This window comes from Sinohyriopsis cumingii, chromosome 16 (assembly GCF_028554795.1).
Source record: "Sinohyriopsis cumingii isolate HCF-2022 chromosome 16, ASM2855479v2, whole genome shotgun sequence".
Classification (NCBI taxonomy): domain Eukaryota; kingdom Metazoa; phylum Mollusca; class Bivalvia; order Unionida; family Unionidae; genus Sinohyriopsis; species Sinohyriopsis cumingii.
The window spans coordinates 6,778,441-6,886,581 of record NC_142976.1 but is presented as its reverse complement, the minus strand read 5'-3'; the positions used below and the strand labels follow the sequence as shown (position 1 = coordinate 6,886,581).

General features: G+C 35.1%; 3 protein-coding genes and 1 non-coding gene across 6 annotated transcripts; 3 read left to right on the top strand and 1 right to left on the bottom strand.

The window, feature by feature from the left end:
- Positions 1–876: 876 nt before the first annotated feature.
- LOC149779887 (uncharacterized) lies at positions 877–10,681 on the bottom strand. Of its 3 annotated transcripts, none has more exons than XM_089936569.1 (2): positions 10,558–10,681; positions 877–2,320 (listed from the first exon to the last, which is right to left on the bottom strand). In XM_089936569.1, exon 2 carries the CDS (start codon positions 2,303–2,305, stop codon positions 1,220–1,222), a length of 1,086 nt encoding a protein of 361 aa, XP_089792695.1. In that variant the 5' UTR covers positions 2,306–2,320; positions 10,558–10,681; the 3' UTR covers positions 877–1,219. The 3 variants fall into 3 exon arrangements, with proteins under 3 accessions (XP_089792695.1, XP_089792697.1, XP_089792696.1); XM_089936571.1 differs by lacking the exon at positions 10,558–10,681 and adding an exon at positions 10,393–10,500; XM_089936570.1 differs by lacking the exon at positions 10,558–10,681 and adding an exon at positions 5,294–5,516.
- A 73-nt stretch (positions 10,682–10,754) lies between these two features.
- LOC149779885 (uncharacterized) lies at positions 10,755–82,237 on the top strand. The gene is made up of 21 exons (XM_089936568.1): positions 10,755–10,844; positions 16,631–16,767; positions 20,138–20,247; positions 20,886–20,967; positions 22,467–22,541; positions 22,928–23,025; positions 28,053–28,181; positions 30,092–30,240; positions 34,869–34,980; positions 40,023–40,118; positions 40,523–40,651; positions 44,583–44,678; positions 46,960–47,055; positions 47,423–47,518; positions 47,912–48,064; positions 52,017–52,202; positions 52,685–52,787; positions 56,239–56,420; positions 60,719–60,829; positions 64,754–65,155; positions 73,718–82,237. Exons 2-21 carry the CDS (start codon positions 16,653–16,655, stop codon positions 73,880–73,882), a joined length of 2,685 nt encoding a protein of 894 aa, XP_089792694.1. The 5' UTR covers positions 10,755–10,844; positions 16,631–16,652; the 3' UTR covers positions 73,883–82,237.
- Trnap-cgg (transfer RNA proline (anticodon CGG)) lies at positions 49,033–49,109 on the top strand. The gene has a single exon. It is a non-coding gene; the product is annotated as a tRNA-Pro (tRNA).
- Positions 82,238–94,700: 12,463 nt separating the features above from the next.
- On the top strand, positions 94,701–99,063 carry LOC149779884 (uncharacterized). Its single transcript, XM_089936567.1, has 2 exons — positions 94,701–95,188; positions 97,703–99,063. The coding sequence occupies exons 1-2, from the start codon at positions 94,825–94,827 to the stop codon at positions 98,863–98,865; spliced, it is 1,527 nt and encodes a 508-aa protein (XP_089792693.1). The 5' UTR covers positions 94,701–94,824; the 3' UTR covers positions 98,866–99,063.
- Positions 99,064–108,141: the final 9,078 nt, after the last annotated feature.

The window sequence follows — 108,141 nt, the reverse complement described above, 5'->3', positions numbered from 1 at the left end:
CATACATGCCAACCCCATGACTTCAGAAAATGTTTTCATGACTGCAAAAGCACAGTTCTGATTTAATGTACTGTTCAGAAATAGAGTAGCAGACATATTGTACAAAGAAAAGGGCAACTCATGTGATAAGGTCAAAAATAGAGAAATTGAGTGATACATGCTCATGATCTTGTGAAATATCTGGACTGAAGATATGTTATTAGAAACAATAAAGAATGGAACTAAATCTGATAGAACTATGGAAATGTTGTGAGAAGGGATGGCCAATTAACACACATACTGCATCTTTTGAAAACAAAAGCTTATGCAACTGCAGTGATGTCCTTTCCGAAATAAATAGGTTAGTTTTAAAATGAGAGAGGACTAACACCAGATGCCCTTCAGGAACAATGCTAAAGAAGTTACAAGTCACCTGGGCTTTGAGAACATTAAGAAACGAGTCAAAGACATTATGTACTAACCTCACATGAATGCCCAAACTGCAGAGACAGCACTCAACTGTTCTGCCTGCCAGGAATACACAATGTCAAATAATTAAAAAGAAAACTTATTGTCTACACAACCTACTGCAATGTAGGAAAGAGCTGGAACAGATATATTTATGGGGAATAATTACAAACTTGATTTGATTGAATACTGCTGCAAATATTTTGAAGTTGCGAAGTTAGAAAATACACTAGTAAGCACTGTAATAACACACACAAGGTCAATCTTTGCAAGATATGGAATACCACACAAAGAAAGGAGTTATAAAGCCCCCACCCAGGTGACTGATAATATTCAGGTTTGACTAATATCAGAATGGTTTAAGTTCTTTCACATGTGTGAAATATGGTCATATATCAAGTCATCTGGGAGCATATCACAGACTCAGTATTCAATGGGGAAATAGTTTAATTAAAACTAGTTAAGTCTGACAATTTTTTAACAGAGGCTAATTATGATTAAACATTCTTATTTGACAAAATGAAAATGAATATGTACAACTTTCCGCAGTTTCTTAATTATTTTGGTGAATCCCTATTTACGCGTTACATCTCCCATATCTTTTGCCGTCCATCCAGCTAGCATTCTGATGTTGTCCTAACTGGCTTTAGCTGCATTAACTATGTGGTCAGTCCAAAAAGTTGGTCATGCTAAGGGGGTGGGGGTATTTTAAAGCAGCTGCTGTAGTAAAAAGTCACAAGAATTATGATAAAAATGTCGACTTTCACCAATTTTATGACCGTTCCTCCTGTCTTTGTTTCACCTGAGTCAACAGAGTCTTGACAGCTTTACTGCCAGGTTCAATTTTCATAGCTGTCAACAAGTCATTTCTGGCACTGTACAAATCCCCTTGCTCCAGATATACTTGTGCCCGCCTATACAAGCCTTTCACATTTTGTGGCTCAATATTTAAAGCTTTTGTACAATTTGCTTTTGCAGCGATGAAATTGTTATATTTCAGCTGGCATGCAGCCATGTTCAAATAGCACTGACAACGCAGAAGTTTGAATTCTGAGCTGAGTGAAGATGGAATTTGACTGTTAGGAGTCATGGAGATTAGATATCTCAGACCCTTGCTGAATCTCTTGAAGGAATACTCAAAATTTCCATTTTGAAATAACTCCACACCTTTTGCCTTGTGGTTCTTAGCTATGGATAATTTTTGCTCCATACCTTGTTTCCAAATACATCTATTTTCAAAACTTTTCAATTCAATTTTTATAACTGAATCATTTAAGTTCTGTATTTTTGAAGTATTGGTATTTACTTCCGAGTCAGCTTCAGAACTTGATAATTTACCAAATTTTACATCAACACTATTCTCCTTCACAAGGACTTCTGTCAAATTATCTTGACTACTGTTACTACTTTTATGAACGATTTGGGAAATCTTGTGACCTTGACCTTGAATTAGGACCCCCGTATCTCCACAATGAGTTCTTAAAGTTTCATGATCTTCAATATTGGACACATGTCTAATTATGGACAAAGTGCATACTTCGCATTCTCTCATTGAGCAAATACATTTATCAATTACTTCTGCCATCTCTGTATCACCTTCTCCAGTCTGCAATGTAACATCAGCTCCAACTGGGTAACCAAGGTCAAGGTTGGACAAAACCTCTGATACTGTCATGGTAACAATACATATTGTTCCAAGATCACTTGGTTTTCTGTAACCTTTACCAGGATGAAGAACTCTCTTTCTAAATGTTCCAAATGAAGTACTCCATTCAACTTGACTGGAATCTTGATCGGTTGAAGTTTTCTCCTTGTAGTCTGATGCAGTGAATGTGTTTCTTGTCATCTCTTCTTCCATGATGAAGGGCTAATGCTGTAATTTAAAGAAATACTTTATCAGATAAGTCTCATAAAATCTCAATATGCATAGATTCATCAAAACTTTCCTTTGTTCTTCCTTAATTTCTGACTAAAATACCTGGTCCATCTTCACTATTATCATGATGATGATTATTATTACAGTATTATTATTGTTTTCATTATTATTTCTACCACTACTATCAAGTGGCAATACCAGTTTGGGATCAAACATAACATTACAATAAGAGACAGTAAGACCAAACAGTACATTTATGATTAAATGTACAGGGACTCTTTCAAAAAATCTTCACAAAGTGACTTTTTTAACAATCATCACATACAAAAGGACTTTTTCAACAATCATCAAATACAATGGGACTTTTAAACAATCATCACATACAGTACGTCAAAGATGAACTATTATTACTTCCATTTGTTTTGATCATTCACAATTGCTATATTTTTAAATTAAGATGCATTGTGACTGCTAAACACATTTCCTATTTTCAATTGCACTTCTTTAAAACTGATTACCCTGATATAAAACATGCAACGTACATGTAAAATTCTGTATAATCAGCACACTTATGTCTTCTTTGTTTTATGAATTCAAATCTTATGTATGTATGTACAGGGGTCAAGTTAGACTTGAATTTTAGGGAGATGTGACTTCAACTTTTGGACAGAACAGGGAAAAGTGTGAGCTCAACAGGGAGTTGTTGTTGTTGTAGGGTTTAACGCCATTTTTCAGCACATGATAGGCTATACAAGGCGGCCAGTATTAATGGTGGAGGAAGAACCCAGGAAATCCCCGGAAAGAACCACCGACCCTCAAGAAGCTACTGGCAAGCTTTCTCACATACCCACATTATCAACAGGGAGAAGTGGACGCGAAGCAAGAAACGATATATATATATATATATATATATATATATATATATATATATATATATATATATATAATGTGTTCTCTTATTTGAATTATGCCCTCTATTTCCCAGTATGCATATTTGCATTTAACATTGGATTTAAGCAATACTTCATTTTCAAGTTGAAAATTAAATAGAAACTACATTGTAATAAATTTTAACAGAGTGTCCAGATTATATTATTATAACTGAAAGTTAGTAAAAATGCTTAATCAACTACCATTCATCAATTTTTTAAAACATTTTCTCAATAATGGCACTTTCAAAGATATCTAAATGTGTTTGAAACAATCCCTGTACCATGTACATGAGGGTCAATGCACACGTGCTTTCAAATCATACTGTTCTTTCTTTATTTGTTGCAGATAAAACATTACCATAACTATTCATATGTAACACACTAAAATGCATAGAATTACAGACATGGCTCCTTTATAGTTGGTATATGAACTAAATTCTTCCTTCCAACCAAATCAACACAAACATGAGTGCATCTGATTTTAGAAGAAGGGATTTTCGTAATGTGTAATCAATCGCTTTGCTTCATTAACAATGGTCCATTGATAGGATTGCAAATTTACGGTTTATTTATTTGTCTATTTGTTTATGTACTTGTATTAATTTCAGGCATCGGTTAAATAGTATCTGCTTCGCTGTTTTTCCCTGTATTTTCACAAATACAAGTCAGAAAACAAATTCGACCTAACAACACTTCTCCATTCTTGTGAATTCCACATTTTTGCATTGTCCCATACATTTCTGACCAACATAATTGCATTTTAAAGTTAATCTTAAATAACATAATACCTAGACTTTACTTTCTATGGATTGTATATTGCTCCCGTAAAGAGGTAAGCTTTCTGACAAGACTCGTCATAATGTAATACTTTTTTAGAGAATTCGCTTTATATGTAAACTAGATGTGACAGATATGCACAGCTAGGTACTTAGGTTTTTGCTGCAGGCAATTTGCACATGCAGCATGGGTTGAGTAAAAAATACCACCATCGGGTGATGCTGTACACTGCAACAAAACCCGAGTACATTTTTGATCACATATACCGGTACATATTGATATAACTCATACACATCTCCGTGACAGAGGGTATGCAGTTGTTTTGAACCAAGATATTTTATTTATCTCAACATTTTTTAAATAATACAATGGAGTCCACATAATATGGTGTTATTTAGGTATAAATCAGTGGAAGGTACTTTTTCAAAGTATTGATGATGAGAATATGGTAGTAATCACCAGAATGGATAGCACAAGTTGGTTTAATTTTGTTTTGTTGCTTAATTCATTCATTCTTCAATTGACTAAACATACTTTGATGTCATCCCATTAATAATATTTCTTATACAGACTGAGAAAACAATAACAAAATGGAGCTCTATTGTTCATCATTTTTATTGTTCGTGTATTTATAATTTAAAGAAATCATGATGCTTTTAATTATGCACACCTTTTCTAATGCAAGTGTTGATGCAAAAGTGTTATAAAATATTGATATTATCACATACACATGTTGGAAGGATGAATCAATATCCATGGATTATTTGTGAATGTAACTGATGCTTTGCAATGCACATACAATAAACAGTGGTTTCACAGGGATTGTATTCCCATAAATTTAAAAGATATGACATGATGGTCTTGCAATTACCTTCAGTTTCTTTGCAACAGTTGTACTATAATTAGACAAAAATGAGACGACTTTTTTAAAGTGATGTAATACAATTATGAATAATATATTTATCCTCTGGAGCTAACAAAAAATAATATCAGACAGAACCCCAAATTTTTATTCCTAATAAATATTTATATAAGGAATATATGGTCTAATACAAGAATTATCGTCCCATCCCATTTTGATGCGGAATGCATCTCTGAATGATGTAATTACCACATTTGTTTACCTTTGTCAACATTGTTGCATACTGACGGAAAAATCCTATCATAATGCTTGTGAGCTGACATGGTACAAATCATCAAGAAAATTCATTTTCACTAATGCTCTCTTTTCCAATAAGTAAGTCCTCATAACAATCCTTACTAAGTACTACACCAACGGGGCAAACGAACTTCCCACCATAACAGGCATCCAGTCAATTGCTCATCATGTGCTAGCATCAAGACTCACACTAGGTAACTGCATTTGTAACACAGATTAAAAGGGTGTATTTGATGATGTTCATGTGAGGGGCTGTCATTGCTGCCCTTCTCATATGGCTCACTGTTATTATAAACCGTGCAGACATAAAAGAAAAACTTTAAAAAATGTATTTTATGCTTAAATAAGCAGTCTCTACATTTTTTCTGATTTATTTCAAGTATTGGTCTTTTCTATCAAATGAAAATAAAACAATTTTACTTTACATTTTTCCACATCTTTTAACTGAATCTGATACTTGACACAATATGATCTCTTTAGTTTTCTTAATTGGTACTGGTACATACTGTCAAAATTAAACTTAAACATAAAACTTTCTCCTTTAATCTCATCCATTGTCCCCATTTATTTCAGTGCCAGAAAAATGAATTATGAAAATGCGTGACAGTACTTTAGTTCCCAGAAACTGTACATTTAAGAGTCAGATGTTCTGCATACCCACACTGTCGCTTAACTTTAAAAGATAGTTCATAACCTAAATCAAATAATTTTGCTAACAAGTAAAATCTTATTTTAAATATCATGATTTTTTCAACTTTTATTATTTTAGCTCTTGAGATGAAATCCCTTCCTAAAACCTACATTATTACTATAATAATTATTACATTATCACTACAATAATATTATTACTACAATAATTATTACATTAGCACTACAATAATATTACTACAATAATTATTACATTATTACAATGCAAGAGAAAGCATTAGAAAATTAACTTGCAGATCTGTATCTTGCTCCCATTTAATGTACACCATTATCTATCACCATTCACTATAATGTACACCCATTATCTATCACCATTCACTATAATGTACACCCATTATCTATCACCATTCACTATAATGTACACCCATTATCTATCACCATTTACTATAATGTACACCCATTATTTATCTCCATTCACTATAATGTACACCCATTATCTATCACCATTCACTATAATGTACACCCATTATCTATCACCATTTACTATAATGTACACCCATTATTTATCACCATTCACTATAATGTACACCCATTATCTATTACCATTCACTATAATGTACACCCATCATCTATCACCATTTACTATAATGTATACTCATTATCTATCACCATTCACTATAATGTACACCCATCATCTATCACCATTTACTATAATGTATACTCATTATCTATCACCATTCACTATAATGTACACCCATTATTTATCACCATTCACTATAATGTACACCCATTATCTATCACAATTCACTATAATGTACACCCATTATCTATTACCATTCACTATAATGTACACCCATCATCTATCACCATTTACCATAATGTACACCCCTTATCTATCACCATTTATCATAATGTACACCCATTATCGCCAGTAGCTTCTCGTGGGTCGGTGGTTCTTTCCAGGGGTTTCCCGGGTTCTTCCTCTACCATTAATACTGGCTGCTATGCATAGCCTATTGAGTGTAGAAAAATGGTGCTAAAACCCACAACAACAAAAACACCCATTATCTATCACCATTTACCATAATATACACCCATCATCTATCACCATTTACTATAATGTACACCCATCATCTATCACCATTTACTATAATGTAGGCCCAACTCTGTCCAAACAGCCTAAGGCTGGCCCTACAAAAGCAATCAGCTGAAATGTATGTCAGTGGAACTTTAAAACACATTTACTTTGCTATGCATATCTTTATTTTTTTAACTCTTGGTATATGATTGTGTCTATATTATTTTGTAATTTTTGTAAATCACTGTAAATTGTAATGACCATCTATAGTGAAGATATTAGCTATGAAATTCTGTTTTAAGATATTAAGAGTGTAGATTGCTAAGTATCTATAAATAGTTGATGTATGCATTTATTATTAATACATGTAATATTAATAATAAAACCCTGTTGACAATTTTGGGGTAATTTCACACTGGCTAGTGTGTCAGGTGGGTTCTTTCATGGTGTGGGATATACACAAAATGTCATGTAGCTCGTAGCAGCAAAATGCATTTTCACCGCCGATGTTCTTGTTGTAACATCACACTGCAGATGTATTTGATGCTGTCTTTAGATATTATTTGACAGGAAACATTTTTTTAGATTATTAATCGCAACTAAAAATTGATCATTGGACTAAAATATTATTCTGGGACTACTGTCAAAGGAGTTCTGGACTATGCCTTTTGACACTGTGACATCAGGACTGTTATCTCATAATACTGTAAGTTCCTCTTAAATTTTTGTTTTATAATTTTGAAAATTATTTGTTAAGTTTTAAAGTTTTGTTTCCTTCTGTTACTCAGTTTATGACCATAGAGTCGTATCAACTTGCTTGTGTCTGGAAAAGGACATCTGAGTTAGTGTAGTCCAACTAAAGCAATTAGATTATAACCTGTGGATTAGTGTTGATTTGTGCTATCAAGAGGGTGAGATATTCTTGTAAATATGGCCTCTAGTTCCCCAGTCAGTTGACCAGGGAACATGCTACACAACATTGTCTGTGCTGGTGGTGTGTGTGTATGCCTTGGATTGTTAATGTAGCTTTAAAAAAAAAATCAGTCATATTGCTACAATGTCTGCAGTGTGGCAGTTTATAGTTTATAGCACTGGGGCATCATGCTGCAGACACGTAGCATGATGTCCCACCCAGTCACATTATCCTGACACCAGGCCGACCAGTCCTAACACTAACCCCTTAATACTGAGTGACAAGTGTGGCAGCTGCAAGTACCATTTTTATATGTCTATGGTATGACTCAGCAGGGTTCAAACCTGTGACCTTCCCCATAGGAGACATATGCTCTAACCACTAAGCCACTGGACTGGTCTGTGCTGGAGGTGTGTGTGTGTGATTTGGATTTTTAAATTAGCTTTAACAATTTTTCAGTCATATCGCTATAATGTCTGCAATTTATGGTATGACTTGGCCGAGGATTGAACCCATGACCTCCCACATCTGAGGTAGATGCTCTAACCACTATGCCACCGGAGCGGTTTGTGCTGGAGGTAAGACAATGCACCAAAACAACATATATATTAGTGTGGATGTCTTACATTGTGGGACAAGATGCAAAGGTGCATCAAAATAAGTTTAATAATATACAAAATCACCGAAAAGGGGGTCATAAAATTGCAAACATGTTGTGGGACAAGATGCAAATTAAGAAGTGCATCAAAATAAGTTTCATAATACACAAAATCACCGAAAAGCACAGGAGTCTGACATTTTATCAATAAAGTAAGGCAAAATCTCTGACAACATGAAATCACCTTATTGATAATATAAATGAACACAAGGAGTGCAACGGTGACCACATCCCTACACTAGATTTGACTTTTCTCATGAGTCTTTTATTGCTTCAGAATCACAAGAAAACTGAAAAACTACACATATACATTCAAAAGACAGTGATGTACCAACGCATAACTCTTAGATGACCATGTCATGAATCCAATTCGGTGAATTAACCTTTATTTTCACCATTACGGTCACAAACCCTTTCTATTAGAATCTACCAGACGGAAGTAGCCCAACTATGAATGTATATGTGTAGCTTTTTAGTCTTCTTATGATTCTGAAGTGATAAAAGACGTGTGAGAAAAGTCAAATTGAGCTGAGGGTTGTGGTCACTGTTGCACTCCTTGTGTTCATTTATATTACCAATAAGGTGATTTCATGTTGTCAGAGATTTTGCTGTACTTTATTGATAAAACGTCAGAGATTTCGACGTACTTTACTGATAAAACGTCTGACTCCTGTGCCAAAAGAGAGGTCATAAACCTGTAAGCATGTCAGAGTATGAGAGAATATATCACTGGCATTTTATATGCAAGTTTAGTAAAATAAGTATTTTTTCAAATAAAATGTAAGGTATCTCTTCCAATAGAGTATATTTATGCAATGGTAAAAGTTGTGTGCTCTAGTACGTCAACCCCCCTATGTCCTACATGGAAGACCTGACGCTGATATTTACATTGTGGGCATCAGGGTCTTACAGCCTAACTAACAGTGCAGTGTAGTGTTGTTTTGATGTCGACTAACATTGTAACGAAAGTAAAATTTTCAGGAATATCTCACACAACTGGCAACTAAATAACGGCGCTTTTCTACAAAGTAAGGTAATAATGTTTTAGACTTTACTTACTCTGATGTCTTTTCTCTAATAAATTCAAATTCTCACAAAAGAAATGTACCTGTTTTCAAGTTTCGTTGGCCTACATTTCAGTTGACTGGAAAGTGATGAAAGCCAGGAATGTTGAAAAGGCATCCATTTGCTAGTGTCATATTTTCATTCCGCCAGGATAAAGACAGCACAGTATTATATGAGTAACAGTGGCGTCACTCGGTGTGGTAGCGCATGGTGTCACCCCAATGGTCCTCCTTCCGTAACAGACCATACAGAATCCTTAGTAATGTCATTTTGGTGTCACCCCCTCTGATGGTGTGACCCAGTGCAGTCCGCACCCCCCGCATCCCCCTAGCAACGCCACTGCTGTGCCTGCTAGTCATGTATTTAACTATGATCGGTTATCCGCTTATGAAAACCAACTAGACCGAGCAGTGTGTGTTTTTGCAATTTTTCATTTTGGTGTCACCCCTCTGAGATGGTGTCACCCAGTGCGGTCCGCACCCCCCGCACCCCCTAGCGACGCCACTGATGAGTAAGTATATTAATTACACATAAATTAGTGGAAGAGTGTCGATATATGCAACCAGGTGAGATATTCCTAAAACTCTGACTACTCATTCTGATGTCAACGACATCGGAACACACTATAAAAGGCCGTTATTTGGATAGTAAGACATAGCACCTACACAAAATCAACATGTGCTATGTAGGACTACACCCCTCACCCCCCGCGAACTCCCAAGATAATGTCAAGTATAAGCCTTCTTGCACATGTGCAAAATCACAAGTCCATTCTTTTGATTCCCTCGTTCCAGTGACTCTAGCCACCCACTATCAATTCAAAACAGATCTAGACATACCTGCATTTACCTATCTACAGAATAGTGAGGACAACGGAAATCAAGCGGTGACGATTACCGGGCTACCACTGTACCAGTAGTACTATTACAGTACCATGAAAAAATAAATAGGTGATCACTGAAAATAACTATCCAACTTAACAAAATTCAGTACAGATATTTTACCCAGCTTCATCAACTGTGTATGTTGTGCTTTCTGCTTCTGTGATTCACTTCATAAAACTGCGAAAACCATCCTTTAGAGTGTTAACAACCAACTTTCCAGCCTGAGAAGGAAGTAGTGAATGACAGTTTAGACTGGTTCAGGTCGTTAAGTGTATAAAAAATATAGGTTTGGATAGATAAAACCATTCTACAAAATGGATTCTAAAGTCGGCTGCTGGTGTGTTGGCAAGATGACTTAGTCATAAAATCGTTAAATAAGCGCCCGATCTTGTGAAAATAATTAAAAGGTTGGTAGTTCATAAGCCAAACAAGTATTTGGGACAATTTTCTCTTTCCGGTCCAAAAGTAAAATTTGTTAATAAAAACATGTTCCATGATCGTCGACAAAATCTCGTCATTCTTGAAGTCAAAGATTTTCAGAGGAAACTACTTTTAATTTGTAATTTGCTGGTTTGTGATGCTTCCACGTGATATACTACTGTGTTATATAACTATATACTAATAATACATTAGCGTCACTAGAGACCAAATGTATTAGAATATGCAGCATTTTACAGTAACTTTTACGTTTTTCAGTTGACGTATGGTTAGTCCGACAATGTAAGATGTATCACATGTTATTTATGTTTTAGTGCTACGTCTTACTGCCTGTATAACGGCATTGTGTAGGGTGTTCCGATGTCGGTTAACATTGGAATGAGTAGTCAAAGTTTAAAGAATATCTCACACACTTGACAGTCCATAGACACTCTTCCACAAATTATGTGTAATTAATACACATACTGTGCTGTCCTTATCCTGGTGGAATCAAAATCTAACACTTGCAGACGGACGCATTTTTTTGTTCTGTTGACATAAATTTGAACATATTGAAATACGATGGTAGTTGAGGGATTCCAAAGTATTTTCAAGTTGGCGATATGTTTCTTGAACAAAACTAAACAGTACTTACTGTTCCTATAGGCACTACAGGCGTAATATATTTTGTATTTGTTTCATTAAAGAATACTACTTCAGCTTAACCTGATTTCAACATTCCCAGGTTCCATCACTTTCCAGCCAACTGAAATTTAGGCCAACAAAACAGGAAAACAGGTCAATATGCTTGTGTGAGAATTTGAATTTAATAGAGAAAAAAAATAAAAGTAAGTAAAGTCTGACTAATACACTATAACTTTAACTTGTAGAAAAGCTATGATATCAGCTGCCAAATGTGTGAGACATTCCTGAAAAGTTGACTTTCATTACGATGTCAGTCGACACAGAAACATACTACACAGTGCCGTCATGTAGGCAGTAAGACCTCATTGCCCAAAACATAAATGTTAAAGATGATGTCTTACATTGTAGACTAGACGTACAGCCTGAATACACCTTCCCATTTGTTTGTACCTCCTTATCGATTTTAATAGTGGAATTCTTTAATGTGATAAAAAGATCACAGAATTGATCAGTTCATTCACTAGTTTATAATTTCTCACCTGACTGTGACCAAAGTGGCTCTGACACTGGCATCCTCTGCACTTTTCATGCTTAACAAAATTTCCATACTAACATGGCGCCATATTGCGTACACTTTGGGTGAGTATCTTTTCCTCACACAACATTGTGACATAGTTCATCCTATTCAGTAACTGCCAGATAATTCCGTAAATTATCATAATATTGAGAGCTTAGAGTTTTATCTATTTGTACACATGAATATATAAATTACACTACTTGTTAAATCCACATGAAATGCAAATTTGTGGTTGTCATTCTGTTCCATTGCTTGAATTGACATTTTAAATATCAAAAGCAGATGACTTAGTATTTTCCTTCTATGTACATGCATGTTTAGTCATGCATACACCCTTCGCTGAAAATGGACTTGTCCACGAACTGGAAATAACTGGCAAGCATGGTCATCTTTTACATTGAAAACTTCTGTTTCGAGTGAAACATGCAGACAATAAGGGTGATAGGGCTTTCATGGGCATAATCAGGTTTTAAATTATAGATCATTAAACGAACTAAGTTCTGTGCTTCATCTCATTTGTGCTTTTTGTTTTTTTAATTTTTAGGGGGATACAAACAAATGGCAAGTTATATTCAGACTATAGTTCTACAATGCAATTGGGGCCCTGAGTGACCAAGTGGTCTAAAGTGCTGACTGTTACAGATCTCTGCCATCTCACCTAAGTCTATGTAGGTTTGAGTTTTAGGGTTCGACCAATGTGGATGTGTGGGAAAGCTTGCCAGTAGCTTCTCGTGGGTTGGTGGTTCTTTCCGGTGTTTTCCCTGGTTCTTCATCATTTATGCTGGCCGCCATATATAGCCTATCTTGTGCTGGAATATGGCATTAAACCTTACAACAACAACAACAACAGTGCAAGACAACTCTCCTGATATTCATGTTTTTTTTAAGTCTTCTAAATAACGGTGATGTGTAATGTGTTCCGAGGTCGACTAACATCGGAATTCAAAGTCAGATTTTTAGGAATATTTCACACACATGCAAGCATCAAGGACTGTGCAGTATATAACTGAATTCTTCAAAATTGTATTGGATGTACTGTAGCTACTCATGACAAAATTTGTCAACATGCATCCTGATAAAACTGTTTATCTAATTCTTCAAAGTAGTTCTCAGACATGTTCTGTAGTAAAAGTAGTCATGCATGTGTTCAGTTTAGACTATTTCAGTAATAGGTGGCTTGTTTTTTAGAATTTGATTACAAATACCTTTAGATGGCAATTATTCACTTTATTTGGATCCTCATTCATCCATATTCCCTTGGAAGGTCGTTCTTTATACACCCCTGCGAAACACATGTGGCTAAACTCAATGTTAAAGTACATGATCCAGTGCAAACTGGATTGACTGTCACATGCTGTGGTGCCACAGTGAAAGTTATGCCCATTGGAGAAAAAAAATATTGCACTACCCCAGTATTGTGAAAGTTAGAACCAAACATGCTCTTTTCTTGATCCAGTTTAGTACATGGCCACAATTGTAGAAGTCAACAGAGATCAATAATTTTTGTCTGGAAGTTTCTTTATGACAATTAAGGTGCAGAATATACACTAATCAGGATTGAAAATAGATTTTGGTTAAACTGTCTTGATATTAAATTTTAAAACAACAATTAATATTTAATTTAAGATGAGTAAGTGGCCCTGTATGTCCACGAGAGGTGTCACTGGGATTTTAAAACTTAAGAGTCCATGACTCTTATTTTGGTAAAAATTTGAGTCCCAGCAGCAATAGTTGCAGTCCCCTTCCAGAAGCATATTGGGCATACCTGAAGTGGCTAATTGTCAAGATTAGAAGAACCATTGGTTGCCATTGAGTTTAATTTTTCAAATTCTTTACACCACTGACATATAGCTCTTATTTGTCCATCATAGTGAGACTGAATTTTGTGAGTCCAAGGAAAGGTCTTATCCCAAACACTCAGCCAGGCATCACACACTTTCTTACACTTGGCTGCTGTTCCGTCCAAACTATCAGTTTTAGTAAATTTAGCACTTTTCTGAACCTCATTACAATTTTCATCAATTTGCTGTTTAACCCCAAAATACTTATCCAAAATTGCAATGACATTTGTCTAAGTCTCGATGTGTCTTGAGTTTGAGGTCACATTCACTACTTATTCTACTTCACTCAGAAACAAACACAATAATGAAAGCTAAAGTTGTTCATTTGATGTACTGTTATAATGACCACATGTACATCTCTGGTTCTTTCTGCTTCTTAGCTCAGTCATTGTAAATAACAGCATATTTTCCCAACACTCAGCAGCTAGTCAAAGTCATTGAACTTGCCATCCAGCTATTGCATCATGTTCTTTTGATGTGCTCTTATAATGACATCATGTATATCTGGAGGCCTTTTGGCTACCAAATTCTGGCATTATAAATATCAGCATAGCAAAAATGATCAACTGATCAACAGATTTTCCCACTCAGCAGGTGGCTGAAGCAGGAATGGCAAGCCTTCAAATTTGCCACCCAGCAAGCGTATGGAGGACTGCTGTGTATGCGATTTTCTACATCCAAGATATATAAAAAATCTGTCTCAATATGCATGATTAAGCATTTCCAAGACCTCTGACCACACTGACATACAATTTAGCCATGGCCAACCTCAGGTTACATCCTTGCCAAGACTTCAAACCGATCCCAAGAATATCAAGACCACGAAACAAATGACACAATGACAATTATCAATGTCAGTGATTCCTCCAGGATTGAAAAGGGCATGGTAATTATCCAAACAGGGTAACTTTTACTCAATATATAATTCTTGAAAGGGCACCTTAGTTCATTGTTAAGTTTTGTTCTTCTACTTGTTTATTAATCATAATTATGACAATTATGATTAATAACAAGATCAACAATTTATGGTGGAATAAGTTGCTCTTTTGAGGATGATGTGTGCATTTAAAAGTGCCCATAATATTATTGCTATTATTGTTATTGTTGTAAAAGTAGGAAATTATGAGAGTAGTTGACTTATAAAGTTAAAAAGAATCGTGTTTCATATGTATTCCACCCGAACAGTTTCAGAAGAAAAATCCGTGATACAGTATTACACAGTGTTGATTTCCATCATTCCTTACCAGAAGATACATGTGGCAGTATTGCTCTGAAATGAAATTAAATGCATGGTTATGTACATGCACAAATTTAAAATCCTAATAATAGCATTAGTATTCATCAATTACAGTGACTGAGTGACATGAGAAATATCTGGGTTTTATATGGGGTTTTGTTGTTGTTGTTTTTTCTTCATGTGTCCTTCAAGTTTTTGGGATGTACTATTATTTAATTTATTGAGGGGCAGGATTTGTAGGTTTACTTATTTTTTCTATGTAGTTTTAACAAAGAATGCTGTATCCAATCAGTAGCAGTTGGTGTACCCATCAATTTCATCCCTTCAAGAATATAATCCATCAGTGAACAACAGAAGTTAGCAATTAAACTGAACTAAATTTATTGACAAAATTATGATGTGGTGATATTATAATGATTCTAAGATTAATCTTTCTTTCGCTATCTGTGATAGTTGCAATCAAAGTTTTCAGATTTTATTTTCAACAAATGAGAAACATGGTGCAGAAATGGATTTCAGTGATGTCACATGTTGTTTTTGTCACTGTGCTTTTATGAGATTGTGATTCTGCATGACACGTGTCATTCTTTCCAATCAGCATTACAGCATATTCATTTCCCATTGAATGTGATGGCAGCCACTGAATTTCTTGTTTCCAACCATCATTGGATTTTATTATAGTGTGGTTGGTTTGATTTTAGTATTTTGACATTGGTATGCTTATAGACATCTCAGTAAACTGTAAAAAGTCAAAACGACCCAGTTTTATACCACTTGAGTAATCCAACCATGATCAGTTAAGATCTTCAATCCTGTCCAAATTACTTTTCAACATACATTGTATAGACTCTTATCCATTTTGACAACTTTAAGTACTGAAGCAGAATACACCTTGCAGAGAGAATCAGAGTAATGTTTATTGTTTTATACTGATTGGGATCTTTAGTGACCCAACCATAATTAATTAACATTATCAATCCTTTGAGAATAGTTTCTGTTCATACATAGCATAATCCACCTCAACAAACTTAAAACAATGACGCCAGCCAACAATTCCAACAGGATCAAATGGTGAATTGGCAACTACATTGTCTTGCGTTTTTAGGCCAATTCATTTATGTGATTAAAGGCAGTGTTACCATACATGTACTACACTGGTAGCAGAATATATAAAAAATGGGGGGAAACATTTCGCTAATAATTTTATGCACATGGGAGATTTCAGTGAGTGGTGAGAGAGTTGGGAGAAAAACCTGTGTGGGAGGTGGGAGGTTTCTCTTGTATTATATAGTATGAATCATAGTATTTATCTGCAAAATGATGGTCATAAAAGATGTTTCATGTTACATGTAGAATGTATTCTTGCATTAACTATTTCCCTTTATTTTTTAGATGATGCATTCTATTACATCAGAATTATAAAAGTAACAAAGACAATATAAAGTCAGTGATGCATACAGTACATATACTTTATAGGTAAGGAGCACCTGATGAAAGTATGTTTGCCAAATTGAAGGAAAAGATTCAAAAGGAGGGAGGAAATGTCAGTGAAACAGAAAGAAATTTGTCATCAACACCTGTACATGGAATGAACAGGAGAACAAGTTTGTCTGGTAAGAAAACATCATATCACCCTCTGCCTTCTGTTGTCTGTAATATTCTCTTTTTCTCATTTATCTAGAATTGTCTCACCTTAATGAAAAGATGAAAAAGGCCTCACAAAAGGTTGACCTCAAAAGTTGGGAACAATGTGGTAAAAGTACTATTTTGAAATTATGCAAGATGGTCTTTATCAGGGGCTGGAGTTTCTTGAGAGGACCTTTCAGGGGTGGGGTGGGGTGGATCACTATACCATACTTTCATGGAGGAGTGAAAGATGTACTTTTCTTTCCTGTACTTTCTGAGAAAAGGTGGGGATTATGTGATCCTTCCTGTCAGTTTGTGCTGCATGCATGCTTGAGTAATTTCATGTCATTTTTTTTACTGAGTATTGTTCATATGTTTAAGTAATTTAAGGTGTAATCCTTGTCAGTATGTACTGCATATATGCTTGAGTAATTTCATGTGTCTTTCTGTCAGCATGTACTGCATGCATGCTTGAGTAATTTCATGTGTCTTCCTTCCTGTCAGTTTGTACTGCATGCATGCTTGAATAATTTCATGTGTGATTCTGCTTGGTTATGTGTGCTGCATGCATGTTTGAGTAATTTAAGGTGTAATCCTTGTCATTATGTACTGCATGCATGCTTGAGTAATTTCATGTGTCTTCCTTCCTGTCAGTTTGTACTGCATGCATGCTTGAGTAATTTCATGTGTGATCCTGCTTGGTTATGTGTGCTGCATGCATGTTTGAGTAATTTAAGGTGTAATCCTTGTCATTATGTACTGCATGCATGCTTGAGTAATTTCATGTGTCTTCCTTCTTGTCAGTATGTACTGCATGCATACTTAAGTAATTTCATGTGTGATCCTGCTTGTCTCTGTGTACTGCATGCATGCTTGAGTAATTTAACCTGATATTCCTTGCCTGTTTGTGATGCATGCTTGCTACAATAAGTTAATGTGTGGTCCAACTTGCATGCTTCAGTAATTTCATTATTCCCAATACTCTGTGTGTGTGTGTGTGTGTTGGCAGGGGCATCATTGAATGTTCAAGCTACTGGTACATATAATATAAAGAATGTTGACATGCTGATCTATATCTATCCTATAGTCGATAATTTTGTTATAGTCATGCACCATGGATGGGGGGAGGGGACAGCTAAATAAATAGTGTTACTAATGTTTGTATATCTGTCTTTTTATCTACATGCTACATGTTCCTAAACATGCATTTGTGTTTTTAAATCACTGACATGTTTACATACAGGTACTCAATAAAAAATTGATGAATTTAAGTAAACATTTAGTGTACTATTTACATACAGGTACCCAATAAAGAATCAATGAATCTAAATAAATATTTAGAGTACTATTTACATTATCAATAAATTTAGTCGTTCATGATTTTCAACTTTTTGTATCACCACTTCGTTGGCCTAAGTGGTTAGAATGTCCACCTTGGATGCAGGAGGTCATGGGTTTGAACCCTGGCCAAGTCATTCCAAGAGTTATTTTTTGAAAATGGTACTGGCAACTGCCTCGCTTGGCACTCAACATTAAGATGTTGTGTTAGGACTGGTTGTCCTGGTGTCAGGATAATGTGACTGGGTGCGCCATGATGCCCCAGTGCTAGACATCACTATAAACAGCCACACTGCAGACATCATAGTCACATGACTGAAAAATTGTTAAAGCTATGTTAAAAACCCAAATCACACACACACACACAACTTTTCTATCCACATTGGATGATTAATGGTTCCTTTTGTAATTTGTAGCAGCACTAAAATGTCTGTTACTGTTTCAGCTCATAAAATCTAGAAGGGCCTGTTAGTTGCACTTGTTAAATTTCTTTCTCAAAACATACCAAACCAACTTTGACCAAACTTGGTATGCCTGTTTCATGGAAAATGCTGTTAAATTATTGGTGTTTTATTTCCCCCAAGCAATAGAGTGGCTTTGATGGAAACCAGCTGGAAAACTTACAAATGGAACATATCTTCCATCATGTACGGCTAGCTATCCTAGAACAACTTTCTATCCAAAATTGCCTTTGGATTTGCAGTAACTCAGTAGAGGATCAGACTCATAATCCAAGGGTTGTGTGTTTTATACGTGTCAAGGCCAGCCTGGATAGCTGCCTTGGCGAGTCCTTGAGAAAGGCGCTTAGCTTCCATTTTCCCAGAATAATGTAGTCAAATAAAGTGCTGAATGTTCCATTAAAAATACAAGCAACCAATAAAACGTTATGTACTATATCAGACCAGATGTGGTACAGCATGAATACTTTTCACATTCATACAAAAGATCCTTATATACCATGTAGTCTGCCTTGATATTAATCAGAGTAGAAACACAATTAAACAAAATATGGGCAACCAGTTTCTGCGAGATAGCTGGAACTGTCCTCATGCTGGTGTCTTTCAACCCAGGTCAGTGTGCCAGGTGAGTGATAATAATGTTCACATACTTTTGATCTTTTTGGACATACAGTACGTCTGGTATAATTTGTTAGCATGATTAAGCAAAAGCTACTTGCAGTAGACAAAAACTTTGTTATGTTTTCATGCATATGTCAATGACCTGATTAGATTTTTACATATTAACTTTTTGATCAAAAAGTACTTGAAGTAAATGAAATTTAGTATGCATGCTTGTATGCTTAATATGTAGATAACCTGATTTGATTTTCATACCATTATTAAAGATTTTTAATTTTTAAAAAGGAGTTTATTAACTTTTTGGACAGATGTTGTGGTCTTCCATGTGGGCATACATGTTGTACAAACACAACCTTAGTTGTTGTTGTTGTTGTGGGGTTTAATGCCATTTTTCAGCACATGATATGCTATGCATGGCGGCAAGTATTAATGGTGGAGGAAGAACCCGGGAAAACCCTGGGAAGAACCACCGACCCACGAGAAGCTACTGGAAGCTTTCTCGCATACCCACCTTGGCCGAATCCTAGACTCGAACCCACGCAGACAGAGATGAGATGGTGGTGATCCGTAACGGAGAGAGCTTTAAACCACTTGTCCACTCAGGGCCCCCACAGCTCTAGTACATGTGTCATTCTCAGTACAGCAGAACTTATCTTGAACAGTAGAACTTGTCTAGGATAGCCACTCCTGCTAAAAAGTCATGGTCTCAGGATGAGTGATCTTTCATGACAGGTCATAACACTGTATAATTATTAGATTCATACATTAGGAATTTGGTCTCTAAGGTCAGTTGGTTCCTAATTTGGTCTCTAAGGTCAAGTGGTTTTGTAGGGCAGTGATCTTTAAGACGTGTTTTATTGTCATTGCTTTGGCCAAGTTTTGGAAATAGGTTTTAATTATTATTATTTTTTCTTCATTTTTCTTTTCTTGTTACAACCAGGGACACCAGTTCAAAGTTCAGCTTCAAAAGACAAACCTATCAGTGACACAGATTCAGTCCTGAACTTGACAGCCTCCCCAGCCAGTAATCAAGCAAGTGATGAAGCTTATGTAAGTTAAACATGAATTTATTAAATCCTAGCTGCATCATCAAACAATTTACAGTGGTCATTTGAGTAACAAATTAATATGCTTTGATTTTAAGTGTATCCTCATCTTCTGAAAAACACATTTAGGAATAATCAAAACATATTTATGTGTAGCTGTTTTAAATTTATTCCCCTGGAGATTTTTTAATTTTTACCTGAAATAGGCATAGGAAATGCATTTTTGGGTTTACTACTGGTTGCATCCAAGTACATCTTTTTCCAAGAGATTTTTGTTTTATGGATGCTTAAGTCCATAAAAGACATTAAATTTTGGATTGGCATTTTGCACATGCATATCTATAAGGTGAAGCCTGGACTTCTTTTCTTGGTTGTTTTTTTATTTATTTTTTGCTTCTTGGAACTATCATTTTATGGTGATTATCAGGTCCTGGCCTCTACATCTCAAACGTTTCCTATTTTTTGCAAAAGTTTGTGGATTAGATAGAAATATTTACCAGCGTATTATTGAACCTTCAGATGCTCAAAATAACAGAAAAGGAAAGAAATTGCTCTGATAGGCAGCTGTCTCTAGCATTGTTGATCAAGTGAGTAGCTAAAACCTGTACAATTGACTTTATGTTTATTTAATTTATTTTTCAGGCAAATGCATCAAAAGAAGACTTGATAACCATTCTTATGAAAAGAACTGAACAGTGCAAGAAATATGAAGGGAAAATTTCAGGTAAAACAAATAGTGTCACCAATAAAAAGATAAGACATATAGTAGTTTTAATTATCCAGCTGCACCTTTAGTAGTAAATATACTCTCCATATTTAAAGAAACAAAAACCGTTGAACACTTTTTTGTTGCCTAATACCTCAAGAGAATTATTCTGTATTTTGTATCATAATTAAGGTCTTGATATTATGCATTGATAATCTTGATCAACCATTCTTGGATAATACAGTGTAACCTTGATCCACCTAGATCAACAGGACCTGGATAATTCAGTGTACCAATGACCCATTTAGTTAGCAGGACCTGGATAATTCATTGTATCCTCCTTGATCCATCTAGATCAACAGGACCTGGATAATTCAGTGTACCATTGACCCATTTAGATATCAGGACCTGGATAATTCAGTGTATCCTTGATCCATCTAGATCAACAGGACCTGGATAATTCAGTGTAACATTGACCCATTTAGATATCAGGACCTGGATATTCAATGTATCCTTGATCCATCTAGATCAACAGGACCTGGATAATTCAATGTATCCTTGATCCATCTAGATCAACAGGACCTGGATAAGTCAGTGTAACATTGCCCCATTTAGATGTCAGGACCTGGATATTCAATGTATCCTTGATCCATCTAGATCAACAGGACCTGGATAATTCAGTGTAACCTTGATCCATCTAGATCAACAGGACCTGGATAATTCAGTGTAACATTGACCCATTTAGATAGCAGGACCTGGATAATTCAATGTAACCTTGATCCATCTATGATCAACAGGAGCAGGATAATTCAATGTAACCTTAATTCTCTGTTACGAATCACTGCCTCCTCTGTCTGCGTGGGTTCGAGTCATGGATTTGGCCAATGTGGGTATGTGAGAAAGCTTGCCAGTAGCTTCGTGTGGGTTGGTGGTTCTTTCCAGGGTTTTCCCAGGTTCTTCCTTCACCATTAATACTGGCCGCCATGTATAGCCTATTGTGTGCAGAAAAATGGCATTAAACACAACAACAACAACAATTATTTCTTCAGACATCACAAGTAATTCTCTAGCAGAAATCTCAGATTGTAATGGCATATATGAATATTCATTAAATGGACATGAAAATGGATCAGAAACTATAACAATAAATTGTTGTACACTGATGTCATTTTATCAGAAAGTTATTGCATTCAGAATATGAAAGCTTTTAATGGTCAAAGAGTGGGACACTTGAGTAAAACATTGACTTGAGAAAAGGTAAAGTGAATAATATATTTTTCACTGCATATTTGGGTGAAATGACAGGCAATGGAGTACTTAATTAACCTGAATGGCCTCTAGCATGAACTTGGATATAACATTAGTAATAAATGAAGATTAGTAGCAAAGAATATTGTCACATTTTTGTGTCTTTTTTCACATTTTATTTTACATTGTGTTTCTTTTGTTTTCTTTTCTTCAAACATTGTAAGATTGAAGGTTAATTTTATTCTTTAACAGAATTTTACATTTTACAGAATATGCTGCTATCATAAAGGACAAGAATAGATCATTAGAGAAACTAGAGACTGCCTTAGAGAAACAACAAGATGGTGAGAATGTGCATTATATTTGGAGACCTTTTCTTTATATGATAAAATTATTCTTTATGTAACAGGAATGGCACTTGTACATTATATTTTAAATTTATAAATGCATTGTTTCCATACGGTCAGTTATTCTGTTACAGCATTAATAAAAAAGAAGAGATTTTTAGTTTTGCAACCTATGAAAGAATATTTGCTGGATGATAAATATTGTATGTGTGTGTGTGTGTGCAATGGGCAGTTTTGCCTTTTCCCATGAGTGGCTGCTGTATAAATGTATAAGTAATATATTTATATGTATATACCAGAAAGGACTACGTTTTGTGCTGCATTTATATTTCTTGTGAAAACAGTTTTCACTACATTAGATTGTAAAAATTTGTTTGTTTCAGCAACGGCTAAGAGAGTTCAGGAACTTAATGAGCAGTACCAGTTGAGCAGGATAAAACTGTTAGATGAATTCAAGGAAGAACTTACAAAGAAAGATCAGGTATGTAATATACTGACCCCCCCCCCCCAATCAGTGCATCAATACTTTTGACATGTGGGGGCCCCAAGTGGCCGAGTGGTCTGAAGCGCTCTCCATTACGGATCACTGCCATCTCACCTCTGTCTGCGTGGGTTCGAGTCTCGGATTCAGCCAATGTGGGTATGTGAGAAAGCTTGCCAGTAGCTTCTCGTGGGTTGGTGGTTCTTTCCGGGGTTTTCCCAGGTTCTTTCTCCACCATTAATACTGGCCACCATGTATAGCCTATCTTGTGCTGAAAAATGGCGTTAAACCCTACAACAACAACAACTACTTTTGACATGCCGATACATGTATCAATACAAGAGGCATAGAATCAGTACAGAATGATACTTACCTTGTATAAGTTACTTTTTATATTCAGCAGTCATGATTGATTAGTAGTACCTTTTCATTCTTTTAAATTAAATAGGTAATTCATTTGAACCAGATATTGAAGGTGCAGGCATTCGTTTTTGTCAGTACAAAAAGAAAAAACTGTTGACAATATCTGATTACCTCTTCAGAGTTTGAGAAGGTGACATTTATAATACCACCCCACCCACCATTGCTGATTCCATGCTAATTATCTTATCCCAACTGCATGTTCAGCATAAAGGAGATATTGCAAATGTGTTCCCCATGTAACAAGTACTTTACTCATTTAATAACCACTTTTAAAACCCAATGCCACTGTTATGTGCAAAGAGTTGTATATGCCACATCATCTGAATAATGCTGAATATTCAAAGATATTGGTCCTAAACATCGTTGGGTTCCAGTAAAACCAAATAATATCAGTGTTTCATCATATCATAAGCCATGTAATATCTTGGTGAAATCTGTCCAGTTTTCACATGAGTACAAATGAGTCAACCGATTTCAGTTGAAAGCTGTAATACAAGATTTGATGATGTCACCATTGTTGACATAAGAAGCCAACACCACATTATGTCAGATTGACTTCTGTCCACTTTTGTCCATCAAGTATTCATGTACACCAGATGATCAGCAGTTTTCACCTGAGTATTATTTTTATCAAATGCATGCTTTTTTCTTTTCAGATCCACTTAAAAAATCAAGCATGTTTCTCTTAATTCCTTCTTAAGTCAATCTGTGCCACGTGTGAGTGATCTTGTTATTAGATTAGTCAGTAACAGAATTTGTCAGATGTATCACATCCCTACTTTTGGAGCACTCTTGACAAAGAATGGAATTCTGAATGACTTTGTTGACTGAATTAAGGGGTGGCATCTCTTAATTTTTTAATTTGAAACTGAATATTTGAACTTTGTTTAAATATAACATCTTCATCATTTTAAAGGGAGGTTTATGTCAGATAGCTTTTTTAACAAACCATTTCCTTCCTTCCAAACTCTTGTTAGATTGGAATAATGATGAAATTTATAATAAATGGTGGCATTTGTTCTTTAAATGAAGTGACTGTGTTGAACTTGATGGCCAGACTTCTGGTGTGTCACATTGTGAAATATGTTTCATTGAATTCTGATTGTATGTTTCAGCCATGGTTCAGCAATAGCCATGGGTCAGAACCTAATGTAGCTTATTCCATGTGTAAAACACAGGAAGTATTGGCAAAAGAATAGAAAAACTTTGTGCAAAAACAGTTATCAAATAATCAGATTACATTGGGTTAAAATTTGGAATGTCTATGTTTATGTTGAGATATTTAATCAGTGACTGAATTTAATGATGGGATAAATAAAATTAAAATGGAATTGGCAAGGGTGCAGTGCACATGCTATCATGGTGAATACTTATATTCTTTCACTTACTCCACTGATACATACTGCATGAGACAATCTCCACAAACATATTATATTACATTGTTACATTTACCTCAGGATAACACTGGTTACATCTAAAAACCTAGTTTCTCTTCAAAACAAGAACAAACATATGTTAACTTATTTTGGTTTACACCATTATTTACCAAAGTGTGGTACTCGTACCACTACAGTCTGATAATACAAACTCGTTTGTTTGTACTCCCTACCAATTTAAATAATGCAAACCTTCAATATGATAAAAAGTGCAAGGAACTTAGTCAATTCATTCATTTGATTTATAGTTTCTAACCTGACGCTGAGTAGAGTGGCCCTAACACCATCATCTTATGCGCGTTTCATGCTTAACGGAAGTTTTCAGTGCAATAGACGGACATGCTCGGATCCATTTCCAGTTTCTGGACAAGTCCATTTTCAGCAAAGGGGTGTATGACGACTACAGATATACATTCATAAGTAGTCTGCTTCCGATATTTACAATGTCGAATCAAGCAAAGGAAGATGACAAATACGCTTTTCATGTGGATTTAACAAGCGGTTTAATTTCTGTGTTCATGTATGCAGAGGGATATAATTCAAACTCTCAAAGTTATGTAATTTATGCAATTATTCAGCATTTGTCAAACAGAATGAACTACGTCATTATGTTGTCTGATGGAAATAAAGTAGCCTATAGTGTACTTAGTTCTGTGTACATTTTATCACATTAAATGTTCTTGTTTTTGAAATCATTAGGGGGTACAAGCAAACGGGGATGTAAAGTCAGACTATAGTGTTACACAAAATGGTTTCAGGATACGTGACAGATATTAATACACCAAAATTCACTCTAAAATGAAACACTATGGCACTGGGAGAAGGGGTATGCTGATAAGACAGATGTCCCAAAAGGGGTACATGAATGTTATAATTTGGGAAACGCTGGTTTACAGTATTTATAAACCCTTATAATATAGGGACAAAAGAGAAAAAAATCACAACAAAAAAATACATGAATGATGAAGGATAGAAAGTTAGAAACCAGAAACCCTTGCATTAAACATTCCTTTAAGTTTATTCTTGGTATCATCTCTGATTTCAAAATTCTAGTACATGTAAAATGTGTTTATCATTCTATGTGAATCAGAGCATGTTTTATATATGAACCATTTAACCTGTGTGAAGCTAAATTTGCTTAGTATAATGTGGTATCCAACATACAGTCGAACCTGTCACTAGTGGCCACTCGTGGAAAAAGGCAAAACCTGTTAAAACTGGTTTTTGAACCATTATTATTATTAATGTTATATTATGAAGATATGCACTACGCAACAAAATTGTAAATTCTTTATATATGTTGTTTTCTCACAAATGTATGTTCTGCATAAGATTACTTCATCCTGCTCCCTTTAATCCATTCTATAATGAAATCATCACTGACTTCAAATAATCACTGATGTTTTTTGTTCACATTTTAAAACAACATCTGGATTAGCCAGTTATTGAACTCAAAGAGACAATCAGCTTTTGTGAGAAGCCTGTGATGAATGGAAAATCAAAAAAAAAAGCCATATACAGCTATTTTTGTGATCCATGAACCAACCCTTCTCCTGTCTTTACAGACAAGGTTCAAACATTCTGTGACCCACGGTCTTAATGAAATGGGATGTAACTTGTTTCTCTTCTTGAAGACAAGCTTTTTTCTTCAGAGATATTGAACTATACCTGTCACATTGGCACAATAGGCAACACATACTTTTCCCACCATCCAGAATAAGAGCTGCTTCAACCTTTCACTCTAATTATAAAAATTTCCTTGCTTTTGAATCTGACATATTTACACTTTGAGTTGCACTGTTACACTGTTAAGATGAGTATCTGCCACACGATATTCATTTATCTAAACAATGCCTTCATGAAGCACAAGACTCAGCAGTCACTGCAGATATGCACCAATGACTGCTTAAGGCAGTTAGAAACCATTGTTTGGTTAGGAAACACTTGGCCACTGATCATAGAAGGCAGGTTATCATTACATACAGGACTATGATATGTGGGGGTGATTAGAATGACCATTGTGAATGGGTGACCACTAAGTAAAGGTGACTATCAGGATAGGTTTGACAATGTATTAGATATATATTGTAACATTAAACAAGTGACTCAAAAATTCTAACATGCATATTAAATTCAATGCTCATAATATGTGATCTTTATTTCAGTAATTTTATGCCTAACATACATCAAAAATACTCTCAACATTTTCTTCTTGAAATATATATTTCATACAAAGTGTTAAAATTTTGAGTGGAATAAAAATCAGTTTTCTGGATTGCCTTAATAGGAGACTGACAACTAAATTGTTAAATTACAGTGACACAGAATGACTATAAGACTGGGAGTTTGAGCTTGAGTGTTTTTTAAAACAAAATTTGAGAATATTGGATATCACATCTTTTGTATTTACAGTATTTTTCCTTCTTGAAATTTTATACATTCAACGATTGACAATTACCTGGCATAACTGGCCAAGATAAGTCAAAATCAATGTTGGGTAAGTGTAATTGTTGTTGTTGTTGTTGTTGGTTTAATGCCATTTTTCAGCAAACAGTAAACTGTACATGGTGGCCAATATAACTGGTGGTGGAAGAACCCAGAAAGAGCCCGGTAAGAACCACCAACCATTGGACAGCTAGAGGCAAGCTTTCTCACATGTCCACACTGTCCAAATCCAAAGCTTGAACCCACCTAGATGCAGTGATTGGTAAAGGCAAGTGCTTTAGACCACTTGGACACCCAGGTCCCCAAGTGTAATTTAATGTAATTGTAATGAAATAGCCTGCTTTTTAAGTAGAAAAGGACAAATTTTATTCCATTATTTCAAGCATCACCACTAGCATCATCACTAGACTAGTTAGTGAAAATTGGAAATGTCATTCTGCCCAACCGTTCCCCCCCCCCCACCTGCATCAAACAAATGTAAATGTATAATTGTATTATTGCTTCAACGACTTAAAATATTTAGCCTTTTAGCCTATTACATTTATGGCATTTAATGTATTATACTGCCTCCAAACATATGATCTCGGACTGTGAACAATTTTTATTTGCAGTTCAGACATTTTGTGAAAGTGGGGGTTGGAGTGATAGCAGCCAGTAGGTGTTTTTAAAGTTTTCATTTATAGTATTATGCATTTTTAAGATCAGTTCATGTCTTATTGATAGGGTATCCAGGAACTTACAGAAAAACTAAGTAAAGCAAAGGAGGAGAAGGAGGAGTGGTACAAGCAAGACGAGCTGAAAGAGGAGTTACAAAGCTTCGCTACACAAGAGTTGGCCAAAGTCAAACATATGGTAAATTATCACCAATTTTTTGTATCATCAGTGCATTAAGGAAAAATTATCGCAAGATTTTGTGAAGTAGAGGCAGGTTCTATTCCAGAACTGAAATTTTCTTTTGAGGGAATGAGAATTCCATCAACCTCCAATCCTTGTTTAAAGAAAAGGTGAATTTTCTAAATACGTGAAAGAACGAAGTTAATAAAGGAAGTCTTGCAAACATCATACACAGTTTTTGGCCATTCATTTGATTTCTTTTGGTACACTATTTTAGAGTTTGCAATTGCACATCAAGAAAAGACCTTGGCTACAGAGAAACAGATTTAGTTTTACACGGTGGAAGAAATTCAGAAGTTGCAGTGTGGCTACAAGGGAGTTGGCCAAAGCTAAACATGGTCAGTCATTATCTGCAAATTCAGATGATAAAATCTTGCCTCTGTATTTAAAAAAGCTACGACTGCTAGTATTTTATGATGTTGTAAAAGTGACAATTTGCTGTACCATGCAGTACTTACTTTTTTAAATTCTCATTTCACTTTATAAATTAACATTGGAGCTAGGCCCTCTTTTTTGCAGTATTTTTAGAACCAGTCTTTGGAGAATGATACAATAAAATAATGTATGAATCATATTGAAAAAACCCAACTCAAAGCATGAGAGATTATTGATAATGCTATTTTGTTGTACTTAATAAAGCCTTTATATGTTATTACTTTAAAGATACAATCCGTGCTCTAATTGGTTTCAGTATATCTTGTTTATTATTCTGATATTATCTAAAGCATGAAGAAATATAGGAGGACATCAACATTTTCGCAACGAGAGTGCTGACCAAACTCAAACATATGATTAATAGAATGTCAACATCTAAAGCTATTAAATAGAAACTCAATCTGGCCTTGAAAAAAAAGAGAAAGAAGGTCCATAAGAGTGATACAGAGATATAGGTGGAGTAGTTTGTGACTTTGTGGTTTTAATGCCATTGATCAGCACATGATAGGCTATACATAGTGGCCAGTATATCTGGTGGAGGAAGAGCCTGGGAAGAACTACCAAAACTACTGGCAGGTTTTCTCATATATCCATGTCGGTTGAGTCACACAATGCCCATCATGTACAGTTCTGTATTTTTATGAAACTAAAGGATGAAGACATCAAGTGGAACTTTTGTATACAGAATGAAAGTATGTGTGTGTGTGATCTGGATTTTTAACATAGCTTTAAAAAAAAATCAGTCATATCACTACGGTTTGCAATGTGGCAGTTTATATTGATGTTGTGTACTGGGGTAACATGCCACAGACATGTAGCACGATGTCCCACCCAGTCACATTATCCTGACACTAGGCCAACCAGTCCTAACACTATCCTCTTATTACCATTTTGATAAGTCTTCGGTATGACTCAGTTGTGTTTTTTGAACCCATGACCTCCCGCATCTGAGGCAGATGCTCTAACCACTAGGTAACTGGAGAAAGTGTGCAATTGCGACCAGGTTAGCAATGGTCTTAGTTACATTTGGTTAGTGTGGATTACCAAATATTATTGGTTCCCAACATGAGTAAAAACTTTAGAAAGTGGTTACGAAGTCAAATCTCCAATTTTTTTCTTTAGCTCAGAATGTGATCTCTCTTCCTCAGATATGAAATTAAGCTCTCGTCATTCAGTTTTAATTAAAAGGGTCACATTTAAAATGCATGTTGATACAATAGAGGATTGAAACCAAATTCATTGTTATGCCACATTCATGGTGACTGCAAATCTAACATCTATTACTCGCATTCAGTTATGGTCTAAAAGTGTAGTCTATTTAATATTCATTCTGACTCTTTCCTACATGCAGTTTATTTTTTTTCTTGCTTACTGATCCTGATTCAGTCACCTTGGCAGATATTAAATTTTTATTAACTGCTAAATATTTTCAGCTACTGAACACTCAAGAGGAATTGTCCAAATGTAAGGATCTGCTGAGCAACAAGGAAAAGGATGCTGAGTCATCAGAAAAGAGAACAAAAAATTTAGAAATTGACATGTCCATGTTACAGGAGAAGCTAAAACAGGCAGAATCTGAGAGGTGGGACCAATACATTATTGTTTTCATTTTATAGCAGACTGAGAGAAAAGGAGTTGTTTTATTTCAGGTTCTTTTTGATGGGTTTGAGGCATGTATGGTGAAACAGCACACGTGTTTGATTGTTTTGTTTTATTTTAGGTCTTTTATTTGACTTGAGATCAAGCTGCATCAATTTAGATACCATGGCTGATTAATTATTCATTCACTTGTTCAGGGTAAGCAGTTCCAGATTTCCTGTCCCACCTACCTTTTCACTTGTCCCAGAATTTGAATCACTTGCCTAGATTTGATATAATGCATGCATTCTAATCCATAAAAATAACAAAAGAAATCATTTTTGCTGTTGTTTTTTTTTCACTGCCAGATTTTAACTTTGATTGAAAGGAGAAATTGTTACCTCACACTTCAGTGGCAGCCTTTTCATTTTATCCCTCCAATTTTATGTGAATTTTCCAACTTAGGATCTTGCTTATTACTTTCTTTGAGAAAATAATCGAGTCAATTCATTTTAGCAATGTAATAAAGATCACCTCACTTGACACCTGCTTATAAAGTGGTCATTACATACTTTCTGTCATTTTATATAGAAATGAATACAGCTTTTTAAATAGTATAATGATTTCACATTAAAATCTTTGTCATATTTGAATGCTGATCTCCTGTTTAATCAATGAAAATGAAGGAATAGTTACTTTTATTTCAATAGCCTTAAACAAAACTTTAATTTATTTGCATTAACTCAAAAAATCTGATCTGCTTATAGGTATTTGAGTTTAGTAAACATCGGTATAACAATGTTGTTTAAACCACACCACTCAGTCAAACAAGATTTGTTTTAAGCATTTGCCCAGTATCAATGAGGTAAACTCTGCACATATGACCATTATCAATGATTTCTTTTGGTGTGTTATATAACAGGATGTGAATGAATGAATGTAGATTCAAGCATTTGGCATGATCATATGGATGAATGGCCAGATAAAGTTAGATAAAGTGAATAATGAGCAAAAATTAGTGCTTGCCCAATTTGTTTTAAATTATGAAAAACCACATGGCCCAGACTAGTGCTTTGGAAAAGTTAAATTGTCCAGTTTTGAGAATAAATACTACAGGACATCAGGCGATAGAATCTTATCAGCCCTCCCTATGTATATTAAAACATCTCAGATACCAAAATAGAACATGTCTGTATCATTAAACAAAGCTTCTTTTGGGTAAGGTGTTTGTAGTAATAAGCTTTTCACATACTTGACTCTTTATTTATAAGGTGTTTGTAATGACAAGATCTGTGTCCACATTCTTGAATCTTTTACAAGGCATTTGTAATTACAAGTTCTCACCACATCTTTACATCTTTTACAAGGTGACTATTGACTTACTCCTTCCACATGCTTGAATTTTTACAACATAATTGTAATTGCAAGGTTTCTCCAAATGCTTGAATCTTTACAAGGTGTTTGCAATGACAAGATCTCTCTTAGCATGCTTAGATCTGTTACCAGGCATTTGTGGTGCCCCGAGTGGTCTAAACCGCTTTCCATTATGGATCACTGCCATCTCACCTCTGTCTGCATGGGTTCGAGTCTAGGATTCGGCTAATGTGGGTATGTGCGAAAGCTTGCCAGTAGCTTCTCGTGGGTCGGTGGTTCTTCCCAGAGTGTTCCTGGGTTCTTCCTCCACCATTAATACTGGCTGCCATGCATAGCCTATCATGTGCTGAAAATGGCGTTAAACCCCACAATAACAACCAGGCATTTGTAATGACAAGATCTATCCACATGTTTGAATCTTTTAAAAGTTGTTTGTAATGACAAAATCTCATTCCACATGTTTGCATCTTTTACAAGGTGTTTATAACAACTAGATCTCTCTCAACATGCTGGCATTTTTCAGATTGAGTTAAATTTATTTTGGTGCTTTTAATTCTTGTGTTTTGCAGAAAATGGCATTTGTTACTGTACTTAAATTTGTGGATTGGAGAAGGGACCCTTTAGTTTCAATGGAACTACCATGATTGTTTTAAGTTTTTTATTATTATTATTTACATGCCCAGTCAGAGGGGGAGGAGGCATTTGGTCAAGGCTTCAACCTCTATTTTTAGTTCTCTTAATTACTCTTGTTGTGTTCTTAGTTGTCTTTTAAATTTTTATGTAGTAAATTATATGGGGTTGTTTCAGCATTCAGTTCATTCCAAATTTCAATATAACCAGGGCCTAGGGGTCTCAAACCCCCGAAGTTGTCTGGGCCTCTCACATCCTCTGAAGGAGCCTGATTATTTATGGTTTGTAGCAGCAACAAAATCCACAAAACTGGTTTTCTGCAATAGACTGTGAATTCATGGTATTCAGAAATTTATCATAGACTTTGTGGGTTTTTTTGTAGCACAAGATAGGCAATACATGGCGGCCAGTATAAATGGTGGAGGAAGAACCCGGGAAACCCCCAGAAAGAACCAGCGACCCACAAGAAGCTACTGGCAAGCTTTCTCACATAACCACATTAGCCGAATCCGAGACTTGAACTCTCGCAGACAGAGGTGAGATGGCAGTGATCCGTAACGGTGAGCGCTTTAGACCACTCGGCCACTCGGGACCACCTCAAAGACTTTGTGACTTCAGGAAATATATTGAATGTATCAATTTTAATTTGGGACAAGAACAAAAAAAGCCCAAAGGGTAATAATTCTTGGTCTTAAGTAAGGTTTTTTAAAGTTCCTGCAAACTTCTTTTGAACCCACAAGTGGGAAATCCCTATCCAAACCAATACACATGGTTGATTATTTTTATCACATACCTAAGGAAAAAATTATTTTAAACAAAATGGTGTCCAATTGGTACATTTAAACAAGGAAAAGTGAATAATCATTAGAAATTGTTTGATTTTTAGATGGAAATAATGATAAGATATTTTACACTGAGAAATTCAGTGTGAACTCAGGAATGTTGTTAAACACAGATAACTGAAATTCTGGAATTAATCTGATAAAGTAGTTGGAGACAATGTGGCATCATGGATGTGATGTCAGAAAAAAAAGTCTGTTTAATAAGGCACAAATAAATATGCTGAGCTTGGATAGCAGTCATGCATTGTAGGATAAGGACTTTCTACATGTATGTTCCTCCTAGAAAATCTATCTTTGCTGATAGAATAATATATTTGCCTGATTGTAATGCCCTTAGTGGTTATTCTACAGCATATTTGATAAATTCCAACATTTATCATGTGACATCCAATACTTGTGTAAAGACTTGTCATTGAACTTTTGATAGCTTTTTAAAAGTTAGAAAATGTGTATTTAATCTCTTCGCATTATCTTTAGCAAATTGACATATTAGTATATTATATTATTAAATGCTCATTTTTTTCCCCGTTAACTTTACATTGTCGGAATCGTTCAGTATTCCCCGATACTGAACGCGCGCGACAATACACGTATAGCATTCACGTGAATAAAGAAACTACTTTCTGTTGTAAACAAGCAATGACGCAGACACCAGCACTTTTGATTTGTAAACAAATCATATACACTCGCGTAAGAGGCTCTTTACGTTGTGGTTATTTAAATTTGTTTCTGAATGAACTAAAACTTGTTTCGTGGACTGCAAAAAAAAACCAACCCAGCTTTTTTGGCACATTCCGCATTGATACAATGTTACGGATTTAGGCTAGCTACAGTATATAAAAGACGGACGATTATGTCCTTACAAATAACATAAAAGTGACAAGGAATATACTGTATTCTTTATCTGGTGATAAGAATGGCAAAATAAATGTACTTACAGTTTTACATCCTGAATTTCCTCAAAATGTTTTTCTTAATTCTGCAAATCCGAATTACATGAGCCATGTCATAGGTTTTCAATCTGGATTACACATTTCGAAAGTGTGCTGTAATTTCTATGATAAGTGCAATTGCATCCTCCTTACTGCACTCAAAATGAAGTAAGCATTAAATTCCATAGCGTCTTTTTGAAAATCGCAATTGAAAGACTTCATATTTTCCCACGTTATGATTTCAAACATTCAGTGACAGAAACAGAAACACATTTGCAGACGTAAATACGCTTCTGCTGCGCCACTTCAATCCGATGTATTTCATGTATAATTTGCACAGATGAATCAAGTCCAAAATCACAAACTTTCATCGAATCGAAACAAAATACTAAAATAATTCACTCCAGATCAAATGGAAAAGTCGTTGCAATGCGCATTCATTCACAATATGACTGCAAATTTCAATTTTAACTAGACACGCAATTTTCTTTCGAAAGTTATGTCGACAGCGCGACTAAGTTTAAATTTATCTGGGCGGAGCTATGTGCGCATTAATAATGATGTCATTTTGTAATGTCAAATCTGCGCTTGTGTATTTAGTTTGGAATACGGCATTCATTCATTTACGTTGTTTCTTATAGTGTATTTTGTTTATATAATTAAACCTTAGGTAGAATAAAAAAAGGTTAGTGAATTTGTATGGGAAAATATGAACTCGTTTTGTCGGAAGAATATACTGCACTCACAAGTTCGTACAGTATTCATTCCGAAAACTCGTTCATATTTTCCCATACAAATGCAGTAATCTATAATAACTAATTGCCTTCACATCTTGTTTTTTTATTCATTAACAGGGGTAATCTTGAGGAACAATGTTCAGCGCACAGCGCACTTGTCAGCAGCCTGACAAGAGAGAAACTGACATTTGAGGAAAGGGTCAATCAGCTGAATGATGAATTAACTCAGGTAATTATCATATTAATAAAAAAGCTATGGAAGACATGGTTGACTGCAGTAACTCTTCTTACAGTACATGTCAGTCAATTGTATAAGGTCTGTTCCAGTAAAACATACCTGGGACCCAGGGAAGGTACTTTTAAGGCGGGGTACTCACCCATAGATTGCATTTTAGAATTTTGTGACCTCTGTGAAATCAAAGTACTGTGGCATACATTTTTTTTAAACTACCTTCCCTGGGTACCATGTGTGTTTAAATAGAATAGCCATAAGAACTTTACTCAGGCAATTATCATAATAATAAAGGACAATGGAACACATGGTTAACTGTAATAAATCTTATTACAGTACATGTCCATGAATTGTATAAGGACTTTACTGAGATGATTATCACAGTAATAACAGGACTGTGGAATGCATGGTTGGCTGTAATAACTCTTATTTTAATACATGTTAATCAGTTGAATAAGGACTTTACTGAGGTAATTATCATAGTAATAAAAGGGCTTTGGAACACATGGTTGGTTGTAATAACTCACATTCCAAAAAGTGTCAGTCAAGGATAAGGAGTTAACTCCAGTAATTATCATAGTAATAAGAGGACACTGAAACACATGTCTGATTGTAATAACTTATACTAATATGAAAGCATACAAGTTATTTTGAAAATGTTGGTGTGAATCTTCTTCTTCTAGTCCAGATGAATCATGGAAGAAATGCACCAGATCCTGTGCCAAAAAATATGCATATTTTAGTCAACTTAATAAAGGCACTGGCTAAGATTGGATGAGTAGTAGTGCTAGAATAAATAACAGAATAGATGAATCTGGAAGAAGAAAAAAAAAAATTTATAACAATTATAGATCTCTTTTGACAACAACAAATTCATTGTATGTAGTCAGCCTTGTCATCATTCAGACCAGAATAGCAGAATATACCTTTCTTTAGCAAGAACAAGTTCTTGCTTTAGTAACAGTGTCTAATTTAGTCCATATGTATAGAAGACTTTCTCACCATATACTGAGGAAATGAAAGAGGTATGACTTCTACTTATTATCTTTGCCAGTGAAATGTATTCCCCGCCCCCCCCCCGAGAATAATCTCTGATCATCCAGTCAGTAGGTTACATCGCTTCCTGTTTTCTCTATTTCCAGATGTTAATAAAGTGGGCAGAATTAAGTACATGGGGTGTAAACATCTCTGGCTACACCTAATGTCAACCACCCGATACATATACATATATGTTATACAGGGTGATTTTCAAGTCGTGTGTGGCCTATACACTCCAATTGGCCTGAGACATTATGGGTAACCATCATTACTACTTGCTAATTGTAATGAGTGAAAGAGGAACACATGATTATAGGTGTGGACTCCATTAATCTTTTTGTCACTGCTGTCTCTGTTGATGCCTCAAATGCTCTCACCTAAGGGAGTTCACATTTTAACAACAATATAGTGGCATTCAAACTGACATGGTATAGTGATCCATTCAGACTTGTATTAGGTACACAGTGTTGTCAGTCCCAGCCTACACCTTAAGCTCCTAGTACCTGGTACAGTGATTGATTTTCCTGGTACAGATAGTACCCAGGCATCTGAACATTACAGCTCCAGTACTGACTCTGATCCAGATTCCATGCCTGGGAACCTAGGCATTACAGTTCCAGTATTGACTCTGACCCAGACGCCATGCCCAGGCACTTAACATTACAGTTCCAGTACTGACTCTAACTCAGACTCCAGTTATACTAAGTATTTGGCACTGGAATTGGGTACAGGGATCAGTTTATCCAGTATACTCATTTCAGGCATAAAGATTCACCAGTATACCATTTCTGGTTGAAAGGCACATATAATGTAAAGGCAGCTGGCTTTGCCAGTCCCAGCACCGGCCCTGACTGGAATGCTAATCATATCAAATGTTCATCAGCAAAAATTGTGTACGGTGATCATTTTCTTTCTAAACCCATTCACAGCTTCAAAACACAAATAGTGTTCTATACCTGGACATGACAGTTGCAGCACCCTGACACCAAGCATATTAAGCATATCTTGCACTGGAATTGATGAACCCTCTCATCCAGTACTGGACATTGTCATCACTGGTTCCAGCTCCATCTTGACACAGTACACGCTATAGAGACGGGTTTTTTGTGGAAGCCCTGTACCAGCACTGGGGATATACATAGTGAATCATTGGAGATAACTGTGTCCCACCAGCACAGATTCTCAGCATTTACTCACTGTCCCACCCAGCCTGCGTCACCAAGCCAGTCACTGGTGTGTATGGTGTGTCCTTCCTTAATATAATGCAGATTCAGAATGTTATAGCAGTGGGATGTATGATTGACTAGGTTTCCACTGCTGTTTGTTTAACAATTTGACAGTAGCCTAATTCCTTTCATCAAGAACTCCGACGACACTTGGATTTGGAAGTAAGTCTCTCATATGGGAATAGAGCAGCTCAGTATTCACTTAACCAATCCCACAGCTGCATCAGTTGAACTTCAACTGGTGGAAAAAGATGGGAAGCCATAGTAAAGACATTTTTTTTATCACAAAAGGCCTCCATAGAGTCACACCTCATTTACCCAATGACCCATAACCCTGCCCTCATTTCCACGGAAAAATCAGAAAAACTGGATGGAGCCCCCAATGGTATGCAAAACAGAACTTTGATCATGGATTGAAACACCTTAATCCACTTCATTCAGGCATGACACTAGGAATCTGGACACTAAGATACGGTTCTAAACATGATTAAGGAAGCCTAGTCCTCTGAGATGCATGCCTACGCATGCCCATTCATTCTTAGGTCTTCCTAGAGTCAATGATGTTTTTATACATGAATATGCCTACTAGTTTTGGACATTTCCTTCCAGTCTGAATATCAGACCATGTAGCTTCATGAAAAATATGAACAGAGTCATGTTTCTGTTCTTAACCTCGTCTGTGATAGTGATTGAAACTGCCTGGTCGACATTCTGCAAAGCACAAAGCCAATCAATTTAGTACCAAGATGTGCCAAAATATTGCTTGTTTCTCAGTGCTTTGCCTTGGCTTCCTTGACAACAAGGACAGATGTCTCAGTCAGGCATTTCACTTATTTGAACATGGAGTTCTGAAAAACTCTTTAACTGAGTCTGCCATGTTCTGGAAAGTGTCATGCAATCATCTCAGTGAGAGCCTACCAGAGAATTGAATTTTTTGGATCCCAGGTGGCTGAGCAGTTTAAGGTGCTGTTGTCACCAACAAATCCACATCCAAGTCCACCGCATCCTGGGCAGGCTGAAATGTTTTAGTGGCTTTAATGTCCCATTAGATTCAGCTGATTCAATTATAATGGTTCTTTCTCCCCTTGATGTGTTGGTCTGTTGTTGAATTTGTACCCACTCGAATTTACCTCTCATAAACCTTTAGTGGAATGCAATGTTTAAGATAATTGTCTCTCCAGTCCTAAGTCAGAAAGCCTGAGCAGTTGACACCCTTTCTTCATATGCTGGTCCTTCTCTCCTCTGTTGCTTGAGTCTTACAAAACACAAGGGATTCAGTGTTGTCTAATTCTGATTGCTCCCCTCAAGTGGAAAACATGTAATGAATAAATGATTTGTTAAACTTGGCATTGTTGACTCCCAGGGAAATTCTGCTTTCTCCCTGCCTGCTCAGATAGTTTAAAAATCTATTTGGAAGTCGAGATTTTCCCTTCCAGTGGTGAAAGCTGGCTAATACCTGTTGTAAAAGCTACCATTCTATAATCTTACACATGTTGTTACATAATGGAAGTTAGAATTTAGACTAGAACAAAGACCTCTCTGAATTTTCAAAGTTCGTCATATCTGAAACATAATTTTTCATGGGCTCTGACATTGCTAAATAAAGCAACCTTTTCAACCAATGCCTCGAGCTCCCTTAACTCATCTTTAATACATATCCTGCTTCCTAGTCATTCTAACAACAGCAGGGAATCTCACTGAGATAACTACCTTGTTGATTGATCCTAACTATTGAGAGTTCCACCATAGTGGGTCAAGTTTACTCATAACTACTTTCACTGCCAAGAACAGGTTTCCCTTCATGGAAATTCAGACCTTTGTCTTGAAATCGCTGTCTACCTTGTACCCTTTCTCTTAGGGACACCTACAGGACTCCTTAAGCACTGTTTGTTCTTACCATTCAATAGGGGACAGTATTTCTGCTTAGGTTCCGTCATTTTGTATACTGTATGTTATCCTCTCCATTATGAGGAACTAACCCAGGACCAATGCATTCTGGTGCATATTGGCTTGCAAAGTTAGAGTAGTAGCCACTAAGATGGTATTCAAATGTAACAGGTAACCCAACTGACATTATTCAGGCTGTGAGATGGAGGGCAGAGGTAACTTTCTCTCCTTTTACTTTTTATTTCAAAGTGTTCAGTTTGACCTGATGGCTCCTATAGCTACAGCAGAGCAGGCTACCTTTCAGAGATGTTCAGCAGCTTCTGAATGACAATATCATTTTATTATTTACATTAAGAAAATAACTATACAATCTGTGTCCAGGCATTTATATGCGATCTCTAATGTGATTTGAAGCTGCATCAGGAACATTAGAGGACCTTAGAGGAAACTTTTATTATGGTTAGGGAATGTGACACCCTCTACCTCTTACTTATTTTCTCAATGCATTATGATTGGGCAACTTATTTGAAGAAGAAACCAATTTTAGGAGTAAAATGTGTTTTTGTTTTTTCATGATACTTTACCAGTCATAAACACAGCACAAACATCCTGCAGTTATTATAAAACCTGATAAAGAATGTACTTCCATTCCAATAGTAACTAAGACATGCATAGGATTTGGCATCAGTCTCCGTATCCAAGGGGAGATCACTCTTATTTGACTTTCAGTAAGGTGGACAGTCAACTTTTATCACTTTTCTTGCTAAAAACAAGCTTGGGAGGGCTGGATTGTTGAGGTGTGGTGGTAATGTTAATGTTTTATAATCAGGGAAATATTGATGAGACAAATTTAGCTACAAAACTTTATTTACCATCATCTTGTTTTAGAAGTACAATCAGCTGAAGTCCTTGCAGGCAAGGATGACAGAGTTAGAAAACGAACACCAAACACTTGTCAGAAACTCTGATTTGTACAAGAACAAGGTAAGTGGTCGAAAGTTTTTATATTACACAGTAACATGTACATTATTATTATTATTATTATTATTATTATTATTATTATTATTATTTCCATTTCATTAACAAATACCACTTGAATAGAGAAAGATGTCATCCATCTACCTACATCCTCTTAACTTATGAAACCCTCTGTACATTTATGTTATAAGTTGAGGTAATTTTCATGAAAGCTGAGTTCAGATTGAACTAAATCAAGTGGCCAGTGTTCCTTTTATTTGGCATTATTTATAAAATTTTACATAAAATTTTGTTCTGTAAAATGTTTTGCAGAGTTATTGATACAATTACAGTTTAAGTCAATGTATAATTTAGTATCATTTTATTCTTGTAGTAAAGAATAGCAAACATTCATCTTTTTCTGATTGTAGACTACCAAGCTTCTAGAGGAGAAAGATGAGCACATAGAACATTTGAAAGAGCGAGTACAAATTTTAGATCATCGTCTTCAGGATCAGAATTTGTCAGGAGATGAACGTGTCAAGGCTTTGGAGGAAGAGGTGAATAACCTTTTTAAAGTAGTTTGATTCTGCATCTTGACCATTTTTTTAAAATTTATTATCCTGCTTTGAGACGCAGGCAATATATAGGATTAACTTTCTCCATCTATCTGTCTTTACTCATGCATCTCTAAGTCCTTATGTTCCTCTGTCCATTCTTATTGTTCATCTGTTCCTCTGTCCATTCTTATCATCTGTTCCTCTGTCCATTCTTATCATCTGTTCCTCTGTCCATTCTTATTGTCCATCTGTTCATCTGTCCATTCTTATCATCTATCTGTTCCTCTGTCCATTCTTATCATCTATCTGTTCCTCTGTCCATTCTTAGGGGCCCCGAGTGGCCGAGTGGTCTAAAGCGCTCACCGTTCCGGGTCACTGCCATCTCACTGCTGTCTGTGTGGGTTCGAGTCCAAGGCTCAGCTAGTGTGGGTACGTGGGAAAGCCTGCCAGTAGCTTCTCGTGGGTCAGTGGTTCTTACCTGGGTTTTACAGGGTTTATTCCACCAGTTATACTGGCCGCCATGTATAGCCTATCTTGTGCTGAAAAATGGCGTTAAACCCTAGAACAACAACAACAACTGTCCATTCTTATCATCTATCTGTTCCTCTGTCCATTCTTATCATCTATCTGTTCCTCTGTCCATTCTTATCATCTATTTGTTCCTTTGTCCATTCTTATCATCTATCTGTTCCTGTGTCCATTCTTATCATCTATCTGTTCCTCTATCGATTCTTATTGTTCATAAGTTCTTCTGCCCATTCTTGTTGTCTCTTCTTCATCTGTTTATGTCAAACTTGGGATGAATATTTGTGGAACACCAGAATTGTCTCGCCACATCCTACTTTTCCGGATGTAAACTGTTGGCCAGATGAATCAAGTTTTTAGGGTAATTTGTTTTTGTATCAATCAGCTCAAAACAGAAACACTACATTATAATAATGTTGGTTATGCAATAAAGAATTAACTCCAGATACAAAATTCCTGAACTCTTTTGAATAGTCTGATAACTAAATAGTGATTAGTTAAAGTAGGTGCTCTTTGATGTACAGTTTTCATCAGTATTGGTTAAAATATGGGCTCTTTGATGTACAGTTTTCATCAACATTGGTTAAAATATGGGCTCATTGATGTACAGTTTTCATCAATATTGATTAATATGACAAGAATCAATATGCCATATGAAGTATTAGTACTGTTTGCTTATGTCAGCTTACTAAGAAAACATTTCTTTCTGTATCAATATGCAAACTATAAGTGTTTGAAAATAATGTTGATATTTAAAAAAGCAGAAGCAATTATCATAAAATTATTCAGATACCTCACTTCTCACCCACAGGATTGATAGATTTTGTTGAAGAATATCATTTCCTTCATTCTAAGGACACTGGGAGGGCTTCACCTGGCTTGTGAACATTAACTTGTTCTGACTGAAGGCTGTGTAGTCTTGTCCAAAATGGAATTTTTCTTGGATTTTGGCACGGTTAAATAGGACATATTGTGAACCAATGTCCATGACTTGCCTCACATACCGAACATGCTTCCTAGTCACTCTAGCTACAGCAGGCAGAATCTGGGAGATACATGCCATGTCAGTTGACCCATACTCTTTGCAGTTTCACCATTATGATTTAGTTTCTCTTGTGACAGTTCATAGCCAGAATCAGGTTCCATCTAATGGGGAATTAGTCATTTCTCTTAAAACTGCTACCATGTGGAAAATCAGTCATTTATCCTAAAACTGTTATCTTCTTTGGACTCTTTGTCCTAGCAGTATAACCCTCTCAAAACTCTGTAGAGGTACTTGAAGTGAACTTATTCAATTGGTAGATGGAGAAACTGCTTGCTTTTTACACCCAAAGAGGGAAGGAACAGTATTTCATTGAAGGCATTATTGTCCTGGATATGATGGCTTATCTGCTCAGCCTTAAAGGAATTAACTCCTGACCAAATTCATTTCTTTCAATATCAGATCACAAGTTTTAGGTGAATGCCATTAGGATAACATTTGAGTGCAACTGCACCCCAGTGGACATAATCTAAGGCATTGGATGGTAAGCAGAGACAACAGTCTCTAGCTTTTACCACACAGACTTTTTATCCCAAAGGGCCTAGTTTTACCTGGTGGGTCAAATAGTCTACCTTTCCAGCCCATTCAGCGGCTTTCATATGATGCAAGTTATTCTACTTTTGCTATATTTGTGTGAGCAGATAATTTATATTTTATCTAAATCTCATCCTGGTATAAACCATTTGCTTTACCTACCCTGTATCAAACACAGATTGAAGCTAATTCATGTACATTAGGAGACTGGAAACAGGGACAGTTCGGATGCAAGGGGATGTAACTCCATCCTCCTTGGACCTGTTCTTCTAACATATTATGACCAGGGAACATTCTTGAAGAGAAAAATCTATTTTTGGAGTCAAGTATGTTTCTTCAGTAGTACTTTCAGAATCATAATACAGGCACACCCATATAAACTGTAAGCTCGCTCAGATCTCTGGAACAGCATGCATATCTGCGTGGGAAATAGCTGGTGCCTGATATGATTTGGTGACAGTTGCTTTATTCAAAGGAGACTATTTTTGTCAGATTTACACTTTCATAATCTAAAAATATTTTAACAAGTTGGTTGCTAAAACATGCATAAAGAGGTGGCAAATGTCTTCTTTAACTTAGCAGGACAGGATTTGGGAAGTAGTGGATGTATTCTAAGTTATTATATTACAACAAGTATTATAGAAGAAATAGATTTTACTAATGAAATTGATTTCTTTCCATGATGTATATGAACTTATCTTCTGTATGATCATGCATACATATGAATTTATATGCAGAAAAATATTTCAGATTTTACTGAATTTTTTTAACAATATTATGAAGAAACAGAAAAGTGGCTAGAATAGTCATCTAGGCAATTGGGTATCAAGATCCTATGTACTAAAATACACCATGTGCTCTCAGAACCCCCTATTAAATATCCATAGAAAAACACAAAAAAGTTTAAACTAGACATACATCATTATGATCATCAAAGAGTAACAGCAGTGTTTACCATGGTATTATACTTATGCACTTTTTGCACTTTATGGTTTGTAAGAATTATAGCCCAGATTTATAAGAGTTATGCCCAGATATTTCTAATTTACAGTTATGGCCCTGTTTTTCCTTGTCAGAAACTCTTGTTTTTGTCACATAATTTTTTTATCATGGATTATTTCATTTCAGTCAAATTTGAAATGCAGATCTATATTTTGATTCCTTTGATGATTTTAAATGTTCAGTCTTCTATTTCCCATGAGATTACTTATGTGTATACAATATTATTAATTAGTGGAGTAATGGCCATTTCTTTTTAAATTTTGGTTTTTGTACTGTAATAATACCAGAAATTATTTGTTTGCATGCAGCTTTATATTTTTTGTCCATTGCATTAGTTTGATTACCAGCTTGTAAAACATCATTTAGTATAGTTTTATCCATTGTGGATGGATACACTACTCTTTTGTTTTGACAAAGTTTATCTTTTTATTATGTTGAGCCAAATTTAGCAAGCAGGGCACCTTGTAATTCACTCATTGCTAAAAGTTTTCATTCATATTCAAACAGTTTCAGTAATGAGGTAAACAGTTTTAGTTGGGATGTATGCTAAACTGACATTAATATTTCTACATTTGGTAAAAACTCTTGATATTTCCTTCTTGCAGTACTGCACAAAACATATATGGCTTTGATTCTAATTACGGACAAATCTTCACTTTTCACTAACCACAAATCTTTACTTCTCTTTAACCAGATAAGTAATAATAACAGAATCAATATAATTCATTATTGTGGTGAAATTAAGTTTAACTTAATTCAGTGTTGTTTGAGTTTTTTGAGAAGAAAGAGACTTTGATAGTTTGTATTTGTTTTTGTTGCTTTTTTTAGAGAGAAGGTTTGGAGAAGAAGGTTGCTGAGATGAGGGAACAGCTTACTGAAATTAAATCTTCCTGGAGTGAAAAGATAACACAATTAGAGGACCAGGTAGACTTGTTTTATACCATCAGAAATGATAGTGTCTATTTAGCTAATATGCACATAGGCATGATAGGAAAAAATTAATGTAATGGATATGATTTTTAGCAGGAATTCAGAAAGTCTTTTATCTTGCCTTAATGGTTGTATCAGAAGGTTTTATTTTCCTATTCAATCTGTGTCCATGCATATTTGGGGTATTATTATTCTCATCTACTTCAACCATATTTTTTGGGGCCCTGAGTGGCCGAGTGGTCTAAAGCTCTCTACGTTATGGATCACTGCCATCTCACCTCTGTCTGCATGGGTTCAAGTCTCGGATTCGGCTAATGTGGTTATGTGAGAAAGCTTGCCAGTAGCTTCTCGTGGGTCAGTGGTTCTTTCCGGGATTTTCCAGGTTCTTCCTCCACCATTAATACTGGCCACCATGTATAGCCTATCGTGTGCTGAAAAATGGTGTTAAACCCTACAACAACAACAACATCAACCATATTTTTTTATGTGCAATTGCATATGTAAGAATGACAACAGTTTATCATTTAACAGAGTGTGATGTTGATGAAAGCATCTTTCACAGATGCTTGGAGTATATAATTATATTCACATGCAAATGTATAAAATCAGTTTAGAAGTTATCATGAGAGAAAGCCTTAATTACATCAGTTTTGGATGTAACTTTACTTGTCCTAAGCTTAACACAAATCTAACCTGAGTAAAATGAGCCGCATGGGAAAAACATAAATGCCCCCACTTATTTATTAAAATAATAATGAATTCTGTTTCTTTGAAGAAGAAAAAAAAACAATTAAAGTAGGACTTATGAGTACATTGGAGGTTCATGGTAATCAGACAAAATATCATGTCTGATCTGATTAAAATGGAGATTTCTGATGTGTAACTTTTCCAAGCACCCAAACAGTGTCAGTCCAGTATAGATCACATAATTATTCACCCTATTGTACAGTTGTAGTCATGGTTGTAATTTGAGCATTAGATCATGGCTTTTCTGCCATTTTTAGTCTCATAGCCTCTCAAAGCTGTACCTCTGTGTATTCTATAAGGCATACTATTTTTTATTGTATGCTGATATAATTGTTAGGAAATCTCACAAATGTCACCACCCGTGTTTAAATGCATATGATAAATAAGAAGAATTGTATATTTAAATAAATTGGATATTTACAGGGATTTATATATTTAAGAGATTGGATATTTAAGGGGATCTGAATATTCACGGGGATTGGTATATTAAAGGGATTGGGTGTTTACGGGATTGGTATTTTAGATATTTGTAGGAATTTGTATATTTTTGGGGATTGGTATATTAGAGTGTTGGGTATTTATAGGGATTGGTATATTAGAGTGTTGGGTATTTAGGGGGATTGGTATAAGACAGGGTTGGGTATTTAGGGGGATTGGGATATTAGAGGAATTGGATACTTAGAGATTGGTATATTTATAGGGATTGGTAGATTTAATAGAGGGATTAGTATATAGGTGGATTCAGATATTTAGAGGTATTGGGATATTTACAGGAATGGGGATATTTACACAGATTGGGATATTTACAGAAATGTATATTTACACGGGGATTGTATTTTAAGAGGGATTGGGATATTTGATCATCTGTGTCTGTAAACTAATTTCCAAGCCTCAGATTGTCTGAATAGTGGTAAAGACATAGGACCAGTCTGTTAATGAATACTATGTTAAAGGATATTAACAATTTTATATATGCTCACTAGTTACTTGAGCATTTGGTAAAACACTTTTTTTTTTACAGTTATGCATGTATTCAGGAAAAGGATGGTAGTGCAGTGCATGTGATAAGATTGCAAAACCACTAGATCAGATGAGATTATCTCAATGTTTTTACCACTTATAGTATATCAAGTTTATTGAAGTATTTTTGTTTATTTTATCCTTTTGAAAATGTGTACTCATGATGGTTAGGGTATCCAGGTGGCCAAGTAGTCTGGTGCACTCACCTGTGCAAATCACTCATATCTCACCTCTGTCAGCATTGGCTTTAGTTTCAGCTTGACCAGCATTGGTATGTGAGAAAGCTTGTCATTGCTTCCCTTGGGTCTTAGGTTCTTCCTGGGTTCTTTGTCCACCAAATATACTTGCCACCATGTATAGTCTATCAAGTGCTGAAAATTGCATTAAACCCAATAAACCACACTAAATTTTGAGACTGCGAGGATTCATTGTGTCTTGCCATACCGTTCCTAGGTGCATTACTTTGTACTGCACTCATGTTACTCACACCAGTTTTGCCTTATTTCAGATTTCACATCTCAATTCAAAGATAGTAGAGGACAGTGAAGAATTGGCTCTGTCACAAAAGTCCAGTGAGGCTGTGAGGGAAAATTTACATAAAGAAGTAAGTGTATTATTATTTGATCCATAATTGGAGTATAGATAAGATGGTTTTTTTCCTGGGATTAGCTCCGCAAAATATAATGGCTGTCATATATAGCATATTGTGTGCTGATAAATGGCATTAAACCCCACATAGCAAACCACACGTGTAATAAACAGCATCCAGTGAGTGCATGACATTGTTCTTTAATTGGATAATTTACAGGCTTGTCCCATGCAATGTATTTTGTTAGGAAGTCAAAAACTGGGTATATTATAATACTGTATTAGCTGATGTATCAATATCCAAGTACATAATGTGTTAGAAGATCAGGATCTGTCTTCATTGTTCTACAATTTATATGGGGTAAATACTATTCATTTTACAGATTGAACAGCTGAAAGCCAAGCTAGAGGATGCTGAAAAGAGGGCCTTGGAAAACTGGGAGTTGGCCAAAGCCAAAGATGTACAGCATGAAAAACAGGCAAGTTTGAATATTTATAATTTTTCTCCCAAATGCAGACCACAGACCAGAAAATAGATATATAACACATTTTTACAGAAGCACAAAAAAATCTATTTTAATAATTGTTTTCATTAAACAGAATTAAAAGTTTAGATTTATATCACACCTTTACCCCAAAGATTTAGAGTTACAACATATCCTAATTATGCAATACTTTAGAAAAATAAACTTTGTAGAATACTATCTATAATACACATTAGGAAACAAAAACTAATCTTGATGAGCCATTCATAGAGTAAGCTGTTATCCAATAAAGGCTGGCATTTTTCTTGGGGCTGTATTGGCATTTTTTGCCCAACCTAAAATGTTAACATTTAGACAAATGACATGAGTCCTCATACTTTCATGCAGGTAAAGGAACTGGAACTTGAATTGAGCAACATAAAATTAGAGAAAATTGATACTGACACCCAGCTGAAGGTAAAAGTTTCCTCACTGGAATCCCAGATAGCCTCTCTAGAAACAGCCAAGGCCCATGAAAAGAAAATGCTGGAGGACAAACTAGTAAGTGAAAGTCTGTGTTAGACACAGCTTAACTAGTATGTAATAGTCTGTGTTAGACACAGTTTAACTAGTATGTAAAAGTCTGTGTTAGGCACAGTTTAACTAGTATGTAAAAGTCTATATTGGACACAACAATATAACTAACTAATAAGTGAAAATCTGTGTTAGATACAACTAGTAAGTGAAAGTCTGTGCTAGACACAGTTTTACTGGTATGTGAAAGTCTGTGTTAGACAGTTTTACTAGTATGTGAATGTCTGTGTCAGACACAGTTTAACTAGTATGTGAAAGTCTGTGTTAGACACAGTTTAACTAGTATGTAAAAGTCTACATTGGACACAATATAACTAATAAGTGAAAATCTGTTAGACACAACTAGTAAGTGAAGGTCTGTGTTAGACACATTTTAACTAGTATGTGAAAGTCTGTGTCAGACACAATATAATTAGTAAATGAATGTCTTTGTTAGACACAGTTTAAATCATTAAGATAATATATACACAAAAACTATGTGTTTTGTTTAGTTTCTAGTAACAAAAAGATCAAGTTTGGTATGGCATTGGGATATGTTGAGATCTTCCGGCTGCAGTACATTTATATACAGTATCAGTCAAGCTTCATCCCTAGTGTTGGAACAAAACATTTCTGTTACGCTTTCCATATATTTTCATCTATACATGTGTAAATGGAATTCAGAGCAGATTAGAATTTATAAACGTTTGATTTGGTGCATCTAGAAATTTCATTTGCACAGACATCACTGATGGTAATTAAAAGAGTTGAAGTTTGATCATGGTTTATGGAAATATAGATTGAACATCCATATCAGACGCCAGATCAACTTTGTATGTTTAGGTGGGCATACAATAACCAAATGTTAGTAAACATGTTTTTGCATCTATACTGCCATTAATGATCGTAATTGTTCACCAGTGAGAACTTAATAGTGTTTGAAGTGATTAGTAACCGACTGCTCCGGTGGCCTAGTGGTTAGAGCATCCGCCTCGGATGCGGGAGGTCGTGGGTTCGATCCCCAGCCGAGTCATACCAAAGACTTACAAAAACGTTACTAACAGCTGCCTCGCTTGGCGCTCAGTATTAAGAGGTTAGTGTTAGGACTGGTCAGCCTGGTGTCAGGATAATGTGACTGGGTGGGACATCATGCTACATGTCTGCGGCATGATGCCCCAGTGCTAGACATCACTATAAACTGCCACATTGCAGACATTGTAGCGATATGACTGAAAAATTGTTAAAGCTACGTTAAAAATCCAAATCACATCACAAATCACACTGATTAGTAACCATGGTAACAAGAAGAAGACATTGTTACAGTACTGTGTAATGGAACATCCTTCCAAGTTTTGGTTTTCCAGCCTTGTCTTGATCTTAACATGTATGGTCAATTCAGTTGGTAGCTGTTACAACACTGTGTAATGGAACATCCTTGCAAGTTTTGTTGTTCCAGCGTTTCTTGATTTTAACACATATGGTCTATTCAAACACATGATATACAAACTCATTTGTCTCATGATCACCAGAATGATATTTGGATTTATGACCTTTTCCTTTTGGTATATATGCATGTCCCAGTTCTGTTTTCAGTGTGTACTGTTTCTTGCCCATTCTCACTATGTCATCTTATCTAACACATTATTTGCGTTCATATATATCAACCACATTTTACTAGTCACATGTATCACTGTGTCACCTTAACTAACCCTAATCATTTGGGTACATATTTATGAACTAGTCCTTGTCAATTCTTAGTGTTTCACCTTATCTAACTCCTATCATTTGATCTTCAATGCCATATAATATTTGTTTTATAATATAAACCTTAGCACCATGAATTTACATTTTCAAGTCTTTTGGTTTATGATTGAAAAATAATTATAGACTTTATTTAATAACAAAACTTTAGAAATACACTAAATGCTTTAGACATGTTAACACATGACAAGCAGAATAGTTGGGGATATTCTTGTGCTGTAATGAATACAGTTGTTTTTGTTTTTTCAGAATGTATGATAGGTTAGTTCAACTGTATCCCATCTATCAAGCAGCTTCAGGAAAACTGGATCTAATAAAGTCTTCAAAGAGAAATGCTTAGTTTTCATCTGTGATAAAAATACAGGAGAACAATTGCTGTATTTGCTGGCCTATAAGTCAATGCAGAGGATAAGTTGGATCAGCAAATTTGGCAGATTTTCCATATACTTTTAGCTACATATAATGACATTGACCAAAAAATGTATTGAGTTACTTTTAGGATGAAACTCATGATGCTGTGTGGAATTAAATTAAAATAACTTCCAGTTTCATAAATATTAAAAGTATCACTGTATGCTATTTCAGATTGCCATCAATAGGTAAATTGCATCATTAATACTAAAATGCCTTTTCCGATTGTTTTTTTTTTTTGTGTGTGGGGGGGGTGGAGAGATACAGAGAGAAGGATGCATATGTATTCCATCACATTTTTCTTTTTGCAGCTTGTGATCAAAGTAAAATGTGGTCTGATATATGAGAGAGAGGGAGAGAGAAAAAGTTCAGGTCTTCATGTTTTTTTTTTATTGTTTTTTTTTAAAATATAATTATTTATTGCCTATGTGTTGCTGAAGCTTTTGTCAGGAGAGAAAACATTAATAAATGAAACAGTAAATGTAAACTATGAAAATACATACCATACTCCTTCAAGGTTTAAATATTCATAATAGTTATAGCCATATAGTCTCCATTAGGTTAAATCCCAAGAATGACCATTTTGCATGCTGTCTATAATTTTCTTTGCAAGTATAACGACCTCTCCATTCCCAACATATAAGATTTTGGTTAAAGTGTGTGTACTCTTCCTGTACTTAGGCGGCTAATGTTTTTTATTGTTGCTGATGCCAGATGTACTTTAAATTGCTGTCGGTTCCATCGGAAAGTTAAAAAAAATGTCACTGGACGAGAAATTTACACTAGTAACCATATGACATTTCCTTTTATTGGTACATTATTCATAATACCAATGGGTAGCCTCATTTCCCTATTGGTAGCATCGCTAATCTGATCTGGTCTGCAGAATCTTGACCTCAAACAGGTGTTAGCATAAAGTGACTGAATACAGTCATAGCATATTTAATTAGCATGGAAATACCACTACAAGGCCATGTGATTCTTTTAATAATGGAAGTGACAACAAAAACTAGAAGGAATTACTTACCTAATGGTATTAATTGATAATGGAATATGGTACTGCACTTGTCCATGGGTAAGATCAGTCATCCAGTAAGTGAACAATACAGATTTACTATCGTGAAGACATCTCTGTCTGTCTCTCACAGTGGGATATACGTTTTATTTGATCATTAGGTGCAAGAAGAAAATTGTGATGGATTATGTCTTTGTCATGGTTATTCATCTTCTAACTTGTAAATTCTGATGCACATATTTGTAATCAAATTTAAACAACGTATATTAAAAATGATGTACATTACTGGTACATGCTGCTTTAGCACAATTACATTTGAAATATGTTAATTTTTAATGCTGACGATCATGTAATTGTTTTAAATGCTTAATATGGGATCCTATATTTTTACATATACGATCTCTTTCCCAAAATGAAATATTTTATACACATTATTTTTTTTACTCTTCAACAATTATTTTCCATATGAAAAATATGATAAAGCAAATCAGATGACATAATCCATTTATAAGTTGATTTTTGGAGTATAAGACAAAGCTAAGATTTTCTGATCAAAAAGTATCATCTTATAGGCCAGCAAATACGGTATAAACTTTAATTGCTTCATTTTTTAAGTGCATCGGTATAGAACATGTGTTTAAATCAGGTAAAAAATTTTAGTCACAATTTATGAGGTCCAAATGTAAATACATTTCCACAAAGATACTAATAAGTTCTCAAAGAAAAATGACTAGTTTTATTTTTTTTGTTCAGGCCCATTTTGAAAATCTGGAGAAAGAGTTTGTAATGAAAGAATTAAAAACTGAAAAGGTGATCGAGAATTTGGAAGAAGATAATTCCAGACTGAATATGGATAAATTAGAAAAAGAAGAGAAGATTGTTAAACTGAAGCAAGAACTGGATGAAAGTAGGTCACAAGCTACAGCACAGCAGCAAAAGGTAAGTATAGGACTGACTGACACATAACAAAAGAAGTTATTAGAGATATACAATATGGCTAACATGTAATATTAAAGTTATTAGAGATCTACAAGCTAACATATAATGATTCAAGTATTATCTCATGACATCAGTGTTGTATAAATGTGTATCCTGGCCTACACAGAAGGTCCTTTCTGACTATGCAGTAGGAAGTAGGAATACTGTGTTTATTTTCAGTAGTACACTTTACACATTAATGACTGTACCTGAAATTTTAGAAATGATATTAGTTATTTAGTTAGTATACATGAATGCAAACCATCGGCAAAGTATGTTATACTCTTGTGATGATGGTATGGACACAAAGATGGATAAGATAGAAGTATCATGGATTCATTCACATGAGAGAGAGAGGAAAGGAGATGAATAAATTGCATGTTTAATTTAACAGTAGTTTGAATAAGTTGTTTAGACATGTCTTCATTTGCTGATCTGGGCAGGTGCAGTCTTTAGAAGAAGAGTTGAGCAATGTTAGGGAGAAGATGGAGTCTTTCCAAAAAGGAACAAAATCCAAACAGTCAGAGCTCCAAAAGTGTATCGCAGGTAAAAATCACAATTAATGACATAATGCATTGAAGTCATTTATTTACACAAATAATATTGTGCAAAATAGCGTTAGAGTTTTCTTTTGGTTAGTGGAAATGCAGTGTGAACCTGTCATTAGGGGCAACGAATAGAGTTATGGGTAAAATGATTTTTAGAAGTAGATTGGTGAAATCCTTAATTGTGCATGTTTGTAAAATACTTAGCATAACATGCAGGGATTATTTTTGACCTTTGAGAACACTGGAATAAATTCATTTTTAATCTGTTGCTATGCCTATTAAGGGGTGGGCTGCATTATTATTCTTAACAAGTTATAATTACATGCCATTTCTTTAATTTAAAATTTATCGTTATCACACAGCCCATGAAAATTAGATGAATGAAAAGGAAACCACAGTATGTTATTTGTATACATGTCTTGAGGAAGAAGAAAAAAATCTTTTTAAAGATGAGCTGTTGGATTCTACTTGGGTTTTAAATGTGTATATTTGATAAGGGTTTTGCATTCATGTCAGTAAAATTCTTGGCAGCTTTTATAATGTATTTTATAATTTCTAATACAAGTCCTAATCATCTGTGCTTTGAGGGGTTAAGGCACATACAATTTATGTGAGTTTTTTATTGAACCCACATTAGTGAGTAAATAATATACTGCTGCCACTTTTCTGGTGGCGATAGCAAAAGCATCTGCAGTTTCTTAAGGTTTTGGTTCAAGTTTTTCATTTGCTTATATTTCCTAAACTCCTTGATAGTTTTCTCATCATACTTGGCATGAATCATTAAGAAACTGTAACAACTAATTCTGTGTCATGAAGAATTACCTATTTGATTTTTGGGTCAAGGTCACAGTTATAGAAACTTTGAGTTAAGAATTTGGTTAAAGTGTTATTATTTGCTTATATTTTCTTAACACCAGGGGTGATGAAATCCGTTGTCCATATTGTCCAAATCAGTAATTTGTTTGTACAGACGAGTAACTTTTGCAAGGTTACTTGTACATGGGCAATTGTGGCCTGTAATTTGAAAGGGATGTAATTTCCATTTTGTCTGAGCCATGTTTACACAAGCGCCATTCATACTTACCAGCAAGTACCATGTGAGTGTATTGTATATTTATATAATGTAATTGATCAATTGGACTGAAATGAGCTGCAGCTTCTATGGGTACAACTAAACACAACCTCTCTAGCCAAGGTTCTGACATATTAACCTATCTACACCTTAGTGGATTGATCAGATATTTCAGTGCTTTGTCCTAGTGATATCTATTGGATTTCAGTAGTTTCCCACCTTAGAATGTAATGCCAACTTGTCAGTAGTGTGTAATGGCTGTGCATTGTACATTGGACATCAAAAGGATACTTTATAAGTTTAATATTGAAAGTATGATTACATACCAGAGATAAGCCATTACTTGTGTATTTGAGGGAAATGATGTATTTGTGCAAACATGGTTCAGTAGTGGAAAACTGTGTTTTTTATGAGTCCATTCTGTTTGTGTACACCCTTTGTCTTGATCATGTAGGAACTGTGTTCATATTTGAACAACTTGATTTTCCAGTTAAATTGACAGACCTGAAACACTGAAATATCTGATTGATCTACCAAGCTGTAGATGGGTTAACTTATCGGAACCTTGGCTAGCAAAGATGAACCAGACAGTACTGGATTAGGCACTATCTTTGATGGTTACATCAGAACAAATTTCGTTGCCTGGAGGGTAGGGCTTCCCTGAGGAATCTGTTGTTTTGAACCAATCTCTGCACTCCTTGAAACTGTTATACCTGACTACAAAACATTTTCCAGTCATTGCATCTGGCTGGATCATTTTCTTATAAACTAGGGCCAAATGTTGAAAGTTGAACGAAAATTCAACAAAACTGGCTAAAACTAAACTTTACCATGACAGAGAATATGATAAAAATAGAAAATGGTAGTTAAAGAATCTTGACTACAGAAGATCAAACAATTCCATCTTGTAATATGTGTAAGAATTACCCCTCAACTGCAGACAAAACCTGTGGTTTGTTTGCAGGACAGGTTATGACAAGGAAAAACACACTGTTAACATGACAAAAAAGTTCAAAGCACAATACATGTTGGTTAAACAGAGGTCTTAGAAGCAGTCATCTCACAGAAAAAGCCAAGCATTTGAGTTCTGGGCCTGAAGCACAACTTTGTACAAGCCAGTCTGAACCTGAACCACTTGATGAAAACTTTCTGCTGGCTGTCTTGATAAACTTTGGGACAGTAGGGCCAGAGCAGAAGTGAAGCAGACCATAGCTTCTGATTGGTGTTCTCTTCAATAATCAGTGTGGACTGCTGTGTCTGTGACTGTTCAACTTTTTTCAGCATTAATTTTCTGCTTATTTTAATTGCCAACACACTGACTCAAGGAGAAAGAACAACAAATTACTTAAAGGTTTGCATAAACTTTATTGTTTTCTCATGTCTCTAGTCTAAGTATCACTTTCACAGGAAAAGTAAAACAAGTTGAAATATCTAGTATATTTACATCTCACAGATCCATACTGCATGTATTTAAATGGACCAGCTTAATGAAAGTATATATTTTAACAGTCCTGACTTCCACTATTCTTTTTCACTATGAAAATATGGATGAGTGGGTCTTTTATATGGACAAGTAAACTTTTCATTTATTTGTCCATATACAACTTAATTTTGACAAAATTTCTGCACCGTTGAAAACCTTAATGGATTTTGTTCATACTTGGAATGAATCATTATGAAGACAAGACAGCTCGTTTTAAGACATGCTCTCTCGACCATTTTACATTTGGGTCAGGGTAATTTGTTCTATGCCATGCATCAATTATGGGCTCGATATACAGGTCTCTGGTCTTTTTGTTTGTTTTATTTTTATCTACACATAGTAATTGGACGACTAAATATTGCTGATGCAGTGGAAGTAAAGTGCTTTGTTGAAGACACACCACAGCAACTAAGCCATGGTGTTCTGTGCACTTAAATGAAGTGGTGAGCAGAGAACAGATACTAGAGTAATTGAAATGGAGGAGTGAGCAATTGATAAAGAATGGAACCTATCTGTATACATATAATTTACTTTTGTGTTGTTCTTAAAATGAGAATAAATTGTGTTGTACCTTGGTTGAGCCTTCATGGTGACATTTTATGTACCTCTATTTCCCTTTAAAGATCAAGATATTAGGATTTGTTTTATTTAGAGTGAAATGCTAATAGTTTAGTAGGAAGAATATCCCATGGGCTTGCTGAAGGCATAACACTGGATATACATGTTTCACCATGTTATAAGCATACAAATAAGTTTGATATGAAGGAATGGCAGTAGTCTCTGTCATCAGCCTCTGTTACTGTAATCTCTTCTTTTCTTAAGGAATATAGCTTTGCTTTGCTCTGAATATGCAGGTGTCCTAAATTGAATTGAGAATTTGAATTGACTTTTTAGAGAAGGATGAGCTTTTGTTACGGAATGCAGAGTTGTCACAGCAGCTGAAAACTGCCCAGTTGACACTACAAGAAGAGAGACGAACTCAGAAAGATGATTTCAGAGAAAAAACGGACAGTCTTGATGCTCTGCAAAAACAGCACAGCCAATTGCAGCAGCAACTCGAACAATATGAACAACGGGTAAATTGAAAAACAATAACAATGGGTAAATTGAAAAATTGCACACAAATAGGGAAATTATGTGTTCAAAGGTAACTAAGATTTTTGCTAATTTCCACATACATCAAAATGCAGCTAGTAGAGCATGTTTACATCAACCACCTAAGGATGAGGGAAATTATAAATGTTAAAAGTATGGTTCATTTCCCCCATTATGGTCTGAAGTCAGATTCTTTAAGGATCTTTTTTGAGCCTGTCAGTTTTTGTAATTTGAAAAATGTCACATTCATTAGTGAATAAATTAAGGATGTTTGTAAAAGGAAATCTACTGTCTTTATAGATAGATAATTGTTGGGGAGAGTCTTTAAATGGGTGAAGTATTTGTATTGAAAATAAAACAGATATAAGGCAGAATTCAGTGCATAAACCTAAATATACATGATATTCAGAATGAGTTAGTGCCCTTGTTCCATTTTCAGTGATATTCAAGATGAGTTAATGCCCATATTCCCTTTTCATTGATGTGAAAACAGGTCATGCTAGGTTACATAGATTTTCTTACAGTTTGGCAGACTTACATTAAAATTTTTTAGAAATATATAACCTTGTTTTGTTGAGTTGAAAAAAATATTCACAATTAAATTTCTCATTTTCATACTTTTGGTCCTGATCTAAATTTGTGGTTTGTAGCAGAAACAAAACCCATGACAAATGTGTAAGCCTCAAAAAATAAATCCACAGTATGAATAATGATGTAGAAACTGAAATTACTACCTTGTTACAAAATGAATGTACCCCTCCATTGATAACTAATAAGTGGCAGGTTTGATTAAAATTGACTGCAACGTAGACAAAAGTGCTAAACAGCAAGGAAGACTCAAATTTGGGTTAATAGTTTGTGGAAAGGGGGCTTGGGGTGCTAGCATTTTTCATTGATACATGAGAATTATAAACTGTCAGTGGTTCCTAAAGTGGGCGGCGGTAATGCTGAATAATGCTTGTTACGGCATTAGCTAGGGGAATGGTGAGGATAACCAAGGAAGCAGTAGTCCGAAAAAAGTTTGGGAACCACTGATCTGTATTGTCTTACTTAGTATTCATCTATAATACAAGTCACATGGGTCATGTTGGCATTCAGCACCAACTGTTTCAGTAATATGTGTCATTTTTTTAAAATTTGATTCTACATACCTTTAAGTGGTAAGTATTCACTTCATTTGGATTCATATACATCCATATTCCTCTGGAATGTCATTATTTAGATACCCCATGTTAAAGATGAAAGGGAAAATAAGCTTCTAGAAAAGTGTTAATAATCAACACAGAAGAATGAAAAGGAGAATTCAGATTCTTGTGAATAAAAGCTGGAGAGGACACAATTATGTTTATTGGACATCACATGCCAATTTGAGTATGTCTCGTAGCAGCAGATATGATTGCCATTGTGATGTGAAATGGAAATAGAATTTCCAAGAATTCCATCAAGTTAAGAGATAGAAACAAGCCATTGAGTTGCATAGGGTTTGGAACTAAAGTTTGTGCAACTGTACTAGTGGTAAATAAAATTTACATTTACTTTACAACATTTTCAGTTGAACATAATGTTTATCATAGCTTCATCAAACTTTTGATTACGTTTTCCAGCTTTACAATGGCAGTTATTGATATTTTGTTGCACCTGACTGAAAACTGGTCAATCTTATGGAATAAAATCAACTACCTTACTGAGATGGACTTGTCAGGGTTGGAAGGTCTGTAATGATGTATGATTTTGACAAGAAATAATGCTGACCCTACACACAGATATTACTGTGATGTTGGCACCTTTCATTTATTGTAATTGGCTAGGACATTTAGTCTGTTAATAAGTTTGTCTTCATGCCAAAGGTCCATTAAGTTCTCAACATTTGCACAAGTAAATTCAGCTTAGCTACTGCCTAATTACTTAATGAATTGCTTACAGAAGCATTCAAAGGCTGCCGTGACAGTTGATTGACTCATTCCTTGTTTAATAAAAGAGAGCATTTTTTTTAATGATGATTACATTGAACCTAAATTTTAACAAAATGGATTTCTCTTGACAAGACTTTGAAGAAATTTCCTTTCACTAAGTACCATTGTCAATGGCAAAACAATTATATTAAGCTTTCATTTATCAATTTTGATCACAGTTTTTTAATGTTAATCAAATATTAGACTTTTTTATCTTTTTTATTATAAGAAAAAAAATTGGGATCTGCGCCTATCTCCCTTGATGTCATAAGTATGTTCACGAATTATCACGGCTGTCAAAAATGAGGGAACCTTGTATTACATTTTGAGTTGTGTAACTTGACATGTAAATGTTTCATGATCAGTGCTACATCCATCAGTGAAAACTAGGTTACTGTGACACTGAGACCAATATTGTTATGGTTTACAGTCCTGCCATACCAGCATTAGGGATTTCTTGACCTGAAATCCTTTAGTAATGTATAGAGAATGTCTTTATTTTAGTATAAGGAATTATTTCACTAGTGAAATGGAAACATTGCATTGTAATGAGTGACAATACAAAATGTTTCCACTTAATTAGTGCAATCTTTCCTTGCAGCTACTTTGAACAAAACATTTCGCAAGTGAATTGCAAACTATGTATTATGAATGACACAGTACTGTCATCATTGAATATATAAATGTACAATGCTGGCAGTTTAAAATTTGTTTATCATGATGTAGAGAGAGAGCAAGAAAGAAAAAAAAGAATGACATTGAGGCATGAATTTGGAAATGTATATAAGGACATCTGTATTTCTAAAATAGGAAAAGAAAGTAGTTGCACGTGATACTGCCACTCTGTTGATGTAAATTTTCTTATCCAGATACGTTTCAGCATATCATTATGAAATGTAAAATAATACAACTTTAGAAGCTTCAGATGGCCAAGTGGTCTAATGCACTATCCTTTACCAAAAATTGCCATCTCACCTCAGGGTTGGAGTATCAGGCTTGGCCAGTGTGGTTATATGTGAAAGCTTACCAGTAGCTTCCCATAGGTCGGTGGTTCTTACTTGGGTTTTGCTGGGTTCTTCCATCAGTAACACTGGCTGCCATGTTTGGCCCATCATGCGCTTAAAAATAGCATTAAACCCACAAACACAGCAGCAACAATAAAATAGCTCTCATATCAGTATTGGATAATGCTGAATTATTTTTTCATATATAGTTTTAAATACATCTGAACATAAGTATTGTTAATTTATTTGTATTGTTGTCACCAGGTAAGTTTTTCAATTTAGCTAGTGTTGTAGAATATAAAATTTAATCATATTGTGAAAAAATATCATGTTTTGAGATTGCCTGTCTGTCTTATCAAGAATTCTGGATATCAGCATTTCTGTATTCATGGTTGACCCAGAGAAATGTTTACTTTGAGATTGAGCTTTCATCATCTGCCAGTCAAAGATGACTTGGAAAAGTTATGTATTTTATAAATTGGTTGACACAGGAAAACAATTATTGGTCTTGACAGAACAGAAATCATCATAATAATTCCACACACCCCCCCCCCAGTGGTAAAGTAAGAGTTATCAAACAATGTCATAGAGTTTAAATGATTGTAAGAGAGGTTAAGCTCACAAACACAAACAGTGATGTACACACAAATTGAATTATCCATTTTACACTTGTGCTGGTGATGGGTGAAGTTGAATATACAGTATGCTGGTGTTATATTCCATCACTAGCTGTAATACACTGACAAAGTGTAAATTACACTTAACTCTTGGTCAGGTTATTGATCACTTTATTTTACTTCATAGCTGTGCAGCTTGTAAGTCAATCAAATTATAACACCCCACAGGACAGTGTAGCTTTTGTTTCCACTTGTAACAGCTGATATTACACAGCTTTATGGAATGGAGTGTGTGTACATCATTGGTTGCTGTATAATATGGGAGAAGAAGTGCTAGGTCAAGCTTCTTTTCTTTTTTTTTTCCATTAAAATTTGATTAAGAAATTTTTTTAAAGGATCATGTCTTGTTTTTCCACTTTATAATCTTTTATGGACTTCGTTCATTGAAATAATATTTCCCATATTGCTTAATGTCAAGAAAATCTGGGTCATGATTTTTTGTTTATACCTTTATTATGCTAAATTTTATCTGGTTATTGTATAATTATTGTGTTGTTTTATTGTTATAATTGGAACTTGACTCTTGCATTTTGAAAGAAGGTTTCTTCAAATGGACTATATTGATGAAATGTCTCTACTGCATGGCTGGATTATTATATAGATTTTTTACAATAGTTGCATACTGTATTTTTCATTTTCCTTTCAGATAGAGGAGATGAATGTGGCCCATCAACAGCAGGAGAGTTCTACTTCACAAGTTGAAGCTTTAGAAAAAACCATTAAAGAGCTGGAGGAGCAATTAGCAGAGAAAAACAGAGTAATTATCTTTTTTTACTGTCAGAAATGTGGGCTTGTTAGCTATCTTTGACAGTGTTGTCATCAGACCACTAGTTTGAGCTGGGTTGTGGCTGCCTGTCAGTGTATTTCAGGGATGGTATTTGCATTTGAGGGAACCCTTTCTTCAAACAAGGTATTTTTGTGCACTCCACTGGTGCATTTAAAATAATATTTACATTGCAAGTGAAAAATATATGCTAATGATGCCATTTTGCTGTCCAAAATGCACATTGGGACTGTTCCTATAAGATATGTATTACCCTACATAAGATTAAAGGTAGGACAGTCCCAAATGAGGGCAGCAGGGTTGCAGCTAGGTAGGGCTGGATGCAGTGTGCTTGTAAAATGAATTAAGAACAAACTGTTTTAAAAGGCACCAAGCCATCTTTGGTGTAGACAGGATTTTTTATTTGGAATATAATATCAAGACTGAATAGCTCATAAAACAAGAAATGCTGAATAAACAATTTAATGTTCAGGTCAGATTACACATGATTGATTATGGTTTTTGTTGTATGATCATACATGCCAACCATTGCGCTTTTAGCATAATTGTTATGCTTTTTTTCACCAAATTACATTTTCTGCAGGCATGTATATGGATTACAGTTTTTTGGTACAGTAAAAAAATAACATTAAAAAATAGCAATAAAAAGTTGTTTTTGTCATTTTTATTATCACCTCTTTAATTCCACTCATATAAATTTGAGAATAGTCTTATAAAGATAACTGCTGCATAAGAATTGCGTTAGAGTACTTTCCTTGTATGACCCATTTTTAGAAGACACAGTTTTCTTCGCATTTTAACTATGCCTCACAGATTCATTCATAATAAAGCTATGGATTTTTTAGTCTGAAGGTCAGAGATCATCCTGCTATTCTTGTTCCCAGAGCCTAGGGTTTCCAAAATGTTGGCTCTGGGGCCACCATATGTTGAATTTATGTAGCCCAGTGGACTATTGTAATATGATATCATGAATGTTTCAGTATTTTTTTCAAAACAAGTAAAATATGTCACAAAGAAAAAGAATTTATAATTGAATGAGAAGAAGAAAAGGGAACTCTGGGCTGCTGAATTCAAGTGCTGGACAATCAACTGACCAACTGGACCATCATCTGATTTAGAAATTTGTTTGACTCTGAAATGGAAATGCCTCAGCTGTATCATGTTGAGACGGTACATTATCAGTGTCTGTTAGCTACATCTTTATATCATGCACATCAATACATGGTGAATTTTGTTTCCACTTAGTAACTTTTCAAACACTTAATCAGTTCGAACCAAATTTAATTTTAAGTTTCATATTAGGAAGTTCTAATCAAATTCTTGTTTTTTGTGGAGGGGGAAATGGCAAAATTTGAGTTATGACCACTGCTTGGCTCTTTTTGAAATTTAAACTTGGCATTTTGAAGTAAGATTTCTTCATTGTACTGTACTATGGGACATCTATGCCAAATAGACATGTTTTTATTTTTACCTGACCTGGCCAAGAGCAACAGAGTTTTTTATATGGCCTTATGTCCATTATCTTTCATGTGTGGTAAATTAGTGTTTTCATTAGGATTTACATTTTTGACATCATCTTCAAAACTGCAGAGTAAGGACAAGTAAATTTTTTATAGAAAAAAAACAAAACAAAAACCTAATAGTCACATTATTGTCTTATGTCCAGTATGATATGTGGCAGTTAAAAATTATATTGAAGCCTCTTTAAGACATATTCTTGCAAAATTGTTTTTGGTGGCTCCTGAAGCATCCATGTGGCTTCCATAGCAAACAAAAGTGAAACTTATTAAAACTAGTCAGCCAGTTTTAACTAATGTTTTTTTGGAAATGTTCAACAAAAGTTGTATTTTTATTGAATCCCCTTGCAATTACCTGTTTCGTTGCTTTAATAGTAGTCCGATAGAAAATGTATTTTTTAATCTCATAGGTCAATTTAACCATACTTGTTTTGGAATGTTACTTAGATTGATTTTTACTGAATGTGTTCAGTTTCCATAGTAACCACATGAAATGCTTTAGCTTGAATTATCTGCCAGTTGGTGTTATATTAAGGTATATCTAGTATGAGTCAGATGAGTGATATCAGAACTTGGGCCTCTTGTTCCATAATTCCAATATCTCTTTAAATCCTGAGACAAAGCACTTAGTTGCCATGGAATGTTACTATCTTTAATGATCTTAGGGCCAAGCATTACTTGCAATTTTGCTCATAAAGATGTTGGGTGGTAATGGGAAGAGAGGTTATGGGAACATCTCATTATTGACTAGTTTCAAGTTAAATCTTCAGTTTTGTCTAAATGATCAATGTTCAGTTAAATTTTATGCATGATATATTTTCCTAAACCAGGGGAATTCTTTAAATGGCCATGGGTTAATGTTTAGGTTAATGGTTTAGTGTTTAACAAAACAGCAATGCAGGTAGGCTAGTTGGTACTGTGGCAGTGCAGATTGAATAACCCAGCCATAATCAATTAACATCTTCAGTCCTTTCAGAATTACTTCTGCTTATGAAAAGTGTAATACGTCTCAACAAACTACCTAGCTGACCCTGCCAGCATAATTAAAGCTTGAAATTAGCAGCTACATTGTCTTGCCTTGCTTAAGCTAGTTTTCAGTCATGTTCTCACTAGTTTTATTGCTGTAAATATACTATGCTAGATCCAAAATGTGAAACAGATGGACAAAATTTAATCTTTCAATAATTATTTTGCATATGTGGGATGTTTCATTGAGTGGTGTGAATGATGGGAGACTCCAATAATCTTGGGAGAAAACCGTCCCTTGTAAATGGTTCATATGTATTTTTATGAATCCTGCTGTCCTTTATGTATTATTCTATTCAATAAATATTCTGACTCAGTGGATCTATCCAGATGTAGTGCTAATTAAGTTGATCATTATAGCCAATATCTCAGCATATAAATTTACAAGAAAAAGGACTTCTGCTGTGGAAAGTGTTGCAAATTTGTTACTGTAACCTATTTTTGAGAATGCCATTTTGTATTATATAACAACTAGGTTGAAGCCAAATAAGAAAAGTTTTAACATTATTATAAAGTTTGAATAGTATTTCATTGGCATTTAAACATCTGGATTGAAAATTCAAAAACACATCATTTAGTTAATTTTAAAATTTTATAATTTTGAACATTTTACACTCATTTCTTCATATATCACTTGATACAATCATTTTAGTAATTTCTCTGCCAAATTAAGTACAGTAATTGATGTTAATTTTTTTGTTGTTTTAAAATAAAGTTCTGATTGGGAATGGGGTCATATTTCAGGTCCAGAAAAGCCCAGAAGAATCCCTGGAACATTTCTTTAGGGTCTTTAACTTCAGCAGGGAGAGATAGGGGGTAGTGAAGAAAAAACAGAACTATTATTTAAATTGAAAGACTGTAATGAGTTTTGCAATGAAAACATTATATAAATGAGAGAAATAAAGAATGTTATGTAAATCTATTTACTTTTATATTTTAGCAGTGTTTTCACTTTTAAATGATAATGTGCAGTTTTGAAACGATTTTGTGATGCTACTATGTGCTTACCCTGATGCTATCGTAAATTCCTGGGAGATTCCTGATTGGTCATTTCATTGAAAACGACCAATGCTAAAGCAGTCCTGTTGCCACCCATTTGTTTTATCAAGAAGAATTTGCATTATTCAGTGTTGTGTCTTAAAGAAGGTTATTGTTGTTCAACTGTGCTGTTAAAATGAATAATTACTTCATAATAAGATCATTATACTTTTTTTTCTTTTTTTCAAATCGTCAGTATTTGGATTATTACATAGAAAATGTATTTCCTTATAAAATGGTGATATAAATATTAGCGATGGAGTTGACACTTAAAATATATTACCTTTGTAACCTTCAGTGTATTGTTTTCACACAGGCTCTGAAGAAACAAGACCAAAGGTTAAGTGATCTTAAGAAGACTTTACAAAGGGAACTAAAAGTTCAAGCATTACCAAATGATGATGCCTTGGATCTAAGGGGAGTAAATCTGACACCTCCCAGTAAGAGGAAAAATTCTCCATCAAGACTCTTTTCTTTGCCTGAAGTGAGCCCTGACCCCAAGGTCAGTGGTTATAGTTCAAATACTGACTCAGGTGCTATGTATCAAAATGGCAGCCAGACCAGTAGTTCTGTGTCTACATTAAGCAATCGAAAATTGACTCAGAATTCCACAATATCAAGGGAACAACGTTTTGAAACGGCGCATTTAGAGAAAGACATAAACTTTCAGTATCTGAAACATGTTGTGCTTAAATTCATGTTGAGCAGGGAAACAGAGGTGAGTAGAATGGGGATCTGTCTGGCATTCTGCTATCTATCTTTCTGTTGTTGAATGTGTCAAGCAGGCATTCTGCTATATATCTTTCTGTTGCTGGATGTGTCAAGCAGGCATTCTGCTATCTTTTTGTTGTAGGATGTGTCAAGCAGACATTATGCTGTCTATCTTTCTGTTGGATGTGTCAAGCAGGCATTCTGCTATCTTTCTGTTGTTGGATGTGTCAAGCAGGCATTATGCTATCTATCTTTCTGTTGTTGGATGTGTCAAGCAGGCATTCTGCTATTTATCTTTATGTCGTTGGATGTGTCAAGCAGGCATTCTGCTATCTGTCTTTCTGTTGTTGGATGTATCAAGCAGGCATTCTGCTATCTATCTTTCTGTTGTTGGATGTGTCAAGCAGGCATTCTGCTATCTATCTTTCTGTTGTTGGATATGTCAAGCAGGCATTCTACTATCTATCTTTCTGTTGTTGGATATGTCAAGCAGGCATTCTGCTATCTATCTTTCAGTTGTTGGATGTGTCAAGCAGGCATTCTGCTATCTATCTTTCTTTTGTTGGATGTGTCAAGCATATAATGTCAGATTTTTTTAAAAACACTCCATGTTTTATCATTATTGGTCATGTCTGTCTTTGTCTCATTGCCAAAGGTGACCAAAATAACATTTTGCAGAGAGGGACACAGAGTGGATGTTGTGCTTCATGTTGACATTATGACTTCAAATATTATCTTATTTTTTTGCAAGCAGCAAAATATGTGACTTTGTTGTTACTTTCTTTGATAGGTAGTACATGGATGTAGATTGTGACTGCAGTAACCAAAAACAGACATTTCAAGGACTTAATTTTTTAATCCTAGAAATCAAACATTAAAACCGCTTTATCTAATAAAAAAACATTTCTAACCAGTGATTGAAGTTTGAAGTAGTAAACAACTTAAGGCATTGAAAGAAGTAATCTGAGTCAGTATGCCAGTTTATTTTTACTTTGAGGAATTTCAGACCCCCACCACCACCACCACCAATAAACCGAACCTATGGTATACTGCCTACTCTTCTGTTACTGAGAATAGTATTGTGTTTCTAATAAAAGTCACTTTTCAAAATTTAGCTCTGTTGGCCTTGTAAAGGTTAATCAAGTTTTATAAAGGAATGCAAATTCTAAGCCTGAGAGGAAATGATCCAAGTACATTATTTCAGTAGAAAATTCTTATAACGGATAATTGCCTTAATATTTACTCTCAAAATATTTTCAGTTCTTTGTTCAAGAATTAAAAGAAGATTGTTTTGTTTGTTTTTGTTGGTTTTAAGACACTTGTAACTTGCCATGGAAATAGAAGCTATGTGCCTTTCCCAATGTCACACCAAGGTTCCTGATCTGGACTAGTCGGGGTGGTTATTGATCCCACAACCCTTAAATTAGGAGTTCAACTTTATTCCCACTGAGTTTCTGTACATCTCACAGAGAGAATAAAAGACTTGAAAAAGAGGCTTTAAACATCAGTTTCAGGTCACATGTATTTAGAAGGATATTGGTATGCGCTTATGATCATAAACAGGAATATAATTAGGGTCTCACAATTTATGTTTATTCCTTTGATTGTGTTTAATGTACAGTAGTATCTGAACACTCTCAGCCTTAGTTATTCTCAATTATGCTTTTGATATGGCATATTCATTGTTCATGCAATTATGAACAAGAGTTCTTGGAGGGACTGACACTCTTCTGGCTGAAACGTTTTGCTAGGAATTCAAGATAAGATCGTTTCTTCCTTCTAATTGCAGAGTTTTGAAAACATCTTTGATATTCTTCAGCGATATTAAGATTTTCAAGTTAGCTGTTGTGGTGTACTGATTGGATGGCAGTTTGGCACTATTTTTATCTTGGATCAACAATACAGCATAAGAAGTCTTCAGGTGGAAATCCAATGTTGATATGACTTTCCATTTCGGAGGAGCAACAATAAAAAAACTTTCAAAATGGATGCCATGGTAGTCATATTCAGTATCAGAGAGGAACCATTTTAAGTATCAACAAGACATTGTAAGAAATCTTTTCATGAAAGCACAATGATATGACCAGCCTTCTATATTTTCAAAATGGCCACTGTGGGCCCTTGCTGAATGAGCCTTACAAATTTCATTATATTGTAAATTCGTATTGTTCATTCAGTGAATACAAACTTTAAAATTAGATTTAATTTTAAAATAAAAACAAAATAAAATAATTTTAAAAACTTCTCAGAGCAAGCTTTCAAAATTAAAAATAATCATTATCCTTACTTGTATATTAAAATATTTGTTGAGCACTTCTAAGGCAACCTTTTTTAATTATTTGATGAATATATATATATATATATATATATATATATATGTATATTTCTCACCCACGTGTCAGAAATCACCCCGTTTTGCTAACCTTAATTTTCCTATCTCTGGATATTTCAGACCTGTCCTTTAGTCATGATGTCCATGTGCTACTTTTAAAAATTCACTCTTAAAGCAGCTTAAGGTCTTACTGACTTTGATAACACGATACAAAACATTTTGACACACACACACACAATGAGCTATTTGATAGAACTCCAGACTCACAGGCAATACACATCACTGGCCACACAAAACCAAACTCTCTCAAGTTTTACTGCAAAACTGGCAAAATCCAAAAATGTTATGCCAACCTGGTTTCTTCTAACTTTGTCAAATACCCACAATCTGCCCCAGTTGAATCAAATACATTATTTGATTGCAAATGAAAACTCCTGCACTTATCAACCAGTGGTTAATTCATCAGTCCACATGCCATTCCACAAAAAGATTTCCAGGTAGCATTTCATTGCACTAGTGATAGCAACACTTGACATTTTTCCAGGACAAAACACAATTTTCCAGAAAGTCCTAAATTAGAATTTCCTGATGTGGGAACTGTACCTAGCATTCATGTTGTGCTACATAGTATTGTACCATTGCCTACCATTGAACATTTTCCAGATTAGAACTAATGACTGTTAAAACTTAACTGCATAAAAGATATTAATTATTTATTGTCAATTTCATATGACATCCATCGATTAAATATGATAATACAGTAATAATATCAAATGATTTAATGTTTCTATTTGCTCATGCATAGAACTTGTGAAATTAGAGTCAGCAGGTCACCCGATTGCCCTCATTAACATACTTGTCTTAATGCACAGGGGGCCCCGAGTATCTGAGTGGTCTAAAGCATTCTCCATTACGGATCACTGCCATCTCACCTCTGTCTGCGTGGGTTGGAGTCTTGGATTCAGTCAATGTTGGTATGTGAGAAAGCTTGCCAGTAGCTTCTTGTGGGTTGGTGGTTCTTTCCGGGGTTTTCCTGGGTTCTTCCTCCACAATTAATACTGGCCACCATGTATAGCCTTTTGTGTGCTGAAAAATGGCGTTAAACCCTACAACAACAACAACTTAATGCACAGTATTTGCAAAAACAGAAATATGTGGCTCAAGATGTTCGTTGTGCAATACTTCCAACATTATAACAATTATAACTTTTTTCTTGATTTTTTTTCCTCTTTTCTAAGAGTGGCATATATAGCTAGATTCTTCTTAGATAAATATTCAGTTTTTCGTAAGAGGGGCTTCACATGTTTTGTTCAAAATTTACAATGTATTATATAATGATACACCATGGCATTTACTAAACAGAGAGAAACAAGACAAAGAATAAGCACAAAAGACATTATTGAATTTGCAAAACATTGCATGATTATGTCTAATTGAAGTATTGTTTGACAATTTTAGATCTCAGGCCTTATTGATTTGAACTCTGATGATAAAATGGCAGTCTAGTTGGTACTGATCTAAAGATGGAAGATCAACTATTTTCTTAGTGTAAAGTGGCATAACCATTGATTATGTCCAAGATAATTCATTTTATTTCTGTCATGACAGTAAGACAGTAATTAGTAATTACCATCACTATAATAATAATAATGATAAGAACTATTGTGTAGTAGTAATTATAGGTAAGTCGGTGGTTATTTCTGGGAATTTCCTGGGTTCTTCCTCCACCATTAATACTGGCCGCCATGTATAGCCTATCGTGTGCTGAAAAATGGCATTAAACCCTACAACAACAATAACAACAACATAATTGAAAAGTTTGGACTGTAAACACTTAATTATTTTATTTCCATGTTTAAGCTGCTTGGTTTCAGTGTTCTTGGGCAGTGTATTTATTAAGATTCGTTTTCTTTCATGTTTTCAGAACTCCTTTTGTGATTTTCAGCAACTGTAGTTAGTATTATTATCATAGTTAAGGTTATTACTGACATTACATAAACAGTGAAATATCTTGGGTACATATGTAATCTAGTCATCCCATGGTCTGGCTAGTCATAAATAAAAATGGTGCTGCTCGGACATCTAGTATGGCTGCCATAGAGGTCATTCTGAAAATCTTGCAATCACTACTCCTCCTGAATGGATGTCTGTATCAGCAACTTCTTGTGACATCTAGTTTGACCTGAATGAGCATATGGCCACCATCATGACTACTATATTAAGATCCCATTGTCACTATTCCTTCTGAACAGAAATTCACATTGACATGGGGTTTTCAGTGGAAAATTTCTTCCGATACCAAGTTGATCCTAACATAAAATGATCCTGACCTGTCATGCAGTATGGTCACAATCTTGTTATCACTACTTTTCTTGAATGGTCATATTCACATGGGGTTTTCACATGCAGTATGGTCACAATCTTGTTATCACTGCTTTTCCTGAATGGTCATATTCACATGGGGTTTTCACATGCAGTATGGTCACAATCTTGTTATCAGTACTTATCCTGAATGGTCATATTCACATGGGGTTTTCACATGCAGTATGGTCACAATCTTGTTATCACTGCTTTTCCTGAATGGTCATATTCACATGGGGTTTTCACATACAGTATGGTCACAATCTTGTTATCACTACGTATCCTGAATGGTCATATTCACATGGGGTTTTCACATGCAGCATGGTCACAAACTTGTTATCACTACTTTTCTTGAATGGTCATATTCACATGGGGTTTTCACATGCAGCATGGTCACAAACTTGTTATCACTACTTTTCTTGAATGGTCATATTCACATGGGGTTTTCATATACAGTATGGTCACAATCTTGTTATCACTACTTATCCTGAATGGTGATATTCACATGGGGTTTTCACATGCAGTATGGTCACAATCTTGTTATCACTACTTTTCCTGAATGGTCATATTCACATGGGGTTTTCACATGCAGTATGGTCACAATCTTGTTATCACTACTTATCCTGAATGGTCATATTCACATGGGGTTTTCACCAAAAGACTTCTAATGATGTATAATTGGTTGAAATGAACAAGGTGCGAATCTTATTTCCAATATTGCTGTCATACTGGCTAACTTGAAGAAAAAAATTATTTTTCAAAAATATCAAAGCGGTTTCAGCATTCAGGAGTTAAAAAGAAGAAATGTCTTATATTGAATTCCTGTAAATTGTTTTGTTCAGTAGAGCATCAGTTTGATCAAGGGTCTCAGTTGTTAAATACAATAGAAGGCAATCTCTCTATTTTAAAACAGAGTGGGAAAATCTGCAGTCAAGAAGAAAAAGACAAAAATTACTAACACTCTGAACATTAAAATGATGTAAAACTATGGACTAAAACTTTGAATTACTCAATCCCCGTGTCCAAACAAAAAAAATTACAACCTTTGATGTTCAAACATTATAGTCATTTGCAGTTTCAGGCTAAATTCTACCAAATCATCTTTTATACCTACAAAGGTATCTTTGTGGAACAATCTCGAACAGGATATTTGATGTAGTATGTATTACAGAACTTTAAAAAATTGTTTATATCTAAAAATTGTATCTAGCAAAATGCCAGTTTTTATTAACCAAACACTGGATATTATCCATACTTGATTATGACACAATGCCAGTTCATTAAAAGCTGATTTTTACTACGTTCAACTTGCTAGCACTTCTTTTTGTGCATGCAGTGAGATCGAAACCTCTATGCACCTTTTTATGTTCTGTCCCAAGTACAGCAGAGAAAGAGATGAGTTGATGAGAAATTTACTTTCAATGTCATATGCAACTGTTAGCTTAGATTTACTGCTTTGGGGAAAGAGCGATTTTGCATCATGTATGCAAATATATAACTGCTACTGGATGATTTCAATAACTCACTCAAGTAGTGATTAATGTCATTGTACCTGTCTCTCTCTCACTGTCTCTCATCATTATTCATGTTGACATGTTGAATATGTTGCAATGCATGTTTCTTCTAGTGAGAGGGCTAATTTAAGTTGTTAAAACTTATACTCAATCCGATTGCATCCTATTAAGGCAATAAAATATGTTTAAACATATCAACAATTGTTAAAGGTAAAGAACTATAATTTTAGTGTCTTGATATAGTGTATCTATTAGATATGCCTTCAGATATCCAATATGACAGTAATGGTGCCCATATCCAATATGACAGCAATGGTGCCCATATCCACTATGACAGCAATGGTGCCCATATCCAGTATGACAGCAATGGTGCCCATATCCACTATGACAGCAATGGTTCCCATATCCAATATGACAGTAATGGTGCCCATATCCACTATGACAGCAATGGTACCCATATCCAATATGACAGTAATGGTGCCCATATCCAATATGACAGCAACGGTGCCCATATCCAGTATGACAGCAATGGTGCCCATATCCAGTATGACAGAAATGGTACCCATATCCAATATGACACCAATGGTACCCAGATTGAAAATATTATCACTATTCCTTTTGATTGGATGACCATATTGACATGGGCATTTCACTAAAAGACTTTATATGTCAACCACTCCAGTGGCCTAAGTGGTTAGAGCATCCACCTCGGATACAGGAGGTCATTGGTTTGAACCCTGGCCGAATCATATCAAAGACTTATAAAAATGGTTCTAGTAGCTGCCTCACTTGGTGTTCAGCATTAAGAGGTTAGTGTTAGAACTGGTTGGCCTGGTTTTAGGATAATGTGACTGGGTCGGGCATGATGCTACATTTCTATGGCATGATGCCCCAGTGCTTGACATCACTATCAAACTGCCATACTGAAGATATTGTAGCAATATAAATGAAAAATTGTTAAAGCTATGTTAAAAATCCAAATCAGACACACACACATTATATAATGTCTAGTTGGCCCTAATTAAAAGTCATACCTATCTGACATCTTATATGGCAGCCAGTTTGAAAATCTTGTTATTGTTACACCTCGAAATGGGTAGTTATATTGACAATTTCACCAAAACACTTTGTTTGTCTTGAATTAAAATTTAATTTCAAATTCATGCATGAAATGCATTTGCATTTAGTTCTGATTTTATTTATTTATTTTTATTTATCATTAATTGTTCTGCATTTAGTGTTTGTACTCAGTTTTCTTCAAAATGTATTCATCAGTTTATTTGTATTTATTCTGCATCCCATTTGCATCATGCTACATTCCACTTGCATTTATTCTGCATTCCATTTGCATTCATTCTGCATTCCATCTCCATTAATGCTACATTCCATTTTCATTCATTCTCCATTCGTGCTACATTCAACTTGCATTTATTCTACATAACATAATGCATACATGCTTCATTCCATTACATTCATTCAGCATTCCATTTACATTCATGCTACATTCTATTTGCATTCATTCAGCATTCCATTTGCATTCATTCATTATTCCATTTGCATTCATTCATTATTCCATTTAAGTTCATTCTGCATTCCATTTGCATTCATTCAGCATTCCATTTGCATTCATTCTGCATTCCATTTGCACTCATTCATTATTCCATCTGCATTCATTCTGTATTCCATTTACATTCATTTGCATTCATTCAGCATTCCATTTGCATTCATTCAGCATTTCATTTGCATTCATTCTGCATTCCATTTACATTTCTCGATTTAAATATTTTTTTGTAGTTGTCTGCACACATATACTATAAAGTAGCAAGATATTACCAGTAGATATTTTTTTAGACCTGGTTGCATTAGATTAATGATTTATATTTGAAGGCATAGACAAGTACTGAAATATAACAGTTCATATGGTTAGTGAACAGACCAATAAATCTGTCTCAATAATTAAATTTGAATTCTAATGGTTTTTATTCATAACAACCATCAGAAAAAGTTTCATTTTTGGGAAAGATATTTTGGTCTAGTTGGTATAGAGATGTGTGCCAGCTGTGTATCAAATGAAAACAGTTGTCCAGATTTTTCATTCTGATAAAAAATGATGTCTTGATACAAGTACTAATCGCAACATCACTAACCTGGCCAAGAATTTTAAATGTACTTGTCCCAAATAATGAGCATATGGGATTTGCTCAGGTGTGATGAAATTATGCAGGTGTGTTGTGAAAGAAATTTATCTTCATCTTTGCCCAATATTTTCTGTTTATTTTTAATTTTGTCACTCTCATTGTATATGAATCATAAAATGAAACCAAGGTAAACATTTGCATTTTTTTAAATGTTTCTCTTGCAGGCAATCCAGCTGATTAAGGCAGTGTCAGTGTTGTTGAAATTCACCCACGAGGAACAGAAGCTTATTAGGGATACATTAGAATGGAAACAGTCGTGGTTTGGTGGGTCACAACCCCCAGCTGTTGTAAAGGGGCAACTGGCTAAAGTAATTCCACCATCATATTAAGGCTTAACAGAACTGATTGCAGTGATACCAGCCATTCCAAAATGTGCGTAATTGTTACAAAAAATTTAATAAAAATTCAACATTTTGAACTATATTGAGTAAATTCAATAAAATCAGACTTATGGGGCACAGGCAGGAGAAAAGCACTTCAGCACCAATATGATAGACAGGTTTATAAAATATAATTTCTCAATGAAAAATCAAAATAATGTTAACAACAAGAAATCCATTGGTTAAACTGTATTCAGGTGGAAAAAAAGCATCAAAGATGAAGGGAAACTGTGGAAAACTTTATGATTATTGTTTTGGCCAAAAGTGTTGAAGGAATTCAAGGAATGTATACACCATCTATTCTCATTACTGATTGTGTACAGGTAAATACCTGCTCATGGAAGATTCATTATGTTTTGATACAAGGTTTTTATTCCATGGACAAATGTGTAGTCCATTTCAGATAGACTGCAGAATGTTTGACATGGATCAAGAAGTGGCATCTCCATTATATTTGTGTCATTACCCAGAAAGAGGTCATCTGTGTGTATGCTGAAAAAGAAGATATGACCTCATTTATTTTCAAATAAACCATTTGGAGATTTTATTCAATCAATACAGTCAGGCTAATTATTTTCTAATGTTAATATAAATGTCAGTAAAACTTTGGATTGGTATTTGCAAGACTACCATGAGACACGACATGGTGAAAGTAGCAAAACATCTAAAACACCTCTGAATGGTTGTGTTCCATTTTTAAAGACTTTTAGATTAACTTTTTTGTTCTACTTTATGTAGAATAATTGTTAACAGCTTTGAGGACTTTCTTATGCTCTCTTTACTTGGGATAGAATCAGATTGGGTCAGGAGGCTGCCTTTCTGAACCCTTATGGGGATGAAGATGGATCTCTTTGAGCTGTAAAAATAGGTTTAAAAGTAATGAAGTTGTATTTGGCACAGATGTAATAATAATAATAATAATAATAATTCTTTATTAAATAAAGGTAGCTTAATTCAAATACGAATGGTACCTAGTCTATCTTTCAAGTCCTTTATAAAGTAATGGTTAAACATATCACAAATTTCTGGGTTGACATGATGTCGTTGGGAGGGACTACATTTTTTAGATACTACCGTATTTAATTTGTATTTATAGCACTGTCAGTAGTTTACTATTAATAGTCTTTGTTGGCTTTATTATGAGGCTTGTACAATATTTTGCCCCTTTTTTTTAAGTTTTTGAAGTCCTTAAAGTTTGATGAGATTTATTTCTTTTTTTATACCTTGCTTCTTTTATTTTTTTGGTCATCCAATTAGGCTGAAGCTGATGTTTAACATGTTTGGTTTGGCATGGAGCATGGTTGTCTAATACTTGAAGGAGACATTTGTAACATGTATCCAGTGCAATATTGACATTTGAGATAATTATAATAATTAATAATATTAAAATCCATCATTGAAATCACTAAAGAAATTTTGTTTTTGAAAGTTGCAAACATCTATATTTTATTTCACAATGTCAAGTAATGGTAATCTGGCAAATGTCTAGCGAAAGAAACAGGATAGTGATCATTTAATTGCATACAAGGCTTACAAAATTAACTTAAATGGTCAGTTAGGGTTGAACTTTGTTTTTGTTTGGTGATCTCTTGTAGGACGTCATATGATCTTATTTAGATTTACTGGTAAAAACAACCTAGGAAGATGTTTTTTGGGAAGTCTATAGTAAAGTCACCTCTGATTATTGTTTCATTATCATACACACCCACAACATTTGGTATTTTATTTTCAAATGTGAATACATCTTTTATTGGTGTCAGGTTCACCTTCTACCATATATTTTCTTTAGTCTCAGTTTCCAGATCATGTCTTTTATTTGCTGTGGAGTCTGCTGTATAGGCAGAAATTACTCCACTTTGTTTATCAGGTCATTAAAATTACAGTCGAAAATATCTCAAACAGACCAAGAATATGTATTAATCTCTACAATGTCTCACACAGACCTTGAATATGTACTGATCTATAAAATATCTCACACAGACCAAGAATATGTACTCATCTTTGAAATGTCTCACAGTGATTAAGGATATGTACTGTTCTCTGAAAGTCTCACACTGACCATGAAATGGTCTGTAAAATGTCAGATACAGACCAAATATTCATACTGATATGAAATAAGTCTCACACAGACCAAGAATACCAATTTCTTTTGATTGAGTATGACTGTAATATCATCATGTTTGGGCAAAATGTGCCTTACACTGAGATCTGGGCAATGTGGACCTTAAATAGATATTTTGCAAATTCTGAGGCTATCTTTAAAAGCTCTCATGTTGTATGGTTGATGATTGGTAAGTAACATTTCTTGCTATGATTGACACTGATGGCTTGATATTGGGTCAGTTGTAACGGTACTTTTTTCACCCATATTTTCTCGATCACACTGATGGCTTCATATTGGGTGAGGTGTTACAATACTTTTATCACCCATATTGCTATCAGTGACACTGATGGCTTCATATTGGGTCAGTTGTAACGGTACATTTTTCACCCATATTTTCTTTATCACACTGATGGCTTCATATTGGGTGAGGTGTTACAGTACTTTTATCACCCATATTGCTATCAATGACACTGATGGCTTGATATTGGGTCAGTTGTAACGATACTTTTTTCACCCATATTTTCTCAGTCACACTGATGGCTTCGTATTGGGTGAGGTGTTACAGTACTTTTATCACCCATATTGCTATCAATGACACTGATGGCTTCATATTGGGTCAGTTGTAACGATACTTTTTTCACCCATATTTTCTCTATCACACTGATGGCTTCATATTGGGTGAGGTGTTACAGTACTTTTATCACCCATATTGCTATCAATGACACTGATGATTTCATATTGGGTCAGATGTAACGATACTTTTTTCACCCATATTTTCTCTATCACACTGATGGCTTCATATTGGGTGAGGTGTTACAGTACTTTTATCACCCATATTGCTGTCAATCACACTGATGGCTTCATATTGGATCAGTTGTAACATTATTTTTTTTTATCATCCATATTAGCTTGATATGAGTTACCAGTACTACACAAAGACCACTCCAGTGGCCTAGTGGTGAAAGCATCTGCCTTGGATGTGGAAGGTTGTGGGTTTGATCCCTGTCCTTGTCATACCAAAAACTTACAAAAATGGTACTAACAGCTGCCTTGTTTGGCGTTCAGCATTTTGAGGTTATTGACATGGGGTTTTCATTAAAATATTATATGATGTCAGCCGCTCCAGTGGCCTAAATGGTTAGAGCATCCACCTCGGATGCAGGAGGTCAATGGTTTGTGGGTTTGAACCCTGGCCAAATCATATCAAAGACTTATAAAAATGGTACTAAAAGCTGCCTCGCTTGGCGCTCAGCATTATGAGGTTAGTGTTAGGACTGGTTGGCCTGGTGTCAGGATAATGTGACTGGGTGGGACATCATGCTACATGTCTGCGACATGATGCCCGATTGCTAGGCATCAGTATAAACTGCCACACTGCAGACATCGTAGCGATATGACTGAAAAATTGTTAAAGCTACATTAAAAATCCAAATTACACACACACACACACACAAGTACTACACAAAGTATCAATCCTCATTTGATTTTTACACCTTTCATTATTGGTATTTAAATTTACTACTTCATCATTACAGCTTAAATTATCCTTGCAGTGTAGATTCTTATAATTTTATTAGAACATGGCAAACACAGGCATCAGTATGAATATCATTGTAAGCAAAGGTGTCAGTATGAATATCAATGTAAATACAGGTGTCAGTATGAATATCATGGCAAACAGATGTAAGTATGGATATCATTGGAAACAAGTGTCAGTATGAATATCATTGTAAGCACAGGTGTCAGTATGAACATCATTGTCAACACAGGTGTCAGTATAAATGTCATTGTAAACACAGGTGTCAGTATGAATACTATTGTAAACACAGGTGTCAGTATGAATATCATGGCAAACAGATATCAGTATGAATATTATTGTAAGCACATGTGTCAGTATGAAAATCATTGTAAACAGTGGTGTCATTATGAATATCATTGTAAACACAGGTATTAGTATGAATATCATGGCAAACAGATATCAGTATGAATATCAATGTAAACACATGTGTCAGTATGAACAATCATTGTAAACACAGGTGTCATTATGAATATCATTGTAAACACAGGTGTCAGTATGAATATCATGGCAAACAGATATCAGTATAAATATCAATGTAAACACAGGTGTCAATATGGATGTCATTGGAAACATGTCAGTATGAATATTGTTGTAAACACAGGTGTCAGTATGAATATCATTGTAAACACAGATATTAGTATGAAGATCATGGCAAACAAGTGTCCGTTTGAATACCATCGTAAACACAGGTGTCAATATGAATATCAATGTAAACATGGGTGTCAGTATGGATATCATGACAAACAGATGTCAGTATGGATATCATTTTAAATACAAGTGTCAGTATGAACACCATAGACTGTATTACTGAAATCTTATTTAACTAAGTTAGCTTCTCTTGTACAAGTGACCTCATGGTCGTTTTAAGATAAATGTGCAATACAAAATATAATTCAAATCAACATCATCATAATCAATACCATGAAGAACTGCCGTAAATGTTTCTACTGACAATATTGCTGCAGGATATATGCTGGTACTTGAAGAAATATAAAAGGAATCACATGTACAGTTTATATTGGTACATTTTATTACATCGTTCTAAAAGAACATCAGACCTATTCTTTTTTATTATGTAGCATTTATCAAAATGTGTAGTATCAAAGGTTTTCAAAGTGGTGTCTGTCTGATTGGCCTTATTGTCGCTGCCAGTATCATAGCAACTGGAATTAGAGTGTTGAGGACAGATTCCAGTTTCTCGGATACTGTCATTTGAACTGTTCTAAGGTAGAGATATCGTGGAGAGATATGATAGTAGATAGAGATGTCTTAGCAGATAGGGATATACTGTAGTAAATAGATATATCATAAATATATCTTACTGAATTCTTCTGCAAATTGCTGTAAATATACATAATTAATTTGAAACAACTAGAATTGTGATTTTGCATTACATGTAAAACATGATAATAAGTTTGGTAGAATAGGGTTTAACTCATTAATTACTTGGGATGGACAGGTACCTACTCTGCCTGAACACCCAGACCCAGCTGGTCATGCCAGGTTGGGACACCCCTTCCCCCCCCCCCCGCCCCAGCAGTAATAAAACACGTGGATGTGGTTACATGTCTGTATTTAAAAAATACATGGACAAGAGGTGCTGTGTGTCAGTATAAATGTTGAGCAGAGGTAACAGATGTTTATGCACATGTAGAAGGGGTAAGAGACATGTATTTGTAAAACACATGAACTCTCAGGCATATTCTGTCAGATATGACATTTCCTGATGAAAAAATATTGTCAAATCTTCATATTGAGATTTTATCTTTAGACGGAACAAAAAGCTTGAGTGTAGTCTTCAGAATGTACATGCTTGTTCTTCTGTGGAACATAAGGGAGTGAAATATTGTTAGTGAATAATATTAATCTGCAACCTGAGATGTAAAACATGCTCTAAAATGTTTTTTTTGACAATGTTTAAAATAATTTATATAGTCATTTGTAAAACTTGTGTTGAACACAATTCGTATTAGATTTTAATTTATATATGCATATCATGTCAAAGGATTATATTCTGTGATTGGAAAGAGAAACATTTGATATTTGAATACTACATAGTTTACTTATAAAGATTGTTTTATGTGATGTACATCAGTTCCTAAGCCTTAATTAACGGTTATACAAATAATTAGCCATCTTTAATAATATCAAGCTTCAGAGAGTACAAACCCAGAGCTGCCTTTATTTAATTACCATCTGATCTAGTATTGTTCAGCCAAAGTTCTGCATGACTCTATGAGATCTACAGGGATCTCGGTCGTACAAGGTCTGGTAAATGCTTCATTGATCTCTGTTACCGAAAGAAGCTGTTTCTTTCAAACTTTGTAGGACTGAAACTTCAAAAACATTTCTGTCTGTCTCAGAATTCACTGATGCATGTTTTTGTGTGATCATTAAAGCCAAAGTTTTGGAAATGGCCACTGATGCAGGAGGTTTTTCTAAGTGAGACTATAAAACTGTCCATGTTTATGCAAAACATAACATAATCATATCATTACATTGAGTTGTTACATCATTTCATCTTCTCAGGGAATTTAATAACTTTTCCAAATTTGTGGACAGCCTCTAAGAGATCTGGTTGTACAAGACTACAGGATATCAGGCTGTTTACTGTTTTGTCAAGATTTAATGGAGCCATATATGAGATCTGGGTGTACAGTAGTACTACAGGATGTCAGGCTGTTCATTGTTTTGTAAAGATTTCATAGAGCCACATTTGAGACCTGTGTGTACAACACTACAGGATGTCAGGCTGTTCACTGTTTTGTAAAGATTTCCTGGGGCCATATATGATATCTGGGTGTACAGCACTACAGGATGTCAGGCTGTTCATTGTTTTGTAAAGATTTCATAGAGCCACATTTGAGACCTGGGTGTACAGTGCTACAGGACGTCAGGCTGTTCATTGTTTTGTAAAGATTTTATAGAGCCACATTTGAGATCTGTGTATACAACACTACAGGATGTCAGGCTGTTCACAGTTTTGTAAAGATTTCATAGTCACATATGAGATCTAGGTGTACAGCATAACAGAAGATCATACTGTTCACTGTTTCTTTGAAATCATGAATAATAGAGTTCAACCTGATTTGGCAATCCATTATGTTTTGATCTTTGTTCTTTTAAGTTGGGGACTTATATGCAAACTAGAGGATATGAAAAGTTGGGGGGGGGGTATCCAATTTTGGATTAGAGGGATTCCAATCCCTCATACAAATCACATATCCTCCATCCATTCTCTTTTACCAAATCTAGTAGATATTACTAATAATAGTAGCAGCTTAATGATCATGCTAAAGTTAGTAACAAGGTAGAGATCCACTGGCCTTTTGCATCAGTTATTTCATGTTGCAGGAGGCAGCCCAGATTTAGGTAAATGATTAAACCTGATATCAGTTATCTTTTTTGGATATTGTTCCACTGATGGTAGTTTCTCAAATAGTGTTTCAGGTATTTATACAGAGATCTAGATAACATGTATGTTTGCATATTTTTTCAAAGAAATTGAATATTCCAAAAAAGGTTTTTAAATTCATTCAAAATATGCAAAACAATTTACTTTTAACAATTTATTCCAAGGTTGTCAGCATATTGCCAAATCCATAAACTCAGTCCATGTTTTATGATGTTATATTTGACTAGTATATACCAGAGGTGGGTACAATGTGGTCCATGGACCAGATCTGGCCTGTGACCTGGTTTTATCTGTTTATTTACATCATTGGGTGTGGCTTTAAAAATCACTTATATTATCTGTGTCCTGGAGGAAGTTGACTTTGCCAGATATACACTTTGCTGTGAGGACAAATTATGGATGTTTAAAATGATAGTAACATTATATCTTTGAGAATGAATACTCAGATAGAGCCATTTAATTGAATGTACACAGATTTAATCATGATAGATAAGCTGTTTGATTCATTCTACAAGGTATGAGTAATGTTAGACAACTAAAACTTTGGTCTGCAATGATAAGTTTTGTGTTTTGCACTGTTCACAGAATATCCTGTTGAATTTTAACCAATGCAGTTAGTTCAAAACAAAGGGGCTAGAATACTAATTTATTAAATTCTTGTCTAGAGTTCTGTTAAAGTAAATTTTCTAATGACATCAAGAAGAAAATAATGTAAAGATTATTTAGAGCTGTATTTACAAAATAGGAAAACGATAATGGATAGCAGTATTTCTGAAATTGTTTCCTTCCATCTAATCTTACATAAATTAGACTAAATTAAATGTTAAAGCAATCAGTATTATGCTTTTTCATAACACTGCACATTGAAAACAAAGCACATATAATTTCTAAATGCTTTGTTTTCATTGTGCATTGTTATCAAATAACACTATACATTGGGTTTAAATTCATATAATGTTATATTCATTTTCTTGTAGAGTTGCAGGTGTTCTTTAAAGGTATTCCCTTCCCCCAAAAATTGTCATTATCAGGCAGAATCAAAACTAATTGGATTTGGAGCCATACAATATTTGTATACCCCATCCTTTTCAGAGGTTTGTATATAGGATTCTTTATGTCTATTCATCCACTCATCCTTATTATGAATACAGCTAATCCTAGTTTTTTTACTGACTGCTATGAACTTAATAAATATTATGATGAAGATGTGGATTTTGAGACATTTTTATGCTTCCAGTATTTTAAGACTTAGTGCCCTTTGTAACATGCTGGATGCACTTTATGTCATTATCTTGTCAATGTGACTGGTGCCAGAGTTTTTATTTGATAACCTATAACTAGTTTTGGTTATTGTACTTTAGTTAACTGATGGTAGAATATGATTACTGTATTATCAAATGATGTCTGTAATAGCCTGAAAGGATACACTTTATGTACCTATCAGCACAGATGACAAGCACAATTTACTTTTCTGAAGTATTTAAAGGTGCACGTTGGCTTTAATGCTTGCCAAGACATTTGCTTCATTGTATAGAGATCTATGAGTGAGGAGAGGTGTAGAATGTACAACACCCATATCACATGATGAGATACAGACAGAGCTACAACTACTTGTGAAATTTTAAATGAATGTGATCATTATTCACATGGGCTTTCCTCATGCACTTGCACACAATAAATGGGGGAAAAAATCATGTGAGAAATTCTGATTTAAACTCTTCCTGTATCTAGTATAGCTACTGAGCAGAGATTGTGGTGTAAGCACAGTGAACACAAAATAATTTGAAATTATTTACAGGTCATAATTCATGACATAAACCTTCATTGTCATAAATTTGATTGGTTTTAGAGTATTGATAGTTTAACATAAAAGCATCAGTCATGGTATCAGAGATAATGTGTATTTGTTTACAAGTTTGGATGGGATAAATGTGTGTTAAAAGCCAGCTGTGTTACAAAATAAGATACAAGAGAGTAATAGTGTTTGGTTTGCTCATTTCAAACGTCAGAAAAGATACCCAGCAGTGTTGTAGAAAATATGTCATATTACTTTAATTGATGATAACATTGGACTAAGCAACAGAGGAAAGATGGTTGCAACACTGCTGTACACAAAAGAAATGATGTATTTGATGTGGAATGGTAAACTGAACAATCTGCCTTCAAATTGCACAAGGAAGCAAGAAAATGATTTTCCATGAAGTGTCAATTATGTGACTGATCAGTGGCAGGCAGACATTGGTGACTTGCAAGCATATGAAATTATAAGAATGGATACATATATAGCCTAATAGTGATATATATTTGCTTAAAATTTGTTTGAATAAAAAACATACAATAAGTTTTCAGAGAAATCATCAAGGAGCTAAAAACCTCAAAAGATATAGGATGGTGAAGGAAATGAATTTTAAAAAAGGAAAGTCATGGATAAGTTGGAAAGAAAATCATTGGATTTTTTTTAACTTTTTCATATAAAAATATATGTAGTGGAAAGATTTAACAGAATCTCTATGCCTAGAATGTGGAAACATGTCACGGGAATAAAACCAGGAAATGTGTTAACATTGTACCAGAAATGAAAACATACATTTCATTAGTATGGTGATGGTATCTTATATAGTCAAGTGGCTGTTATAAAAATTGTACTATTGATGGATAGAACAATAATTTTAAGAATCATTTAGACTTTAAATAAACCCTAGCATTAATACTGAGGTATTACAAAGGCTAATAAGCAGTTGTGACAATACTATAATTTTTTGGGATAAAAAGAAGAGGTTTTTTTTCTAAACGTTATGTAAAGAAAATGGACACTGATCATTGTTATTCAAACTACAGTGCCTCTTGAAATGATGTCCCTAATGTCAGTCTGCCAGTTAGATTAGATGGATGGATGTTCGTTAACTCAAGACAGGTTAGGAACAAAACAAAAATCCATTTTGACCATGAAATATGTAAACTATCATCTTGGTATAAATGCTTGCAGTAGCTGCTGCACTTTACTTTTTGACATATACTAGTTAACACTAACTCTGCAAGCTGCTTTGCATACACCTTGTATCACAAATGCAAATATCAAACCCCATGATGCTAAAACAAGTAATATAATATTATTGGCTGGAAGAGAAAGAATTTTACCGCACTCTTACAAAACAATCTTACGAGGATGTCACTAGGTATTGATATTGATATTTTTGCTAATTCGAGAACTTTTATTTTGTCAAACAATTATTCACTTAAGCAGGAAGTCGATTAAATGGCGTAGTAGGAGGTGTAGTTACATGTCATAATAATTTGTGTGACATTATTGATTAGGAGATTTCATCCAATCGACAGCTTAAAGTTTACTACATGACATCAAACATGTCACTTGTTTTTTTTGTGTGTGTGTTTTTTATTGTCATTTCATCTCAGTTTACAACTGAGCGCAGGTTTAATGACTTAGGAATTTCAAAACGCCAACAGAAAAAGGAGGATATAGAAACTGCAGACTAATAGCTTGACAAATAAATGTGTACTGATTGCATTGCTATTGATGCTTTTGTGGCATTATTACAATAGATGTTACTATGGGAGTAGCAATATCCCAATCCTAAGAGGCATTTTATCACGTGCATTTGCCAGAATGTTGTGATGTTTGTCTATCTGCCCGTTCTTTGTTTCTTTTCCACAGAATAACTCCTCCACCATTTATTGTTGCCCCACTTTGTGGATGGCTTGTTCTTGGGGTAAAGAATTTTTTTATAGTGATTTTAAGGTAAAAAAGTTACGGTCAACGAGAAAACAAAACGATAGCAGTAATTCTACACTACAGACCAAGACCACATTTTGTAGATGGTTCCCGTTTGGGGCGAGGAAGATGTATATCGATCATGGAGTAAAAAGATAAAGGTGAAGGTCACTGACTGAACGATAAGTTTGATTTCACAAAATGATATTAAATTTGCATCACAGACCTTTACCAAACTTTATGGATGGCTTGCATTAAGTGGTAAGAAAGAAGCCTGTCGATTTTGAGGTCAGACGTCGAATGTCAAAGTCATTTTGACAGAAAGAAAAAAACACTTTCACCCAACTTGCCAGAACTAAACTTTGCTAATTGCTTGCTCTTGGAGAAAGGTAGAAGCCTATCAGATTGGAGTGTAAGGACAAGACCTCTGTCCTTGGAAAATGAAAAATAGGCTCCGCACAATTTCACGACCATGTATCTTCACCAATACTTGTGGATAACTTTTTCTATGGGTAAGAAATAAGTCCATTGATTTTGAGGTCAGAAAGTCAAAGGTTTAGGTCACTATAAATGTCTTTTTTTCTTCTCTTTTTTATTATTACATATTGATGTTTTATTACCTTGACATAGGTTTGTGGTGGGCTTGTACTTTTATTATGGAAGAAACATTGATTTTCTGCCACGGTTAAGGTCATTGTGACAATAATAAGAATGAGGAGAATAACTATAATAAGTTTACTGATGCAGTTTTTATGGAGGGTATGACCTTGAGTAATAAAGAAATCTGTTGATTTGGTGTGTAAAGGTCGAATGACATGGTCATGGTAAGTCTTATAAGGATGTGCTGGTTTCTGCACAGAGTTTAGTTCAAGACCGCATACTTTGACCAAAATCATTGGGACCCGTTGGTCAGTAATATCCAGAGTCGACCATTAGCTACTAAACCTGCTTATAGGAATATTGTACACAAGGGCAAGTGTATAATGTGCTGTTGACAGGTCTCATGTTTGATATGTTGTAATCGTATATGTTGTATGTGACCAATGAAATAATTTTCAGTGTTGTTCTCGATCAGGCAAATCAAATGATGAACACTGAATCGATACTCAGGATAAAACTATGTTGTCATCGCTTACACTTACGCATTTTGTAAAATTTAAGCATCAACAGTTTCAGTCAGTAGATAGAACACCGGTTATTTTAATCTCGTATCCAATTTGATTTAGCTCTTCGGATCTTGTACCAGAAGAGCTTATGGAATGGCATGTTGTCTGTTTTGTCGTCCGTCCGTCCGTCCGTTAGCACAAGTTTGTTAACTAAACTAATTAGAGGATTGCAATCACACGTTATTCCCAAGAACTAGTTGGCACATATGAAAATGATATTGCTCAAACATCTACCATGGCCGCCACAGCGGTCCTCGTGAAAATAGTGTCATTATTGTTTCTCCTTATGGGATGGCAATATCAACGCGGTGTTTAAACTAAAGATGTATGATGTCATGTCTAGTTGGTTATAAATTAAACTAGTTTCACTCTGTATCTATTATGACCACCATGGCAACCATCTTGAAAATCTTATCGCAACATCTCCACAACAGAAAGACATGTTGACATAGAATTTTCGCCTGTAAACGTCTTATGCCATGTAATTGATCCTAAGTACAAAACGGTGCCACTTGGATATAGTGACCCCAAAGTTCTGCTGGCCATGAATGACAGCGGTGTTGATATGATGTCCAATATGACTGCCATGGCAGTCATTTCGTTATCATTACTTTTCCTGAATTTAAATGTCGACATGGAATGTTTTCAAGAAGACTTCTTATGTTGTCTGATTGGTAGTAAATAACAAAGGTTCAGCTGTGACATACATTCATTCTAAGGTTGGTTCTAAATCTGAAAAAAATGAAGATTTGATGTATAATATGGCTGCCACTGCAGTCATCTTTTGCATATTGTTATTGCTACTTCTTCTGAACAGAAAGTCGTATCGACATGGGGTCTTCATAAGAATACTTCTTAAAATACCTACAAGATCCTAAATGAAATTTGATTCCGCTGAGATATCCAGTATGACAACCACAGCGGCCGTCCTGCAGATCTCTTTATTTCCTTTCTGAATTAATGGTCACGTTAGTATCTGGTTTTCACCAAAAGACTTCATAGGTGGCGCTTTCGTATTTTGCATAGGGTTAGAATTTTGAAGAAAAAGAATTTCCCCGGGTTTCCTCACTGGTTATACTGGCTATTTAAAAAAGACCTTGTATATCTTGGATAATGTTCAAAGAACCTATAATTCCCTTTATTTTGGTGTATGATTCATTGGTGTAATATGGGTTACAGAGTATACAGCTTGGCCTTAATACAGATGCACACCTTTCAAAAAACTGTTAGCTCCACTTGGTCAATTTTACTTCCTGAACGTCAGAGGTAAATTGTGGGAGAAAAAAAGAGCCGATAACTTCTTTTTACATTTTATATATTTGGTATTTGATTCATTGCACTTTCAGAAGCTGGTATTGTCTAGTCTGGGAAAAAATATTTTCCCTATTTAATAACTGCTTAAGATAGTGTACTTTAGACTAATTCAGACTGATTTTTTTGATCACTCGGGAGTAGCTAGTAAATTACTTAGATCACGTATAATTTCCACAAATACAATATCCAAAAATATGTCAGCCACATTACATCAAAGTAGCTTATAGGTATGCCAACATTCTCTTCACTGTGCATGTTTTAAATGCAAACAACTTCACCTTACATACGTCTCTCAAAGGTACATAATAACTGGTGAGCGCGCCTTGTGATGTCTAGTTTGTCGTAAATAAAAATGGTACTGATCTGACGTCAAATATGGCCGCCATTGCAGCCATCTTGAAAATCTTATCGCAACTCATCCTGAATGGATCGTCATATTAGCTCGTGATTTTCACCAAAGAACCTTCTAATTATGTCTCTTTTGTCCTAAACGAAAATGGTACCGATCTTTTATTCATTATGGCTGCTACGGCAGCAAATTTGAAAATCTTATTTTTCAAGCACGTCAGAGATGGTTTCAACACTCGGCGGTTACATAGAAGAAATGATTTTGTCTCGAATTCCCAGAAATTAATTTTGGACACTACAACGTCAGTCCCTTGTTTGTTCTAGTGATTGCTAATGTCTGTTGTCATTTTTTTGTGACAGCTTTTCGTTGTGATATTTTTTGTTTAACGTAATCGTTATTGTATTCCTAAAAGTGATATCTGTTTTATTCTATTTTTTAACCTTTCCTTTGGTGTACTCTTTTATTTCGTTATGCTTTTTTCCTTTTTTATAACCTTTTATCACTTTCATAAGGTTTGTTGTAAGAACCATATTTGTAAACTATTTTATGTCCTCAGGACATGTCATCAAACACATTAACTTTATTTGTTCATATTACATTTATTTCACTAATCAAAGTAACCTTGAAATATGATCTGCAATCACCCATTGGCCCTAGTTAGCGCGATATTAAATTAACTTTCCAATTTCCTTGCAAATGAATGAAAGGTAAACAATACGAAAAGAAAGATGAAAACAAAGTTGGCAAAAGAACCAGAAAAGGGAAATTCGCAAATGACAAAATACTCTTGATTTAAAACTTGGCAGACAACTTGGAAAACGTTTAGAGGAGTTTTGTAATGCCAAAGAGGAATGTTTACAGAAAGAGAAAGATTATGTCTTATTATGTTAAAGATTACGAAACACAACATCAGAAAATGCTTAAATCACACTGCATGAAAGAAATGTGACAAGTTCAGTCATAACGCTCTATCGTTTGACAGGTTGTGATATACTTTGTTTATTTGGTCAAAATTTTAATTGTTTCTGTTATTAAAGCTGATGTAATATCAAGACATGTACAGAGCATAACGTTTGGGTTTAAAAAAAATTAACGTGTCTAAAAAAACAACGGCACAGCCTTTAATTAGGTGGTCTCTTGCGTTCAATAAACACACAACTCGTGTGGCGAATAGCAATGTGTTTGTAATGAATGCATTTCTTTGGCAAATAAGCTTTCCACTTTGTATAATAACTTTAGTATGAGGGGATTCTAGTACATATAATCCTTTTCCGGGAAGCATGCCGGTATTTTAATACAATATTTGTGTACCTTGTGTGATGAACATAATATTCGGTAATGCATTTTATTCCTTGCTCCGATTCATAAAACTCGTAGAGAGCATACTCTGTTTTGATAGCTGATCATGAAAAGGATTATGTCGAGAAGTTTGAAGGGTTGAGTATTGTTGAAGTTTGGAAAATTTGCTCGTGATATTCTGATGCATTTTTTTAATAATAGGAACAAATTTGAGTTAGAATGTGCACCCTACCAGAGGAGTTTTGTAAATGCGGGGCCTTTAAATTAATAAAATAAATTTCATGTTTTAGGTTAATAAACATTAAGAAGTAGCAATTGATCCAGTGTGTAAAAGGTAATTGGAATATATGTACTTGCTGATATTTAACTGTATTATTATAGCTTAAAATAAAGTTTATCTATGTTAACATAGTCCATTGCTGGTGGTTTTATATTAATTAGAAAAGTAAAAACAATACCAAAAAATTCTTGTGTTATTTATCTCTTTAGAAAACGACTGACATAAGCATGTGTGTAACATATTTCTTTTAATTTCATGTACATGGCGAGACATAATTATACATTTTACGAAGGAGACAATGGTGTCATATATAGCGACAATGCTCATGTTTGTATTTGTTTAAAGTCATCATCTTCATCCGAAGTTGCTGTTTATAAGCAGGAATTTGTTTTAATTGTACTATGTTAATATTTAAGCTTCGGCATCATAAGATCGAGCAACAGTTCTAGTTTACGACATCCCCGATAAGATCGCTTGACAGTATTTTGCAGATAGCCAGATAATGTTTCTCCTAATTACTAGCAGAACTAATTTTTGAAAACTAGTTATTTTTAATTCTTTTTACTATCTAAAAGAATTGTAATAATTTAACGATCCATTTTAAATAGGTGATGCCATTGCAATGAAAATTAAACGTGAAATGTTGCAGTAATAAAGTTCTGGAATCGTGCATGTTACGAAGTGAAATGAAGATTTGTGACCGACTGGCTCCTGTCTGACTGCCTTTTCAACCCAAACAGATACCATCAAATAAGCATTCACTTCTAACTGGATAATAGGATTGGTCAGCAATATACTGGAATACCTGTAATGCGACATCTGATTGACACAAGTCTGTCGCAAACACGTTTTCAGTGACTGACAACTGGTGGCAACCATCATGACTAACAACTGGCGGCAAAACAACATGATTTTATGATGACGCTAGCGATGACGCACACTTGCAGCCTGATAAACTCCATATGTTTTGGAGCATTCTCGTGAATGCTAAATTTTTGCCTCATTTTCGAACGGGTAATTTTGAAAATTGACGTGTTGGTGCTCTCTCTCTCTCTGTCTCTCTTTTTTCAAATGCTCACAATGCATTATGCGTGTTTTTCTTGTAGATCCATCTTCCGCAAAATATGATGATAAATTAAAGCTCCGTCAGAAAGAAGGAATGAAAGTGCTGATCAATCTGATATTCAGTAACTTACATCTTGTATGGGTTTTTTTATATAAAGAGTAAAAGAACAAATATAGTTTACGTCTTAATTTAAAGTCAAAGTCGGTGAAAGCGAAAATCTTGAGCAACAATCGAACCTATGAATCTGCATAAAATATATTATTTTCAGATATGTATTGGAGCGAACAAATGAGTGCATAACAAAAATCTCAAGTCACCATAATTGTCAAGATTGATATCATCACGCTACACTTAAAGTATTCGATAAACGGCTACAATACTATTTATTATCTCGATAAACGCCTAAAATACTATTATCTCGATAAACGGATACAAGACTATTATCTCGATAAACGGATACAATATTATTATCTCGATAAACGGCTACAATACTATTATCTCGATAAATGGCTACAATACTATTATCTCGATAAACGGCTACAATACTATTATCTCGATAAACGGTTATAATAACATTATTTTAATGAACGGCTACAATACGTATTACAGATTAAATTTATAATTGTTAGTGGAAACTATCTCGGTGTTTAACCTCTAGAGAAGCATGCATTGTGACAGTCAGATAAACACGGCACAACATATATTGTTACCGTCAGAGATGGCATCTTTGCTGTAAATCACTGTTCTCTGTCTTTCCAGATTTTCAGGCAGTTAGTTTAAGGTACAAGCACATCACAACAGAAGTCGTTGCATGATGGTTGTTGATTGCGGCCCATTCTACTTTCGGGGTGAAGGGGCGGATTAATACTCAGAACCGTTGGTGGATAGGTGGGTCAGGGGATTCGTCAGATGTGCCTAAGCTAAACCTTGCAAAATGGTATGTCAGGTGTGATCTTTTACGGCACACATATACAGATTTTGTAATTTATTTTATATTTTGAAAAAATACCAAACAGTTTATTTGTACTATTGGATTGAATGTACTGAAAAGAAGCAGCACTTTGTGTAAAGTTTAGAAGTAACTGACTATATGTGAATGCAACTTCTTCGATAAAATCGTTCCAAATGTCGTCTGACGTCTGTCCGTTAGCACAAGTTAGTTATTATCGCTACCCCCCCCCCCAAAAAAGAAATATTTTGAGGATTGCTATGAAACTTAACGCAAGCATTCATCCCAAAGTCTAGTTGGTCCTAAATGAAATTGTTCCGCATTAATAGCCAAGCTGTGACAGTCATATTCAAAAACATTGTATCACTAACCCTCCAGATAGGATGGTCACATCGCGGGGTTTTAAATAATAAAAACAAAACATATGATGTCCAGTTTGGCCAAAGTGAAAATTGTGCCGGTCTTGAAACTCTTGTTATCGCTACTCCTTCTGAACGGAAAGTCATATCTGCACGGGGGTTTCATCAGAAGATTGACTGTGATGTCTTGCTGGTCTGATTTAACATAAAAAAGAATGAAGAATATTGTTATCGCTACTCCTCATCTCCACATGAATCAAAGTGGACGTGAAGACTTTTTATGGTGTGTAGTTGGTCTCAAACAAAAAGCGTGCCAATCTGATATCAAATATGGTCGCCACAGCGGCAGTCTTTAAAATCCTATCTTGATTGAAATTCACGTCAATATTGGGTTTTGACCAGAAGACTTTTTATGATATCTAGTTGATCCTGAAAGAAAACGGTACCTATCTGGCAACCAGTATGACTACCATGACAGCCAGTTTGAAAATATTTTGATTTCTTTTCCTAATAAATGGAAAGTCATATGAGCGCGGAGTTCTCATTAGGAGACTAATTATGATATCTAGTTGGCCCTGAATGAAAAGGTGCCAATCTGTCCTTAAACATTTTCCTCCAATTGACATTTAAAAAAACGTGTCACTAATTTTCCTGAAAATATCACCATGTGGTTTTCACCAAAAGTCTTATTATGGATGTCTAATTTGTTCTAATTCATGCCGATCTTACATCCAGTGTAGTTGTCGTAATGGCAAATTAAAAAGTCGTATCGCTCAAGAATATTAGAGATGGTTTGAATACTCAGCAGGTTAAAAAAAAGAACTTGTTTTATTCCTGGATTTTCTTTTCGGTCATTTGAGCTTCATTCGCTGTGAAGGACTCTTAGTGATAGTATAAGCAAGTAGGTGTTTTATTAAAGGCGTGGACGGATTGCCATTAGATCAACAAAAGCATAACATTTATACTAAAGGAGACAGAGATTTATATCTAAATGTCTCTCGAAGTACACGATCGTAGTTGTCTAATTTTAGACCTGGAAACTGCTATTTGCGAAGAACCACCCACCCACCCCCAAAAGCACACATACATCTGAAGACGAATGGAATGGGGTTTACGTAAAAGTGGAGGCATAACGCACCCCGGCATACACGTCAAAGTATCTGAAATGGAGTCGAGAAGGTTAGAGGAAACTCGGACTTCTCCCATGACATAAACTGAGCAACAGATGAAATTATGACTATTTCAAATGGTACATGTTACAAAGAGAGAGAAAAAAAATCTAACAGACGCCTGGCTGGACTGACAGCTGTCTGATCGCTTGACCAACTCCAACAATTAAAGTCCAAATGTGATTTGGCAAAGTTTCACATCTATGTATCGAATAAGATTCGTCTGAATTCTATTTTATATGTATTATGCAACATTTGATGACTGAAAGTTAAATGATTTAAAGATTTTTTTTAGAACTGTAGCTGCTTTTTATTTGTTGTACAAATATAGAACTACTACTACTACTACTAATAATAATAATAATAACAACAACAACAACAACAACAATAATAATAATAATAATAATTATAATAATAATAAAACATGATGATTCAGTCCAGATAGTTTAAACGAAGGAAAACTTTTAACTTGTGTCTTTTTCACTTTTTCCATTTTATTCTTATGTATAACATTTACTATCGCAGCTGACCGAGACCATCCGATTGGCATAAACAAAACGTTCTTTCATGGCAATTTAATAAGCAAACTGAAACATAGTTTTCTGCAAGGTATACTTTTAAAAGTGATAAGTTGATAAATGAGAACGTTTGATGGTGACAGTCTCAAACATAGTTTGATTTAATTTTCAATCACATGAGTTGTGAACATTTACTACCATTTTTTCATACATGCTTTAAGAAGAAAAAAACTCCTTGTTCTAATTGATCGAGAGAATATTTTTGTTTCTTCGTCATACACAGTGTATATACTTTGTATATAAGGCACATCTTAATAACAAATCAAGAATAGTTTGTTTTTATTTTGGGGTTTAACGAATTGTCAGCACATGATAAACTTTACATTGCAGCCAGATTTTTTCAGGTGGAGGACGAACCCGGAAAGAATCACAAACCCTCGTGGAACTATTGGAAAGCTTTCTCAGATACCCAATTGGCCGAGTTTGACTCGAACCCAGTCGGACAGAGGTAAGATGCAAGTGATCTGTACACGTTAGATCACATGTCCACCCGGGACCCCAAATCTAGAAGCAGCAACTATTGTGGAGAGTTTACATGTTAAATGTAACTAGAAATAAAAACTCACAACACAGTTACGCTAAACAAAGAGCTGTTATAATGGGTTGTGTTAATCTGCAAATTCCTCTGACATAAAAATAATATTGTGTAAACAAGAACAACCCAACACTGCAGCAACAAACCAACATAACAGCAAAAACACCACAGATCGTGTAAAAGATAAGCCTGAAGATGCACCAAAGTACTTCATGAAAATGCATGCTTTAATGTATCTGTTTCGGTTTGTAATTGTCAAGTACGACCTGAAGAAAAAGTTCCAAGGTCAGTTTTGCTATCAAAATCACAGAGACGTAGAGCCAGACATCCCTAACGAGTATTTTTCAAGTATAGGAATGTTATAAGCACACACACACACACACACACACACACACACACACACATTAAGTATTGAAAGACGCTTTCTAAATATATCCAAGAAATGTTAGTCGCTACATTAAATATAAGTTATAAGGTTTGATTCACTGAAGTGTTATAATCAGTGAACAGTAACCAAACGTTTCCAACACTGAATATAGGCTATAAATACCGACCATATATTTAGAATGATTTCTTCTATCCTTTGATTTATCGGATACCTAAATTTCTTTTGGGTGGGGTGGGAGAAATTGATGTGTGTTTGTTCATGTGTGTTTTTTCTTTATATTTGAGCTTTTTTTAAAAATTGTTCGACTGAAGACTTGTTTTAAATATTAATTTTACTTTCCATCTTTTATACAATGAATATTGAAAAATTAGTGTAGTGGGGTGACATAAAAGTATGCGTTTTAAATCACCGAAATGTTGAGCGTACTCGTACTATATGAATTAAATATGCGGTAGAGCGTAAATGGTAAATACGGGAGACAACTGAACCTAGTACTACGACGAAGTTCCGTGAATTTCACCATAGCGTGTAAGTAGTTCTAAAAATAAAACATGTTTATAAAGGCAAGTGATCTAGAAGTTTGAAGCATTGTTGTACAACACCCAAACGCTATGGCTACAAAGAAATGTTCACTTGAAACTGAAAGATATGTCGATCAGGTACAAAATGAATGGCCAAAAACTGGAAGGCATATTCTCGCTCAGTTCGACACGGAAACGATTGTTGTATATCAAGCTTTTCGTCCTGAAATAGCAACGTTTGCAGTGGAAAACGGAAAATTCGGTGGGTCGTATTATAACTTTGATCGTATGTCATGGATAAAGACAAACTTTCTATGGATGATGTATAGGTCAGGGTGGGCGTCCAAGCCGGGACAAGATAGAATTTTGGCCGTAAGGATAACTCTGGAAGGATTTGATGAGATACTGAAGACGTCTCGGGAAGCTCAACACATAAAGGGACAGAAACAACCAGGTATGATGCATTAGAGAGTATTACATGTAATTTTTGGTCAATTACTGATACTCCATTCTTATGAAATCCTTTGTTTTCTGTAAAATGTTCTTTGAATTACCGTGCAAAATAATGGGATGGTAATAAATTAGTACTCTAATGCAGGGACGTCATTTGGGGGAGTGGGAGGGGAGCATTTGCCCCCCCCCCCCCGAACTTGCATGTGCCGTAAAATGTAAAATTGCTGTTGCCTATATACGAAAATTAACAAGCCCGTCAAGTTTTGCCCCCCCCCCCCCCCCCATCAAGTTTTGCCCCACCCCACCCCCCAAAAAAGTTCACATAACGTCCCTGCTCTAATGTACACACAACTGTCGTGTACGACGTTATTGGAGGTAGGGGCCTTTGAAATTCTAACAGTTTAGTAAAAAAAAAAAAAAATGTCAGAAAATCAGAGTGGGACAGTACTCCATCTGTGTGTGTGTGTGTGTCTCTTTCTCTTTCACAACACACACACACACACACACACACACACACACACACACACACATATATATATATATATATATATATATATATATATATATATATATATATATATATATATATATATATATATATATATATATATAAATAAAGGACCTGTTTTGTGAGGAGGGACATGGGTTTTCTGGACACCCTCCCGCTGAGTAAAAAAAAAGAACACACAAACGTACTATATCACATGTCTTTTGAAATTTGACTATAGTTTTATTTTTTTGCCCACGTTTATAGGGTACTATGCACACTTTAGCAAACAGTCACGTAGACATTTGTTATGGTACCCTTTCGAGAAAAGTCAAGGCCCATTTTGAAATTTTGTTTATATTGTCCCCATCTGGTATTCTGCCGTTTTCTTACTACTGTGGTATAATTTCAACGGCCTGTGTTCAAGGTAAGCTGACTATCCAGTGATTCTTACTTGATTTCAGCTAAAAATCAAACATATGCTATCTGACTTCTACGACAAAATCCCATTCCCGCCTCTAACTGAAAACTAATGTATAGTGACCTGAGTCGACCCAGACAGGACGGATGTTGATCTGGATGTTTCATATCATTATAAAGGTTGTGGCATTGTTGCTTTGTGGAATAAGATTTATTCAACGTTAAAGGAAAACCACATGTATCCCGAGGTTGTATAACCTAGTATTTGTGTGAAGAGAATACTAATTAGAGACGTTTCAATGCACTACAGTTTATAATTTATTATAAAAGATAAAAGAAATGTATCATGCTTGAATTAACATACATTTTGTTCTTACCATGTGGAGGCTTCAAAAATCACACGATAAAAATAGGATTTCTGCGTGGTTTTAGCACGAATTCTTACAGTTCAGTCACAAATTGTTCTTGGTCCTAAATAACTCTCTTGTAACTCCTGGCACTCACATTACTTTCCCATCGTTTTTTTTTTTTTTTTTTCTTCTTTCTAATCTTCGTCATTTTGGTCAGTGGTCAGTATATACTAATTGATGTTGCAAAATGACTATATGAGAGAGATGTGGTTTTGGTGGTGGTAGTGGTAGTGGGCTATTTCTTTAAATTAGCATTGTATCCACGCGACACGAATTGGTTTGACTTGAGTCTTGCGGTATATCAACAAAATTAGGTCATTTTGTACAGAGGCTGTATGAGTAAATCTACAAGACACGGATGCACTGGTGATATGCAAGAATCAAGAAGCACGGATTCAAAACGTAAAGTTCTAGGACTCACAGACCGATTCGTTGTCATATTTAACGGCAAAGATTTGCAAAGGATAACTATCATGTCAAACAGGGGGCGTAACTCATATTATGCCCTCACACACACACGCAGTGAAAAAGAAATCTGTACTGTGTTGCCCTCTTGGCTGAAATGGGGCGGGGTGGGTGGGTGGGGTGGGGGGCATGTACTGTTTATTAAGTAACTTGAAAGGAGAGTCCTCGTTTTTCAAACATATGCGAGTTTTTCATAATTATTATTGATTTGCAAATAATGTGATTTTTAATTTGATCATACTATAACATTTTTTAAACAATTGCTTGTGTTGGCCTTAATGGCACGTTATTAGCTTCATCATGCAGAAGTAATGGGAGCTAAGACAGTCGACCCGAGGTGGCCTGGTCGGGGATGGAACCGTGATCCCGGGATTCTTGTATTACGAATCAGACGCTCACAAAATTTATGGCGGCACCGGCTATAATAGTTTTAGAAATCAAATCATCCGTGAATGTTAACAACACTTATCTGAAACACGTTGATACAAATAAACTAGTTTATGCTAATGGAGGACGGAGTTTGGTGGAGGCGAGTAAACTACTAGTTGGATAGATAACATCACGCTCCAGTCATGTGTTTCGTTCGATAAACTTTCTATGACCTTGTCATGCACAATGGATTTTACAAAGTATGGGGTATGGCAAGCTTAAACTACTAATTTCAGATATGCTAATTATTTTTTAGTTCGCAATAAAAAAGGCTTCTATTTATACAGTTCTCGTTTCTTTGCAGAAAAGGGTGATTTGGTGAGGCTCCAGTGGGATCCAGATCACGATCCCTGTGGAAACAAAGAATCTCGCAGAGCCATACAACTTGGTCTCAGGGGAGAAATTCTGAGAAAACTTAACGAAAACTGGATTCGTGATATCATTGATATAACAGACTTTGTGAAAGAACAGCACGTGTTGGTGGTTCAAAATAACCTCAAGTCACTGTGGACTCCAAAAGAACGAGTATATATTCCCAGCGACCAAGAGTTGCGTCACCACATTAGGTTAGGCGACGACGACGACCATAAAACTGCTCCAAAATATTTGACATCGAATGACGTTGAAATTAATGAGTCCGGAATTTCAACCAGAAGTAGAGAAACTGAGATAGGAGACGAAGTCAAAATGTTGACACTGAATTCTAATGAATGTTGCGAGTATAAAAATAAAGTTGGTTCTGACGAGGGCCGTAATTCAGTTTCAAAATCCCAAGTAATCCTGTGTCTTGGCGGAGCTTTTAATCCAGTTCATACCAGGCACGTCATGGTCATGGTGATGGCAAAACGCTGGCTGGAAGATAATACAAATTATGAAGTGGTAGCTGGGCGATTAGCCGTAGCACCAGATGGGTATGTACTGGGCAAGATGAAAAAGAAAAACGAAAAGTGTATGAAGGCGGAACATAGAATACGACTTTGCGAGCTGACATGCAAGGATGACAAAGAGTGGCTCCAGCCGTTTCCGAAACCTATTGGTTCGGCATTTGAATGTGGAATGAAGACTAAATATGATCTTGAACATAAGAAGAACTGTAAAGATTTACAAATAGCTGTCATAATCGGAGCGGATCGGGCTGTTAATCGAAGGGGTCACGCAAAATGGCAAAGGGAATATAGTCATATTACACTATGCATTGGGAGACAAGGAGAAACTGGTCAAGTGATATGCAAATTTGAAGAAGACAAAAAGGCAGGACAAGTAAAACATTCGAAGTTTTTTGTAGTTCCAGATGAATTGGACAATGTAAGTTCGACATCTATCAGGAGTATGTTGAAAGAGCTCGATGGTGCCAAATCCGCTGACGAAAAAAGTAAAATAGTTGAAAGTTTGTCAAACGATGGATTTATCAGTTCATCATCGGCTAAATATATTCTCAGCATGGAAGACGCTCTCTATTTACCTTAGTATTTCTTCGTCTGGAATAAATTTCAACTGATTTTATATAGCTCTGCGGCACGAGAATTACACAGTAATTCGGATTTTATATAGCTCTGCGGCACGAGAATTACACAGTAATCCGGATTTTATATAGCTCTGCGGCACGAGAATTACACAGTAATTTGGATTCTACTTATTGATGTAGAAATAAAACATGAACAGTCACGTTTTTTTGTCAGTATTGTATTTCTTATATAGGCAAGTAAAAAGCATGTGAAGATAGAAGAGCTAGAATGTAACTTGCATTGTATATTTGATTACACACACATACATTTTATATCCATTCAAACAGCCGTGCAATGAGCTGTAGCAGTGTCTGACATTTATTTCTCCATTCAACTCATTCAATCGCGATCAGGAGGCAAATGAAGGTGCAGGATGCGATATTCTGTGACTAGGGTGACAGTTAATTGTTCATAAATTTGCCATTATGTTCTGTCGTAAGTTAATGTGTTTTGTCATCTTTGTCATTTTAGTCCTGCTTTCACGATGCATAAGTATTAATATGCCTATATTGCAAGTTAATATGAATCTTAATATACTGACCTGGAATGTTAGAGGAATTATGTCCTCTGCTCTTAGCTTTAGTGCAATGCTGGATAAATATAATGTTGACGTAGCTTGCGTAACTGAACATAAACTATTACAGCACATACTTCCATTTTGCGATACTATTCGTTCTGATTATAAATGCACTGCTAAGGCAGAGGATATTTCCTCTAATTGTATGTTAATAAAATGTGGTAAAGGAGGAGTTGCAATCTTCTGCAAAACTTCTCTCATGAGATATGCTAACTTTATAGATGAAGTTAATAGTGACAGAGTTGTTGGCATAGAATTCAAATTTCCTGATATGCAAAATGTATATATTTTTTGTGTATATATGCCGACCCTATTATATGGCATAGATTGTTACAAAGCGCAAATTGAGTTGATTCAAAATCTCTATGATCAGTACTCACAGCTGGGGGACGTGTATTTTACTGGTGATTTCAATGCAGTAGCTGAACCAGCCACTTTCAGAGATTACAAAGATAGAGTATTTCATGAGTTCTTGCGATATAATAATCTAGTGAGTGCTGGACATTTAATAATATGCACTGGTTCCCGCTATACGTTCACCCCAGCTAGAACGATGATTGATCATTTTGTACTGTCGGATCAATGCATAGGTAGATTACGAAGTGTGCACATTGTTTCAGATCACGAAGAGCACGCGATATCTGACCACCTCCCTATCCTTACTTCCCTTCGTACAGTGACCTGTGGGAGAGACTTCAGACAGTCTATGAAGAGAAGCAACATAGCCTGGAATAAATTAAACGCTGATATCTTGAAAAACTATCAATCTGAGCTGGACCTTCGCCTGAAAACTTTAGATATAGATACTATTTCGGACAATGTTGATAGCTTTTACCAGCACATTGTTAATGCAATACAGCAGTCAAGCGACATCGCGCTTCCAAAGTCTAAATTCAATTATCATGCCAAACCATATTGGTCAAATGAACTCAAAGAAGCACATAAACTTCAAAGACAAGCTAGGTATACTTGGATAAATGAGGGAAGACCGAGGGGTAGTCAATTTAATTCTTACAGAGAATATAAAGATAAGAAGAGAGACTTTAGAAACGTTCAAAAACTGGCTGTGGAAAAATATATGGGGGAGTTGTATGAAGAAATTGAAAAAGCACATGAATGCGATGTAAGACACTTTTGGAAAATGATCAACATTAAGAGAGGGAACAATACAAATTTTTGTCAGGAACTATCAACTGATGGAGTTTGTGTCCGTGATGATGATTCCATCGCAAATGGCTTTGCTAGATACTATGAGGACATTCACACGCCGAATTTAAACCATAGTTTTGACGGAAACTTTTATGAATTTATAGAGAGAGAATTAAATCGGGGTCTACAGGACGAAGTAAGCCATATCGAGGCCTTACAGACCAGTATCAGTTTAAATGAAGTAAGAGAAATCATTAAAGGTCTAAAGAAATCAAAAGCATCGGGCCATGATCAAATTTGCAATGAACATTTGATCTATGGCAGCGACTACCTCATCGAGTGTATGACAATTTTATTTACTCGGATGATTGATCAATCTTACATACCTGTAGATTGCAAAAAAGGGTTAGTAATACCACTGTACAAAGGTAACAGAAAATCAAAGAACTCCCTCGAAAGTTACAGGCCTGTTACTTTACTGCCTGTTATCTACAAAACCTTTGAGAAAATTATTCATGAACGTTTGGTAACTTGGCTCAAAGATACTAATTCTAGTATACCCAGTTCACAACAACATGGTTACCAAAAAGGTTTAGGCTGCACAACAGCGAGTTTTGTGCTGTTGCAATCAGTACAATATAATGTAAACATGGGTTCACGGGTTTTTGCTGCTTTTCTTGATACAAAAAAGGCATTTGATACCGTGTGGCACGAAGGACTGCTTTTTAAATTATTCACGTTGGGAATTACGGGTAAATCCCTTTTGATATTTTTTAACATGTATACAAATTTACAGAGTAAAGTTCTTGTAAATGGGCAATTTTCAGATTGGTTCTCAATTGGCCAAGGAGTGAGACAAGGGGGTGTTTTGTCAACCTTGATGTACACAATATTTATAAATGACTTGCTGCTACAGTTAGAAAATAGTGGATTTGGAGCAAAGATTGGATCCTTAGCTGTGGGAAATCCAACCCTAGCTGATGATATTTCACTTTTGGCTATATATCCTAGCAATCTACAAAAGCTGTTAGATATAGCATACGACTACAGTAATAAGTGGCGATTCGAGCTTAGTGTTACAAAGTCATACATTATCATTTTCGGACCCCAATACAAGAATTTTATCAATATGAAATGGTATCTTGGCCCGTCATGTTTGCCGGTCACCGATTCGGCAACACACCTGGGTCACCGGATTAACTCAAAGCTGACGTCGCATGACGCAATACTCGATGCATGCAAGAAAGGGAAAAAATCTTTTCACGGTCTGTTTGGTATTGGCATTAAACCGAATGGTTTAAATCCTTTGGTTGCTGCAAATGTAATTAAAAAGGTAATTTTCCCTTCAATGTTTTATGGAAGTGAATTATGGTGTAACATTTCAAAAAGTGACCTCGCTTTATTGGATAAAACTCTGAGGTATTTTGCCAAACATTTACAAGGTTTTCCAATACATACAAGATCAGACATTGCCCTGGGAATGCTAGGATGGACATCAGCGCAGTCCGAAATTGATAGAAGAAAATTGATGTTTTTACACAGATTGTGTTTGATGCCTAACAATGTACATACTAAACGTGTGTTTAACGTTGCGTTATTTCACTTCATTCTGAGCGGATGCATGTCAAGCTGTGGGTTAATTTCAAATTTATATTATACCTCAAAGAAGTTTGACTTGCTCGGGTATCTAACTGATTATTTACATCATTCTGAAATTCCAGATAAACATAATTGGAAAGAAATTGTAAGGTCAAAAATTGTTGGTCTTGAAAATAGCCTCTGGAGAGTTCGTATGTCTAATCAAGCAGATTTTGATAGATTCTCTTCGATACACGAATACTTACGACCTGCCTCAGTGTGGCAGTCGGCTAAAACTAGACAACACACTAAGGTATTTACATATGTAGCTAAACTATGGGCTGCTGTTCCACAAACACAGCTTGATGTGTGTATTAGATGTGGGAATGTTTATACAGACTTGATACTTCATTGTTGTGTTAGTTGTCCTTATATGTCGAACTTTCGAAATTCTTTCTGGGATTTCCTTACTGATAAATTTCCCCTGAGCCTGCACATTACGTTATTTAATGCAGAAGATGAGCTGCAACTACAATACCTTTTAGGTAAAAGGTTACCATCAGGAGTAATCGACAAAGAAAACTCCAAGCTATTCGTCCTGTATGCAGCATACTTTGTCATGCAGTGTGCAGCTATCTTCTGTAAATAAGGTACTGAAACTTGCAACTTATGAGTTGACGAACACTTTGTTGATTGATATTGTGTAAGAATTTGTATTCCAATATAGAATATTTTTTTTTTTTTTTTTTTTTTTTTTTTTTTATATTTATTGATTGTATTCAGATGATTTATTCTTATATCATGTAATCTTCCATGGAAGGAAATAAAGATGATGATGATGATGATGACGTTTTTTTGTCAGTATTGTATTTCTTATATAGGCAAGTAAAAAGCATGTGAAGATAGAAGAGCTAGAATGTAACTTGCATTGTATATTTGATTACACACACATACATTTTATATCCATTCAAACAGCCGTGCAATGAGCTGTAGCAGTGTCTGACATTTATTTCTCCATTCAACTCATTTAAATCCAAGATTCTTTTCGTAACATCCGCTTTTGAGTGCGAACCGATAATAATCGATTGGTCGAGTATTGGTCATTGCAGTTAATTTCCAATTAATTGATAATGATTTGTCTGGTCAGTCTACTGGGCGCCATTTGGAACTTTATCCTATTTTAACAGTATCTCCAGATTTGGCAACCTGTCATGTTGACAGATTAGTCGATTATTATTCAGTCATTGATTGCTTGACTGAAAGTGATAATCGATCATTTTTGTTTTCGTCCTATTCACAACAATACCTGTTAAAGCAAATAACAATATGCGATCCTTTGCGCATGGCGATAGCTGCTGCAGCGACAGTAGTCTAATTTTTTCTTTTAAAATGAAGTCGGATGCATTTTGTTGGTGAGATTTAGCAATATGTATAATTTTGTTCAAACGATGTCAACACTGTCCTTTGGATCGTAATCGCAAATGCAACTGACGCAATGTGTTGTACTGATATAGCAATTTAATTGTAAATAGCTACTTGAAATATGAAAAAAAAAACAATTGAGAAGCATAACTGGTAAGCAAAATTTTTATAATAAATATGTCTAAAATATTGTTTCACGGTAATTGCAACACATGCATATAATATGCATTTAGCTAAATAACATATCAAATATATGTGGCAATGTACTGAACATTTCGAATATTTTAGGGAATTTTAGATAATTGCAACAGGATAATATTACTGCATTTTCTATTTACTGTATCCAAGAAAATATAAGTGGTGGAAACAATATGTTATAATTTAAAGTAGTCATACTTACTGTGATTATTATTACTATTATTATTATTATTATTGTTAGATCCAAGATTATTAAAAGTAAAATTGATCTCGTCTGCTGGGTGCGGCATGAGTCAATCAAATGCCATGTAATAAACATTTGAATGAACTAACCGAAGTAAACAAGTAGATGTCTGCATGTGCTTACTGGTATAAGCCGGGTGGCCTGACATGTTTGTTCTATCGAATGGGTTACTCAGACGCTTTTGCAATTTAGCATCAGAGACATACTGAACATGTGTATTATATACATTTGAAAATATATACAATTTCAGATCTTTACAAATCTTTCGTTCAATTTTCGAACAAATATAACACTTTTCTTAAACACCTTTCAATCCATGGGATATTTTTCGATAGAATTAAAGTCCATTTTAAATGAAGTCGCTCATCATTTGGCGAGGAATTCATCTCGAATAGGAGAGGTCGATATTAGTAGGCGGAACAGTCTTCTAAAATATGAGGTCAATATTAGTTGCTAGGACATTTTTCTAAAACAGGTCAATATTAATTGCTAGGGCATTCTTCTAAAACAGGTCAATATTAGTTGCTAGGACATTTTTCTAAAACAGGTCAATATTAATTGCTAGGGCATTCTTCTAAAACAGGTCAATATTAATTGCTAGGGCATTCTTCTAAAACAGGTCAATATTAGTTGCTAGGGCATTCTTCTAAAACAGGTCAATATTAGTTGGTGGGGCATTCTTCTAATATATGAGGTCAATATTAGTTGCTGGGGGATTCTTCTAAAACAGGTCAATATTAGTTGGCGGGGCATTCTTCTAATATATGAGGTCAATATTAGTTGCTAGGGCATTCTTCTAAAACAGGTCAATATTAGTTGCTAGGGCATTCTTCTAAAACAGGTCAATATTAGTTGGCGGGGCATTCTTCTAATATATGAGGTCAATATTAGTTGCTGGGGGATTCTTCTAAAACAGGTCAATATTAGTTGCTAGGGCATTCTTCTAAAACAGGTCAATATTAGTTGGCGGGACATTTTTCTAATATATGAGGTCAATATTAGTTGCTAGGGCATTCTTCTTAAATGAGGTCAATATTAGTTGGCGGTCTATACATGCAGTCAGGGTAAATATTAGGATGCAAATAAAGCTACAAACATGTAGATAGTAACGATATTTTGGGTAAAATATGGCCTATCCTCAATCTGAGAGATTGTGTTACATGCATTTTCAAAGACAACATAAAAGCTGGTGATTTTTATGGAAATCCTCTTAACTGTCTTGTTATGAATACTTCTTCTAAAAAGTATATTTATGCACAGTTAGTTATTCTAGTATACCGATTTCCGAATGACAAATATCATGGTTTTACTTCATAATTGTTTTTGCACAGTGTCCGTTAAATGATGGCGACAATATATCAGAAGTTTGAAAAATATTCAAGGAATGACTAAACTACGGGAGGTTAATTTGTTACTTTAATAAGTTAACAACAAAAACATTAAGACCGCTCCGGTAGCCTAGTGGTTAGAGAGTCCGCCTCGGATGCGGGAGGCCATGGATTCGATCCCCGACCGAGTCATACCAACGACTTACAACAATGGTACTAACAGCTGCCTCACTTGGCGCTCAGCATTAAGAGCTTAGTGTTAGGACTGGTCGGCGTGGTGTCAGTATAATGTGACTGGGTGGGACATCATGCTACATGTCTGCGACATGAAGTCCCAGTGCTAGGCATCACTGTAAACTGCCACACTGCAGACATCGTAGCGATATGACTGAAAAATTCTTAAAGCTGCGTTAAAAATCCAATTCTCACACACAAACATTAGTTTGCTGATACATGATTCAGTCTTTGCCACTATACTGCAAATTGAAAAGGGACTATAGTCGATCATCAGTAGTTTTTTTTAATGGTCTTTTTACAACTACTCGCCAAAGATCAAAGAGTTTATGAAATGACCCGTTATAAGTCGTCCGTCCGCTACCACAATTTTATTATCACTACTTCTACTAAACTATTTGTATGATTGACATGAAACTTCAAAACAAACACACACACATAAATGAAAACGATGCCGCTCAGACATCCAATATGACCGACACAGCGGCTATCTTGAACATGTTGTTTACTATGCGCCTCCTGAAAGCAAGGTCATAGCAAGGTGCACCTCCTGAAAGCAAGGTCGTAGCAAGGTGCGCCTCCTGAAGGCAAGGTCGTAGCAAGGTGCGCCTCCTGAAAGCAAGGTCATAGCAAGGTGCTTCATTCAAAAACTTAACATATCCATCTGATTCTTAATGAAAATTATGCTGATCTGACATTCTATAGGACCGCCACGGAAGCCAACGGGGAAAATCGTTTTATAGCCACTTGTCCTGAGTGGAAAGTCATATCGAAACGGGTTTTCACCTGTGGGCGTATGATAGTTGATCCTTGCTGAAAATGTGCCAATCTAACCTCTGCTATGGCAGCCACCTTGAAAATCTTTTTATCGATATACCTCAAAGATGGATAATTATTTTGACACGGGTTTGATCAAAATACTTCTTACGACGGCAACAGTCCTAAATGAAAGTGGTGTTCATCTGACCTCAATATATTGCCACAATGGATACTCTTAAAAGTCTTGTTATCAATACTTCTAAATGAAAATCATATCCACGTGTGTTTTTCACCGGAGGACATCTTATGATCTTAGGCTAGTCCTAAATAAAACAATGCTGATCGACATCCAATATGGCCACCATTGCAATCGTTTCGAAACAAAAATCTTATCACTACATCTCTATGGTTGGACATACTGAGACAGAGTTTCCACAAAAAAGAGATCTAATAATATCTAAATGAAAATGGTGCTGACTTTACATTTAATATGGCCGCCACAGCAGGCAATTTGAAAATCTTGTCCATGCTCAAGAAAAACATATAACGTTTTAACACTCTGCATTTAAAATGAAGAAATGGTTAAATCTTGATTCCTGATCATTCTTTTGAGTCAGTAGAGCATCAGTGCCCTCTAGGGACTCTTTGTTTATCCAAATGAGCAATGAGCAGTTGAACATTTTGTTCAATTTCCAACAATCATTTGAATTTATAATACATAAACTGATGAACAGCCTATTGCAAACTGAATATAAACATTTGTGGGAAGTAAAACTTTGTTATATTGATGTCATAAATTCAGAGAGCAAGATAAACAGTAGCTATTATCTACAACATAACAGTAGATGAGCATCAGTGTGTGTAATTTGGATGCTCTTACTGCAGGAAAGTATGACTATTTTTACACAATTAAAAGTAAATGTCACTAAAATCTTGTTTTTCTGGTTAACTTGATGGACTAGCAAAATAAAACTGTATGTGGAAATAAAATTTATTAAAAACCCCAAAATGTTCCATGAAAGGAGTCCAGTGGGACATTGGTCTTGGAAGATTTTCAGTTGTATTAACAAATTTAAGAAAGCATAAGGGTTTGAGTAGCTGTCTGAACTCTAGTGATACAACCAGTACAACTATAAAGAACAGATCCGTAATTGGTATGTTTTATATTGGTCCCATTTTTAAAGTACTATTTGAAGACACTAGCACTGCATGACTTACTCTGACCAGCATTGTCCTAAGGGTCAAACTGATCCTAGCTCCCTGTTTTCTCATTCACCTTATGGGCTTGCAAATAATGAAGGTTTTGGAAAAAGGTGGTAAAGAACACAAGATACAGTGTAGAAACAAATTTTCCAAATCTTTTGAGTGATTAAGAGAATTTGTTGTTATTACATCATAAAGTTCAATAATCCATTGAAAATAGATAACAGTTACAAACTTTTGGTGTATGAAACGCCTTTAAAATTAACCTTCAGAACAATTTAGGAGGCAATGGGTCAAAATATATTGAAAGAAAATCCCTGAAATTTTTTAACAAGCTCAACATAAGTGCATCCAAGTGTGTGTCTATATGAACAAGTGTCCATCCGCACTACAAAGTTACATTTTTATACATGGTCATTTTCTTGAGTACAGTTGATCATGACAGTGGTATTTTAAATGCAGATTCATCTTGATGTTTTTCAAAACCAACTCAGCATAATATCAGAGGCAAGTTCTACATACAGGCAATAGCCAACCACTTGTTGA

What these genes read in the sequence shown, in the direction of transcription:
- LOC149779887 (XM_089936569.1), bottom strand. Translation starts at nt 2,305, where the DNA reads ATGGAAGAAGAGATGACAAGAAACACATTCACTGCATCAGACTACAAG.
- LOC149779885 (XM_089936568.1), top strand. Translation starts at nt 16,653, where the DNA reads ATGTTTGCCAAATTGAAGGAAAAGATTCAAAAGGAGGGAGGAAATGTC. An exon ending in CTTAGAGAAACAACAAGATG is followed by an intron (nt 22,542 to 22,927) that starts GTGAGAATGTGC and finishes TGTTTGTTTCAG; the next exon opens with CAACGGCTAAGAGAGTTCAG. An exon ending in TCAAGGCTTTGGAGGAAGAG is followed by an intron (nt 40,652 to 44,582) that starts GTGAATAACCTT and finishes TGCTTTTTTTAG; the next exon opens with AGAGAAGGTTTGGAGAAGAA.
- LOC149779884 (XM_089936567.1), top strand. Translation starts at nt 94,825, where the DNA reads ATGGCTACAAAGAAATGTTCACTTGAAACTGAAAGATATGTCGATCAG. An exon ending in AAAGGGACAGAAACAACCAG is followed by an intron (nt 95,189 to 97,702) that starts GTATGATGCATT and finishes GTTTCTTTGCAG; the next exon opens with AAAAGGGTGATTTGGTGAGG.